The sequence below is a fragment of the Glycine soja genome, chromosome 18 (genome assembly GCF_004193775.1).
Source record: "Glycine soja cultivar W05 chromosome 18, ASM419377v2, whole genome shotgun sequence".
Lineage (NCBI taxonomy): Eukaryota > Viridiplantae > Streptophyta > Magnoliopsida > Fabales > Fabaceae > Glycine > Glycine soja.
In genome coordinates this window covers 2,050,610-2,192,064 of record NC_041019.1, presented here as the reverse complement: position 1 = coordinate 2,192,064, position 141,455 = coordinate 2,050,610, and the positions used below count along the sequence as shown (strand labels likewise).

Sequence of the window (141,455 nt, the reverse complement as noted above, 5' to 3'; positions counted from 1 at the left end):
TGCGCTCCTTCACTCTTCCATTAATGCCCTTTCGCTTTCTCTCTCTCTTCACTGCTTTTTATTTACTCACATATTCACACTTTAGCGCCTTTATTTAACTTCTTCTCTTCTCTTCCCTGTTACAGCAATGGCTTCTTTGCCAGCTTTGCCAACACTCCTCCTCTCGTTCGCCGCCATCTTCTTCACCGTCCTCCTCCTCCTCCTCCTCTTCCTCCGCCGCCGGCAGCTCCGCCTCCCGCCGGGGAGCTACGGCTTGCCGTTGATCGGCGAGACGCTGCAACTGATATCGGCGTACAAGAGCGACAATCCGGAGCCGTTCATCGACGAGCGCGTGGAGCGGTACGGGTCGATCTTCACGACGCACGTGTTCGGAGAGGCGACGGTGTTCTCGGCGGATCCGGAGGTGAACCGGTTCATTCTGCAGAACGAAGGGAAGCTGTTGGATTGCAGCTACCCCGGTTCGATATCGAACCTGCTGGGAAAACACTCTCTTCTGTTGATGAAAGGTGGTCTCCACAAGAGAATGCACTCTCTGACGATGAGCTTGGCCAATTCCTCCATCATCAAGGATCATCTTCTTCACCACATCGACCGCCTCGTCTGCCTCAACTTGGACGCCTGGTCCAACCGCGTCTTTCTTATGGACCAGGCAAAAAAGGTTCGAATAAACTTCCACAAGTAAAGAAGAATAAATATTTCAAGTGTTATCAATTATGGTAAACTACTTATATTTTTGTTGGTTGATTCTTACCTATAAAAATAGGTAAACTTTTAAATTTAATACCACAGATAAATGTGAGTGATGTGATCATAATTAACAGTCTCAGACATTTAAAAAACGACCAAAATTATCCAGGCTTACCATTTTTTAAAAACCTTGACTTTACAGTAAAAATTACAGTCGTGTGAAATTTTAATTCTGATTAGAGTAAGTGTTAAGAGTGTTTTAACTTTCCCAAACTATCATCATCGAGCAATACCATGTTACATGTATGAGTTACTGAGTCAACTCAGTGCTGGATCGGTCGAGTCATGCTAGTTCACTCACCATCATCATATCATATGGGGGTTGTGAGTGAGAGAGAAGTGATGGACCAGTACCGGCTTTCTGCACTTCAATTTTATTATCTGGATCTAGTTTTGTTTGTTTACTTGTTTAGTTGAAAGCTAGTTAGCAACTTTTGTGTGTCTAACCAGCACTGGAAAGTTTTAAAGCTTTCTCTCTCTCTCTCTGTCCCTGTTTGAGTGTATTTTTGTTATATTTTATTCAATCAATTGGTTGATTGGAGAAAGTTGTTAATTAATTTAAGTAATATGGGTGTTATAGCATGTGATTGCGATGTACGTGATGGAAATGGGGATGGTGACTCAGATTCCATGGTTCGGTACAATGTGTCCAATTTCCTTGCACATGAGCCTTTACATCACGTTAACTTAAATGAAAAGGTTTTTGGGCTGCAAGGGATAATAATCACACTCTGCATATAAAACATTTGGTCATCATCATGTAGGGTGAGCATGCACATCAGCACATGTATGAATATATTTGCATATATGATATAATATAAGTCATGTGGAAAGAGAGATTGCTTTTCTATTAATTCCTTTTCAACAACTCGTGTTTTTTTTCTTTTTATTCCCCAAATTGCTAAAAACGTTTTTGTAATGATGATGAAGATGATTATGGATAATTGTTTTTGACAAAACAACTTTTGCTTGTTTTGGGTTACTTGCAGATAACATTTGAGCTAACGGTGAAGCAGTTGATGAGCTTTGACCCAGATGAATGGACTGAGAATCTAAGAAAAGAGTATGTTCTTGTGATTGAAGGATTCTTCACTCTCCCTTTTCCTCTCTTCTCCACCACATACCGCAGAGCCATCAAGGTGCATGTACCTAAATTTCCCTCTCCTTTTTATTATTATGGGCTAATATTCTTTTTCCTCATTTATTTCTAATACTAATTATATTAACTAATATGTGATAGCATAACATATAATTAGTGAATATATTAAAAGAATTTAATTTAGTTGGTTGAACATAATATATATATGAATATTATACTCCTCTTGGTATTGTCTTTGATTTCTACATATAAAATATATAATAGTGGATACGAATTGACTTAATTTGCAGGCAAGAACAAAGGTGGCAGAGGCACTAACGTTGGTAGTAAGGCAGAGGAGAAAAGAGTATGATGAAGACAAAGAGAAAAAGAATGACATGCTTGGGGCACTGTTGGCCTCCGGCGACCACTTTTCCGACGAGGAAATAGTGGATTTTTTGTTGGCTTTGCTCGTCGCCGGTTATGAGACCACCTCTACCATAATGACTCTTGCGATCAAGTTCCTCACTGAGACTCCCCTGGCCTTGGCACAGCTCAAGGTACCTAATAAGCCTAAGCTAGCACTAGACCTTATTTATTTATTTATGGTCTAATTACTTATTCGTATAATTTTTATATTGATCTCTTCTAGTTTTTATAACTAATAAGTGAATTTTTTAATTTCTGAAATATATAATTTAATTTTCAAGATGTCTTATCATTAAACTTTTTTAATTTATAAAATTAAAAAAATTAATTTGGGAATTAAATTGTAAATGTCTGAGACTAAAAATTCCACTTAATAAACTTTAAAGACTAAAAAATATACGGATATAAAAAAGAATAAGTTTAAAAATTAAATCAACAATTAAGGGTTTGTTTATTTATCTGATCATGAGAATATTCGTTTACTATCTTTATGTATGTGACTTATTAAAGTTTGTTTACGTAGATCTCGATTCACAAAATTAGTGGCCTACCTCACAAAAACCTATCTAGCACTACACCGTGCATCTTATTTACTTTTCTTAATTTCTAAGAATATTTTGTCTTTATTATTATAATTGTGAAATTTGGAAGAAATGATTTAATTGGGGCTTACTGGACCGTATTTTGATGTGGCTGCAAGGAACCCATCATGCACCCTGTCTATGTCCATGACCACCACCACTCCGGCCACCGTGTGGTGTGCTTCCTTTGAAACCTCATTTTCGTTATCTGATCCTCTCTACTCACTGTCTCCACCCCAACGGGGATTGACTTTTCATTATAAAATTATAAATTAAAACTACTATTTCAAAACATATAAAAAAATTTTGAAAAGTTTTTTTTAATTAAAAATATAAAATTTTATCATGATTTTTAACAGAAAATTTTTTATTTATTATGACTGTTGACTTTATTTAGGACAATCATTAAGGTAACCAAATTTTGTTAAGTTGTTTATGAAAAATTGGTTAACTCTAATAGTCTAAATTTGGAAAAAGTATGACTATGAAGTATTAATGCGGTATTCCTTTTCTTGTTTTCCCTGGGACACAGTCACACAGGAAAGTATTTGATGTCTGGTTTGTTGTTTTGTGCACGTTGAATACTGTTCAATTCAAATCTTGTAGTTAAAGCCTGTCTCTAAAGGATGAGTTTGACTGTGTGAAAGAGAAAAAAAATAAAGAAAAATATTTAAATTAAAATAGAAAAGAAAAGACGTGAAGCTCACTATTTCATGAATAATTCTTTCACCAATCAACTATTCTTGCCCACCGGCCGTGTCCAAGTTTTTTTTGTCATTTTATGACACCATGGATATCACACAATACTTGACATGCCAACAAAATCCCATCGCAAGTGCTTTCAAATAAATGAAAGACTTTGATTAGTTTTATTAGAAAAATAAAGTTTTAGTAGTAACATTATTTCTACAGCCAGGATTGCATTTAACAGAGAAAAAAAAATGATGGTGTGAAAACGTAGTAGAAAAGAAGACAAGGAAAAAGTCATAGGAGACATGGGTGGAACCAAGAGGTAAAATTATTACATTCAAAGCTCACGTTTGGTATTGGTCTTTTGACCTGATCGTCCGTATGTGGTGTTGAAAGACGACAAGACCCTTGCCACCGTGCGTCTGCTCTGCATCTGCATCATCTGCACTCTGCAGAAAGTACTTTTTGTGTTGTGCAGAAATTGTTTTGCCGCGGAGTTATCTCCATGCATGGGAAGTCGTGTGGCTTTGATTTCAATGACTGTTTATGATCACACTATCGTAATTAAGTAAAACGTGACCATGTCATACTAGCCTCAACCCCCACGTGCTAGCAGTATTAGTAGCATGCCCGGTGAGAATAATTTTGAATCCTTCTGCTATTTGTAATAAAAAAATGTAGCTTGAATCTGGTATCAGCATGTTTAATTAGGAGAAATTATTTCATAGTATCGGTCCACCATGTGTTCATGATCTCGACCTATCTTTAAGTGACATATAACCAAGATTTTTAACTTACAAGAAAGAGTTAAGAACACTCAATTATGGCATGGAGATTGGTTGTGAACATAATAGTTCAGTTTGTCATTGGATGTTAGTAAATAAGACTATTTAGTGTCAATGGCACTCATGATCAAACTGGAGTATTATTTGAGACTTTGATTGTGTTATTTGGCAGGAAGAGCATGACCAAATCAGAGCAAGAAGTGACCCAGGGACACCACTGGAATGGACCGATTACAAGTCAATGGCGTTTACTCAATGTGTAAGTAATCACATGTAACTCAATCCTCAATGTTTAGTTAAAATAACAGTAAGGATATAAAGTAACAATTACTATTAATTTGTCGGTGTTTGTTACTTTGTAATCTTATCCTTTACTTGTTTTTTAATCATTTGTGCAATACAGGTTGTGAATGAGACCTTGAGAGTGGCAAACATAATTGGTGGGATTTTTAGGAGAGCAAGGACAGACATTGACATAAAAGGTAACCACCAAAAAAGTTGTAAAATATAGTTAGACAATGCACATTTCAATTTCAACAAAGTATGAATGCTTCACTTCACTTGTAATAGGTTACACTATTCCTAAGGGATGGAAAGTCTTTGCATCATTTCGTGCTGTACATCTGAATCCTGAACATTACAAAGATGCCCGGTCCTTCAATCCCTGGAGATGGCAGGTACTTCAATTCAGTCTTTATTACTAATCTAAGTTCAGTCACACATTAATTTTTATTCTTCAATTACTTACTTGTGGTCAAAATTGATCAGAGTAACTCATCAGAAGCAACAAACCCTGGTAATGTTTATACACCATTTGGAGGAGGGCCACGGTTGTGCCCTGGCTATAAGCTAGCCAGAGTTGTACTTTCCGTCTTCCTTCACCGCATTGTTACCCGCTTCAGGTACAAACATTTTGTACAGTTATGCATGTTAAGGTGCATGTGTTAGTGTTTAATCTGTCACTGGCGTTGTGCTTTCAATTCATGGCAGTTGGGTTCCTGCTGAGGAAGATAAGTTGGTGTTTTTCCCAACTACTAGGACGCAGAAGAGGTATCCAATTATTGTGCAGCGTAGAGACTAGAGAGGAGTGCAGACCATGTATAGCAATATGAAAATTAAGAGCCCAACAGATAGAGAAGGGCCAAAAGGAAGATGAGTGTAGATCAGTTTAATAAGTTAATGTTCATCATATGTAAATAAATGATAAAATTCATATCTCCCAGTTCATATATCAATCATCAATTGCCTCTGCAATGCTCAACAGCCAGAAAAGTTGGCAATAATTTTAACACTGAAGGCATCCAATTATAAGTTACTTGTTGGATAAAATAAAGACACAGATCATTCGATTCAACTTGGTTTAGTTATAACCTGAATTGGTTTTTGGACACCGAAGGCATCGAATTTAAAAAATGTGAAGACCACTCATCCAATGCGTGGAAGAGAACTAGAAAAACATGAAAACACATTCTATAAAGATTACGAATACCTTTCATTTTTTCAATTTCTTTCACGTACAATAATAAAACATCATTATAAGAGCCTTCTCGTACTATACCCTATAAAAAAGCCTTCTTGTGTATAGCACAAAACAAATAATTGAAAAACAAATTTCGTCGATTGGCCTGCTTTGAATTATGTATTGCAACGCAATGGAATGGTATTGGACCTGCACGTCTTTGAAGACCAAGCGAATATAAGCAGCAAGCACGATGTTTCCAATTATGTGTTCCTTTAGGAATCAAAACAAAGCAAAACAATTGAAATTGAACAAACGTTGTGTATTTTTTTTATCATTATTATAAACTTATAAATTAACCTACAATTCCCTCTATATTTTATAAAAATAAATCACTTTAATCCATGACTAAATCCAAATAATAAACCCTAAATGCTATCTATTGTAGTTTTAATTGCCAGTGCGTTTTACTCTTCACGTGAGTTTAATTCATCTTATTTCGAAGAAATATTTTTTAAACTGAAACGACTTTTTTATATTAAAAAAACATTATTATCTTAATTTTCATACATGCTATTAGTTGATGCGTGCTTGGATCAAATTTTGGAACATAATTCTACACTCTTTTCACGTCTAACCAGTAAAATAGGTGGAAAATTATTCCAGCTGCTTCTCATTGTACGTGGTTAATCACGTCTTACTATTTCCCAAACACAGTAGAAAGTTTCAGTTAGAACAGACAGATCAATCAGCAGTTACAGCTAAAGATAATGGTTTTGATAAGCAATACGATAACTCTTACTTTGATTGTGCAAGATATTTAAAGTTTTCTTTTCTCATTTTTTCACACTCTTAAGTTGAAAGAGATTGTTCACCTCGGTATGTTATGGACCCGTTTGCAGCTCATACACTAAACTTATCAAGTACATGGTTTCGGGCAATTGTAGCTTCCGACAAGGCAATTGAAAACCCTATCTCTGGTGCATGTTCCATTCTAAACAGAATGAAAATACCAAGGTTTATTCTTTCTTAGCATTTCTTCTCTGAAACTGACATATATGAAAAGGGAGTTAGGAGGTATTAGTGTACAACTAAGTTTGCAACCTTCTTCCTGTTGACCTTTACAGGAAATTTTTTATAATGTAAATATGTTAACTGTACTCCCGACTTCTTTGTATGAAATTCCCTAATTTTGGCGAGACAATTGAAGTGACTAAACTAGTGGGAGTGCAAAAAGTAGGATCATAGTTCAAACCACACCAGTCCTGCTACAGAAATAAAATATAGCATAGGATGCTTTTAGAGAATAGGCAGGCTTGATTCTCTGCTGCTTCTTTCTTTGTTTCTCAATGTAGACTCCACAAGTTTAACTTTCTTTGAATTTTCAGTATTTACAAGTGAAAGTTTTTCAAGCGATGATTTGAGCATGGACATCTGATCATCTCCTGCACAACTTTTCTTCCCTGGTGTTTTCTGTTGTTGGTGATTAGCTTTTGAAGCTTGCAAGTGCCTTCTCAGCCTTGCACTTAGCGCATCAACAGAAGAATGCAAAGCATCCAACTCAACTTCCTTAAAATGGTCTGGAAAAAAAGGTGTGATTAAGTGCTTTTGAAAGAAATTCTCAGTAGATAGAAATGGCAATAGATGAAGCAGAATGGGGAATGGTGTATCAGGTACAGGAAAAGAGAGAGCTAGAGACTGAACATAACTAGATTCAGGTAGAGATCATGTGAAAAGCATACTATTATTGCAAACCATTAAAGTCTTGTTTATATATAAACTTCTCCATAAGCACTTGCAAGAGAAGAAAATAAGAAAGTAAAATGAATTGAGCTTCTCTTATAAGCTAAAATCAACCTGTGCAGTTGACTTACATAACTCTCATCTAACTTTCTCAGAAACTAAGGTACATAAGTTGATTTTAAATTATGGGAAGAACTCAATTCATTTGATCTTCTTATTTTCTTCTATATGCGTTTATGGAGAAGTTTATCCAATTAGGGCCTAAATGTGAAACTTTGAGAAAAAAAGGTACTCAAAATTTCATTAAAAAGCAAAAGTACGGGATCGAACATCCATTACCAAGCTCAGATTTAAACTGCCGCTCTGCTCTGGACAGTGGTTTTTTGTGAGCATAAGGTAAGTTCCTTAAATGTTGCAAGCGCTCTTCCAAAGAATTGAGTTTGAATTGCACGATCTATCCTTTTCGGTAATATAGCCTCTTGCTCCTCAATTTTCAAAAGTTTCTTTTGTGCATCACCTAATCGAGAATGTTGGTCATTAATGATTTTCTTCAACTGAGGTGCGTGATGCTTGAGCTCCAGGTACACCTATTATGACAGAAAATGTAATGGAAGAGAGCCAACAGTTATTATCAAAAAGCATAGCTGTATTCAAATTATTTGTATAATCCCTTTAGAGTACATGCCACATAGAATATAGAACTAATGAATTAAATTATAATGAACTACCTCAATTCACGTAATAATATACAATTTCTAACATATTCTACCGAGATCTTCCTGTGCAAATAAATTGTATAAGTGATCATCAATAAACTTTTTACCTTCATTTGAAAGAATTTATAGTCAATTATTTAAACAATTAAGCTACAATCAGCCTTCTGTAGAAATATTAATAACTCTTGGCCTAAGATTATTACTTCGGTTTAGGTCAAAACTTGTTAGAGAATACAATTGAAAGAGAAAATAACAGGTAGCAAATATGATAAATATACAAGGTCAGAATAAGGACTCAAAGATCAACCAACAATAAAAGGCTGTGACATTATGATAGTCCTACCTTATGTGCATACTCCACATAGGTTTCATGAAACAGCTTGAAATACTGATGCAATGTTGATCGACCTTCAATTGAATCAGCTGCAACAGATTGTAAACTTGGAGAGGCCTGAGGAACAAGTACCTCCCTGGTCCCTCTAAGTAGTTCCTTGCTAATTATTGTTGGCATATCTCTCTCTTTTGGTTCCCCCTCTGATGAAATGGTTTTCTTCTCCATATCAATGCTTACTGGAAGCAAGAGGTTCCAGCTTTTCATCTCAAGCACAACACACTCTAGAGAAAGAGTAATAGCTACAATCCATGAATATCCAAATGAATCTGATAATGACACAAAGCCACAAAGTGACAGTTCTGAGGTGAATCCACTCTGGCAAGTATTTAGAACAGGGTGCACAGATGGTGTTTTCATTGTATCATCCTTGCCATTTGTCTGACTTGTAAATGGAAGAAAATGTAAAACTATTGAGTCAATCCTTCCGTCATGAAGGGAATATATTCTTTCTGGCATAAGTGTATCAATGAACAATGAAATAATATAACCACTTTCTGCTCTTTGTGGCAGAGCCAAATCAACAATAGCCAGTCTCAGCAAAGGGGGTGAATTACCCAACCAGGCATTATGATCAAGCTTCCACAAACTGCTGCTGGCAATTGACTCACAAATCATAGCAAGGCCAAGAATTTGGTCATGGGAATCAACACGAAGACGAGGTGGACTACCAACACTCCAGACAGGTTGGATCTCATCGGCTAGAGCATCAATCTGTAATTTCCCCCCACTCCAGGCAGTCACCAAAATAGAGTCTTTGCTGACTAAATTGTAGAGAAAACTAACTGCACGACCTTCACATTCTGCACTACGACCAACTGAATCTTCATTCCCACCCTGACCTACTCTTCGCAGAGGTCCCTAGAAAATAAAAAACATAAAGTAGAGTCATAATATGCAACACTGCAACTGATGGAACAATCTGTTAAAGACACTTTTCCATCTATTGATAATACAGCTGACAAAAGTCCAGTTTAAAATATATGTATACCTGCAAGACAAGAGGTGCATCAAATAAAGCATAAGCATGAGCTTTAGCAAAGACAGGCCGTCTCCTTCAGTTTCTTGGTTCTGTAACTCGGGAAAAGCTGCTTCTAACCAGGAGATGGCCAACTTTGAATTACTTGCCGCAACAGAGTTGATTGATATTATTCCAAATGTGTGAGCATCATTGAATATTTCTACCAAAGACTCACATTTGAAGAGACTGTGGATAAGCAGAGAAAACAGTCACGAATTTAGAAATATCTATGAGTAGGATACAAACACTTTAAAGAAAATAACTGCATCTGGCATGAAACCAACGATCATTACAAATGGCCAAGACATCAATGTAGTAAAGAAATCTTCATCAAATATAATTGAGGACATATTGGTGATATTTCAGCAGTAAAGGGAGACAAAAAAATGAGAGCATTAAAATACCCTCCAAATGGAACAACTGGGCAAAGTACATAGAAAGCCCCATAAACAAAATAAAAACCTGTTGAATAGCACAATAAATAAAATGTTTAAAACTAATAAGTAATGTCAGTAGAGATTGAAAAATGGACAAATAAGAATATCCAAAAACAGTTAAACAAAAAAAACAGCAAAACTTACACTGAACAGGTCCCATAAGTGGTCTCCCCCAAAAGAAAAATCAACTGGACACAATGATGAGGCATTTCTAGATCTACCAGGCTCAACAGGCTGTAAATAATATTCTTGCTCAGGTTGCAAAGGATCCACGGCAAAGTTGAAAAGTCTACAAAGATGAGTTTGCAATTAGAGGGCAACATGACAACATAACTCACAGTTAAAATGTTAAATAATGTCTTATCCAACCAAGAAAGAACAGATATTAGACAAAATAAAACAAAAGGCAAATGTATGAAATGGTGAGGTCCAAACAACTATTATATGGTTACAGAACATTTTATGCATGTGAAAATAGTTCAATCAAAATCCAAGAAAATGAAATAAAAAAAAAATGTTATTATAAAATTTAACTATTATATATAAGGATAAAAAAAATAGCAGTCAAACATAAAAACTAATGGTTGGATGGAATTTTCATTTTCTTCATGGAGATAAATAAAGGGAGCACATATTCGGCTATTAGCTAGGCTTGTTATCCACTCACAGTAATGTAGATAACATTAAAAAGACTTCAAATAATAGGGTAGGCAATTTGCTATGAAAATTTTGTCACCTATTACAATATTAAACTGATATTTACTCCCTTGTAAAAGTGTAATCTCTCAAGTTTTAAATTTCAGCATTGCTTCTGAAGCCATTCCAGCAAGAATATCTTTCCAGTCTAGCATAAACCAAGATGGCCCAATGAACAACCATCATTCACACCATAGCCACCATACTAGACAATATCCAGCACCAATATATACATAAATTAAAAAAAATTATAAAAAAAAAAAGCTTACCGGAAAACGGAGTCAGAAGAAAGGATTCCCAAATGAGTATCACTGTAAGGGTGCCATAATGCTTGTAGCACACGAATATCATTGCCACCGGTGGAATACATCTGAGAACCAACAGTAATAGTCCTACAACAAGATATAAAAAAAAAGGGGGTTAAAAAAAACTCTATGATGGTAAAGCTCATAACTCCAGCAATCAAAATAATTACACTAATTATAATTTATAGTATTGAAATGTATAGTGTATGTATACACCAAATTGACACTCTTCATTTCTCTCTCTCTTCTTCTCTTGAAGTATCTAGCAGCACATAGGTGTCCGTAACCATCTCCAGCTTCCTATGCAATGCACCTCGAAATTAAACTAGAAGATCCGATAAAGATAACTTGAACACTATTTATTTTAAATTTTTAATAAACAAATAATAAATATTGAAGAAATGGTTAAGGTGAAGTAGTAGCAGAGAAGAAGCACATTAGCGAGTTCCACTTGGAATTGTACCTGCAAATCAAGTTCACGTCCTTCTTAGAGGTGCGTCCGTAGAGGTACATAACAGAGAGTGTCTCGGAACCGAAAAGGAGTATCGCTGTTCTGTTCCTGTTGATTGAGATTTTGCGGACATCGAAATCAAGCACCGCGTCCGCTTGCAACACCTGTTTCAAATTCACCGCCAATTAAATTTGGATTCCATTTCCACCAAAACCTAAAAGCAGAGAGAGAGAGAGAGAAGGACCTTAGAGGGAGAAGCGGCGAGGACGGAAGAGGGATCGGGGTCGCCGAGACGGAGAGAGAGGCGGTGGAGGCAGCGGTTGTTTGAGTCCCATAAGTAGAGGCGCGAGGCTCCGTCCCAGGCAAGGAGGTTCCGGGAATCGGCGGCGGTGGTGGCACCGCCGTGAGCGGTGAAGAGAGGGTGTTTGGGAAGTGGGACCCACTGGAGTTCTTCTTTGGGAGTTTGGGAGCGGCTTGGGCTCGGCTCCAACGTGATTCTCATCGTTTGTGTGATTCTTTCTTGAATGTTGTTAAGTGCACCCAGCATTCTTTAAAAATGGTAAAATTGTCTTTGTTATTTTCTTTCCTTACGGATCACATTGATATTGATCCGTAAGTTAATTTTTAAGACTTACGGATCAAGTTGATCTGTAAAAGATTTACGGATCAAGTTGATCCGTAAGTCTTAAAAATTAACTTACAGATCAACTTGATCCGTAAGGGGTATTTTTGTCTTTTTGTGGTTAGTGCTAGGTGCAACAGCAATAATGCTGGGTGCACCTAGCAGCACTCTTCTTTCTTCCAAAGAACAGCCCAGCTCCTTTAGCAGTTCAAACCCCTCTTTGTGGATTTTGGATTGGACGGGCCCAAAGAACAGCCCAGCTCCTTTTGCAGGTTGCTATTGTACTCTTATAAAGCCTAATTTCATTGATCTAGAAGATTGTACTCATATTTTTTTTTCATTCCTGGGGGTATAAATTTGACAATAAATAAGTTTATAGGCTTGATTCTTTGTGTAAATTTACATACTTGATATTTAAATAGATAAACAAATATGTTATAAAAATTAATATAATAATAGTACTAGAAAAAAATATTATCAGTATTTATTTAAATAGATTGTCGTATTAGATTTTAAAATGTATTGACATAGTTTATTTCTTTAAAAAAATGTTAGCCTAGACTTCATGTAGACTATAAGGATTTCTTAAAAATAAATATTGACATATTTATTTATGAAGTCTGGTGTTTTAATCTATCTCGTCCCAAATATTTTTTTTTTTGGGGTACAAGGGGGAAAACCGAAAACATAAAGAACTAAGAACGCAAAAAATGGACGCCATTGGCGTTAGCCAACAACAAGGGCAAAAAATCAAGAGGGGGAGAAGCCCAAGAAGCCCAATCAGAGTCATGTTCAGTTCCCAGTTTGGCTAAAGAAATCGACAGAAAAATTGTCTTCTCTAAGAGTGTGTGATTTATGATGGGCACTAGTCCCATTGAAGAAGATCTTGAATAGCTCGAATGAGTCCCTGAAAGCTTGAAGTGCTTAATTACACTGATTCTTAACCAGGGCAATAGCATAAGAAGACTCGTATGCAATTATTTTATAATAGAAGTTTATGTTAAAATTTAATATGCTGTGATTCTACCTAAAGATATTCTAATCTCTGAAACATGTAATTTTGAGTTCAATTTTAAAATTATGTACATGGAAATAAAATATTAGAGAATTATAATTTTAAGGTATGACAATATTCCTCTCACTTATCTAATATAATATTATTAATCAAATATTATTAACATTCCCTCTTTTGTATTAGTATACACGAAAAGTATTCCAATGTGGGAAAGAGAATCTTTGATAGGAATTTGATTCCTCTTTTTTTAAAACAACAATGCTGTAAAGTTTAAGCTGAGAGATATAATTAAAACTCAAGGCATACATTTATTAAAAATTAAATATTTACTAGGTGAGCTGAAAAGCCAATTTGATATTCCCTTAAAAATTAGAAGGGGGGTCATATAGCTTTTTATATAAAGTTACTTATGACTTTTCTTTTGTATAAAAAAAACTGTTAGAACATTTACCATAAATTTTTAAGATGACACCAAAGAGTAAAATTGGTACCCCTTCAAATTAGAGATAAATAAAAGAGGAATACATTAATATTAACTTATTCACCGAAGCTTGTTCTCTAAACTTCTTTATCATTTGTTTAATGATGTATTGAACTGGTCCTACTATTAAAAACTAAACACATGCAGAATTGTTGAAGTTGTCAAATTTATTCATGGGTGTCAAGTAAAATGTGTCCCCGATCCCATGAATCTAGGGCTACCCGTAATATTGGGGTTGTCTTTAAATCAAATCCTCCATACACTAGTCAACCAATTTGACGTCCAAGTCTAGCCTTAACACAAGCAACTTAGCCCCAAAGCCTGACTAGACCAATGAATAATAGTGGGCAAAGATTTGTAACAATGGGGCATCATGATGAGGTCGAAACAATTATTAGTTTTGACGAGAGAAGGCTAAATTATGGAGAAAATTAATTTAGTCTTTTTATCTTCATAATAATGTGCGAAGGAAAAAAAATGTTCTCTCTTAATTTACATATATAAGATTTTTCTTAAAAGAAAAGTTGTATATATTAACTTAGCTGGAGCAAAGATAGTTAATCTTTTTTGCGAGCTAGGGCTAAGCCAAATACAAAGATAAAAAGTAATTTTCCAAGATTAATACTATATTCAACTTAATCAATAGCTGAAAATTAGAATGATTAATACTTTTATATATAATGTAAAACTAAAAGTAGAAAAAAAAGAGAATAATTCACTATAATCATCGACCAAGTTAAGCTCGACAACGTTTGTTGGATGCAAATTCATCAATAATTAACTTCATCATATTAAAAAATTATTAATGTCATTCACAATGTAAACAAATTTGTGATTTGTTTTTTATCTAATTCGGTTGGTTGAATAAATATGATATTGATTTCGATTCCATTGAATAAAAAAATTATGATTTATTTTATTTCTTAACAAGATGAAATACAAGAAAAATAGTGAGAAGTTGAAAATTAAAGAATAATAAAAGTTCGGACTTTAAGGACTAAGGAGTTATTATGACCTATGAGTAAAAGTAATGTTCTATTTTAAAAAATAAAATAAAATTGGAGAATCTGTAAAAATTTATGTATTTTTTTTATGGCCAAGCCACCCTGCATGGTAAAAATAGACATTTTGTATTTTTGTATTAAAATAAAAACTATATTTTTTTGTTAAGCCTTTAATATTTATTTTACGACCATCATATATATGATTATTATTTGAACTACCCATGTTTTTTTCTCTATTTATTTTAAAATGTGGTATGCGTGCAGGAAAACGTCAATTTTTTTTTTTAAAAATCCAGATATCCCTTGATTGCTAAAAGCCTAAAACACCAAGTTAGTGCAACAATAATTAATCAACTTTACATCTTAATAAGAATCCGGTACTACATATAACAAACCATTCATTTTTATATATACAAGAAGATATACACGAAACAATTGCAAAGGGAAAACAAGAATAACAAAACAAATTAAAATAGTTATACATAAATCGCCAAAGATGGAAGCACTATTGTACATATATTAATCACTATTAATTATACCTAAACACCATTCAACAACTTTATGTATCCTGGTAGCGGTAGAGTGTAAACTTCTATGACAGTATCCGAGGTTAGAAAATTAGGCGTCAAAGGTTACTGGCATCCTTTGGATAAACCTGAAATAAGAGAAAAAAGAGTAGCAATTAGGTTTTGGTTACACAAATCACTATTTAATTTTACAACAACAAAAAAGATAGTTAGTCTTTCGTCATGAAAAGATAATTACCGTAGCATCCTTTGACGCACGCAAGAACATAATATGATGAATAGCAGAAGCTGTTTGTGTTAGTTGAAAATCATATATACGTATAGTTGATATTGATATATCCTTTAATCTTGTAGAGGCACATGTGAGTTCATTTGATTCTTTCTTCTTGAGGAATCTTCGGATACCTGGGATACCCATTTTTGCAAGCTGAAATCTGCGAATACATCAAAAGTAGAACATGGTTAATGTTTTGATCACTTTTTATCTGTTTGTTCAGATAAACATATGTAAATATCAAAATATGGTACTACTATTATGGTGTGTGAAGCACGTGGGAATAACTTGTTCATTTCGTATGACTAGGTGAGAGAAACCCATCAATAACTGTTCCTGTTAGTGGGCAATACCTTCAACTTGCAAGGTGCCTATTGGGATGGCATCATGGCAATGTTGAAGGCCGTGATCTTAGGCTACAAAATTAGTACTATTTTAAATCAAAAAAAAAAATTGATAGAATTTTAAATCAAAATAAGTTAACGTATCTCTGCATACCCCACATGATCAAATACATACCTAGATATTTGTAAATTATATATTATTGACTTTATTCATCAATTAAGGTCGGCTATTTCCCATTTTATCTTATAAAGATTCTTTAGACACAAGGAAGAACGAGATTTCAAAAAAGGATTTATACGTGAGACCAAGTCTTATTTGGATTAAAAATAAGAAATATAAAAGGTTTTTATAACTACTATAAATTGAAGATTTGATGAGAAGTCCAACATCCCCATATGACCGCATTCCCTGCCCAATTTCCAACCAGCACAATTTGGCTGTTTTGAAAAGTCAACAAACTATGTTGCCAAAGCTGAAAAAATAAATAAAATGCAAGGACCAATTTGAATTTTGCCTTCAAGAGGAATTGTCACCAAACAATTGACCTTCCAGAGAGGCAGGGAAAATCAACCCTCCCATATATAAACCCAATAAATAAGGCCACGAACGAAGTTTCCTTGATCATCAACAACGGTACTTAGGTGAGGCCTCACTACCTCACAAAAATTCCCATTTCTTCCCTCCGTGTCCACCCCCCGTTACCAAAACATTAAAGTGGAAACTAGTTTAACTTCATTTTTCACTTAAAAGATAATACTAATTTCAACCCACTACTTACTAGACTCGAAATGTGTTTTTTTAAGGAAGGTATTTAATGTTTTTAATTTGACATTAAACTAATCATTTCGCATCAGATTAATCTATTTTGAGATATAATAATACTTCAAATTATGATTTTATATTCAAATCGAAAATCAAATCTCAAACCTATTAGACTTGAAATTTGAATATACAATATCAATTTTAGATTCTAACTTTGTTAGTCATTATACAGTTAAAAAAATATTAATTTTTAAAATTAAGCTATTTTTTTTTTGCAAATTAATATTGTTCCACTTACACACGCAATTATTTTAATTTTAAAATTTAATTTGGCTTTGGTGGGAAGAAACCAAGTGGAGTGTATGAGGGGGAGACACTTACAGCTTCAATGTCAATTTTGTAGACCAAAAGCTTTCTTCTTTCCCTGCAACTTGTTCTGTAGGCCACCACAACATGTCCCACGGCCAACGCACAAGAGCACACGAACAGAGCTATTTCGGTGGCACGAACATACCCACTTCGATCAATACCCGAAACACTGAAGATGTAAACGGCTTTGAACGACACAAACATCAGAGACAAAACAGAGCACATGGTCGTGATCCCCAAATAAGGTCCACGGGAAAGCCTTGGTCCATCACACAAACTATAAACACCTACACAAAAAAAAAAAAAAAGTTTACAACCCATTAAACAACCTTCAAAAGGGTCCTCGAAAATCACTACAAAATCACACCTTGTCGTTGTGTGTGCAAGCACTAACTACTAGAAAAAGAATGAATTAGTGACCAAATTTGGTGACGGAAAATTGATTTCCTTCACTAACTCTAGAATCACTAAATTTTAATGACAACTTATTCAAAAAATTACATGTTCCGCTAGTAATTTCAATTTACTAGTGCAAATAAGAGTATATGTACTTACAGAAGATGATGAAGGATCGTATTATTGACACAAGGGGAATATCAATGAGAGAGTATCTAAAATCGTAGTTGTGGAAATGGGAAGCGAGAGTTTCCAAGGAGAAAGAAGAAGGAGATAGCGTGGAGAGCAAAGCAGAAGGAACAAGTGCATCGGCAATAACAAGGAGAACCGGGGCTGAGAAAAGAAGAAGCGATATAACCATAGTGATCAAGAAGAACAGAGTCTTCAAGCCCCTCAATATTCTTTTGGACTTCTCTTCTTTTGAGGAAAAACCCATGTTGGAATGATCCTATATATTTGGTGATTCCAAATAGCTAATCCTGGATCAGCTTATAATATGAGGGTTTGTTACAAAAGAAAGAACTATATATGTGTTGTGTTGTTGTGTGTTGTGGTCACAAGGGGAACGAGGGAGAAGGTTTAATTAAGAGGGTGAAGAATTAGAGAGAATAAGGGGACGGAGCAAGGAAGGTGCAGACCAAGGTGCAGCAATTTTGACGGGACTTGTCCACTCTTTGAGTGATGACAAATGCTTGGGACTTTACAAACAGACCCCCTTATGGGTCATGTATTATAGAGGAGTTCCCAACACAACACTTGATGCTTTTTTTCTCTCTCTAAGCCAACGGCAATACCTAAAAGCTTAAACCACAATTAACTATATTTATGCTTCCATATTATTATATTTGGTGAGGGCCATTTCCTGTGTAGCAACTACCAGATTCAGTTCTAGATCTTTGACACGTGTCCCCTTTGTTGTTCTTACTTCTTAATGATCCTTGATGAGTTGGTGTACCACGTCATTTCATATGTAATATTTTTGTGATAGGATGAATTTTTATCAGTTGAGTTTTTTGAAAGAAGATTTTTGCCTTATTGCCATATTAAAAATTCACATTAAGGGCTTCCCTAGATGAGAGATAGTATAAAATATAAAAGGGAAAATATAAACCCTCCATTCCATTATAGAGTGGATTTGAATGGTAAGAAAAGAGAAATAAGATTAGTAATAAGAAAAAAAGTTACCATGATAAGTAATCTTATAAGAAAGGAAAGAAAATAAACTACAAATGAGATAGAATTGATAGAGAAAAAGTGAATATATAAATATTATTAGTCATAATAAAATTTAAAATGTGACATGAAAATACAAATCAGATATATATAAAAAATCTCAAACATATTTAAACTTAAATATAATCATGTGTGGTAAGCGTTTTTATGTAGTAAACAACATGATCTTTTACCATTTCATTTCAAGATGAGAAGACATCACTTTTGTTTTTCATTTGGGGGTCAGAGAGTATGTTATGTGATTACAATTATATATTTCTGCTAATCAAGCGGGTACGGTGGAGGATTGTTAGCATGTGATCACATGATGTATTTTGTGTTTTCGAGTCATACAGTTTATTTTAAAAAACATGTATACAATGAATTTTGTCTTGTTCTGTAGAAGACGAGCATACAAAGTAGAAACTAAACTATTACTAACTGTAAGACGATGGATAATGATGTGATAGTATATTATTTGTGGTTCATGCAGCCTAATTGAATTCACCTACCATCATTCCCATCTAGCAATCACTCAATCAATTTAGCATGTATTCTCGTCCTTTTTGGTTGGCATGGTATTCTCTTACCCAACACACTTTTTATATTTTTTGTTTTTGTTACAGTTATAAACTATGATTTGCAACAGACGAACAGAATACCATGAGTAATAATATATATATATATATATATATATGGAATTTATTAATGTATATCTATATCTATCTACTTATTTTTTATTACAAAAATCATTTTAATAAAGTATAATTCTGATTTTTTATATACATATAAAGTATAATTTATTAAAAAGTATTACTTCTAAAAATAAGTGAACAGTTGTACACAAGCAAATATCATATACGACACTCACTTTTTATATTAATAATTGTTAGTATATATTATGGTTTATTGTAATTTAAAAATATATTAATTTAACTTTTTCATAGACATTAAATTAATCGCATTCTAATATATTTTAATATAAAAAGGCTTCTTAGTAATATTTTTCCTTTGTTAACTCAATATAATTAATTATTAATTAAAGTTTTACTATTAGTTTTAAAAGATATCTTGTTCATAAATTAAACCCACTGTTTGGTTGTAATGAAGGAAAGAGGTGGAATAGAAGTGAATAAGAGAGAGAAGCGAAAAATAGGTTAAAAATAAAAGTGATTTGGTTGAAGAGAAGTAAAAATATTTGAATTAAAAAAAATTTAGTAGGTAAGAAAAAATAATAAAAATACTATTTATCCTTTAGTATTAACATTTATTTATTTATTTTCTACCGAGATACAAAAATTTTAGATGCAAATTAGACAACTTGAAGATGGAAGAAATCATGCAAATATCGAAAGTAGTATTTAAAGACACATATACAATGTATTGAATAGAATTATTATATTCGATAAAGTTGTTTCATACATCACAATTATTTATTTAAAGAATATTTTTTATATTATATATTTATTTTAGTTATTTTGTAACATATGTCTTGCGAGTTTTTATATCAGAATAATTTAGTATTATTTTTCAACTAGTTATCTAATCAAATGAATTTTTTAGTTTTCTTAATTATTTTATTTGATACTTGAATTTATTTAATCATATTAAGTAAAATGAGATGTTTACAAATTATTATTAAAATTATAGTAGTGTTAATAATTTTACTATTTTTCCTGTTTTTAAAAATTAAAAACTGAAAATTATACTTTAATTTTAATTTATATTTTTTTAAAAAAATCTTAAATATTTTTTAAATTATAATTTACACATTGTTTTATAAATTTACAAACATGTGTGATGCATAAATTAAAATACTTGTTATTACAACTATGAAAAAGTATATTTTAACGCTATATCATTGTTTTCTTAATTAATTATCAACCCTCTTTTAAAAACTGAGAAAAATTATGGATTAAAAAAATGTATAATTATTCTTTAAAAATATGTGTTTCTTAAAGCTTTGAATGCATAAAAGAACAAGAGCCATATATTTTCTGTGACTCCTGGACCAAATGAAAAGAGTTAGGTTTGGAAGAGTTAAAGGATGTTCAATCATTAATCATAGACCCTTAACACATAATTTGAATTTGTCGTGGAGCCAGTTACCATTAATTTTAATTATGCTTAACATAAAAAGGAATAAAATTTTGAATAATCTGTTAAAAAAAACTTTTGAATAGTTTATATTGACAATTGTAACCAAAAAAATATGTTGACAATCAATTCTATTTCTTAGTAGGTTTTGTAGACGACTACGACAACAAATAATAATAATAATAATAATAATAATAATAATAATAATAATAATAATAATAATAATAGTAGTAGTAATAAAAGTATATTTTATTAATTAAATATTTATAATTACCTGAAGAAGTATAATATTAATTTTTAATTATAATAAATTGAATTTTAATTTTCATTTAGTATTTTTCCTTATAGTTTTAAGATTAATGATTTAAGGGTACTATTATATAACCAGCCTTCCTTGGTTTAAGCAATGAATAATATTAGTTCTCAGGATTTTGAGTTTGAGTTTAATAAATAAATAAAATATTTTATGTTAATTGATTAAAAGTTACTTTAGATATAACTTCTAAGGTAATTATTGTGAATTGATGCTTTAAAACTGAATAATAAACCAAAAGTGTACACTATTTGTGTATTTAAATAGATTCACTCAAATTAAATTATTTGGGATTGAATGTGATTTTTATACTGGGATGATCTTAAAAGAAAATAAATAAAAAAACACCTATTGTTTGTGAAAGCTTGAGAGTATTCCTTAGTTAAATCCTAGATATGTTTTAATATATGATTTTTGTAAGGAAATGGAAGAATTTTTTTATATATATATATAAAAAGCGTATAGATATCAAATCAAATGTACAAGTATAATGAACAACTTAAAGTACTACTATTATGAAAAAAATGAGATATGATAATTATTCATAGCTAAAAGAATGCATGTTGTGTTTCTCATTGCTACAAAAAGAGTCAAAATAAGTCAGAATAATTTATCAATTAAATTGGTCAGACTGCAACCCGTTATGTCAGACCAAAATCCGGACACAAACTCTTTACAAATGTTGAAAACTTATTTATACATATGTTATTATTTAAAAAAGATACAAAAAATAGGTGCATGTAAAAATGTTAATATTCTTAAAATCGAAACTCTAGTTGAACTAGTAATACAATGACCACAAAAATCGTATCTCATTGGACCAAGTTAGTTTTGAAGATTATGGTTTTTATTCACACGTAACGGCAGTTTATAATTGTTATTGTTTTAAATAATAAAAAAAGTATACTTTAACACACAAAAATATACTATATATATTGTTAGAAAAGAGACCATTTGAAATCGCCACTATCATAATTTTATGTTTTTAAATTTTAGACCTGATTTGAAGAAAGGGATTATTCTTAAACACTCTAAAATTTTATCTCACAACCTTAATTTCTCCATCATCAATTTTGTTTGCATTTGATTGAAATTTTAAAAATCAGAAAGAACCAATTGAACATTTAAAAAAAATAAAACGACCAAATTAATAACTAAACCTTATTTATAACATGTAAAATTTAAAATTAAAGATGAAACCAAATCAAATATGTCATGATATTTAAATTCAACAATAAACAATATATATTTCGGCAATAAAAATTAAAAATTAAATAAGTATAATTAATCTATAAGACAAATACCACGAATACAATTATGACTCACTTTCGAATTTTTTAGAAATTTATTGAAAAAGATAAAATTTTGTAAAACATATTCTTTGTCTAATTATGAAAATACAAAAAAAAAAATGTTGACATGTTAAAGGTATATACTTCATCTCCAGATAAGACACATGTAAAGCATTTTTGGCTTGGAATTGATAAACAGTCCTGTGAACAGTTATACGTCAAATTAAGTGAAAAAATAGATTAAAAAAGATTAGTGCCTTAGTTTTGTATTTTATAGAGTTAAGAATAATTTTTTTCTTTAACAGGATAATTTTTCGATTAAGAACAAAAATTAATCATTCAAAATATTGAAATATATTATTAAATGACAAACATTTTTTAATAGATTTGTTTTTGACATGCAACATGTAATTGAGTCCATATCCATATCCTAAAGGGAAAAAACATATATTCATTGTATTTGAGAAGAAAAATAATAGTTTCTAAGTATTCAACTTGGCTTTTTAATGTAATATTAATTTTTTTACTTATATTTTTAATAAATATCATTTTAACGTTTGAGTTCAATATTAATATTATTTTTTATGTCTATTTTCTTTATATTTAATTATAAGATTATTTTAATTGATTTACGTTTCTTAAAAAAATAATTAATTAATTTAATCATATTAAATATGTTAATTATTTTACTATCATTTTAAAATTATTCATTTTAATCTCTTTATGAATTTAGTTGTTTTCCATTAATGCTCAGAGGAAAAAATAATTAAGTAATAATATGTAAAAAAAATAATTAATATATTTAAAAATTATAAAAGATTATAAAAATGAATATACAAATTTCTAAAAATAATATTATAATTAAAAATAAAAGAAATATCTAATAACGAAATTTATAAAATTATTATTCTCTTATTTATTTTTTCTGTATACTTTAAAAAAAGAAAAAGTAGAATGAATCCATAACTGATGATTGAGTCGAGGAAGCAGAGTAAATTAATGTAGTCTGGTAACTGTAGTGTTGATAGCAGTCAAGTGAAGCGCGCCAAATAGAAAATATAGCCATAGCCGACTCTAGCCGTCACACCAAGACAATTAAATTATGCCACGGATGCTGTGTATGCTTAATGCTTCTAGATAGATAGAGTAAACTATTTTTAATCAAAAACTCCAGATTAATTTAGTACGATAATCCGAAGGAAAATCTCTTGATTTGAACTCTAATTAATAAAGTCTTATTTTACAAAAACAATATTTATTTTTTAAATACTAGAATTGAATCCGATTTGTTTACTTTTAATATAAATATGACTTTTCTAAATGTTAGCCATAGTTTGAAAATTTATTTAAAGTTTTTTTTTTTTAGGGGATTTCAAAATATACTCTTTAGTAAATTTATTAATCTGGCGATTCTGGCCAAATTAATTTACTCATAAATAGGTGTGGACTTAAGTTAACGTGGGCCGTGAAACTTAATCCATTAAATAGAAGTAGTTTTTATTCTCTTTGATTGTAAATTTTTTAGAAAAAAAATATTTTTATATTATTATATTTAAATAACTTCAAATTGTTTTTTCAAAATAAAAATTATTGTGTAAATAATATTAGTTTTCTATGATTTACTGTCAATATCATCTCTTACTAATTTCATTTTTGTTGTTTTGACATAGATATTCAACTATAAGGTTGCTTTTAATATTGTTTGACTTTCACTCAAAGTTAGAAAATTTACATCAGTTTAAATCCAAATTGACGACAACATATTAATAGTGATAACGTCAAAAGTAAGAATTTCTAGAACGAGTACGTATTGGACGCAAAAGTTTTTCAATATGAAAAACTGAAAGGTCTAAATTCGTGTTGAAAGTTTTGAATAACCGTGATCTCAAGCGTAAGCGTTGTCTTTGAAATCCAATATGTGTAGCTTTCTACTATTTAGAATTTTCTTAAAGAGATTTTTCTTATTTTTAAAGACGTTGTAAATACATCATATTTAAGTACTTCTTTTAATAATGTGACAACTCATTTGAAAAAAAATTATTATCCTTGAAAGATTGATGGGAAAGATCAAACAAAAGGATGAAACACCTTTTTAGCTAGCACAAACCTAACTTCTTTTCGTATAAAAAAGTTTAATAAAGCTACTCAATCCACCGTTGACCAAAGAGATTGCTCCTCATCTAATCCTTATCCAAAGTCTATGTGTTACCAACTTACTTTGGTGTTTCCTCCTTTCTTACAACTTCCATGACGAAACGCACATAATATATTGTGAATCCTTTACTAACTTTAATTTGCTGACAAGGGTTTAGAGTAGATTTTTGAGAACTTCTCATCTGTCTTACAGGGTAATCTTTAGGGGGAAAAACACAAAACACAAAACGCAAAACTTTAGATAAAAAGAAAAAAGGAAACGATGACGTTTGTTATGGCAATGGGGATGAGATTGAATTGAAACATTAGGATAAAATGCAATCCCTCATTGTCTGTATGGAGGCCTTCTTTATTGCATATTTGCATTCCATGAAAAATCCCTTTCGGAAAGTGATCAGAAAGAGACGTTTTCTTTAGTGTATAAGAACTATAGGAAGGATAAAATGATTCGTAAAAAAAGGATAAAATTCATCAATCCCTTAAAAATGTCAGAAGATAAATATTTTTTTTTTGTATTATTTATTTATTTTATTTTATTTTATTTTATGTAAAAATACTCAATTATGTATATTTTATTAGTGAAATTTACATAAACGAAAAGTGTTTAAAATATATTTTTAAAAATATTCCTAGTGTCTGAACTGAACATTAATGAAGTGCAATAGTTTAAGTGATCCATGTTAGGCAATAATATTGGATTAATTTTTTCTTAAAGAAAATTGATGAAACAATTTAGAATTTAAAATTTCCAAAAATTTATTGGTGTGTGTGTGACCAATTTGATTTTTTTTTAAAATGTTGAAGAACTATTTTTCAAAATACTGAAAAAAAATCTGATAGGCATAAATTTGTGTTTAAATAGATCAGTATTTTGATTAGTTGTAATCTGCTTACTTGGTTAAACGAATGGTCTGGGAGCCTAAATCCATATAGTTAGTCCTATTTAAAATTATATTGACTCAATTAAAATTTAGATCTTTTAATTATTTAATTGCTTTGATATAAGTAACGTTTAAATTAAACTTAGACTAAAAATTTTAAAAAGGACAAAATGAGAAGTTTTTTTTTTCAAATAAATAAATTAGATTTAAGTCTCCATTTTTTTATAAAAAAAAGTTAAGTTCATTTAAGAAATACCTAATCTGACTTAATCATTTAAGGTAAAGTTTAATTTAGTGTGATTTCACACTTAAGGGTGTAGGTGGACCTAGTGACTATGGTGGCAAGATCATATTATTATCACTGTTACGCTCACGACGTAACATATGAAGAACTTGTTTGTATTGAAATCATTAACTTTCTTAATGTAAAAAGAGAAAAAAAATCGCCCTTTCTTTTCCATTTTTCCAAAATCTTATTCAAACATATCCCATAGCTACGTGTTATTCTGGAAAATAACCAGACAATGAGAAAAATCGAGGTTCGAGACAGAGTTAAATACTAAATGTGACATCACCCTCAACAGCATACTATTATATTTTAAGCTATTAATGAATGTTGAAGCATAACGGAAATCTTTCATCGGAGAAAAACATCCGTTAGATTTGAATACAATGGTTAGATAAAAACCAAAAATAATAGTGTTGTCACAAACACAAATGAAAGATCACCAAAAAGACAAAGTATACATCTGCCTCCTGAAAATTGAACCTTGTGTGTGGCCCCCTTCATATCGGATTTGCTAAGGGATAGCATGCACGTATAAGTGTGACTTACACACGCATATGACGCGGAGAAGTTAGGGATCAGAATAATTAGGATGGATATTTTTTCATTAGGATAAAAATAAGCTAGCTTATTTTCAAGAAGGAACGTATAAGATACGACATAAGACTTAGTCATTTCTGCATTTAAGATGAACCATTTGATCAAAAAGTCTGAATAATAAAATATCAAAACTCATTGTGATGGCTTTTACTTGTCTGCTATTTTCAAAAAAATCATCCAATAATTGCAATCGTTTGTGTCATCGTGTGTGTATTAAGTAATATATATTGCAAATTTAATATAAGATTCTGCAATCAAATACGCAATGTTCCACCATCGTTTGATATCTAAAGCCCAAACAGTCGTAGCACTTGCACTTCTGCCAAATGCATGTGATGGTACTGGCTAGTTTTTAATATTTGTTATTACTCATAGACATTTGGCATACATCTTATGATTAATATGAGTAATTTATTAGATATTTATTTTGGGTAAGCGACAAAAATCAATATATATATATGAATTTCTTTATAGCTATTTGCCTATTTCAAATTTAATTAAGAATTTCAGTATAAAAAAATAAAATAAATAAGAATTCATAATGGAATGTTGAATGTGATTCTTAGGTCCTAAACATATAAAAAAATTGCTTTCCTCATTTCATTAAGAAATATGTTTTCTATTTCAGTTCTTAAGGTGCAATTTATATATTTGTTGGACAACTTCACTTATTATTAATTAATTTTAAGTTAAAATTTAATATAGTATCAAAATTTATAGTCTATCTTACTTATTATATATTCTAATAGATTCGCCTATATCGACGGCATCTATGAAAGGGATGCTTCCCACAAATTCAGGTGTATAAATAGGTACCTTAATTGGTATGAAATCTCATTCTCATTCACTCTTCTATCTCAAATACTAACTTAAGCCTCAAAGTACTTGCAAGTGCTTCATCGTTGGACCTCAAGACTTGACCCATCTCCGTCATGGAACCGAGTCTTCGGCACTTCCACCAAATATTATGTATTTGTTAAAAAAATTGAAAGGGAAAAACATGGGACGAGTAATGATGCTTTTATTTTGAACTTTCAAATTTGAATCCTTTATGATACAACTCACTTATAATTACCAGTGCAAACTAATTATTCGTTTTAACTAGTATGATATGTTGTTTTTTTTTGTAGTAATAAGTAGAAAACAAGTTTTACATTAGCCAGTTAAAATAAGTTACAATATTTATATAAAAAAAACTAATGAATTCCTAATATACGAGTGAATATTATTGTAATGCTTGTAAAAAAACATGATATATCTAGTACATTTTTCAAAGAAAATGCAAAAATTTGGGTGAATTTTTACAGCATTAGTGAAAAAAACATATCCCTTTAAAAATATATATCTAACACGTAAAATCATTGAAAAATAAATTATAAATTCAAATATAAGAACCTATCTAACAAGTAAGAATTGTTTACTTGTTAGATAATTCCAAGCCTCAAACAATAATTTTTATTTATTTTCAAAATTTTCATAAAACTTTTTCTGTCTTTTGTTTATACAACACTTATTGTATGTATTTTTTCCTTTTTATTTAAATTAAGATAAACGGTTAGAAGTATAAGATTGGTGATAAAAAAAAAAAAAGTATGAAACTCACATCATACCCACACTAAAAAGGTATTTTTTCCCTCCCCTCCCTACCGAACGGAGGGTTGTATGAGTAACATGGTTGGTCATCTTGCAAGGCATGAATCATGGTATGGACCAAGCTAACTTGCTGGTCACGTCATCTAAAAGAAATAAGAGTCGGCCACACATCACTCAACAAAGCAAAACAAGCCCACCACATTCTAGGAACAACATGCATGGCAACGAATTTCAAACCTACAAATTGCTTTTCACATTAGTTCCAGTACCTTCCTCAATTATTCCTTAAGATGATGAACAATTCGCATATGTTATCTGTCTAATATCCTCCTAGTAGAGCTTTCAAAGAACATTCCCGAGTCCAACACAAACCCTAGCTAGTATTACACACCAAAAAAGCACAAAGTCTCTAGAAATAGATGCCAAAATAAGAAACTCATATGAACACACAAACTAGAGAATTTCAGTAAATAAATAGTATTTGGCAAACCAAGAACAATTAGAGTAATAGAGATTACCAGTAGCTTCCAAAGGTTAAATAATAGTATATATCATGTACAGTTTTTTATTTCCAATTTTCCACCTTCTCTGTCAAATGCCAATCGTACTGATTAAAAAAATGCCAATCGATACATATTTAGTTATTTTTGGTCTCGAGGCTAAATAATAAATAGCATGGTACTTCCTTCAAAAGGTTAAATAATAAATAGCATGTACATATTGAGTTATTTTTGGTCTTGAGGCTCAGAACTCGGAAGCTAGGCTTAAGAAACTAGTTTAAGCACATGCTTAAAAAAATATTTCTCAAAAAGTAATTAATTTTTTTTCAATTTTCTTATAAAAATGAAAAAAAATATTTTTGTTCTAAATTATGACAAAAGAAAACGTATTAAGCCAAATATTTATTAGTTGTGAATTCAAGCCTTGTGAGTATTATAACTTTTTGTTATTTAAACTTAAAAAAAAAACTCTTATTTATATCGAGGAATTTAATTAAAATAATGAAAATGAAATAAGATAACTTCATAACTTAATAATACATATTATCGTAGTGTTAATAATTATTTTCGTTATCGATAATTCATTTTTCTTCCAAAGTAAACTCCCACACTATGGAATTAAGTCTATTGTTTATTAAATATTCTAATACTCAATGAAAAACAATATTTGCAGTTTGCACGTAACTTAAAGCACAGTAAATAGTACAGGAAAACTTGAGTGGATCCAATATGCAACCATTAAAATAGATGTAGTGAATTGTGATGTATGCGTGGCTATTCCCTGGTTTCTCTTTCTTGGGCCTGGAAAGGTATAGCTTACAACCTCGTTCCAAGCTGACATCTCCGCATAGAAAATTGCTTTATGCACCTATTTTTTGCTTGGTGCGCTCCGAAACTTTTTAATATTCCCCTCTTACCCTTTTTCCTTCACCCCTCGCGCACTCTCTTCTCCTCTCCATCTTCTTCTTCTTCACCTCATTGCACCTTCTTGCCACAGTCACTAATTCCTTCTCTCGTGCATTTACATCGTCGCCACAACCTTCTTTACCTCCAGATTCGAGATTCAGAATTATGGTTTCATTATTTAGATTGAATAATCTAAAAAATACATTCGTATTTTGGATTATAAATGTACTCTGGATTAAATATTTTGGATTAATACAAGATATGTTGTGCCTTATACTTATGATGATAGATTTTAGAGGAAGTTTGTATTGAGGCAATTTAGTAGAATAACATTTTTGTAATAGTGACATTATGTTCATCTTTGGATATATATATATATATATATATATATTTATATTTTTTTCAAATCAACCCCACACAAAGTGACACAACTTGCAAATTGCTAGGTTCGAAATATTAAAGCCACATTCTCAAAACAAGTTTAACCAAAACCAAAACAATTTTTTTTAGGTTGAAGACGGGTTAGGATGAATTGAACTAGGTTGATACATTTTGTCATTTTCAATTAGATTACGTTATTTTTAATTATTATTACATTTTAGTTTATTTATGTTTTTTCATTCTTTCCATGTTTTATTTATTAAGTCTAGTTTTTTTTACATAAATAAGATATTATTTTTCTATATTTATAATAAATTTAAATTTAATGCATTATGACAAATTAATATACACAAAAGTAATGTACCTTAATTCGATTTTTTTTCATAATTTTAAAAGTTTCATTTATTTAATTACATTTATATAATATGATAAAATATTTATTATTACTATTATTATTATTACTAAATAATATTTTTGTTTATATTTTTAATAATTTATTTAGATTTGAAAGTATAAAATAAATATAATAGGGGTGAACCAGAGAACACAATATATCTCTATTTGAAATATTAAGATTAATTTCTCAAAATACTAAAATTTCATTTAAAACTTACTTTTTTCGACAAATATTCTTTTATACATACGAATTTAGGAAATGAAAAAATATTACTAATATTTTTATAGCTTTATTGAAACTGAATATACCAATTCGTATTATTAGGTGTATTTCCTATGCCTTGATTCTTGTTATACTCACCAAAAAAAATTCTTATACCTTTCTACTTTAGGGATGACATGTGAATAATCTAATACGTGCAACACCAACACCAATCACATGGCTTGGTTATGGCGCGCAGGTGCCAAGCTATCTCTTGTGGCCTCCGCCGTGGGCGGTGGCGCCACGGCGGCGCTTATTGCCACCTCCGACGACCCCGAAATGGCGCTCAAGCTTTTCGCCACCGTCCCCCATCGCCTCTTCCGTGGCGCCGCCACCGCCGCCAACATTGCTTTCGGTACTGTCGATCTAACTCAACTTCCCTTGTTCTCCAAGTATATGTGAATGTTCAATCTTCCTTTTATTTCCTCTTTCCTTCTCAATTCTCTATTCTATTTATCGCCTCATGGAAACGATTACTATTGAAGCGTGATTAGTGGTTAAGATAATTGAACTTTTTTGAAAATTGATGTGGAATGTATATACTTTAGGTAAAAATGTTTCAATAGTTAAATTTATGTATGATTCTTTTCTGAATTATTGAGTATGATTGAGTAAACCACCGATTTAGTTTTAGTTTGTGAAAGTGTACACTGTACGGTGCTGTCACATACTACCTATGAAACTTCTAAATAAGTTCTTCGAAGTAAAATCCGTCAATCACATGAGTCCAAAATGAAAAAAAAAAAAATGTTTGATTTAAGTTATAGTACTGACATATGTTTAAGAACCAAAATGACAGTAAGTGGTTAAATTTAGGATTTAGATGAAACAATTGGAACTTTTAGAACTTATTTAGTATTTCCTTAGTTTCAGCAACTAATGTGACAAGGTGATATACTTTCAGGGACCAAAATGGTTGTGTACTGAATCATGATTTGTGTGTAGGCTAGCAAACATATTGTTAACTGTTTAATTATGTGACTTGGATCAGTAGAGCTGATTCTGATTATGTGTTGTTGGTAGATTATGAATATTCACTGCGGGGATTCCCGGAAGGGAGTAGTGAGAGGGAGAGAATCAAGCATGAAGTTCACCTTCGGTCTGCTCAAAAACTTCAAGACCTATGTTTCAAGAATGGAGGGGTTTATATAAAGCTTGGGCAACATCTTGGGCAGTTGGTATACTTTGATTTCCACTCCTATTGTTTTGAAGGGAAAATTGATATGAGGAACACTGACTTCTTTAGTTGCTGTTGTCCATCTGTTGCATGATAGGCAATGCTGAGTTGTTAGTTTATTTATTTATTTACAGGAATATTTGGTTCCTGAGGAATATGTTCAGACAATGAGGGAGTCTATGCTAAATAGATGTCCAGTTTCTTCGTATGAGCAAGTATGCAATGTATTCAAGAAAGAGCTTGGAGACACCCCAGATAAAGTATCTACTATTTGTTTAGTTCCTTATTGACAAAGACATTGCTTCTGTGTAATTAGTTTTGTTTGTCATGGTTATGGTTATGGTTATTGTTATCGTGGTGAATGATTTTTTCCTTCTAACGTGTAGATATTTTCCGAGTTCGATCCAGTCCCTATAGCAAGTGCTTCCCTGGCTCAAGTTCATGTAGCTCGCACGCATGACGGCCAAAAAGTTGCCGTGAAGGTTCTTGTTGTTGCTAATTTTTTGTTATATATTTGTTAAGAGCATTTTGGATAAGTTTTCTTCTATATTATTATTAATCCTTTATGATTAATATTTCTTGTTAATTTACATGTTATCTGTCAATGTTCAGGTTCAGCATACTCACATGACTGATACTGCAGCTGCCGATCATGCCACTGTGGAATTGGTTGTGAACACATTGCATAGATTTTTTCCTAGTTTTGATTATAGGTATTGCTTTGATGTTTTTGGCAGTTAGGATTTACCTGCATCATGATTGTGGGAAATTTAGAAGCCATCTGATGGATGTGTGTGCATTTAACTATTGAAAAAGCTGCATGGTCTAAATTGTCTCTATAGCAAGAGTTTTTTAATCTTCTGTTTCCACAGGTTGTTTTGTACTGATAGTTTATCAATATTCTGTTAACCTCTGTCTGCAGGTGGTTGATTGATGAGATTAGTGAAAGTTTGCCCAAGGCAAGTTGCTATTTAACTTTGAAGCAATATCTATGCCTAAAAGTATATCCATGCTTATTAGGTGGATTTTGCTTAGTGGACCAGCTTAGCTTTCAAAATTGACTTAGTGTATTATGATTTTGTACTCCTTAAAACTTCGGAATGAAGCTGGTGTATAGTTAAAATCTTTTGACCAAAATTTGATTGGAACCTTAAATACATGTTAAATTCAGTTATATTGTGACCATATAAATAAACTAAGTCGTCTTTTTCCTTTTAACTAGACAATCTGTTGATTGCTTAACCCAGAAATCATTGTGGTCTAAGAAAACCTAAGTTAGGAAAAGTATAGGTTTTTATGCTTACCTCCCCCTCCCCAGGAAAAAAATTCATGTAGCGTAAAAGATTACTTCTTTAGTTGGATCAGGAAATCTTGCTTAAAATATGGTGGATTCAAGTGATAATCCTCCAGTATGTTTCATACCTAATATAAATTCACTTTTTTGTTATAGTCAGGTTTTCATGTCATGATGGTAGTTTATCTTCAGTTTCTGTTAGTTTCCATGGACTTTTATATTGCCTTTTGAGGCTGGAGGCAGGGATTGAATATTTGAATTGGATTCACTTGGTTCCATTATACACTGCATTAAAACCTTGACCTCTTTTTCTGTAAATGCTATATAAAGTTTTACCTAGTTATCTTGTTAACCTTATTATTTTATAATCATTCATGACATGTACAATTTTGACTTGCATAATTTTTTTTATTTTTTTTTTCAAAAAAACATCTATAACCACACCTTAATTGATATGGTTGCGAGCTATGGTTTGCTAGCATGACTAATATCTGTTTACTCAACAAATTTGCTTGATATATGTTGGATTTTGGAATTTTATGTTTCTCAGTCATCATTCTTGGATTCTGTTTTATTTTCTCCTTCCATGTTTTCCTTGTTTGCTACGTGATTTATGATTTTGTTTTTTTGATAGTTAATATTATGCCTGCAGGAATTAGATTTTTTAACTGAGGCAAAGAACAGTGAGAGGTGTGTGGAGAACTTCCACAAGTTGTCTCCTCATATTGCGAATTATGTATATGCACCAAACGTATATTGGAATTTGAGTACCTCAAAGCTTCTGACAATGGAATTCATGGATGGTGCTTATGTAAATGATGTAAAGACCATTCGGAAACTTGGGATCAACCTGCATGAACTTTCAACATTGGTAAGTTATGTTTACAGGCTTTATTATAGACACTTGTACAATGGTCACCAATAGGTGTTGATAGTGTGTTTTTTTTTTTTATAACATTATTATATGCCTCATGATGGGCGAGCCCTGGTGCAGCGGTAAAGTTGTTCCTTGGTGACTTGTTGGTCATGGGTTCGAATCCGGAAACAGCCTCTTTGCATATGCAAGGGTAAGGCTGCGTACAACGTCCCTCCCCCATACCTTCGCATAGCGAAGAGCCTCTGGGCAATGGGGTACGAAGTTTTTATTATATGCCTCATGATATCTTTGACAAGATAACATACGTCAATGAAGTTAAGCAAGTTAATGATGACCATTTTGATTCCCTCATGCTATTAGTACCATATATGGTTTATCAACAAAATAAAGGGAGGCATGTACCATAAACTCATAAACCTCCTGCCCACAGAACGGTCAGATCTCTGTGTGGGTTTATACTGTATAGTAGACAGCCTTTCCTTGCATTTTCAAGAGGCTGATTCCACAACTCAAACCTGTGACTTCATGGTCACATGGTGATAACTTTTAAGTGTTACACATAGGCTGTCTTTCATTTATGGAGTAATTTAGTAAAATGTATAAACATTTTGCAGGTTAGTCAAACTTTTGCTGAAATGATGTTCAAGCATGGGTTTGTACACTGTGATCCACATGCTGCTAACTTATTGGTTCGCCCATTGCCTTCCAGCAAAGCTAGCATTTGGGGTAAGGATTCCTTCCCTTGCCAAACTTGAACTATTTCTATCACTTATTATTGTCCTGAAATAGATTTTGTTTTGTGTCTTTTTATATCATTTAGACTATTGGTTTGCTAATTTAGCTACTTCAAGAAATAAAAAATAGTCTATAAATTTCTCCCCTTAAGTATGATGGTCTCTCCCTTAACTAATCGGATATTAATGGCAAAACCTTGAACCAACTATATTTGGCTTTTCCAGAAGAATCTTTTAAGCACTAATTAAATAAGGGATGGTGATCTCAAATCCAGTTTTCTAGAATTATGGTGGCAGTTCCATTGATTTGATTTGAGGGGTTAATTTTATTTTGTTTTTAATTTCCTAGGAAAAACAAATAGCTATGGTTGGCATTAACAAATGCCATGTTAGGAATCATCTGAAGACTAATAAACTGTTGAAACATGAGTGGAGTATGCATTGTCAGTAAAATGTGTAGGTGTGTAGCAATGTCAGCTCTGATGCATTAAAATGGGGGAGCTTGATTAGGAGTGCAAGAAATGGAACTCATCAACCTGCATCTATAGTTCTCCACTGGTATTCCAGGAAACATTTAGGAAGATAAAGTAAATGCAGAAGGATGAATGCTATCCCTTGCTGTTTAGATTAAAATTGACAGTAGAGATGCATGTGTACATGTATGACATTATGAATTTGAAAGTGATATTATACTGCAAAATGGTTATTTATTTTAATTTTTCATTTCTATCAAAAGATCTTGTTTTTCTATTGTTTGTTGACACTTAACAAAAATATTTAAGGATCATAATAAATATTTCTGATTTCAAAATTAATAAAAATGCAATTTCAATCTGCAAATACCCTAATGTTTTTCATGCTTTCCATTATCAACCATCCAAATGCAGATACCTACTCTCTCCTTAAATATCTATGTTCTTGTTCCATTAAAAAATTTGGTTTGTTTGCTCACCTCTAGTTCCAGCTTCTTGTTGGTTTTTTACAATAACTGCATTGTTGGTATTGTGTGATTATCAGTTTTTTATTTTTTAATTTGCATACTTATTTTTTTCTCATGTATAGGCAGGAGAAAACCACAGTTGATCCTTTTAGACCACGGACTCTATAAAGAGCTTGACTTCCAAACAAGAACTAATTATGCTTCACTATGGAAGGCATTGGTATTTGCTGATGCTAATGCAATCAAGGAATACAGTACAAAGTTGGGAGCTGGGGAGGATTTATATGCACTTTTTGCTGGAGTTCTGACGATGAGGCCATGGAATAGAGTTGTTGATCCATCTATGGATCATTTAGTAATACAGGGAAATGAGAGTGATCGATTAGAACTGCAGGTAAGATATAGTTTAAGGGAAAATTTTCCCCAAGATTTTGTATGAGTCCCAGGTTCATGTTATTTTGGATTGTATGCTTTCACTTCTCTGTCCTAATAACATTGCGAGTAATACTCATGTTCATGATGCTTTTCTTACCCAAGTATGTACAATTCTTAATTTTTCTCGTCTATCCTGACTCCTGGGATCTGCAGTTTAACCACCTGTTTTATGGAATTGTTCAATTACAACATAGTTCACTTTTTACTAAATATTAAAATGAAAGTCTACTTGTTTTACCGAGATATATAGATGTTTTGCATGGTTGAATTTTCTTAATTTGTGTGCCCTTGAAGGAAAAGAAGTTCTAAAATGACTATGCTAATTGTTTTGCAGATGTATGCTTCTCAGTATTTCCATCAAATCTCGGAGCTTCTAAGGAGATTACCACGAGTGATTCTTCTAATGCTGAAGACAAATGACTGTTTACGAGCAGTCAATAATTCTCTGGTACATACCATTCTATGTTTTCCATTTACTACATTGCACACCACGTGATTGATTGATTGATTGATTAATACTCGTCAAACAAATGTAGCTTGTGTCCAGTTGTAAAATATAGCCAGTCCAGCACATTTAAGTAAATATAGCACTTGAGAGTTGAGTGTCCTTGTTGCTTTGTCTGTTTATAATGATAGATTTCCTTTTGTTTTTGGATGTCATGATCAGTTGCAGGGATCATCTTTGGAGACATTTTTTGTAATTGGAAAGGTTTCTTCGGAGGCTGTCATTGAGGCAAAGATGTTGCAAAGCAAATCACTTTTAACTTGGCTAAACATTAAATTGGATAAGATTTTGCTGGAAGTACGACTTTGGGGAATGCAGGTGGCCTTGTGGCTTTTACAACTAAGAAAATCTTTGTCTTGGTATAACCAAGCATTATAGAAGAATTAATCTGCCTCATTATTTGCTACATTTTATTCTTTTGGGAAATAAGCTCATATTCTTTGTCTCCGTGGTCAGAAACTCCTTCCCAATATGTGTGGCTTTTGTTTGAGCACGGATTGACGAATTGATTTTTAGTATGTTTGATTCTCTGTTTGGAATCTCAAAATCATGTTTGAACAAATGGTATAAGAAACACTCTTTTGCTCAAATCATGATTTCTAGACTTTCCAAACAGAAACAAAACATGCACTTTATAGGTTAAACGGTGAAAGGAAAGTAGCAAGTCATGCCTTTATGTCAGCCTGTACGCTTTACAGTTACAGTATTCATGTATTTGGTGACGCGGAATGTTGTTGTAAACCCCCATTAATTTAGGGGAAAAGTGCACTGAGAAATATATAGACTACTTTTGACACCAATTTCAATGGTTGCAAGTGTAACTTCTTTGATGATTCACTGATTCGGGTCCCTTAAAATGGTGATTTTAAATGCTTTCGTTCCTTGTATAATGTGCATTTAAGTGCTGATATTCAGTTACCTGGGATGAGGATACTCCTATGAAAGATATTCAGCTCTCTGTATTTTAAGTTAACTATAATTAATTGTTTTACAGGGCAGAAAATACCATTTCAATGTTAATAATATATAAAATACAGTACTATTGACTAATTCAAACTACTGAGGGTTTTTATTACACCCTAAATATAGAGGGTTAAACTTCTTTCTATTGACAATTAATAGAGGTTTTTTCCCCCTAAAACTAATAAAAAAAATAACCGTTGTCTTGCATAGGCTGTCAATTTTATTTTTTTTTGGTGAACATAGGCTGCCAATTTGACAAACAGTTAACCATACAAAAAATCACTAGAATAATTGTAAGGCATTTTTAGCAATATTATTTGGAAATGTGAAAGCAACATTGTTTTAAAAAGAAAATAAATAGTTTTTTTACATAAAAAACAAAAGAAACTATTTTTTTTATTAAGGTTATACGTGATCTAGTTAAAACACATCCTCAAACTTGTCTTTAAATACACAATCAATTTTTTAATGTTACATATTAACTACGGAAACTACACAAAAGGTGGTGGTGCAAATTTATAACATTGTGCACTATACTGAATGTTTTGGCACGAGCTTTCTCATTTCTTACGGGAATAAATGAAAATCATGATATTTTTAAATGATACCTTAAGAAACATTATATCTATCTATCTATCTATATATATATATATATATATATATATATATATATATATTCTCATGGTATCTTACCCATTGTATGGTGAAAGAGTACAGTCGAGCACTCAAGCAACACTCCGCTTTAGAATTTTTCTCTCTTCATATTGTATAAATTGTTACGAGTATGAATAACACTAATTTTTTATTGTTAGCGTCATTCTTTCGTTAAAAAAGAAAATAGAAAAAGTTGACATGCACAAATGAATGCACATGTTGAAATTTCATTCTATTTTCCTTCTCCAACAATCCACCTAATTTTTCACCTACTCAATCAAACAATTCCCAGCCTCATCAGTGGCAAAAATTACAAACCACTTTCACTCTTCTTCGGCCTAAGCCATACCCAATTAAGTGCACATTATTCCAATAAATAACCATCACTGATGATTCTATTCTATCTTGACAGCAAGTGCCCCAGAATCATCATTATCATCATCTGCAGGCATTACTTCCCTAGGTTGCTGCTGTGTGGCAGCATTACTGTTATCAAACACCACTCCCCCATACCCATATTTCTGTCCAACAAGCACTGAAGAGCTTGAACCAAAATTATTTGATGCCACCATGTCCCCTATAACACCAAGTTCAGGGCAATGAGCCCATTGTATCAACTCTGACAAGATCAAAGAGTTCCTAGTTCCTACCTGTTCCTTGTCCTAGAATCTACAAATCATATCCAATTTCGTCCATCTCTTTAAGCACTTGAGGAATATCATCACGACAACGAACTTCTTTCTCTGAATACTTTATAGAGTCCTCATTGCTCACTGCCTTGAGCCTAAAGGCACTCACATACTCTTCATCCAATTTCTTTTGCTTCTCACTGTCTTAGCACCACGGATAATAGTCCACGAGACTCGACATGGGACAGAACATCAACTTCTGCAGCCTCACCATACATAAGGATCCTCATCACTGATAGTTGCACCCCTTGATGCTTTGACATCCTCCACGCAACCGCCAAGGCTTCGCGGTCATCAGGGCCACCGATGAAAAGCACGAGCACACGCAGGTTCACCTTGAACAATGACCCTAGTCCACGGTCGACAATGATTCCAACAGAACATGGTGCATCCCTCATCAAGCTTGCTTGCTTCTCCTGCGACACGTTGTATATGTCCTCGTGAATGTTTGAGTAAGTTGACGCAGCAGCAAAAGTCTCCACACTAGTGTTCTCATTTGCACCTGTGTATGTTTGGAAAATGTTGGTGATGCTCTCCAAGTCTTCTTGTGCTTTGGTGAGGGCTTGTGCACCACCACTTCGCTGTTGGTTGAAAAGGGAAGTGGTGTTTCCACTTAGTTCAACAAGCTGAAGTGCAAACACGCGCAGAGGGGAGAGTTTTGTAGTGTGGCATGCATCGAGGATGTTGATCATTCCTGTGGCTTGCCGAGGGTTGTGGACACAAGCTAGTATTCTCAGCTCTATTTCGGCCTTCAAATTCTGTATGGTCTTCAGTTTGCTTTGTTTGTATAACTTTCTTAGCTTGTATATGGCATTGATGATTAGAGGCACCGTCATGGTCATCATAACAACAGCTACGGTCAAAATTGAGAAGGACTCCACACTCAAAATCTGAGAGCAAAACAAAAACAATATAAATATAGCTATTTATTGAGTATAATTAAGTATCATTTTGAGCAAGTTGTATATATTGATTAATGAGTGCTATTGTTTATTATTTTTAATGCACATTCAGCTACATCAGCATTGGTTTTCAATATTCATTATGCTTATTCTATGTCCCTTCAGCATTTGACTTCAAATGACATGAAAACAAACAACTTATTATATAATGAAGGTGCCAAAACTCTATTATAGTCAACAAAACCTGCTTGTCCCAGGCATTGTTGAGCATTAATATTGGTAAGATGCCCTTGGTGTTCATAAGCAGTCCAATAGAGACACCATCAAGAACAGACATGCCATAAAACTGACTCGCTATAACAGTGCTTAAAATCTTTGGGATGAATGAGAGGAGCAAAACTAAAAGCACCAGGCCCAAACCTTGAGTGTTTACAACATATACTATTCTGAATCTTATTCCAATGCTACCTAAGAACAATGGAGCCAGCCAAAATCCTCTGACTTCTCTATGAGCATCTGAGTAAATTTACCACGAGGTATCATCATTCCATACACCAGAGCCCCAACCACAGGGTGTGTCCCCTAGGAGATCAGTAACAAGTGCAGAAGTATAAGCCCCCATGATCACAAAAAACAAACCGTAATTGTCCCACTCATTTTTATGGGGTTTTGCTAACTATCATCTGCACCAAACAAGGGCGTACAACAATGAAGCAGAAAAGCACAAAAGCTAAGGTGCTCAGCACAGAGTAGATGATGCTTCCACCGTTAATGGCAAATGGAACCAACAATGCAAACATGACCCAATTATAGAAGTCACTGATCATGGCTGTTGCTAAGGCCACTTTGCCAAGTCCTGGGTAGAGGAGCTTGAGATCAGCAAGGATGTGACTAACCATAGGAAAACCTGTGACACTTTAAGTTAAGGTCCAAAACATATAAGCATTAGTTGTGTTAAAATTTGCCCAATACTCACCAGGTTCCTTGTACATATTCATAGCCACAGCATATATGGATGGAAGAAGGGTGTTCAAAAACAGTAAAAGGATCTATTTTGTATTTAAATTATATTATAAACAAATGACATATTAAAAAATGTATCTGAGCTCTTGAAATATAAAAATACTTCAATAGCGAAAGACTCTACGTGTATCCACGCTGCTGAGATCCACATCCATTCGTTAACAACTTTGACAAGTGAAAAAAAATAATCGAGTAATATTGGAATACTTTCCATGTGCACTCTATTTATAGCACGTTAAGGATATCAATTTTCTGATCAAATCAAAATCATTATTGATAGTATCTTTTTTTTAAGCTATGTTATTTCTTGATCAAGTCAAACTTGCATCTAGCCGTCTTTTCAACCCAAGTTTCAAATACAAAATCATAGATGTCTTCCTCTCTTCTTTCACTAAATCTTTCATATTATTTATATTTTCGGTGCTAACAAAAATATAATAATATTTCACATTTCTGAAATCAATTAATCATATTAAATTCTCTAATTTAATTAATCATCGAGGATGCGATAATTTGACAAATACAGTGGAAAAAATTTATAGTTTAATTTCTAAACTTTTTAATTTAAAATTTTAAAATCATGCTAATTATTAATTTTAAAATTTTAGGAACTTAAACTTTAATTTTGTCTCAATTAATCCCTAAACTTTTTTTCTTTTACAAAAAGACACCATAAACTTTAATTTTGTTTCAATCAATCCTTGTACATAGATACCTAATTTCAATTTCATCTCAATTAATTTTTAAAATGTTTCATAAATATATATTATATTAAATTGGAGTTAAATTACTAACAAAAAAATGTCAATTGTTTATTAATTTTTATAAATCACTTTTTCAAATATTAAAACATAATAAAATTTAGAATTTAAAAATCAAATAAAAGATTTTTTGATTAATTTTATTATTTTCCCTTATATATATATATATACATATCTTCTAAATTTATATTCTTTATTATATTTTAAATATGGAAAAATGAGTTGTAACAAAAAAGATGAATGATTAACATTTCAGATATATAAATTAAAAAGATTATTAGTAAAAATATAAATTTTAAAGATCAGTTGACATGTAAATAAAGTTAAAGGTGTCTATTTAAAAAAAATAACTTTTAAATATTAAGCATAATAAATCTAAATTTTATGGTGTCTATTTGAAAAATAAATAAAATTTAAGGATTTAATGTTATTTTTCCTTACTTTTAAAGTAATTATTACAAAAATCCTCAAATTTATTATACATTACAATTTATAATTAAGAGTATTCACTTAATTTCATACAAACAACTCTAACGGAAATAAATCCACTAAAATTGACATAGCTGTGAAGGATTTGAATAATTTGCACAAGGTCTTAGTTTTATTGGGTTTGAAAAATCCTGTGACCTCGCATTTTTTTAAAAAAAAAAATCATTTAGTTATATCTTTTTAAGTGAAACATATACTGAGTTGTCAATTTTATATATATATATATATATATATATATATATATATATATATATATATATATATATATATATAATAGAGAGCTTAAAAATTAAGAATTAAATTATACTTTTTTTTATAAGAGTAGCGCTATTTCGTAAGAAAGAAGTGTGGTGCGAATTTGCATGAACCCATATGTATTTATCTTATTGGTTATCTGTGAATTAAAAACAATTTGGCAGAAATCACGGTTAAAAAATATTGTTAATAATTTGACGGAAATCACGGTTAAAGCTTTGTGCAGTCGTTCGTGTCATGTATTACATAACAATAAGCAATTTCCTTTTTATAATTTGATTTTAATTTCAGGATCTATTATTTTTAATCTTGACTCGAGAATTATTGTTATTTATTTGTTCTTAGTTTCTCATATTATGTAAGTATTCTCACAACTCACAAGAGTCACTCCCTTTTACATTGGGAGCATATGTAATGAAATAGTTTTTTTTTTTTTTATGTGAGAGTAATAAATACACATTAAATCATACTTTTGGATGATTAATATTAAAATACTCTAAGTCATATGAGTTTTTTTAAAAAAAAAATCACTTGATTTTTTAACTTATCATGTAACATTAAATTTTGACAACTCATGTATATAGTTTATATGATCTAGATTTACTTCTTTCACTTTTATATAAATATGATCCTCTTATTAGTTGAATATGCTCTGTGTGAATAAAATTAGCAAAAACTAAAATTCAATCAAAATGATTTTTTCTCATCCAAGTTGGGTTGAGTTAGAAGAATATTCGTTTATTCAAATTTAATTATCATGCTTATTATTGATTAACAAGAAAACTTTTGGATATAGTATGAAAAACACTAAGTGCTTGATTGGATTTTCGGTGCAAACCAAGGTTTGGGCTAACCTTCATATTTTAGAAGTATTCAGACCCTTTTTTTTTTTTTTTTGCAAAATGGAGTTTGTAAACCATTATATTTATTTATAAATTCGTGCATAGCATTTTGAACTGACATCCAAATATACCTTAAGTGTATCATAGGAATGCAAACCCACATTACTATTGTAGTGCCACTCTTACTTTTGAAAAAAAGGTACTAAGTGCTAATAACATATTTTTTAAAACAACTTTTTCTAACACACGTTTTAGGATTAGTTAAAATTTATTAAAAATCGTAAAGCGAGTCCAACTTCTCATTTAATAATTTTCTATCGTAATTTTTTATTTTTAAAATAATACTAATAATAAAATATATATTAAAAAGTATATTATAAAATATGTTGATAGCATTTTTTTAGAAAAATATTTTTTTCTCCGTTTCTTTCACAAATAAGCTAGCTTTTGAGAAAATAAATTAAACTCTCAGTGTGTATCATTTTTATTTTATAATTTATTTAAAAAAAACTTGATAACGAAAGAAATGAAGGGAAAATGAAATTGAGAATATCATTTTAAGCATATGCTTTTAATATTATTTTATTGCTTAGTTTTTGCCTATAAAAGGCTTCAGATGTATTGTGTTCGCAATTCAATTCTTAGAATCAATTTAGTGCAAAACCATTACTTTTCTAGTTTTTCTTCAGCTGTGTGTGAGTGTGGTTTTATTTTTATGTCTCCTTGATATGAATAACTACTTTAAAAATTATATTTGCGATAGTTTTTTATTGGTTGAGAAAACAATTTTTTTATATTAACAATGATGAAAATTAAATTTAAATATTTGTTATCTTATTAGACAATAAAAAAATCTTAGTTATGTTTTTTAAAATAATTATTATGCAATTCAATAATCTTATTATATGTAAATTTATTATTAATGATATAGTATACAAATATTTATATTTAAAATAATTTATAATTTATTTAGGGCATTTATTAAAAGACCTTATTCGCTAGTTTTTCTTTGTTACCCTTCACAGTTCAACCGAGACTAGTGTCTTGGAAAGGGCAAGAGTAAGTACCATATACATTAATTTGCATTTAGAGTAACTCACCTTATAGTAGGTGTATGATATGATTAATTTATAAAGAGTTTAATTTTACATACATTTAGTATAAACATTTTATACTATTAATAATTAAAAATAATCTTTCATGGTATGAATGGATGATTTTTTATTAGTTGAGAAAGTAAAAGTAAAATTATTGACAATGATAAAAATTAAATTTAAATTTTTCATCCTGTTTACAAATTAATAGTACTTTTTTTTGTAAGAATTAAAATAATACTTTAGATATGACTTTTAAATTAGATGATGGTGTAAAAAAAATTTATATTTATTAATTAATTTAAATTTATTTCTAGTTTATTTAGGGTACTTATTAACCTTTTCCGCTCACTTTCCTTGTGACGGCCCTTGACAATTCAATTGCAACCACCTGTCTTCGAACAAGTAATTGAGTAGTACATTTAGATTTAGAGTGGCTCCCATTGTGGTTGGTGTATGATGTGATCAATTTACCAAGGATTTAATTTTCTACACTGATTATTTCAACAATGGATTACTGTAACTAGACTCAGTTTATTATTTAAGTTTGCTAAAAATAATTTTAAAATAATTAATCTCATTTGAATGCAATAAAAAAAGTTAACTTTTATATTAGAAAAATATTTAAAAGAGAAAAAACATGTTAAAAAAATATGTTACAAATTTTCATATATATGAAAATAACTTATTTTTTAGAAGATTTTTTTATAGTAAATTTCAGCTGATGTCTCAAACCTTTAGCAGCTTTTTTATTTATAAAAATAACTAAAATGAAAGAATTATTTTTACAAATATACTCTCAATATAAAGTTTTTATAATTTTTTTTATCAAAGATATCCTTCAACTAGTAATTAGAGACTAATTTCTTACAAAAATAGAGATCACTAATCTCGCTATCTATCAATTGTGTATTTGTTTTAGATTTTGCTAGTTTGTTGATAAAGATTTTTTATAATAACCATTAATTAGAATTTATATTTTTATGAATTTTAAAGTATTTATTACAAGAATAGTTAATCTTAACCTACATAATACGATAATGGTTTAAATATATTTTTAGTTTATGTAAATCATTATTTTTTATTTCTGTAAGTTTATTTAAATTTTAGTATATGCAAGTTTGTATTTTTTTAGTATTGGTCCCTATAAGATATTTTACTTATTTTTAATTTGTGTAAATTTATATATTTTTTTAATTTTAATTCTTACAATAATATACTATAAGTGTAAACTAATAAAAAATATAAATAAAAAAATTGAAATCTTATAGGAATTAAATTAAAAAAAAACACAAACTTATATAAGCTAAAAATAAAAAAAAATATCAGAATCAAAAATTGAAAAAAAAAATACAGACTTATAACAACTGAAATTAAAAAGTGAACTTAACATGAATAAAAATAAACTTTAACAAAAAAAACATATTTAAGTCATTTATAAGTAATAACAGTATAAGTTTTTTTACATGATTTACATTATAATTAAATTCATTTATAAAACCGTACCCGAAGAATTCCATGAATGCATGCATTAACGTGACCTGTCATTTAATGCTCTGCTCATGTACTGTTGAATCCACATAAATTTGTAGTGCCTTTAAAGTGGTAGCTAGCGTTGGAATTCTGGAACTTATTTTTCCTAATAAGAAACAGCACAGAAGATGAAGATGATTGCAAATGTAAGAAGAAGAAAAAGAAGATGATTGCAGATATCAATTCCATAAACTATTAAAATGTTGTCCAACATTGTGATAAAATTAAGTGTCGATCCTTTTTTTTGTTATTGAAAAAAAAGGAGGTAATAGTTACTTAGTTAGAACTTAGAATATAAATCACTTTAGATAAATTTTTCATCATGTACTCATAAATGAACAATTTCATTCATCAATAAACACTTAAATGCTCAATAGAAATGTTAATTCTGGATTATGAAACAATACCAAGTATTCACCAAAAAAAAAAAAAACACCAAGGTGTGGATTTTTGAATCTTCTTAATACCATTTTTTTGGACAACTTTTCTTAAGAAACCGTCAAACGTCTAAAAACTAGTTAAATAGTTGTAACTGAATGGTATTGCCTCATGCATGTATAATATTTCATCTGCAAGTAAAAAAGTTGTTTTTTTATACTAATCTAACTAATTTTATCTTATTTAATATTATTATTTATAAAATATTTTTTATTTAATTTTAATTTTATTTTTATTCATAGTAAGTTTTAATAAAATATATTTTAAAAATAATCTTATTTTTTGTTTGAGATTAAAAAAAATTAAATGATATTAATTAATTTTTATAATTTATGTGAAATTAATTATTTTTATTTATATATAAGTCCAAAGTAAATATTACATTTGTTCCTTGTTACACGACATAGTTGATTGATTTATGTTTATTAACAAAGTTAGTTAATTTAATCATTAACATTAAATTTATCTATAATTATGATAATTTTATAAATTTATCATTAATTTTATTAGAACTTACTCATCTCCTCCGATCTTCATGGAAGAGAAAAAAGAAAGACAATTTTAGTAAAAAAATAATTAATGTATAAGAAAATGAAATAATATTTAACAATAAAGAATAAAAATATTATTAACTATATCTTATAAATAGAGACCAGGGGAATAGTTTTCTAGGCCAGTTTAGTTGTCTTAATATGTCATAATTAACATCATACTTAGTAATATTGAAAATAACTATTTTTATCACTTTTTATAGTCAATGTCCAGATTGATCCTGTTACTATGCATGTCTTTCTTGGAGTCTCATTATGTCACTGGCATTGGTGTTCTACCATTTTATTTTTTAAAAGAAGAAGTGGTGAATTAGAATTGTAAGTTATAAACATGATAAGCTGGTGAGAGACACCACTCCGAAATCTTAAATGCCCCGAGGTTTGTTTGTTGAAGTCCCCGCCAAAACCAGTTGTGGCAATACGAAAGGTAATTATGGTAGTCATAAAGGATAACCTACTCCCATCCCCTCCAAGTCTCTTTTATAGTACTCTTCATTAATTCATTTCCAACTGATCCATTCATTCAATGGTTATAAAATAAGGTGGTTGATTAACTCCCTTTAATTTTACTAGTATTTTTTTATATGAAAAGGATAATCAGTATCCTAAGAGTATTAATTAAGAATTTATTTATATTAAAAGATAAAAAAATTGTGTTATTTATAATTTTTTTATTTATACAATAAATATTTTTTAATGCCTCAACTAAACACTGGTTCACAAACATCCTTCTTATATCTAATCATAATACGTAGGGTGAGAAAGTTTTTTTTACTTTATTTTATACCTTTGTGTTTCTAATATCCACTACTTCTGCTTTTGTGCCTTATTGCACAATGTTAGACCTTGTGAAGCTTTTGTGCCTTATAAAATAAAACTCCTCTCTTTTTTATATTTATTTCTCTCTCTTTTTATGTTTTGTTTTCCTTATTTTTTTATGACATTTGAGCAATTTAAAAAAAATTGCAAGAAAATAATTTTATGATTTTATTTAAATTTTAAGCTGAGATGTAGATTCATTATAGTTTAAAAAATGAAAAATGTTGACCTCATTCTTTTTGACACTCTATATGATTCACGATTAAAAGTAATTTAAATTATATTAATGAGAATACAAATAAGAAATAGTAACTTATAAGTTAAAAGTTAACTTCTAAAATAAATTAGAAGCTATTAAATAAACTCATATCAAATAAATTTGTTTTCATCAAATTAATTTATAAGTTAGTCAGACAAATATTTGAAATAATATATACATTTTAATACTATGTGATTAAATCTTATACTAATTAAAGAAGTATAAAATTAAAAATAATATATATTTGACATTAATTAATATTGATGCAAATATGATATATTATGGTATTAGGAAAAATATTAATTAAAGGAGTATTGACTAGGGGTTTGTTTGATAAAAAATACTTGAAAAACTAGTTAAAGGTCAAAAAAACTGGCTGAAAGTTGTTAGCTAGCTTAAACTTTAAAAAGTTATCTATTAAGGTAGCTAATAAGCATAAATTGATAAAAATAAATATATTTATATCATATTTTATACGAAATTTAATTTAATTTTACAAATAAAAATATTTGTGGAAAATTATCATTTCAAGTTTTTAAATTAATTTTGAACTTTTATAATTTTTTAGTTTCAATTGTTATGTGTTTTATATCGTTTATTATATTGTTAATCTTATATTATTTATACAAAATATTCTCTGTCAAGTTTAAAATATAAAAAAATTCATTTCAAATTATATGAGAGCGCTTTTAAAAATCATACGAGAACACTTTTTTTGTTTTGCATTTTAATAAAAACCTTTAATTCCCTCTTTACTTTCTTAACCATTACCTTTAGGATACTACTAGTTAACATTTGTCATAAAAAATAAATCATACTTTATGTTATAAGAATAAAAAGTAATTTTAATAAAAATTTAAAGAATAAAAAGATAATAAAAAAAGTTAGAGGTTATAAAACTAAAACTCTACTAAAAGCAGCATCTAAAAAATATTACAAGTTACATCGAGTTTCATTGGTCTGATTCAAATTTCATTTATGCTTAATTGATTTGTACCTATAAAAAATCATTCTTGGAGTCACAAAATTTGAGTTGCTTAAACAAACAATTGCTTAATTGATTTGTACCTATAAAAAATCATTCTGTGAGTCACAAAATTTGAGTTGCTTAGAGAAACATGGGTGCTTAATTGATTTGTACCTATAAAAAAATCATTATTTGATCACAAAATTTAAGGTAGCTCAAGTTTTTCTTTTTTACTATGTTACTCAAATTAAACACTCACTCTAACAATAACTTTAATATTGAGTTATTTTTTTATTAAATTTTTAAATCTTTTCTGGCATTGTAAGACGTACAAATTTAAGATAATTAACTCATATAAACTACTTTTCAAGAAAGAGAAATGACTATAAGCATATGTGATTTTTATTTTACTTTTATTATCTTAAATATTTTTTTGGTCTCTTCAAATTTGAGATTTATCCCTTTTAATCCTCCCAAATAAAAATTATTTTTTTGGTTTTTCTAATTCGTGAAATGTTTTTTTTCTTCTGGTTATTGATAGTTTGAATATATAATTTGTGACAATTTTTTTAGCGTAAAAGATATTGAAAAAAATTTCGTGAATTAAAAGATTAAAAGAATAAAAACTTTAATTTAAATGATTAAAAATAACAAATTTCAAATTCAAAGAAACTAAAAACATATTTATTTATTTCCTTTTTTGGGAGAAGGATGGCGGGGAGAGTGGCTGGAAGGTGAGGTTATAAACCAAACATTTTGCGATGCTTTAAGGCGTCAAAACCAAACCAACGAAACACTTTGTTTTTAGTATGCCACCAATACATACGTAGGCTTCGTTGACTCCCTCTTCCTATTTATATTGGTAAATGATAGCGAGTGTATTGATTAAGAAATTTAAATGGAAAAAATATTTATTAAGATACTAAAATTGTATGCTTGATAAACTTTTTTATATTCTTTTATGACATTTACAATAAAAATAAATAATTTTTCTTTTAAATTTCTTAAATTATTCTAAGAGCACTTTTTTTATATATATATACTTCCCTTCTTCTCTCTCATACTCATTCTTAACCTCAACAACTCACTCAACCAACGTGACAGAGAAATGGTTGCACCTGCGAGGCCACAGTTCGTTCTCTTCGGATCCTCCATCGTTCAGCTTAGTTTCAGCCATGGCGGTTGGGGTTCCCATCTTTCTGACATCTACTCTCGTAAGGTACTACTCATTAACTCATCACTCTCTCATTCTGTTATTGCTTTCAACACAAAAATTGTCTTTTCTCCTATTACCCTGATGAGTGATTTCTACCATTGTTGTTGGTGGTGGTGACCAAAACAATTACAATATCATATCATATGATATCATGCATCCTCCCATGTCATGTCATGTGATGCGATTTCCTCAACGCCACTCTTCTCTTTCTTTCACTTTTCCCATGGAGGGTTTCATTCATTGGCTCATCTATAGGGATGCTTACCAATTCTTCAATTTTAAAAGCTAGTTTGGTTCTTTGTTCTAATTCCCATCTCACATACGTTATTTGAGCTCTCAAAAACTACTCATTGCTGATTCTAACCTGGGACTGAGAGGCAATGTTTTAAAAAAACGTTATGTGGCTGCAGTTTTGGTCTCAAAGTCAGGATTTTTTTAGTGTCTGCAATTGCAATAGTGGTCACATTTGTTCACAATTTCCCATAATATCAAGGAACGCAACAAAATTGCCACTGCAACCCAGAATTTAAAACCTTGCTGAGAGACATCTCGGGGCTGGTGAAAAAAGATCCTTGTACGTAGCTTGACTTTTTCCTGGCTTGTTCAGAAAAGTCCCAATGTTGGGGGCTGGAATCTTAAAGTCACCATTCTGGATCACCCGATTGAAGGGTAGTCTCAGTACTATGTTTGTGGGGATACCCAGTCATAGACAAGAAATAAAATAACAAAATCCTCGTTTTGGTCCTTGACAGTTTGGGCTCTTTGATCCTTGAAAATCTGCGATGTTGATTTAATCCCTCAATAATAAAAAAGAAACATCAAAATCACTCTTTACGTACAAACTATGATGAGATTGAGGGATTAAATTTGTGTTGTTTTTCTAATTTTCAGGAACTTAATTGATGTCAATTTCTTCAAAGGATTACAGTGTTGTTGCTTATCTTTTAGGGACCAACTTGATGTCAACCCATTTTTTCAGGGATCAAAATGGTAGTTTACTCTAAAAAAATTGTGGCAATACAATTATTGCTCAAATCTTATCTTTGACTTGTGTTGCATCTCATTAGTTGTGTATGATTTTCAAAACAAAGAAATGAATTTGAATAAATTTACTTCAGTGCATGAATGTTGACGATGCTAAGCTTCAAGTGCATCATCATGGTTGACTTCTCCAGAAGTATTACCATTATTGCATTTGACTAAGTATTCCCTCATTTAAGGCAATTTAGACAAAGTTGTTCTTTACAAGAACTTGTAGGGGAAGAAAATAAGATTAAGTAAGAAGATAAATTAAATCAAACTTCTCTTATCAGTTAAAATAAACTTTTGCACATTAACTTATGAAAAAAGTTAAACGAGGTAGCTTCTAAAAATGTTGAGGTACATAAGTTGATTTTAACTTATGAGAGATGTTTGATTCATACCTTTTTTATTTTTTATTTTATTTTCTTCTCCTTTAAGTTCTTATTGAAAAGTTTATCCAAATTGAACCTTAATGAGTTTAATAATGGAAATTTGAAGAAGAAAATCATAAAGTTAGTCAATTATTTTAATTTGTAAATTCTTTTTGGTTGACTTTCTTTTCGGTTACTGTTATGTCTTTGTCCTGGTCATGCCTTCAAATTTTATATTTTACCCTTCCTAATGATCTCCTAAAAGATGCTCTGAATGCTTAGAAAGTAGGAAGCCTGTCCAAAGGAAACCTAAGTACTAAGTAACCATGCACTCTCCTCTGTGCTTATCATGAACATTTTTTATTTTTGTTTCTCTTTGGCTAATGTAATATTAAGGAGAATAGTCATCTTTTATGCAATGACGGTGCAAAATTTCTTGTTGTAGGCAGACATATTGTTGCGAGGATACTATGGATGGAACTCACGACGTGCCCTCCAAATCCTTTATCAAGTTTTTCCAAAGGTATTGTACCTCTAAAGCAACCATTCACATGGCAGAACTCAAAACCAAAATGATGCCTTTGGTGCAGCTATTCTTCACTTCAGCTGATGCTTGATTGATGTAACCTGTAATTTGAAATGATTTATGGGTTAAAGCACAAAGTTTCTTGAAATGATATATTTTTTCCACAGTTCTTTATGCATTTTGACATCCTAGTGGGATATCTTGCTAATTTTATACCCTTTCAATTCTTTCTTAAATACTTTGATAGTTTGATGTAGCTTATTATCCTGCCTACATTATATAATTTTCTGTATCCCACTTCCCAGGATGCTGCAACACAGCCTTCTCTTGTGATTGTTTATTTTGGAGGTAATGATTCCATGGGTCCTCATTTTTCTGGCCTAGGCCCTCATGTGCCTCTTCATGAATATATTGAAAACATGAGAAAGATTCTGATTCATATTCAGGTACTTCTGCTCTGTTAATCACCAGGATCTTTTTCTGTAGAGACACATATCTTCACTTTCAGACACAGAACACTAGACACTTCATTTTCGTTAATATGAAAGCTAAACTATTTCTTTAAAACATCAAGTTTGAGGAAATACACTTGACTTGAAGGCTTAAAGCAGCCATCACATTGATGTATATCTTACCTATCTTGGGTTCTACAAAGTTGTTTCTCACATATTTCTCACTGGCATAGATTAACACAAATCAATAGCATATTCAATTATGAAATGTAGTTTGCCTGAGATCATTATATTCATGTATAATTTTATATGACAAAACATATTTAAAATAGTTTGGTTGCAGAATTAAGATGTGGAGGTGTCAAGAAAATAGTCTGTGAATAATAGTGGACACCGCTTGAAATGGGCAAAGTGAATATTGTTCTATTTCATTTAGTGTCTTTTTCCAGATATTACCGTGCCAAACAAATCAGGGAAATATGAAAAGAGAAAACAGCAAAAAGAAAAGGGATATCTAAGAAAAAATAGTGAAAAATGATTTGCAGTTATGCAGGAATGGCAGCAGATTTTAACTTCTATATTGAAGAAAAATAAATCTTAAATATGATGATCTTTTGCCTACTATGATGATCATAAATGCATTTTTAAAAGGGAAACTATTATTTGTAATTTAATATGAGGATATTAATTGTCAGGGTCTCTCTGAAAAGACACGTATCATTGTTCTCAGTTGTCCTCCAGTCAATGAGGAAAAAGTGCGTGCAAACACTAGGTAGCCTGATGATATTATTTTCTCTCTCAAATTTTCATCTCCGTACGTGTGTTCAGATAACACCTTAAGTTCTAACCTTATGATTTTTAATCCCTTTTCTTAATCAGTGGAATTTTTAGTGAGCTGGTAAGAACAAATGAATTGTGCCAAAGCTACTCAGAAGCTTGTATTAAGCTATGCAAGGAACTGGATGTCAAAGTTGTTGATCTTTTTAATGCACTACAGAAGAGGGATGACTGGATGAATGTTTGTTTCACGTAAGCTTCTTTACCTTCTGCCTTTATCATTCTTTTTTTTTCTTCCAAATACCACAAAATTTCAGAACGTTGTCATATTGCAATCTAATTGTTTAATACCCAAATCCTTCTTCCCTAGCTCTTTGCCAGTATGCTGTGCTTGTTTCTTTGCAAGATGGTATAGGCCTGCAATCTTCCATCTTAAAAGCATACTGACTGATGCAATCTTCTGGTTAATTTAGACCTGCATCAGTCACTTGCTTGTAAGTTGTAACATCTCTTATTTTCCTCTTCACCTCACTGGTTAGTGGTTTGCATGTCCATAAAATTAAACTATTTTGATCTTTGAAAGTTTGGTATGACATTAAATTGGTTTTTGATACTAATAGATAAGTGATATCAATTTAGTTCTTGAAAGTTGGAGATTTTGTATCCTCTAAATAAATTGACATCAATCTAGATCTTCAATAATAGAAAAATAATATCAATTTAGTCTCTAAATCCTGCAATTTGTGCATAGAACGATGGTTTTTATATTATGCTCCACAGTTGAGGTACTAAATTGATGCACATATCTCTTAGGGGGAGTTAGGGGCCAAAGTGATGTCAACCCAACTATCCATGGATCAAAATGAATTTTTACTCTAAAATTTATGTGCACTCCTGACTGCTTTTACATTTAGTGTCTTCATTTCATTGGGTTTCATCTATTAGAATTCAGTGTTAAGAAACAGTGCTTCAACAATTGGTTGTGAAACATGTTTTTGTGAGAGTTAAGCTAATCACAATGAAAAAAGGACAGACTTAGATTAGTGAAGTAAAATTTTGCTAATCAAACTTGGAGTTTGTTGCTGTTTTTTATTAAGAATTGGAGTTTCATCTTGAAAACCTATGTTGCCCTTTATGAAAGCTTTCATTGCATAGATTGGCATAATAAAACTTCAATTCTGATTAGAGACACTAACCTATGAAAACTGCATCTGAGTTTTGTTCTAATAAAAATGTGAAATAGGATAGAGAAAGAAGTCATGCTGGATGCTGAAACCAAAGTTTAATAGATATATTTTATTTCATCTCCTTACAAATTACAATAGAAACAGTTGCTTTTTTTTTTTTTCTGAGTTCTTGTGAAATATATTAAAGAATGGCCCTTTTTACCATAAAGTCAGTCGTAACATGTAAATGAGAATGGTGTCAATTAATATGTTTATTTAAACAATATGTTTAATTTGTTGTCATCTTCAATGCGTTTTGCAGTGATGGTATCCATTTGGCAGCCGAGGGAAGCAAAATTGTGGTGAAGGAGATACTGAGAGTGCTTAAGGAGGCTGACTGGGAGCCATGCCTCCATTGGAAATCCTTGCCCACTGAATTTGCAGAAGACTCACCATATGATCTTGTTGCTGCTGATGGGAAAACTACACTGAATCCTTCCGAGTGGACTTTTTACAGAGAGATTCAGTGGGATTAGGTTGTTAGGTTATCAACTTTAATCATAATCATTTGCTTTGGCCTCCATTCAGGAGCCAACCTGTCTGCCAGATCCCACAGGATTTAGCAGTTTCGTATATTATTTACGTTTTTTCTTAGACATGATGATTGGTTATTTGGTGATAGCATTGCCCTATATTTTAGATAGTCTGTCACTCATCAAGTTGGTTATTTTATGATTCAACTGAAAATTAGCTGAATATAATAGATCCATTCTTCCAAAAGCTATCTGCAAGTTTCATTGGTTTGGTAGAATGGTATCCAACTCCTAAGTCCTAAGATGATTTGTTTGGGTTTCAAACTAGGGAATTTTTCATCATTATGGAATGTATAATGAATATTGAGACATACTTCCTTATTTCAAAACTTAACCTTAATGATAAAGATGAGATTCAAACTCAAATCCTTGTACTTGGCGCCGAAGATTACTATCAACGTTGTTAATCACCGAGTAATGACATTTGAACAAATTATAAGTGTTGAGAAGAAAAAGGAAAATAACCATTGCACAAGAGAGCTTAACATAAAATCTTTCGTAAAAGAAATATTGACAATATGCAACCAATATTGTTCATAAGAATCATAACACTTTCCAGTTGAAATAATGTACCCTGATTTTTATCAACACACAGATGACCAGCACCGACAGATTATTATATATACTTCATTTATACTCCATCGGACTTATTGAGCATAAAAAAAGATTTTTTCCCCCAATACTTTAGTCTTTTATTTATTGGTATCTCACCTGAATACTTAAATAAATTTGCAATTACATTTTAACTCTCTTAATGAGGATATCTTTGTAAAATTGGCCTACCTTATACGAACTTCTAATTCAATGATTAAGTTGGTTTATTTGGTAGTTTACAAAAAGTTATCAAATAAATAAGTATAATAGGTATACATTGTTAGTGTAAAACTTTTATACTATTAACTAACCAAAAATTACTTATTAATATAACTTTTAAGATAATTATTATAATAATTAACATATTTATTATGCACTTAGTGATTGAATACCAGTATAAATTATTTCACATTGGTACAATTTTTTTCCTGAATAGTTTAAGTGCATAAAGTTTGACAATCAATTGATCATTCTCCATGTATATATTTCAAACTTCATTGCAGCAATGCGTAATTAAATTAATGAAGTGCTTAGTTTCCTGCTCATTCCACTAACGTGCAAGCCATTAAACAAGCTTTTTGTTTTGTTAAACCTTATTTAAGTTGTGGGGGTAGCAGGCAAAGAATGCACATGCCAGATGCCACCAAATAGACGCAGGCAGCATCATTTAGAATTTGTGATGGCTATTACCCGCATGCAGGGGCCGCAATCGCATGCTGACTTTGTGCTATAAATTGCCTAGACTTTTTCATCAATAACATACACAAACACAAACTCAATCCAATCATGGCTAAGTACCTTGGTGTCTTCGGCATCTCCTTTATTCTGCTTTGTCTCCTTGTTCTTATTAATGGTAACATCCATATCTATTCACCTACTCCAATGTGACATGCCCGTTGCCCCCCTCTCCTTCCTACCAGATATATATATGCTCACACAAATCCAACAAGATGAATTTTCTTTTTTTTTTCAAATATTCTCTACAAAAGACAATTTTGTTCGAACAAGAATTCTCCTAGTTAAGCTGAAACAATCCTGTATCGATTGATCCACACTCGAAATTTAATATATTACATGCATTTTAATAATTTACTCCTTTCTCCAAGAAATGTACATGATGTTAGCTAGTAATAGGCCAGTTAATTAAACTCAAATATTTCAATGCTTTGATTCGTATATGTTAACTAATTAACAGGAACTTGACAATGTCTATCTTTTTTTTTTGTTCCTAATCTATTATGCAGAGGCACAAGTTGTGGAGGCAAAGACATGCCAGAACATGGGGAGGGTGGTGTGACAACTCTAACCACTGTGACAACCAATGCAAGAACATGGGACTCACGCGGAAGGGCTTGTTTCTGCTACTTCAGTTGTCCAGGCTTATGTGCTAAGCGCAGCAAGACATGGTCTGGTTGGTGTGGCAGCTCCAACAACTGTGACAAGCAATGCAGGACTAAGGAAGGTGCAACTCATGGAGCCTGTCACGGTAACATTTTGAAACGGGCTTGTGACTGTTACTTCAAATGTTAATTAAATGGTTGTTCACAAAATGGAAATTCAGAATGTTTCTAATGAAGTTAGAACTGGCAATGAGTGTTTGTTGTATTTCAGTTATAAACATCAGTGTGTAGACGGGTGGTCAATTAATTGGATTATGCTATCATCAGTGTGTGAAAGGCCCATTTAGTGAGATGAACAAAAGTGTGCTTATGTAACTATTTGTGAGATAGTTAATATTAATACTATATGATACGGCTAAAATAAAGGTTCAAGTGGAATCTTTTATTATTTTACTGCTTTAGTTTGTTGAATGATATATTGTGGCTTGAACGATTTTGATAACCAAATGTGCTGTACTGCATCATCAGTCATCTCAATGCATGGTATTCTTGACAACATCAGAAAAATTATTTATCAAAAGTTTATATTCTCGTAAGTTTAACATTTCATAGATAAAATAAATAATATATCAATTTATCTAATGCATTTTAGTACTAGTTGACGTCAAATGAGATTTAAGTAATTTTAATAATAAATTTATAAGTTCAAGATGGCAATTTTTTTTAATAAAAAGTGAATTTAATAATGTTTATTATTTAAATTATTAATAAGCAAAAAATTATAGCCTTAAACGATATAGACATTATGTAATTGCCTGAGTTTCCTAAAGACTCACATGGCCAAGAACCATTATAATATTTAATTATATAAAAAAACAATTATTCTGTGAAATGTAAAAACTAAACTACTAGTTATGAAAATCTACACATTGGGCAATATTCAATTTTTTTATGATTTTCAACAATATAGTTATAATGAATAAATATTTGTATAATAAAATATATACTATATAAATTATATTTTATATTTATAATGAAAAATTTAATTATAATATAAGTTTGTTTTTAATTTTTTATAATTTTTAAATTTTAATTTATTAATAGAGATAAAAGACTGTAGATTGAAAAAAATAAGTGATTAAAAGTATAAAATATATAAATAAATACGAAATAAGAATAGTTGGAGATAGTTAAAATTTTATTACTAAATAATAATGTGAAATGTATGTAGCTTAAAAAAACAAGATAGAAAACATTAAAAAGGTGTGATTGAAAAAACGATGAAAAACGTGTTTATTTAGTTCTGAACCGAGCCTGGTTAATCCGTTTATGGAAATTTGAAAACGCGCCATCACTAAAACGGAAAATTTCGAAACGCGCCAAGTTTCAAAATCACGAAGAATAAACCCTAGTTTCCTTCCCCAAACAAACAAATGCATGAGTCTGTCCTCGGATAACAAATTCTTCAATTTCTCTTCCTCAATTTTTCATTTGTAGACAAACCCCATTTCTTAAAGTTTCAATTTCGTCATTCATTCAGTGCTCTCGCTCTCCAGCATTCGCACCGAGAGCTCCGTGCCAGGCTCCAGCTCTGAATTGGCATCACAAGGTAAAAGCTCAGTTCTTTCTATGCGCCTCAGCTTTGGAATCTATCTTTCACTTTTTGGGCTTCGATCTGTTACTCTTTAATGTGTTTATCTGTTTTTAGTTTGAATTTGTCATTGCGCTCTACATTCCGAGAATGAATTTTTTCGTGTATGGTTATGTGAAACATGGTAGTCAAAATTGCGAGTTGAATGCGTTTCTATCTCAGGTCTTGGATTGTTTTGTAATTACAATTTGAAGTGATTGGTTTTCTTATATTTTTGAATTTAAGATCAATTAAGTATTTGGAGTGTGAAAGAAGGTAAAAGGATGAAAGGAGAAATTTCTCTCAATAGTTAGCAAAAGTTCTGGTTAAAGCGGTGGCTCAAGCAATCCTTGCTTTTATCATGGGATACTTTAAGCTTCCATCCCTTGTGTGATTAGATTGAAAAAATGATCAACAACTTTTGGTGGTGGTGTAGTAGCAAAAAGGAGAGGAAGATTCGCTGGCTTAACTGGGAGAAAATGTTCAAGCTAAAATCTGTAGGAGGTATACGATTTGGAACATGATCCTCTACAGTTGTGATGTAACTTTAGGGTCATGCAGTTCCATCTTTAATCGTTTAAAATGTACAAACTTGCATTTAAGTTTTATAATTTAATGTATAAAAATTATTCTAGTTAAAGATTTGTGCTGTTAAATTTCAACTGCTGAAAATCAAGTTTTATTGGATTTAGAAGCTTCCAAGACTTCAACCTGGCTCTCCTAGCTAAATAGGGAAGGGAAATTTTTTCTACCCCTGATTCCCAAATTGCAAAATGTTAGGAAGTTAGGTATTTTTCCCATAATACTTTCTTGATGTCTAATGTGGGTATAATAATTCCAAATTATACCTGGAGGAATGTTCATTCAGCAAGTTAGGTTTTGGATAAAGGTGGTTTTTGGAGGGTCTGAAATGGGAATGATATACAAATATGGTCAGATGGTTGGCTAGCCTATCAGAATCATCACCATGTTCGGAGCCCACCCTTGCTGCTACCCTCTAAATTCTAATGATACCATTTCATCTTCAACTAATCTATATTCCAATACATGGTACTCAGAATTAGTCCAACTGATTTTCCATATATACCATTTGAAGCAAACCAAATATTTCAAATTCAACTGCCCAACTTTAAGTAATATAACTCAATTAATTAGCAACGATGCTGTTATCTTATGGTCATTATTCCATGACATTGTGGTTTCCTTTCTTTCTTTGTTTCCTTTTCAAATTGAAACTTAAATTCCACCTGCAAACTATTAAAACCTATTCCTACAGACATAATTCCAGTTGGAAGATCTTGTATTATGATCTACAGTACAAATCTTTTGTTATTAGTTTCAAGCAGTTAGATTGACCTGTATATTGTTTTAGATTTACCAAAATACATGTGCCCAAAATCCATATGCCCAATGTTAACTCATGGTGTGCCTAATCTATAGGGCGAGCTAAGGCACTAATATGTTTAAGATGTGGCCTAATTTTATTTGTTTAAATCTAGTGCCTGACCCTAAGCAACAAATTTCCACTTTCAACTAGGAGTTAGGGTTTTGCTTTGCTTGATTCACCTCTCCCTACTTCCTCTACTATTGACTCATTTTTCATTATTTTTTGAAAGTTGTTTTTTTCCTTCCTTTTTATGTGATGTATATTTTCTGTGGTTTTGTATTTCTTTTTAATGGAACTGCAACAACAGATGCAGGTTCTGAGCTTCATATTGATAATTTTTTTATTCTGCCATTTGTAGAACAGATGCAGGTTGTCTTTGCTAATTGATTTTTGTTGTCTTTATTATTAGTTCAAGAACAGTTTGCTTTTGTAATAAAAAGTTATAAGTGTACGTCATGTTTCAAACAAAGTTTTATAATTTGCAGTTCACTCTTTCAATGAGTTAAAAGAAAGTGTAGAAGCAGCAAGCTGGAGGATAGGATGGCTAAGTACTATGATATTGATGATATTATCGTCGAGGAAGAGGTAGGCATCAGACTCTTCATTTTTCTTAATTTTTTTTTTGCTTCCAATTGATATATAAGGGAATGATAGTTTTGAAATATGTTTTCTTTTTTTGTAATTAAGGGAAATTGTTTTGCTACAGTATCCTTAAGATGCTGCGGCCAGTGATGTTTTATGTGGTTGCCAATTTTAACAGCATCAATTCATTATATCTACAAATACAGAATGCAACTGAAATTCTTACCCTAGTACTACGGTTTGTTATGTTCTTGTCACAGACTGTGTCAGTTATATTTCAGAAGGCTGCATCTGGAGTGGGAATAGATCCCAGTTCTTCAATTTTTGTAAGAGCCATTTACACTCTTTTGTATATTTCCTATGGAAAGAATTGTTAGCAATGGCACCAGATACTTGCTCTGAAACTTAATCATTTGACCTGACATTACATTGTTTGATTTTCAGATTGAAACAGGTTCCAAAGTTGAACTGCCTTTTTGGCTTGCTCATGAGTTACAGTTGAGACAAGCAGTATCAGTCAATGTTCCTCCTTGTTTCAATCAAAAGTAGTGATTTTTATGTCTTTTTGCAATTTATAAGTACATTCTATCATATAATGGACCATGTCATGACATTAACGAGTTAGGAAGCACTTTTAAGCGTAATTCTATTTCTGTTGCACCTGAAATGTTTTGGCAGACCTTTCCTGTTAACCCTTGTTTCATGGGCTTTAAATAGATTTTGAAGCCAATTCTTAACCTTAATTTTCATGTACATTTCATCATTAAGTGCATGGTGTCACATGGAACTATGGGTACCAACAAATTCAATAATCAGCATACATGGCTTTCATAGAAATTGTTAAAAACTAATATTGGCATATGGATGCTAAGCTGCATTAACATTCATATCAAAATTGTTAAAAACTAATAATGGCATATGTTGATGGCTTAAAAGTGTCTAATTTTTATCTTATAGTTGATGATTCTTAATTTCAGGACAAGGCAGGAACTCCATGCTGATTCTGCAGGTGTGGATCTGAGGTCCAGATGTCCATTTTTCTATGAATTTGGTTGCAAGATAGCACCCATGTAAGTCTTGCTTATGTCTATATTTTCTTGCTTGCATTATCTGAAATAGCCTTTTATCTCTCTTTGGTTTTAGTTTTACTCTCTCACTTATTTTAATGTTTTCTTATATTTTGTTGATTAATTTTATGACCATGTCTTGGAAGATAGTATATGGCCATGTGTCATGTCATCATCCATATCTAGAATGGACCTAGGATTTTCAATTACATGCTTCATGCAGCATCTCATTCAAATCTTTATTACCACAAATTCCATTGAGTTCAGACAACCTAATAAAAATGTAAGATAACAAAATGTCCTAAAATTTCATCAACCGGCTTTACCACAAATGCCATGAGTCTTTTTTCAAAAACTTTGGCAACTTGTTCTCTCGTACATTTTGATTTATTTTTCATTTATGGCAGAGTTGGCGACCGAACCATTGGGTTTCTGTTGTTGTCTGCATTTAAGAGTAGGTACAAGGAAATTCTCACCAAGGCACATTCTGTAGCATTTGCAGCTGGTTCCAAATTTTGGACTATACTGACAAAAGAAGAGATATACTGTGAGACGTTATCCTTGCTAAATAAATGAAACGTGCCTTTAATCTTCATTTTTGTGGTCACATCTTTTTCCCTCATGAGTTATTCAATTTAAATTATTTGTTCTAATGCTTTATGTAGTGTATGAGACAGCTCAATCCGCAATGGCATCCTTCAAGAAGTGGCGAATGGGGGGGCCCAGATTTCAGATAGCTTCTGTACTGGGAAGAAAGAGAAAATCTAAGGAATAGTTGCTTTAACTTTATTAGACATCTGTTTTTGTCAATGTTTTGGACCTGCTAATTACAAGATGTTTTGAATAATGGATAAACAATGCTAAATTTATGGTAAACATACAATACAATGTCCGGTAATTTTCAATTATTGTTAGAAATAGAAGAAAACTGGACACTGAAAATAAACATACAAGAAGTGAATTTATTGACCATCTTGTTGGCTATGTTGTGTGCCACGAAAGCCGGAGACTTGAGCAAGTTCTGGTGGTTGAATTTTCTGTACCACTGATCATGTGTTGTTTGTGCCTACTGCACTAAGGGTCACCTAAACAGGGTATTACAGGTTGAATTGGTAACAGGGTATTTACAATCAACTCCATTAATTTAATTTCATTCCCTTTCCTGTGCCCTTATAATTATCTCGACTTGTTTATCATGATTTCTTCCCGTTTATTTTGGTACACAAATAGGTTCTTACATTCATAAATCAAAACAATTTAGTCCTACATGAATATAATTCTATTGAATTTGTTTAGAGACGCAAATTAGGGTCTTTTTACTGATTTCATTGTGTTTACTTTTTAATTACAAAATTACTATGTTTTCGTTGAGTTTTGTTTTTAAATATTTTGTACACAAAACACTGAAAATATTTTTATTTTATTTTTATACAAATTTTTAAACAGACAAAAATATAGTAGTTTTGTATTTAAAAAAGTGAACACATGAAATGAAAATACGGGTAAGTGAAAACAGTAGAATATTCTGTTAATTTCTTTTTACTAGATTCTAAGAAAATTAAACCACATCATCTAATTGAAATTTAAAAGTAAATGCAAGCGATATCTGAAGTTAAATATTCAAAATGAAAAAAAAAAAGAGATATAACATTAAAATAAGGAAGGAATAAGTTGAATTCATGTTCGTAAATCTCCTACAAATAAATTAAAAGTTCTAATAAGATTAAAAAAAAAGTACTGAAAAGTGAAAAGTAATTACCAAGCTATTTTTACTGCAATATATTTTTTGTTGAAACTGAATCTAGTTAATGAAGTTAGCCATACCTGAGTGAATCAACAGTCGTATTCGGCATTGATAACATAACTAGTAAGGTTTTCTTCTGTGTTGGGACCAAATATGTTTCCCTTTTTGCCTTTATTTGTTTGAAGGGCATATATTCGTCTTTGATCCTGCTTCCCCCTTTTTTTAAAGGCCTAAACTGTTGTAGATATTTTGGTTTAGCTCAGTTGTGTGCCTCGTGACATATGAAATGAGATATTAATATAAGATAAGATATTTTTTCGACGGCGCATACACTTTTTACAATCCACGGAGGCAGAACCACGGTTCTTTTATATCTTCGTGGCAATGCACTTTTCACTTTTTGCATCCAACCCCACTCGCACCTTGCCGCGTGCAACTTCCTCAACCTTTGTTGACTCTCGTTCTTTTCGTTTTTTTAATGGACGGCTAGATTCATTTCCAAAATTTTAAAGAGGATTCACTGAATGAATGATATATTTGTAATTATAAATTACTAATAAATAAAGAAAACTAATCGAACACAAATACTACCAAAAATTATTTCAATTGATAAGAAATTAACTCATTAAAAAAATATAAATTTTATTTTTATTTTTGATATGAAAATCTTATTTATAAATACTTTTATCTTTGAGCGTTATTTAAATCTGTCCAGTCAATAATGAATTCTGAATCTTAATATCTAATTCATCTAAACTTTTGAAAAAGAAAACACTAATTTTTAAATTGTTGTAACCCCCCAAATATCAATTAAATTAGAAAACACTCACCTTTTTCCTATTCAAATCCTAATATCACATATTACACAATTTTCAAATTTTATTAAATTTATACTAAATTTTTAAATTATAAACTTTTAAAATCATTTTATATTCTAAATTAATTATGAGCCTTTAGATATCTGGATTAAAAAAAGGTAAATTTGAGAATCTTAGATAAAAATTTAATTGACTATGAAAATGAAATATTAAAATCTTACGTAATTCAATTAAGAGATTTTAAACTGTAATTAAACATTTTCTAGTTCAAACGGGGGTTCACACGAATAAAATTCGTGCATATTAATGAGCTACTATATGTTTGTATTAGTTTTTTTAGGTCATCTAAATTTATACTTTCTTATTTTTTTTTTTTGAAGTGAGGCGGCATCTAATCTAATCTAAATCTATACATTTGATTGTGTGCTTTATTTTTTTGACGGAACATTTGATTGTGTGCTAAGTACAACCAATGGCAGAAAATTAATAGAACTTAGTCAAAACAATAAAAAATGATGAAACTTAAAATGCTAATAAATTTTAACCAAATTAAGTAGTACTTGTTTGATTAAAACCTTATAAACAGTAAAACATTTATTAATTTAAAGTGGGCCTCAAGTGGTATTGTTTCGAACTTCTGACTTTTTCTTCTAAGATCTTATCTTCCTTTTCCTTACTTTTCTGCCACCTGTAAAGTTATGCTGTGGTGGGCATTGCACGCGCCCATGGCTAGTCGCGTAAGCTTATCTTATCGAACAGTATCACACGTTAACGTTCGAATGTGTGATTCTCTCATTAGATCCAATTGCTAAAGGGGGCTCATAGTTTTTTATATCCCAATTCGGCAAATACTACGTATTTAAATTTATAATATTATTAATATTCTAAAATAAAATAAATCCAAAAGCGTATAAATGACCGTTTAATTTATTAAGAGTTAAATTTATTAAAAACATTTCAAAGATTTTTTTGTTTTTGTTTTTGAAAATTTTCTTTCATTTAAATGAGAAACTAAGCTTTTTAATTATAAATTTTTAGTGAAATTTTTTGTCCACCTAAATTTCATAATAAAACCCAAAATTACTTGAATAATTTGTTGTATGTTCTTTTATTGGGGGCGAACCCAAGCCGTTATGGATTAATTATTAATTATAAGACAATTATTATATGAACAGGGGATGTTGATAAATTACTTGAATGATAATATCAAATATTAGTTAGAAAAACATTTTAAAAAAACATATTTGAAGAATTATGATCTTTTTGGCTTCCACCAACATATGTTGATAATCAACTATACTCCCACTTTAAAAAAAAATAGTACGGTGCCAATTAGTAAGAGGCAAAAGTTACCTCCCTAATATATGATTATTTTAATTTTATATTTTGAGTGTATATTTATGTTAAATATTAAAAAAAATTCATAATAATTTTATTCAACTCAAATAAATAATTTATCTGTGGCGATAAAAAAAAATACATCGTTCTAACAAAAGAAGAAGAAAACAAGTTACCTTAGAATACATGCCCATGGATAAAAAAAACACCATTGTTGATGTGAATATCTTGAATAATAACATGATTGCCCCTGCAATGTTGCGTATATATAGCATTGCCCCAGCAAGGGTCTGAACTCACACAACTTGCAATGTGTGACCCAACAAAACTTGGTTGAGTCTTCCTTTGTGTTTCATGCACAGCATATGAACTCATCCTCCTCCGCCGCAGAGTCCACCATGGAAGACCCCTCCAACCACCGCCGCTCCAAGAAGCACCAGCGCCGCCACCGCCACCACCCCGCCACGACGACAACAACGGTGAGCACGACGACCGGGGAGTCGGACGGCGAGGAGGCGGAGGACGTCGGGGATCCCGAGGCGTGGGCCACCCTTAACAAGGGGTTCCGGCAGGTGCAGTCGGTGCTGGATCGGAACCGGCTACTGATTCAGCAGGTGAACGAGAACCAGCAGTCTCGGATGCACGACAACATGGTAAAAAACGTGTCCCTCATTCAGGAACTCAACGGCAACATCTCCAAGGTTGTCTCTCTCTACTCTGATCTCAACACCAATTTCACCAACGTTTGCCAACAACGCTCCAAAAACTCCTCCAAATAATTAATGTTTCGTGTCTGTGTCTATTGTCGAAGTTGAAGAATTTGTGATGGTAATTTTGGGCTTTGTTTTGTCATCAATTGTCGATAAGGACGGTGAAAAGGCGAAGCATTGTATCGTCCTCTTTACTTCTTTCTCTGCAGATACTATTGAAATATTGAATAATAAATAACTCCACTCTTTCTGTACTTCTAAATCAATAAATTAACTTGTCATTGGTCCTCTCTCAGTTGCATTCTTTTTTATTTTGTGATACAAAGGACCAGTTTGGTTAAATTGTTAATGTTTGGGGTATCTTAACCATCTAGTTATTTGCTGTTCTCTAAACAATCATCAACATGAGAGGTTACATAACATTTCTAAAAGATCTGATATTCAGAGTGCCTAAAAGGAGTATATAACACTTTTGGAGTGAAATATCATTTGTGTAAAATCTGGATAATGATGGCAACTGCCTTTTTCACAGGAGAAAGAAAAAGAACGTTTTGTTTATATTATTTTGGTCCATTTGTATTTCGGATTTAAATTGCAGTGGTGGAAGTGGAAAATGTGGCAAAGGACATGGTATATGATGCACTTGAATAAATAATTTATCCTCGTACCTATTACATAAAAACGCACTTCAGCCTGATGTATATTGTTAATGAGAATCCACTCTGGCAATCCCTAATAAATTTTCTTCCTTTGGAGCAAGACTAGTGTAGACAAGCAAAATAGGAACAATATAGCCTTAAATTACACCAACATTTGCAAACTTATTCATTTACTAAATGATGAAGTATGCACACTGAATTTGTGAATCATGCTGTAGAATCCATCTCAACTTGCGTAAATCATGTCATGAAGTTAATTCTCCGCTGTCTAATATGACAACCTTGTTTTTTGGCGAGCCATTTTCACTTCCTTCTGCTTCAATCTTGTACAAAACGTCCATACCGGAAAGTACCTTGCCGAATACGACATGGTGTCCATCCAGCCTTCCAAGAAACAAACGGAGGCATGTGAGACTGTGAGCTTGTGAGAAGGCCACAACAGTAGTAATAAAAACTTGAAAAGTTAACTTTTGTTGTTAGGCTCTTTTTCATAGACAAAGTTTTTGAAAACGTTTATATTCTATATTAGGAAGTTCAATCATGAATGTCCAGAGTTCAGCCTTCTCACATTTATGTTTAAAATAAAATCCATTCTTAATAACTGAAAGGAAAATTCTGATGTGCACAAAATGGAATAAACTTTTCCTTTCAAACTTTCCTTTTCCACCGAAATTAGAATCACATTTTATTCCAAGAACATAAAGCCATTAAGAAAAATTAATATTTATAGCTGTCACTGAAAGGTTTTCATGAGAAGTTAATACCAAGAGTCAAGACTCAAGACTGTTCAACTTTCAAGAGCATGCACAACAGAGTAAGTAACTCAAGTAATTGAAAATTACCAGCTGGTTTTAACTGTTGTTATGAAGAACTGGGAGCCGTTGGTGTCTTCCCCAGAATTTGCCATGGATAAGTATCCTGAAAGGTGGCAATCATGCAGGAAAGTTGAACAGGTGAAATAATATAAAATATATTAATATTGTCACATTTATGGATATAATGGAATATCGGTAACAAAAGCACATAACCTCACCTGGCCCAGTATGCTTCAGCTTAAAGTTTTCATCGGCAAACTTATCACCATAGATTGATTCTCCACCTCTTCCATCACCACGGGTGAAATCACCCCCCTGGACCATAAAGCTCGGCATAATCCTATGGAATGTGCTCCCTTTATAATGAAGAGACTTCCCACTTCTTCCCACTCCTTTCTCTCCTGAAATGTGATGCTGTTCAAATTTGTAGTTTTTACTACCAAGAGAATTATACATATCAAGATTGATCCCAACTGATAACTATAGATTAAGAAAGGGAGAAAACTATCATCAACATATGTAGTGGCTCCACTTTAACTTCAAATAAGGAAAGTAACAATAGTTGCAGAGCTACCTGTACAAAGCGCCCGAAAGTTTTCTGCACAAAAAGGATGCTAAGATTAGTAATCAAATCCTTCACATGAATGATGAAACCAATATCTGTCTAAATATACATTTCTAGCATATAATTCATTATGCTATAGCATAACATACCTGCAGTTTTTGGTACTGTGTTCCCAAAAAGGCCCATGACTATGCGACCTGAAGCAAGAAACAACATTTTAAGTGTTTTGAGTGATCTACTAGGGATCATTGCATAATGATGTAATAATATTCAGTATTAACTCATTATGAACCAAGAACATGACAACTAAGGCAGAAAAAATCGGGATTAAAATTCTACGCTGCCTTCTTCACCAATAGTTGATATGATGCAATAAGACACATGCAATCAAGAAGGAAGTAAAAATAACTATTTCCATAAGTTAATTCCCTTTAACAGAATCTTGAAGGAAAACATGTTATGACCAAGTGTCACTAAATCATTCAGATGGTAACTGGGTCAGACAGACTGATATAGAGCAACTCTAATGGGTCGCAAAAGTTTGCATTTTAGACTGCCATGAAATAGAACTACCCAGGCATCCTTTACTTTCCACTTTCCAATTCCATGATATATATGTTGAGAAATGCTATCTAGTATAAACACACAAGTTGCAATATGCGTTCACTCACTCTCAAAATGACACAAATCCAACCCAATCATCCATCACAATATGCAAGATGGTGCCATCATGTGCAATTCCATTTCAGAATCAAATAACCCTTATTTTCCTCGCACCATACTTGAGAATATCATGGCACCTCTTCTGATGCACAATACAATTTGTTACGTGTAATTCTCAAAGGAAACCAGTGACTGATGTGTCGATTTAACGCATCTAAAAATCCCTGCTTTAACTTAATTTGTTATCACATTCCAAATCATTGTCTATAAATAATTGCCACGATCCAACAACAGATGCAAAAAACTGACACACGAAATATGAAATTCTCTGGATGGAACCAAAATTAAAAAAATAAATAAAAAATTGAACTTTATAAGGAATGAAACATACCTACTACTTTGCCATGGATCTGAATATCAAAATACACCTTGTGAGTGACACCCTCCAAATCCTGTTCCAAAGGGGTATCCTACGAACATGGAAAAGGGGTTAATATGCATAAATTTGTGATTGAACCACCAAAGTCCAAACCCAAAAAAGGGGAATGAAGAAAGAGAGTGGCAGAAAGATGAATCCTTACTGAGCGATCATGTTGAGTTGCAATGAAGTTACTGCGAGAGGAAGGGTTGCTGGTTCGGTTGTCTACCAAGTGGAGCTGAAAGAAAGCAATGGTGGCGCAGAGGAAGAAAAGCCATAAGAGACTCACCAAAATCAGCGTTCCAGTTCCTCTGAAGGCCATTTTTACAGGCAGATGCAAAACACCAATCTACTGCTAAACATCGTTTGTTGCGTACAAATTATAACTATTAAGTTTTTGGATATTTTCGTTTTGTTCTTAATTTTTTTAGTTATTATTATTTTAACCATGAAATTATTACAAAATAATACTATCTACTAGTTTTGTGGACTAATCTCTTATGAGAAACCCAATCATCATCTTTAAGTAGATTTTCTACTTTTAGTAATGTTTTTCTTTTCTCATCCGACTTGAACAAATGTTTTATTTCGAAGTCTTGATGTCATTTCGTGAAAATAAAACAAAAAAATATCATATCGAATGCCACTTTCAAAAAATAAGTTGTTCTTAACAAGTTAATAAAATTAATCCAAAACATGAAAATACTTTTGGATGAATTGAGTGTTCTAATATTATTAAATTTTTTTGTTATCTGAATGTTGTTTGCGCTAAAATAATTAGCCGTAAACAATACTATACTAAATTAGATACATATTTTTAAAAATAAAAACACAATTTTTTTTATCATATTATTGATATAAAATATTTTTTATTTTGTTGATAATTAATTTTTGTAAAAAAAATTTGAGTGACTATATTTATTTGGTTTTTTCCTTTAAAATTTCAACCACAAAAAGACATATATAATTGTTTTTAAAACAATTTATTATAAGTAAATTAGTTTCCTTGATCAGGTTAATTTGTAATCAATTTTCAGATAAAAAAATTCATCAAGAGGAAGACATGATTCATAAAAAAATATGAAAAAAAGAACTTTGGTTTAATTGTATTTAAAATTCACTTTCAAGAGAAAAATTAATCCCTTAAGGTACATTTAAATGCAAAACTTCTCTAAAATATAATATATTTTTAGATATGATTTAAATATATGTTTTAATTTTATGTAAATATATTTAAATTTACTTTTAGTTTTCTAAATATACGTTGTGTTTGTAATAAATGTTAATATGAACTATTATTAAAAAAATAAATTTATGGAGACTTAATTAACATAAAAAGAAGATTGGAAGCCAAAATTAAATTTGATCAAATTTAAAAGGATTAAAAGTTTTTTTTTTCATGAATTTGACTCTTTTGAAGCCAGAAAAATATAAATAAAGCATTTTAATATTTGTTGTTGATGACAAACTTAACAATTGAGACTGCAATGTTATCGCTGATTGCTTTGCTAAGTAGGTAAAATATGCAATAGAAAATTTTTCAAAGTTTGAGCGTATAAAAAAAAGTTTACAGTAAATTTTTATAATAATAGTATAAAATGCCTATTTATAGAACTTGGAATTGTCTTTTTTATTTACTAGTAGACTCGTGCAATGCACGAAATATAAGTATTTTATTTTAATTTTAAAATATTTAATTTTATATTATTCATGATAAATACAGAATATCATTTATTAATAGATAAATTTATTAATTATTTGTTTTAAATTTTAATATAAAAAACGACTATAAGTTTTAGTAATATTAATGAAATCAAGTATAATGTTGTTTATTTTCGTGTTAATATTTTAGTGATATTTATATTTTAGTATACATGTATATTTAAATCAATTGCTCAAACAATAATTTTTAAATATAAATGTTGTATAAAAATAATAATGATTTTTATAAATATGATTTAATATTGTGTAAATTAAATGATTAGTAAGAATTACAGTTATGTGAAGTGATTCGAGACAGTAGTCTTTCATCGTCATCATCACATTAGATAAAAATGCATCTTGTGTCAATCTCATACTTATATTAATATTTTCTTCAATGAGTATCAATACATGTATTTTATAAATATTTTCAAGTATATGAATGATATTTGTGAATATTTCTTATGATAAAATTTTCAAACAAAAATAAAAATCAATAAATTAAAAATTATCATGTGTAATATCATGGTGATATTAAAAAAAATATTCACTTGAATAATGAAGTAAGCAGTGACCATATAAAAATATTTTTTAAGGAAAAATTATTGCTAACAACTACTTGAATTAATTAATAAACATTTTTAATACCATATTAAATAATTCTAATTATTGAAAAATAGACTTGTTTTTAAATATAACAAATATTTCTATTTAGCTTTTTTATTTTTATTTTTATATAAACAACAACAATAATGATTTTGATCATATGTGTTATAAAGTTAATAATTAAAAATTATATTAAATGTTTTTAATCATTTCTTTCATCTCAATTAATTATCATTTCAATGACATTTAGCAAAATAGTTGTTATTCGTACAAATAAAAATTTTCATGTTTAAAAGTAATTTTATAATAATAATAATAATAATAATATATAAATAATTTAATGAAAATCTTATGAAAATATGAAGACAAAATTATAATGATATTTTATGTGGTTTGCTTTAATTACACATGCATTCCCTTTTTTTCCAACCTACAAAAAAATCCTCTAACCTCTTTGTTTTTGTTATAGTGATATTCCCTTCTCGAAACAATGTTAACTATTTTTTAATATTTGGTTCATTATAAGCAAAAAAAATTATGAGAAGAAAAAAATTATATTAGATCAAATGAAATTAATTATTTTTCATAATAAACAACAACAGGTACATCTCGATAAAGAGATATTACATAACATCTTATTACATATAATTTGCATAACTTGAAGAGGTTTAAGTAAATCCATACAATTATCCACCACCACCACATATAGACTTCTCTCAAAAGAGACAAAAATCAAGACCAAGAAACTCTTAAATAAATGTAAATCTATTTCCTGATTTCATATGACTATTTGATGCAAGGTAATATTGTGTAAGTGAAAATGTCATTATATATTAATAATTAGGATAATAATTTAATTGAAATAATTAATACATTTTACGAAAATGAATATTCAAAATGAAAACAATATACTTACATAAAATCTTCAATTGATTTGAATATTTATAATTGTTTGGGATTACTATTTGTTTAAATTAATAAATTTTCATAATAATAAACACATTCATAATAATACATTTATATATTTGAAATATATTAAAATTTTCTTATTTTAAATTTAATATATAACAAGATTAATATCTAAAAAGTATACTAAAAACAATTTATTTTTTATTGTTTAGAAGGAATTAATTTTATAAGCAAATTTTTAAATACAGTTTAAATTATAAAAAAATTATATCTTAAACGTGTGATTTGAATATTCACACGATTATCTTAAACAAAATTAAAATTGATTCAGAATAATTAAAATTGAATACTCATTAGTAGGATTACATATGATTGACCTATAACAGAATGCAAATATTATTCAACTACTCATGTTTGCATTAATTAATTACAGTACACTTTTCAAATTCATGAATTTTTAATTTTACTGGAATATAACAAAACTGCATATTATAACAAAATCTTTTTACAGTTTAACTATTCAATTTTTCATTTATTTATAGTATTTTTAAAATTGCATTAATTATCAGAATATTGTGCTTAATTTAAAATTTCAACATTATTTTTCAAATTAACAGAACACAAATATTTTTATTAGAAAAATAATTATTTTTAATTTTTACATGAAAAATCTACTAAAAATTTTCTTTTTGTAAATTTAATTAGAACAAAACTAATTTCTAAAATATACTATTTTTTATTTATAAGCATATTTTAAATGACCAATGTTTTATAAAAAAACAAAATTAATTGATAAAAATATTTTTAAGTACAGTTTCAATTATAAAAAATGGCTTAATAAAATAAATTTTTGGATGACCAACAAATATTTTAATCTTTGAAATTAATTTATATTATTTATGAAACAATTATATCATTAATTTATCCCATTTATATTAATGATTCATTAAGTACTAATTTAAATTTTATTTATAACTGAATCAATGTACTCTGAAGAATCAAATGATGACATGCCACATTCAAAACTTTAAGAAATTACTTGTGTTTGTTATGTGTCATCTTTTTTAATTCTTAAACTTTCATATATATATATATATATATAGATAGATAGATATAAATGACCAATAAATATTTTAATCTTAAAATCAATTTATGTTATTTATAAATCAATAATATAATTAATTTGTCTCATTTATATTAATAATTCATTAGGTATCAATTTAAATTAAAATTATGTCCGTAACCGAACTAATATACTCCGAAACATCAAATAATCACACATGACATTCAACTCTTGAGAAACTATCTTTTTTTATCATGTGTCGTTCAAACTTTTTTTTTCTTTTTTGAGAATTTAAGATCCAAATGATCATATATGTGTTTAATTTTTATCATAATCTCAATTGATAATTTTTAATTAATAGTCATAAATGTAACATAAATTTTAATACTTAAATAATTAATTATATAACTAGTATTTTAGTATGTGCATTGCATGCAATAAATGTTTATTTTATATTACTAAACCCATAATTTATAACAAAAAATATTTATAATTATATAAATTATATTATAATTAAAATCTATCATAAATAAACCTTTATAAAATATAGTTTATATTTATAATAAACAATTTATACCGTGATATTGTTATTTTTAATTATTGATTTTTTAAAAAAATCAAATTTGAGTTAGAACTAAAGTTGTTAAAAATGATGATTGAATTGAAAGAGATGAAAATTTAAAACCATTAAGTATAAGAGTTATTAATTTGGTCACCTAATTATTTTAAAAAAATTAATTTGATCCCAAGTTTTAGAAAGATTTAATTTAGTTCTGATATTTTTTTTAATACATTAATTTGTTCATTTCTATCCAATCAAGTTGATGGTGTTAGGATTGCGAATTCCAGCTATTTTTGTTTAAGATATATTTATTATTAGTTTTTTAAAAAATAAAATGATTTTCATTTCTTCTTCTTGACTTTCGATTCTGCACTCATCTTCGTCCCCAAGATGGGTTTGCAGAGGGCAACAGTGTGGCCCCACGATGGTGCAATGGTGGCACAAAGTTCTATTTGGGTGGATTAAGGTGGTGGTGTGACAATGCCATGGTGGCCCAAGTTGCTATTTTGGTGTGTTAAGGCCGTGGTGAAGAAGAAGAAATGGAAATCGTTTTTTTTTTGAAATAATAATAAATATCATAAACAAAAAAAATATTGGAATTTATTATTACGACATTAATTTAATTGGACACAAGATCAAATTAAATCTTTTAAAAATTTAAGAATCAAAATTAAATTTTTAAAAATAATTTTAGGATTAAATTGATAATTAAACCTACATCATATTATATATGCTGCTAAAAATATATTTGAATTTTTTAAGAAAATAGAAGAGCATTCAAATTTGAATGTGAGAAAACAAATTTCTTTTCATTCTGTAGATTATTTGAGAGGAAGAATATTTAAAAGTTGAAATTGGTAGCTTATCCAACCTCATGTGTATTTAACTTATGATCTCATAAACCCAACTTGATAATTACTTCATAAACTGGACTTTAAAGCAGTAAACTAAACTAGGTCGGCTGGGCTCATGAGGGAACATGCATTTATGCCAGCCTTTATTGGCCACAACAAATTCCAGTTTTTGTCATCTTGCAATTTTCAAAGCTAAAAATATTCAAATCAAATTATCCAGAGCCATACATACATTTTTGCAGAGGGACTTCTGAAGGTGCCTTTCATTTTCCCTTAAAACAACTAAATAGAAATTTATTATATTTCTTGGTTTTTACAAAATATCCTTAAAAGACAAGTAAAAAAGAATCAAGGTAGTATAATTTTAACATAGATCTTATTAATCAATACTCTTAGAACATTAGTTAAGAAATTAAAAAAAATCATAAATAATATAATTTTACTTATCTCTATATTAATATTGATTTCTATAACTTCTTAGTCAATGACTAATTATCATTTGACTTTTAATATCAATGAACAATACATTAACCGAGAGAATCTGAAAACACTAACAACCTTTGCCGTTTTCCCACTATCAGACCATATTTTCATTTTTCTATTAATTTTCCCCTATGATCCCTCCTGCCCTACCGAAGCGCATGGATTAATTTGTTCTAGATTATTTCAGTTGAATCAAATAAATAATCTCGAATTCTAGCCCTGCTTATATAATTATATTAAATATTTGATTCTTTTTACTACTCATAATAATTTCATTGGACTCATGTAGAATTATCTTCCGTGAAAATATCAATATTTTGTACCATAAAAATACACCATGTGAACATACAGCATACTTGTCCTTAACCTTATCAGAAGTTACTAGTGGTACTGTCTCACTTTTATTCAGAAAGTTAGTACATCAAACATTTTAATAAATACACCATGTGAACATACAGCATACTAGTCCTTAACCTTATCAGAAGTTACTAGTGGTACTGTCTCACTTTTATTCAGAAAGTTAGTACATCACACATTTTTTGACTGGCCGGACAATAATACACTGTGTCAACTTGAATCAAAATAACCTTCCAAACTTTCATTAACTACATTTTATATTGAGGTCTCCATGACTTAAATTTACTTAATTGGCTAACCCTCATGGAATAAAATAGAGAAATAATTTTCGTGTGTGAACATTAAATTTACCTTGTTTTCTTCGACTTGGATCGGATGCATAAATATACAGTTATGCAACCGCAGATCCGACACACACACACCAACACTTCCATAGTAAGGAGTGGGCAGCAAAGGTTTTTAGCCAATGAAAACAGAGAAAAATAGTGGCTCTGCTTCCAAGGTTGTCTCACTTGTCTTAAACTGAGTTTTTTTTTTGTTCAATAACAATGCATCTATTTGTTTTCTCTCCCCAATTCCATTGATCAATTATTTTGTTGGCAGGGCAAGGTAAGAAAGAAAATGGAAACATGCATAATCAAGGTGTTAAATTTCTCCACCAAAAAAGGTGATGTCTACAAGGCAGAACCACCCCTGGACCTTAAGGAAGCCTTTTCCAAGTTTGCCAGAGGAGAGAATCAAATGAAGAAGGATCAGCTACTTCGGTTCATGGTGGAACACCAGGGAGAAAATATCAGTACCATAGAGGATTTGGATAAAATTGTTGAAAAGTTTTTGCAACTGGGAAGTTCTTGTTCTAGCACCAAAACTAGCTCCACAAGAATTGTGGATGTTTATAGGAAACAAGGATTAAGCCTCAATGACTTCATCGATTTTCTGCTTCTTGGTGATTTCAATGGTCCCTTGAAAGACGAGGTTTGCACTTTCTCTGACTGACTACAGACAAATTGAGGCAGAAAAATTCTTCGAACATGCTACTGTTGTGTGCATTATAAATTCTGTCTACTTCTAGTTTATGAACCATTTGCACAATGCCAAAATATACCTTGTCTAATGTCTTGTCTTACACTGTTTGTTTTCTGGTTTCTATATATATAATGTGCTAACAATGTCATCCCATCATAGATTAACAAATAGGGTAAGATTGTTGTCTTCTGTATTGATATTTGATAACAGTGTATGGAAATTAAACTCAGGTGATCTCAAATGCTAGACAAGCCTAGATTGATATCTGGACAAATTGTTGTTGTATGTAACTTGCAAACTGATTTTGTCTGGTCATGAGATAAGCAACAAGTGTTTGAAGCACAGAAATCTTGCTCCACACAGAAACAAGCACTACAAGTTCAACATTCATTGGCTGTCAAAAACATTCTTAAATAGGAAAAAGTTAATAATACATGTCCTTTGTTTCGTATGATCTTTCTTTTAATGTCAATGTCTCTCGTTTGCTTTGGACCTTTATGAATAAATTAATTATAAATTTTCACTTTTGCTTACTATATAAATCACATATCTTTCTAGGTACATCATGATATGGATGCTCCCTTGTCACATTATTTCATGTATACGGGACACAATTCCTATCTGACTGGGAATCAACTCACCAGTGAGAGCAGTGACGAGCCAATTATTGAGGCTTTGAAACAAGGTGTACGAGTAATTGAACTAGATTTATGGCCATCCAAATCTTCAAATAATGATGGAATTAAAGTGGTTCACGGAAGGTACTAGCTGGTTATTATAATCATATCTTAAGAAGAGAGTTGTTAGCGAAGGAAAAAAAGGAAAAGAATAAAAAAATAGTTCATCTTAGAGAGTTGGATGATTGCTTTCTTAAATCTTCTGATCTTCCGACTTTTTTTTAATCAATGCAGGACTTTTACCACTTCAGTCCCGGTATCCAAATGTCTACAATCCATAAAGGATTATGCATTTCATAAATCTGATTATCCAGTAATTCTAACTTTGGAAGACCACCTAACACCAAAACATCATGATAAATTTGCAAAAGTAAGCTCTCATTGTCAATCACCCCCTCTAAATAAGAAAAGAAAAAGAAGGGTTCAAGTTAAATTGACATGCATGCCTTTTTTTTTTAATTGCCTTTTCACCATAGTTTTCTTTTTTCTCTATTCATGCAGATGGCAACTGAAATATTTGGAGAAACGCTTTACTTTCCTGAGACAGATCATTTGACAGAATTCCCCTCACCAGAATCATTGAAAAAACGGATAATTATATCAACCAAACCACCAAAGGAATGTCGACAATCTGCTATTATCAGTAAACCTGTGCCAAATGGAAGAGAACCATCTGAAGAAGAATCACGAGGTCTTGAATTGCCAAGTTCTGTGGCTAAACTGAAAACTGAGGACAGGGTGAGTGAAACATATATTCATCATTTCATTAAGGAGGGGAAAAAGATTATATATGCCAAAACAAAAAAGAGCTTTGATTATTTGAATTGTTAGTCCTGTGCAATTACGTTTTCTCTTTTAATGGATAGCAGAATTCTAGTGATGAAGATCAGGAAGATGTAAATACAAGTGATAACAAACCAAACCAACAAGATGCGCGTCAATACAAACACTTGATTGCAATCCATGGTGGGAAATCAAAAGGTTCTATGAAGAATCGGCTGAAAGATGATATTAAAGTTAGACGTCTAAGTTTGAGTGAGAAGAAACTGAAAAGTGCTTCCGAGTCTCATGGAGCCGACCTTATTAGGTACCTATCAAACTCATTTGAACATTACTAGTTTGAGCTGAAGATACGGTCAGCATTTCTATTGCTAACACCCATGACACACATTGTTATGCTTTCCAGGTTCACACAGAGAAATATCCTCAGAGTTTTTCCTAAAGGAGAACGTGTCCAATCCTCAAATTTCAGGCCATATTTAGGGTGGTTGTATGGAGTTCAGATGGTTGCATTCAATATGCAGGTTGGAAAGTTAAGACAAATCCATAAAGCAAAGTGTTTTAGATAAAATGGTGTTTTGGTATATTTTGGCTTTCATGTTGTGGTGAAAGTGCAATCTAACATGCATGTTGAAATATTATTGAGCAAACTTAAGTGTAAGTTAAATTTAAGTTAGCAAACTGAATATGCAAAAACAACTCAAGTCTAGTTTCTACAAAACCAAGTTTCTTGGTAAAATTTTAATGTGCAAAGGTACTTTTTGAGGGTAACCAAACATATCATGAAACTGAGTTTACTCCCAAAAATATGTTCAGCAATCAAAAGTACTTTTCGAATGGTTAACCAAACATGCCCTGAGTCGCATGATTCTAAAATGCGTCTAGGAGTGTTTTTACCTATAGGCTTAAGCTCTTGGGTTAAAAGTAGAGTATTCGCTCTCACAAAATGTTGTTATCCAAATCTCAAATGTTTTATATTAGAGAGATTGAGAATATAAACCTTTCAGGTATTAACATTTGTTTTCTTATGTCAGGGGCATGGCAAATCACTCCGGTTGATGCGGGGTATGTTCAAAGCAAATGGAGGGTGTGGTTACGTTAAGAAGCCTGAATTTCTGATCCGAACACTTCCACATGAAGAGGTGTTTGATCCAAAAAAACCACCTTCAGTGAAGCAGATATTAAAAGTAAGCTTAGCTTTACTCACTTTGCTAAAAGGAAATTGGTTTGTTTCATAACATTTGAATATTTTCATGTTCAAAAATAGGTAAAAGTATACAAAGGAGATGGCTGGAGTTTAGATTTCAGTCCAACAGATTTTGATCGATTCTCTCCACCCGACTTTTACACAGAGGTCAGTTTCATAATTCTCCATACATTTATTTGATAGATTTGGAGCAATATAATGTAAACTCAGGTGGACCTAGTCCCCATACCATGAGTGATGTTTAACTATCAAATTTAATGCTAGTTTTTCATTATTCAATATTGATCTTGAATATTGTTAGCTACACCAAAATCCTTTGATCTTTCTTGTCTTTTGATTTTGCAAATTCATTTGGCTGATCTCTTGCTCCATTATCACTATTAAATTGCAACCCACTATTTTTAAGCTGAGCCATTTTATGCTTAGAGATTGTTTAGTGTTTACATACATTACATCTGTTTGGTCACGTCTAAGAGTGTTAAAAGAGACTAATTAGTACAGGAAAAAATAGGAGAAAATATAGAAAGATAGGAGAAGTATTAACTGTTGTACATTTATCTTACAGTTTGATCAAATTGTTGGACAGGTCAGTATTGTTGGAGTGCCAGCTGATTGTGACAAGAACAAAACAAGAGTAAAGACGGATACATGGTATCCTGTTTGGGATGAAGAATTTGAATTCAAATTGAGGGTTCCAGAGCTTGCTTTGCTTCGGATAGAAGTAAAGGACAAAGATAAGGGAAAAAAGGATGACTTTGCCGGACAAACTTGTTTGCCAATATCAGAGCTAAGAAATGGATTTCGGTCAGTCCCTCTCTATGACAGAAAGGGAAAGAAATATAAATCTGTGACGCTTCTAATGCGGTTTAAGCTTGAAACTTTAAATAAATTGTAGATACCATTTAGTTATTGTATTGTAAAATACAATCCATGGAAAGAACCTTCTTTAGCCAGCTAGAAACAGTAACAGAATTTTAAGGCAATCTTTCAATCTTCAACATCACATGGTTCAGTAAAACGTGATTGCTTTTTTGTAATTGGCAATTTGGCATAGTCAATGGATAACTGCGTGTTGCTAACTTATTTTTAAGCTGTTTTTCAAACACTTCATTTCACAAAAATAAATCAGCTATTCTACCTTTGTGAACAGTACACTCTAATGGTTGTTGACAATTAGTGGTTTTATCTGTTGAAGTTCATAGAAGCTGATTCTCATTGTTACAAAAAACTAGGAATCATTGGTAACTGGTATGACTCTGCATTTTCTATTGGCAAACATTTTTTTTACAGGAAGAGTGAAATATATCCATCTTTTTTTTTTTTGGTATAGAGCATGAGCCAGGTAGGACAACAATCTGCCCCAGTTGATTCAGACGCTATAAGAACAAAAACACATACATTTAAATTATAATTGAATTTCCATTAAAGAAGCATTGAAGCTTAAGCTGACCCAATAATTGAAATTGATTGCCATCAGGAAACAAACCTCATACCATATAAATCCAATTTGATATTCTAGCTGTCCATAGACCAGAAGTTGTAATGCTTTTCCTTGGGACCGTGCTTCCTAGTTTCTATCTAGGACCTCATTGAAAGCTATTTTGTAACTGAAAAGAACCAAATGCAATGCTACTGAAAAGCACTTCAAATCAACCTTCATAAAAATTTCTGACCAAGACTTGGCTGGTAAGAAATAAGGCATTATGCATGGCATATTTTCAACCTAAAATGTCAAAAGTTTGCGCAGACACGCCTTTAAGTGAACAAATTTAACATATATGTGAATTAGTTATTGAATAAGTAAAAACTCTTTACATTATTAGTTCATAAATTATTTTCTCGTATAATTTATATTTTATAGATTGACTCATCTTTGGTTGTTAGGTTTCAAGTCAAACTCATAATTTCTCTAATTAAATTAGTTACTAATATATTTAATAAAATTTTCATTTTTTCAAATATTTAAAATTTAATTAATAGTGATATTTAAAAAATTATAAAACAAAGTAGAAATTTCCTTTCATGTTTTTTTTGGTACATTTTTTTTGTACTTTTGCTTTTAAAATTTTAAACATTTTATTATTTGAATAATGTGTGATTGTTATTTTTTTTGTTGAAAAACAAGGTATCCCATAATGGAAAGTAATAAGACTACTGCGAGAGATATAAAGATCAACCTTATTTATTTTATTAAAATTATATTAAAAGATAAATATTTTTCCATAAATGGAACTGTCCTTGGTTCATGGCCTCATGTATGTAGCATTCATAGTCACAACACGTATACTACAATTGCATAGTGCTGCGATCGCCGTTTCTTCTCTGAAACAAACACACCGACACCAATCACTCTCTTTGATCCATTCCGTTTAGACGATTAGCTTTTACGATGGCCAGCCATAACTACAAAGTCTTCAGCTGCTTCAACAGGAAGTTCACCGTCACCGAGCCGGGCCCACCGCCGGACGTCCAAAAAGCGTTTTCTGAATTTGCCGACGGAGCCTCCTCCCTGTCCGGCGATCAGCTCCTCCGATTTCTGGCGAAGCACCAGGGCGAAGTGGACTGCACCGCAGTGGATTCGGAGCGGATCCTCCAGCAATCGCGGAAAGAGGATCGGGAAAGTGGACTGGATCTCCACGACTTCTTCCGTTTCCTGCTACATGACGATTTCAATAGCCCCATCAAATCTCAGGTCATTTCTCTATACTCCTCTTTCTTTCCCCATAAATAAAAAACAATCAAGCTTTTAAATCCTTTTCTTCAGGATCTCATACAATTTGCACTATGATTTGTTTGGATTAATAGCGGGAATAGAAAAAAGAAACAAGTTATAAACAAAAACAAATTATTGATATACCAAAAATACATTCGATAGTATTTTTACATGATTTTGGATCCAAACACACTAAATTGATGCATCTAAAAGGGTGAAACTTGGAATTACACGTTTGTGAATTTCATCATAATTTATTAATAGTATAAATTTTTTAACATTATTATTAAATTATAGATAAATTGTCATATTTTAGATTTTTTTATTTATGTAATAATTATTTTAAAATAATGTTTAAATTGATTTTTGATTAGTTAATAGTGTTAAAATCTTTGTATTGATAACTATAAAATTATTTTTTATATTTATTATAAAGCGTTTACTTTACATACTTAAAGTAAAGATATCTATCTGAAATTTGTCTGATTACTATATTGTATTAGTAAATATAATAAATGGTAAATAAATAATTTTTATTAAACATTTGTGTAAAATATTTTAGGCTCTTGGCTTTTGAGGATTATAATTCAAACTTGATGTTAGAAGAATTAAATTCTTTATGTAGTTGACTGGTTGTAATAAAAAAGAAAAAAAAATCTTTATGGATAATAAAACAGTTTGGAAAAGCATGTTAATATTATTTTATTTTTCTGACAGGTGGGCGAAGCCAGTTTATCTTGCTTGAGTTGTTTTGAGTCCTAGTTAATTTTTATTACGTAATAATAGAAGTAACTTTAAATATTTTTTCACAATTGGGGCATCCTTAACAGCTAAAAATATTTTTTTTAGGAAATTTATCAAATATAATTAAAACGAGTATTTAAATTAAGCTTAGTCAAATAAACACTTAACCGCCTATAATGCGTTATTCTAATTTTTATTCATTGCCTCACTGTTTTTAAGATAAGAAACTGAGCATAGCAAAGCTTATGGGAATTTTTCGAATTTTCACTAGAAAGTTAAATGTCTTAATGATGATTTTAAAAAAAATTGAGACTCATCTTAACAAAATAATTATGAGCGTGTTTGGGAAAAGTTGAATATAATCTAACGGCTGTTAACTTCAATCCAACACTTTTTTTTCCCCTTCCCTTTACGGACATTCTCGGGCTTTGAAATGGTAACCTAAATGTAGCACACTCTATTTTCATTTATTTACTTATTTTATTTCTTTATTTTTTTATCGATCTTATTTCTTATCTATTTCTTTTCTTCTTAACAAACACATCCTAAGAGAGAGATTTTTTTTCCACATGCTGAGGGAATAGTGTGTAAAATGTGCCTTCCAAAGAGAAAAGAAAGAGAATGTTATGTTTATTTGAGACTTGAGAGTGTGGAGAATTGTGTTCTAAATTTTAATATATATTTCAGGAGTATAATTAATTTTGACGTGAGATCCATAATTTTTTTATAAATTATATGTGTATATATACTTTAAAATATTGCTTTCAAATTCTCTTAATATTAATTTTTAGAATTAATTCTTACAAAATTTTAGGGAATGAAATTTTGAAATTGACTTTATCTTTTCAGTCTTTACTTTAGGGACAGTTTCTTTATTACTTGACTCCATCATAAGTGGCAAAATTGACATTGCAAGTATTTAGAAATAGAAATATCTTACAAAAATTGAATATAGGGCCCAGGCATTCATTGCAATTGTCAGATAATAAATTCAGATATATTAATTTGTATAGAAGTACTCCAATATTTGACATGTATACTATAGGTATAACTCGCGTATATATATCTCAGCAAAAAAAAAAAATCACAGCAAAAAAAGAACTCGCGTATATATATTTTTTCAATAGTGAAATTTCACAGCACGAGGTCATACTGAATCATAGGGTTTTGTTTTGTCTTTTGTGTATATCGTGTAGGGGGCAATTTTATTATATGTATCATGAATCTGATGCCATAATAAATCCTAACTAAAAAGCAGTACGGGAATTTGAATAAGGTATAGATGGAGAAATCAATAGAAAGCAGAAGAGATGATGATTTCATTTACGAAAATAAGTATGCACACGTTGAGTTTACTTGTACATACTATGCACTATCCCAATCAACATTATATAGTCATCCACTGCAAGAATCTCTCTTCAATTGGATCATACATGAACAATCATAAGCTATACACTTGCACTCGTGTTTAAAATTAAATCTTCAATATCTTTATCTTTGTTAAAACCCATTTGCAGCTTTAGAAAGCCAACAGGAACAGAAAAATATATAAGAAAGGAATTCATTCAATAAAATCAAGTTCAAGATTAGTTTTGTATTATGTATTTATTTATTTTGGTGAATTTAGTAGTCTTATTCTTTTGCATATAGTATGTAGATGTTGTCTTACCCATTTTAATGCATATTCAAATGACTGCGTGTACAAACGAACAATGATTCGGATCTCTTGACAATACGAATGATATCTTATTTCAGGTACATCATGATATGACTGCTCCATTGTCACATTATTTCATTTATACTGGGCACAATTCCTATCTTACCGGGAATCAACTGAGCAGTGACTGCAGTGATGTGCCAATCATAAAGGCTTTGCAACGAGGTGTGAGAGTAATTGAACTAGATTTATGGCCAAATTCAGACGAAGATGATATCGAAGTAGTTCATGGAAGGTGCTAGCTGATCCTCAGTTCAATCTCGTAAAATTAGATGATTTTTCCTTCCCAAATCTTTTGATCTTGCAGTTTTATGAGATATTTATGGTGCAACTTTATAAACTACTTACGGACATTTTTCTGAATTCTTGCAGGACTCTTACCACTCCTGTCTCACTCATCCAATGTTTGAAGTCCATAAAAGAGTATGCTTTTGTTAAATCTCATTACCCACTCATTATAACTTTAGAAGATCACCTTACTCCAGATCTTCAAGCTAAAGCTGCAGAGGTAGATCTCTTCCCCCCCCCCCTCAAGCATCTACTTCAAATCCCTATTTTATTAGTTGTTGAATGTGAATTTCCATCTTATATGTAGATGGCAACTCAAGTATTTGGAGAATTGCTTTATTATCCTCAGACAGATTCTCTGATGGAATTCCCCTCACCGGAATCATTGAAAGGCCGAATTCTTATATCAACCAAACCACCAAAAGAATTTCTTGAATCCAAAGAATATGATGACAAGGACAATGAAAAGGAATCAGCTGACGAGCTTTCATCATTGCCAGATCAAACTAGTGAACAGGAAACTGATGATAAGGTGAGTATATTGAGAAAATTTATTTACATTTTTCCCCTCAAATCCGTAGAATTGTGACTTGAACATATGACCTTCTACCAAAATCTGTAGTTCCTAACTGTTTGAGCTATGTTATGTGCAAGTGGCATTTGATTTATATAATTTTATATGCTCTGCATGTTTATGTCATCATTTCCCTCCTAACTGAGGAAGATTTGAATGCATATAATATGATGAAAAATAACTAGCAGAGTGCACCTGAGTACAAACACTTGATTACAATCCATGCTGGGAAACCAAAGGGTGATATACAGGATGAATTAAAAGCTGCTGGAGCAGTTAGGCGCTTAAGCTTAAGTGAACAAGCACTTGAAAAGGCTTCTGAATCTTATGGAGCTGATATTGTTAGGTAGTTTCTAACAATGGAACTTGGTAATGGAAAAGCAAAGATTTATACACTTTGGTAGTTTAAAACTTCCCAACTATAAGATGTACTTTTATGCCCCTTTTCAGGTTTACACAGAACAATATTCTCAGAGTATATCCAAAGGGAACACGTCTCAATTCCTCAAATTACAAGCCACACATAGGGTGGACGTATGGAGCTCAGATGGTTGCGTTTAACATGCAGGTTTGAGACTAGTGAACCGATTTTAGATCTTTGGACCATCGTTTATTGTGAAGCAAACTTTCATGCCTATTGAAATAAAGTTGTGTGTGTCCATCTACATTATTTCTATGCCTAATCTTCATTGTGCTGTTTCCTTTATTAGGGGTATGGCAAATCACTTTGGTACATGCAAGGAATGTTTAGAGCAAATGGACGGTGCGGTTATGTGAAAAAACCTGAATTTCTTATTGAGAAAGGTCCACATAATGAGGTTTTTGATCCTAGAAGAACATTGCCTGTGAAGAAAACATTAAAGGTGATAGATATTTTACTGGAAAAGGAAATCAGTTAGTTTGTGACATCTTTCTGAACGTCTCCCTCTGCCTGTATAGGTAAAAGTCTATATGGGGACTGGTTGGAGCTTAGATTTCAGCCAAACAGACTTTGATACTTACTCGCCACCAGATTTTTATGTTAAGGTGAGTTGGGTAATTAATAATTATGCTAATATTGCACATTAGGAAGCACCAATATCCCAATGGACATAATTGAACATTTGTTGGTGTAAGGAGACAATTAGATTTGAAGATAGGCTTAGTTTATATGCTTCAATATTGGTTAAAAATCCTTTAACTGTCTACATTGGAAAAATATTTGGTTGGTCATGGCTAGAATTCTGATAAAAGAGAGACACATTATACTTATCCTGAGCAATTGATCAATTCATGTATAACAGGTTTGTATTGTTGGAGTTCCTGCTGATATGGCCAAGAAGAAAACAAGTGTAATTTCAAATAACTGGTTTCCTGTTTGGGATGAAGAGTTTGATTTCCCTTTGACTGTTCCAGAACTGGCTTTGCTCCGCATAGAAGTTCGAGAGAATGATAAGAGTCAGAAGGATGACTTTGGTGGACAGACATGTTTGCCTGTCTCAGAGCTAAAATCTGGATTCCGATCAGTCCCTCTCCATGATGAAAAGGGTGACAAATTAAAATCTGTGAAGCTTTTGATGTGGTTTCAGTTTAGATGAATTATAGGATCAGCCATATAATAATCTTAGATAATGGATATGAGGTCATTGTAATGATAATTATATTTATCTTTAGCTGCTTGCAATGGTATTTCTGGCTTTACTATGTTATATTTTCTGCACCATCAACATCAATATAAACAGTATTAAGAACTTCCAATATTGTCACATGGCCTTTTAGATTACACTGATAGCAAGCAAGTTTTAAGGTATATAAAGATGTAAGACCTGAGATTGTGTTAAATTGTGGTCCACAACCACGATTGCACCGCAATTGTGATCACATTTATCCATGATTCTCTATAATACCAAGGATCACTATGAAACTACAATCACAATTTAAAAACATTGTCTGAATCCTAAAGTCATAATATAGGTCAGAATGTAATGCCATTCACTCTAAATGAAAAAACTGATGAATCTAGGATGAAAGGGGTCTTTCATCCTAATTAGCGACACAAGATGGAGCATTCCACCTTTGCTTGGAAAATTTGTTTTCCTTGAGAGTGACACTCTTCATGGTACAATTAAATCATTTGAGTGTCATTCTTTTACGATTCACTACTGATTTGCTCTCTTCTACCTTTACTGTGAATAAAGCATGTTTATGTTTGATGTGGGTTGAATGTCATGGAACAAATGATGGAGATGAAGAAGGGGAAGACGTGGGGTTAATGGTAGGGGATGCAGGGATGAAAGGTGATTCATCAAGGTAAATCTGAGGTGATTAAGAGGTTGAAGTGGTAGAAGATTTACGAAAAGGAAATTCTAGATCATAAAAAACATCTCAAGAGACAACAATTTCTCCAGAGAATACATCCACCATCATGTAACCTTTGGTCCTGCCTTAAACCCTAGGAAAGCACATTTCCTAGACCAAGCACCTAATTTTCTTCTATGAGCATGTGTGGAGAAAGGGCTATCAGCGTGAACAAGATCAAAAGGAGCTTTAGCTATACTATTTTTGCAGGAAAACATAATCTTCTCTGTCTAGCATAATGGCAGATATCACAGCAACTAAATTTGGTCTAGGTATGTAACTATATTGTTTATGTAAACACAACATTCTATTATGGGATAAAATGTCCTAATCGAAGATGTGATAATGTGGACTGAGGTAACTTGTCTGTTATCAAATTATGTGTTGAATGTTTGTGAAACACAGAAACTGATTGTGTTGAGGCCCAATCAACATCCAAGTGATACAAACCGTCCAATTGCTTAGCTAAACCAATCGTCTTCAAGATCCTTAATTCATGTATAAGACATGATTCAGTCCCAAAAACCAGATTGCAATTGAGTTGACTAGTCAATTTTGAAAAGAAAAGTAGATTAAAACTGAATTGGGGGAGGAGTAATACATTAAATATAACCATGGATTGTGATAACTGAACTGAGCCAGCAAAATGTGCCATCACAACATTCCCATTTGGAGGTTTGACTTGCAATGGATCTATCTTCTGAGAAGTTGAAAACAATGCCAAAGAAGAACAAATATGATCCGTAGCACCTGTGTCTAGAGAGTAGAGCCCATGCAAATTGTCTATTCATTATAGTTTCCTACAAATTTTGCAGCAATTTGTTAGTGAACGCATGTTTTGCTATCCAAAGAAATTCCCTTGTAGCATAGTAATGTCACTCATAATTTTTACACATCAGTTTTCGATATAATTTGACATTTTTTTAATGACCGGTATGAAATATTCCTTAACTTTATCCATCACTCATTTGGTACTATTATTTAATTAATTCAGTCTAAATAAATTATTTTCATTTTTTAAAAAGAAATAAAAGTTTTAAAATATTTTTATCGTATTTTGAAATTAATATTCAAATTTCTTCAGTTAATATTATATACAATAAACTATATATATTCACAAATCAGTATTAAAATAGTTTTTCAAAGCAAACGATAGCTCTCCCATTCCTCCACCAAAACACATACTCCTACTTTCTTTCAGTCACAGTTGATGCATGTAACAAGTTTTGCGACAAAAGGTGAGACTGATCAGTCAAATTGGGAAACTCCTCGTATCCATAGTTTTGGTTCGGTTGTGGACAGTGCAATAAGGAGTAGGACACCCCGTGTCCGTGGTTATGCTTTGGCACTGGACAGTACCTTAAGGATTATCCCATTACATTTGGTGGAGTTTGCAATGAAGCATGCATGGGCAGCGGAAACATCTGTGAAAGATAGACCAACCATGGATGACACATCATGTTTTTATAATATTTTTTTTTACTATTTAGGGTATTATTTAAAGTGTTTTAAAAATTAAAAATAAAAAAATAATTTTGTAAGCATGAAAAACAAAATAATACTAAATTGCAAGAATTCAAAAGATATTTAAACTTTAATTCTTCCGCTTGTTTTTCATAAAAAAAAAGTCCATAGATCCCCCTGAGTTTTATTTTATATATCAATAAATATATAAATAACAGAAACATGTACTAAAAAACTTAAATTTACAACAAGTATGTGTTATTTCTCATAAAGAAAAATATTAATAACAAAATAAATCTTTAAGGGATTAATTCACTAACCAAAATTTAAAAAATACTAATTTAATGATTATGTATATAGTTAAATTTAAAAAAACTAAATTGAATACTTTTCTTTTATTTATTAATAATACTCCAAAGTCTATAGCTACGCATGCATGCAGGTACTAATACATGAATGGTATTTTGGTATTCCTTTCAAAAGTTTTGGGTGATGTTATCTGCCGACACGATTGATTTTAGTAACATGTTTTTTATTTTTATTTTTCATTTTTTTATTACGAATTTCAAACTGAATCTATCAATATAAATTTGATTCATTTAATGAAATTAATATAAAAATATAAAAGTATATTAAGGTCATTCTCTGTATGATAACGTGGCTCACACGTGCCCTGCTTTCATTCGTTTTATCGATTGGTGTCACCAATCTAATTAATTAACAGCTCTTTTAATAAAGTACGGCCATTCTTTGGCGGACCACGTTGCTACCGTATTTATCCACTTTCATATTCATATAAATTAAATATCGAGTAAAATGTATTTATAGTTTTCATAAATACAATCAAAGTTCATTTCATTCCTTAAAAAATTATTGATTTTAATTTTTATAAATTTGAAAAAACGTAATCGCCTTAAAGTAGTTGCTAACATGATACTGCATCTAGATGTATAGTATGTATAGTATGTTATTACTAAATAATAATAATAATAGCAATGATTTTTAAAAAAAGAAATTAGCAATCATGATTCATGAGGATTAAATTCAACAATTTATTGAAAGATTAAAACTAAAATTATTTTTTTACTGGAAAACTAAAATTAGTTATGTAAAGATTAAAAGCGTATGTAAAATATAAACCTAGAATATTGAATATTAATTCTTTTTTAAGTTCTTATTTCACATGTCTTGAAATTAAAATGAACTTTAAATTTAATAATTATATTAATATTTTTTTAAAAATAAAATTTATTAAAAGTATTTATTTTTATGTAAATCTTGATAGGAGTCTTGCATTCAAATCTAGATCCCTCTAGTTAATCCTATCCATGAGATCAAAGAAGTTAGGGATACGGGCAAATATATCCCATTACCTAAGTTGGTAAGGGAAATACAACTTGCAAATGTAAGATAAAGAGAAAGGAGAGCATATGTTAATCCGATATTAGAGTTATTCCCTTTATATATAACATTAGAAAATTAGATAATACATGTGTATAATCGTTAAAAAAACAAGAAAATTAGAATCTTTTCTATAATTAAGAAAACTATTATTTAAGTAAGATAGTAAAGATAATACGTGATCTTGTCTTTTAATATAAGTAATTTTTTGTGGTTAAAACATTTAAATATCTTTTTGAATTTAAGTCTGGAATAGAACTATTTTATAAATAAATTTTACACCTAAAGTTAATTGATACAACTTAATATCTCCATGTCATAAGGTCTACATCAATTTGTTGAACACAAAAATAAAATATCAAAACAGATGATATCTCCAATGTAATATTTGCCTTAAATGAAGTGCCTAGGCCATTCTTATATTCCTAAGCCTCAATTTGTTTTAGTATTCCTCAACCCTTGGTCTTGACTTTTTGGCATACAGAACAAGCTCACCTCCCATAAATATCCTTCTTTATTAATTTAACCAGATGTTTTTTAAGAACAAGATTGTGATCCATCATTTAACGGTAAAGTGGATAAATTGCATAATTTTATTGTATGAATATAATACTTGAACATTGTTTGTGTTTAATTCTTTTTTCAATCTATGTATCCTGGTGTTTTCCTTGGAGAAATCTAAAAGATGAGAACAAATTATTCCCCGAAGCCTACTTTGGGCGATCTGATGAACAATTCAAAGAGAGTGATAAAGTTGGAACAAACACCCAAAGGAGTGCCAAGTGCCTAACATCTAATCCATTGGAGGGTTACAAGTGGGCCCCCCCATGCATTCTGAGTCTGGAAACACCCAAACGTATCTTCACGACAAGACAACATCTTCATTGCCAACGAACACAAGAAACGTATCCATTCTCCGACCAAAAGTTTTATCCTATATTATATCCGTATCTACTCTTTACACGCCCCGTTAGTTTTCTTCTTCTTCAAGGTGTTGGGAGACATGTCTAGCAAACAGACTTATAGCTTTTGCTTCTGCTTCCGCCGGCGTTTCAGGCTCCCCGTGTCGGAGGCCCCGCCGGAGATAAGGACCCTTTTCGACCGTTACTCCGATCAGAATGGCGTCATGACAGCCACTCACCTCCGAAGTTTCCTGGCTGAGGTGCAGAGGGAAGACAATGCCACTGAGGAGGAAGCACAAACCATCATCGATGGCCACAAGCATCTCAGTATCTTTCACCGAAGAGGTCTCAATCTCGAGAGTTTCTTCAACTATCTTTTTAGTCACCATAATAACCCACCTCTCTCGCCCTCTATTGGGGTAAGTATCGGGTAACCCTTTTTAGTTTTATACACATATACTTTCTTTTCCATTTCTGAATGAATGCTTTTCTTTTTTTGTCTTTTATGTTCTAAGTTTTTATAGTTTTGTTTTGTATGTTGGTATGTAAACACACTGCTGTTTGTCACATTACACTGCTGTTGGAAATACCACCTAAATTGTGTTCACCCATAGATAGAGGGATGTGTTGAAAGTTCCATGTGGCGGGTATAAGTGGAGAGCAATCATCACCTTAAAAACTTGTTTTGTAGAGTTGAATTAGGCCTAAACTTACTTTCCTACAGGACTTCTTGGTGATTATAGTTCTCAATCTCAACAATTACTAATGTCGAGTTCAATCAACGTGGTGTGGTATAGTTAACAGATAGTCATGTCCTTTAATGTAGTCAGGGGTTCGATCTTTCTGTATTTGTATATATAATAACACATTAGGAGAGGTTAGTTGTGAGTCCCCTGGGGATACCCGACATTTTGCAAAAAAAATAAGATTGATTTCAGCTGAATTTTTAGTGATTCTAGTGCTTCATTTTAGTGATAGGCCTATATCTTACATCTAAGTCTCCTACAAGTTCATTAGCTTCAAATACGTATTGAATTCTTGATGTTATACTGTTGTGTATGAGATTATTTTTTATGAGTATGCTGCGTATGAGATTATGTATACTCTGTTGTTCTGGTTATAATTAATATTATTTCTACTATTCCATTTGCAGGTGCACCAAGATATGTCTTCACCATTGTCTCATTACTTCATTTATACTGGTCATAATTCCTATCTAACTGGGAACCAGCTTAGCAGTGACTGCAGTGACATCCCCATCATCAATGCACTGCAGAAGGGCGTAAGGGTGATTGAGTTAGATATATGGCCTAATGAATCAAAGGATAATGTGGATGTTCTTCATGGAAGGTAATTTTAGTAGTTTTCTGGTTCAATGTTGCTGACTTTTAAACACGAATTTGAGTCATCTCCCTTGTTTCCCTCTTTTCTTTTCCCCATAAAAACCAGTTCATCTGTTTCGCAAGTTATTATTCATTTATCTGTTTCTACTCTGATACGATCTAGTGATTATAAACATTCACTGCCCAAAGAAGGAAAATGTGCAATTTAAATAATATCTCCAACAATGTGATGAAGACTAATTCATCCATTTACTACTTGCAAACAAAAATGATTCAATCTGGCATAGCAGGAAAATGATGTTCTAATGTAATGGCAATTTGAATTTACATTTATTTTTCCTAAATATTTTTAAATGTAGTTCTTTACATATCTCTGTTTTTGTAATGTAGGACTTTGACATCTCCTGTGGCACTCATCAAATGTTTGAGGTCTATTAAGCAGCATGCCTTTGTTGCCTCAGAATATCCAGTTGTAATAACCTTAGAAGACCATCTAACTCCCGACCTTCAGGCCAAAGTGGCTGAGGTTTGTTAGTTGAAGTTCTCTAGGAATTCAAAAACCAAAATGTTTATTTTCTTATGGTTGAAACTTGACAGTCCTGTTCAAATTTCTAGATGATTACTCGAACATTTGGAGACACACTATTTGCTCCTACCTCAAAAAGCTTGAAGGAATTTCCTTCTCCTGAATCACTTAAAAGGAGGGTTATTATATCAACCAAACCACCTAAGGAGTACCTTGAGGCAAAAGAAGTACAGGAAACAGAGGAGGAACCACAACAGGAAAAGCCTGCAGATGATGAAGAAGCATGGGGGAAGGAAGTCCCTAGTTTGAGAGGTGGAACTATCTCTGATTACAAGGTCTGAGACTAAGTCAATGTTGTACACTAATTGTCACTACATTTAATTTTGTAAGGGAGGGATTGGTTGATTTTTTTCTGGCTTACCATCTTTTGCAGAACATTGAGGATGATGATGTTCTTGATGATGAGGAAGATATTGATGAAGCAGAGAAGTCACGTCAAGATGCAGCAGATGAATACAGACGTTTAATTGCCATTCATGCTGGGAAGCCTAAAGGTGGATTAACGGAATGTCTCAAAGTGGATCCTGATAAAGTGAGACGTCTAAGTTTAAGTGAGCTACAGCTTGAAAAGGCTGCTGAAACTCATGGAAAAGAAATTGTCAGGTATTGTGTCAAATGTTGCTTACATAAGCTAAGTTTTAACATTTCTTAAGAATTGTGAAACAATTGTATAATTCATTTTAAGTTTTTAAGAATTATACTATTGGAGAGAAAACTTGTTGATGTTCTTCAATCCCATGTGCCATTTAGGGTCTACCAAAAGTGAGTTAAACAATTCTAACATGATTGTACCATTGGAGATGCTCTTTGTGGTCATATTAGACACTTCAGAGTATTGTGGTTAGGCAGCAAGCACAAATGGTTTCTCATTATTTGTAAATTGAAACCAATCCAAAACCCCTGTATTTAGCTTTGAAGCAAACCCAAACAAGATGTTTTGTTTATTTGCAAATGAAAAGAGAAATATTTATTTCTTGATTGTTGGCAGATTTACTCAACGGAATATACTGAGAGTGTATCCAAAAGGTACTCGCATTACTTCGACAAATTATAACCCATTGATTGGGTGGATGCATGGAGCTCAGATGGTTGCATTTAACATGCAGGTTTATACTTCTTCCTCCCCTCTTGTTCTATTTCATTTTTGTATTTGATTTCTTGAGGTGTGAGAGAAACTTGCCGTACTCAAAATTTTAAGGATGAATTGTTATTGTCAATGACTTTAGCTATACGCACATGCAACATAATTCAGTCTATTATTGACTAATGATATTGAGATAATGAAAGATGTCCCACTAATCAGTTTCCATGGTTCCATTCCATGACAGGGGTATGGTAGATCTCTTTGGTTGATGCAGGGAATGTTCAAAGCCAATGGCGGATGCGGTTATGTTAAAAAACCAGATTTTCTATTAAAGGTTGGTCAAAATAATGAGGTCTTTGATCCTAAAGCTCATTTGCCTGTGAAGACAACCTTGAAGGTAAAAACTTTACTGCATGGAGATTTGAATTATGTTCCTTTCCAAGTGTCTGTAGTCTAGAATCTAGGTCCTAACAAAGCTCATAGTTTTCTTACTCTTATTTAGGTGACTATATATATGGGGGAAGGATGGTTTCATGATTTCAAGCATACACACTTTGATAAATTCTCACCCCCGGACTTCTATGCAAGAGTATGTTAAGATAATCTACTAGATGATTATGTTCTGTTGACATTTATCATTTTTATTTTCTCTTTATATTTACTTCCCTGCAGTTTATTTATTGCATATGGTACTTTCCATGTAGTTATTATATGAACACTCTTACATATGCAGGTGGGGATTGCTGGAGTCCCTAATGATACTGTTATGAAAAAAACTGAGAAAGTAGAGGATAATTGGTCACCTTCGTGGAATCAAGTATTTGAGTTCCCACTTGCTGTTCCAGAACTGGCTCTGCTTCGCGTAGAAGTTCATGAGTATGACATGTCTGAGAAGGATGACTTTGGTGGCCAAACGTGCTTACCTGTGTGGGAACTAAGAAGTGGAATTCGAGCAGTTCCACTGTATTCCCGCAATGGAGATAAGTATGCCAATGTGAAGCTTCTCATGCGCTTTGAATTCATTTGATTTTGTGTGTCCTTCTGCTCCATGTTTTGTACAGTCATTACAATATGTTATAGCAAGCAAGAGTGTGTATGTATGTAGCTGTGTAATATTGTAAATGTTGTTTATTTAGAGTGATGTTTTTTATTTATTCTGTCTTTTACTGAAAATATAAGGGTGTGAGTGAGAGTGAGACTAATGCATCAGGGGGATATCGGTGATGTTTGTAACAAGGAGTGAGTTTCCACGGATTTTGAATAATGCTGTGAAGAAGAAATAAGATGTGTATACTATATACAATTTGTTTTGTTGAGGAGACGTGAAGGAGCTGTCATTTGTGTTGTAACTTGTAAGGATTGTCCATGTTCATTTTATGTAACATAAACCAGAGTGATGTGATTTGAAAGGCTGGCTAGTACTTCAGTTCATTACTGTTTCATACTTCGCATTTTTTTTCCTGTTTTCATGCAGCTTGATGCTTTTCATTTTATTCCAGAGCCGATGTCTTTCCTACTTGGATTTTATTATCTATTCGGATATCACATGACAAACACAAACTAGGATTATACAAATGTCACCAATTTTTGAGAAAAGAAAAAGAAGATAACACTAAGATTTTGTGGAAACTTTGTAAGTGATTTATACATGTTAGTGTTTGTGAGGATTTTTTAAAAATGAATATCTGTCTTGCTCTTAATTCATTGATAACGATTACGATAAGGATGTATGAATACCTTTTAATTACAAATATTTTATCAACACAAGTCATTTTTTTTATTTCTCTTTTTATTATATCATATAAATTTAAGATGTCCAATAATTTTTTTAAGACAAAGTTGATCATTGATCATGGGTAGTAAAAAACCTACACTTTTACTATGTGTGTGAAAGTTGATGGGACAAATAAAAGAGTTTTTTAAGTGAAAATAAAAATATAAAAAGAAATTTCATGTAAACTAATCAGTCTTAAAATTTTAAAAAAGAAGCTAATAACTTATAAGCTAAAACCAAATTAAAATAGCTTCTAAAAATAAGATCAAAACTACTGGAACAAGTAAATTTAAAGAACTTATAAATCAGTAAAACTAACTTCTAAGCTTTTATAATAACATGTTAAATACACTCTTAAGTCATATTAATAGAGTAAAAACACATTTTTAAAGTTATCAAATTTATAAAATAAGATACAGAAAAATACTATAAAAGTAATAAATAGATATTTCGTAATACCATTACCTAAAAATACATTATTAAAGATTTTTATCATACATTATTAAATATAATTATACAATTTTATTAGATAATAAATAAACTTTATTACACTAGGAATAATTAAAACTCATTATTTAATTCGTTAAAAATGCAGTAACAAAACATGATGAAAACACAAAAACAGAGACAACAACAGCATCAACAGAGTCACATCACACTCTACACAGGTGGGTGGATCGCAGCATTGCCAGCAACATGACATCACCATGGAATAAGATTCACATTCACCACTCTCATCCTTCCCCGCCACCGCCACCGCTACTCTCCGACTCCGACTCCGACGGCGGCGATTCCTCTTCCTCCGCCCCCCTCCGCCACTCGGACCTCTCCGACTCCATCTTTAAGCCCTACCTCGAACTCTCCGGCCACTCCGGCACCGACCTCTCGAAGATCCAATCCTTCCTAACCTCTTCCTCCGCCGGCGCCCTCTCGTGCCTGATCTGCCTCGAACGCATCAAACCCTCGGACCCCACCTGGTCCTGCTCCTCCCTCTGCTTCGCCGTCTTCCACCTCTTCTGCATCCAGAGCTGGGCCCGGCAGGCCTCCGACCTCGCCGCCGCACGCGCCGTCACACGCCTTTCCATCTCCTCCGCCAGCGCCTCCGACACCGCCCTCTGGAACTGCCCCAAATGCAGATCGGAATACAACAAATCACACATTCCCAAAACCTACTTTTGCTTCTGCGGCAAAATAGAGAACCCTCCCAATGATCCATGGATTTTACCTCACTCTTGCGGCGAGGTTTGTGGAAGACCGCTGAAGCACAATTGCGGCCACCATTGTTTGCTTCTCTGCCACCCCGGGCCGTGCCCCTCTTGTCCCAAACTGGTTAAAGTTCGATGCTTTTGCGGGTGCCTTGAAGATGTTCGACGATGTGGCTTCAAGGAGTTTTCATGTAATAAACCCTGTTCCAAGTTTTTGGATTGTGGGGTTCACCGTTGCATTGAGCTTTGCCACCCTGGCGCTTGCCCTCCTTGCCGGACACGTGGCGTGTACACGTGCCGGTGTGGGAAGGTCAAGGAGGAGAGGGAGTGCTTTGATCGTGGTTTTCAGTGTGAGAATCCGTGTGAGAAGAGGCTTGGCTGTGGGAAGCATGTTTGTGAGAGAGGGTGCCATTCTGGTGAGTGTGGTGAGTGTCCCCTTAAGGGGAAGAGAACGTGCCCTTGTGGGAAAAGGGTTTATGAAGGAATGCCTTGTGATGCTCCTCTGCAGCTTTGTGGGGCTACCTGTGATAAGATGTTGCCCTGCGGCTACCACAGGTGCCCTGAGCGGTGCCACCGTGGGCAGTGCGTTGAGACTTGCAGGGTTGTTGTGAAGAAGTCTTGTCGATGCGGGAGCCTCAAGAAAGATGTAAGTGCTTACTGCTTTTTTGAATTTGGATGTGTATCGGTTTATGGTAGTGAAATGGTTGTGGTAGGCATAGTTGATTGAACTTAGAGTAGGTTCCTTGCTATCAAGATTTGGCGTGCGAAAGGAAGTGTCAGAGGATGCGTGACTGCGGTCGACATGCTTGTAAGCGCCGCTGCTGTGATGGGGATTGCCCTCCTTGCTCTGAGGTATGTGTCTGTTTTGTAGCTGTTATCTTGTTTTGGCAGAAGATTCGTGAGTTGTGATGGACTGCGTTGGTTGATTTTCTTTTGTTTCTGAAAATTATTAGATATGCGGCAGGAAGCTTCGATGTAAGAACCATAAATGTCCTTCTCCATGCCATAGGTATGTCCTCTGCCTATATTCCCTAGGGCTTTGTCTGTACTCCTTTAGACAACAAGGTGAATAGCCGAAATACTTCTTTGTTTAATGTTTAAAGTTTACACTTAAAAGATTAGTTTCATGAAACATGATCCCCTGAACTGAAACTTTTTATGATCCTAGATCTGAGCTGAAATCAGGTCAGCCTGTTCATTTTTTAGGCTGAAAACCGCACTGGTCAGATTGCTTTTAGGCTGAGATCAGGCCGTCCCAACTGCCGTATGGCTAATGCAGATATCTGGCTGCCCCAATTATTATCTCTTCTATGTTCTTATTCAAATGCTACTACCAAGGTCTTTTTGGTACATGAATGCTAATTATTATCAATGTGTCATCATCATCTACTAACAATGTGATCACAAGGGACTAGATAGAGAAGAAACATATTATTATTTAAATAAGTCAAATTAGTCATTGATCAGTTTATTTAAGAATATGGGCAAACAAAAAAAAAGAAAAGGATAAAGGGACCTAATTGATCTCTTATGCATATTATATGTACAAAACCATATTTTAATCTCTAACTAGTGAAGGATGAAGTATAGGACATAGGCAGAACACATCACGATGATACTTAGCTTTGTTCTTGTTCTTGCAGAGGTCCTTGTGCTCCTTGCCCAATAATGGTGACAATTTCATGTGCATGTGGAGAGACACGTTTTGAGGTATGAATGTGAACACCAGGATTTTATCCAAGAGAGTAGATCTAAATAGTTGCTGGATCTTATCCTGTTACATGAAATATAAGTCTTCGAATGTACATGTTTGTTATTATTGTGAAGCCCATTTTATAATTGTATTCCCAAAACTTGAGATTCTTGAACGTAAATTATTAGTAAATTGTAATCACCTCTGTAAATATAAGACTATTAACTATTAAGTATAAACTGATTAATTCATGGAAGTTGATGGCCAGATGATGTTTGGCTCATTATCTGTTAGTAAGTTTGATAACTTTCGGCAGGCACATTTGTCGAAGAAGACTTTGCTTTTACATGTGCCACTCATTTTCAAGCACCAAAAGTGAAAACCTGAGTTGATTGTGGGGAGGGCTCTTTGGTGCTGAACAGTTGATCAACAAAATATCATCTTTGTTTGTGTAATATAATCACGTTTACATCGTGATAATTTAAATGAAGGCAAAGTCATTTGAGTATATTCTGTGGAACAACATAGGTAAATGCATAATATCAAATCAAGGAGGTTTCTTAGTGTTAATTTATGTACTATATATTTGTACATTAAATAAACTGGAAGTTCCGGGATCTTATAAACAAGGGATTACTTATTGCTGTTACCTTTGGGCTTCTGTATTTTAATTTTAATAAATTGATAATTTTACTTAATCTTGCTGATTGTTTGTGTCAGTAAACACACAAACACACTGGTATTCTTTGTTATGTCTTCCTTTGTGTGTGTTTACGGAGGTCTATTTTCTCTTCTCTGTTATGGCACTGTTATCTTATATTAATATTCTGGATCTTGATGCTATGTACTTGGATTTCTTCAAATTTTGCTAGCACTTGCCTCAGTTGCCTGAATTATCTGTGCTGAGTTGTGGATTTTGTACCAGGTTCCATGTGGTACTGAAATGGACCAAAAGCCACCTAGATGTCCTAAGCCATGTCCTATCACTCCTTTATGCCGGCATGCATCAAATATCAAGGTATCATTTGATACTGACTTGTTTGGACGCAGGCATTTATTTATTTAAATTTTCTAGCAGATATTCTGGATTTGTTGTAAGCTGAAGCTGTGGTAGAGGAAAATAATTTAGAAAAAAATGATTTATGACTTTCTTTTTTCTACAAATGGTAATATCGTGTCTTTAATAGAGTATCATTTTACTTTATGGTTATTTTCTACCAAGCCATGTTTCTTGTATTGTAGAAAATTTAGAATGAGTTTGGAGAAGGTTTGGGTCATACAGTCCTTTCATTTGGTTTGGCTACAACCATTTATATGATGTGCTAGCTGTTGCTATCCCTATTTAATCACTGCTATTTTCTCTTGTTATAAGTTATGACTTTAAGAAATTTATTAATTTGTAGCTTTAGGTCTTTCAGATTTTTTTTCAACCTAGATATCAGTTGTAGCTTCAAGTATTTTTTTTTCTTGTTTTTAAATAAAATTTTACAGGTTTATTTATTGTAAAACTTGGCTGTGTATTACTAAAATTAAAATTTTAATTTTGTGACATTGCACTAGTAAGTCTATACTATAAGATATCCATAGATATCATTATTATACAATTTATACTTATATATATTCATTAATTTGGAGAAAAAAAACATATGCTTGATTGTTGATGGTGCATCTTTTTTCTTTTTTGTGTTATTAACAAAATGTTATTTTTGTCTAGCCACATAAATGCCATTATGGAGCCTGTCATCCTTGTCGCCTACCTTGTGCCGAAGAGTACCAATGTGGTCATACATGCAAATTAAGGTTTGATAAAATTTCTCTTTTTGTACAATAAAATTAATGCTTGCATGTTAGGATTTTGGATTTTTTTTAGCATTTAGCGTAAATGGAAAGTCCAAAAACACAGATCCATTTGTCTCTACTCATGTCTTGAGTCTTGACTAAGTAATGCATGAGTTTCATCAGAATCTAGTATCACATGACCAAATTACCAGTCCGTACATTTAACTTTTAGTTATTTGCTTTCCTCGATTCTTTTGTCTTTGTGAAGGTGTCATGGTGCTAGGCCTCCTCCTAATCCAGAGTTTTCTCTTAAACCAAAGAAAAAGAAGGTTATACAACAAAGTGAAGGTGTTCCTGGCACTCCATGCCCTCCTTGCCCAGAACTTGTGTGGAGATCATGTGCTGGGCAACACATTGGAGCTGAGAGAATGGTTTGTTTTGCTTATCTTCAAAGCTCTATATGAACTTTGATATGCAAGATTCTTTTTGATGATTTTCCCAAAAGCAATTTGCATTAACTACTTTTATGCTGCTAATGTAGTTACTGTTTCTTTTCCACCCTCCTATCAGATGGTCTGCTCTGATAAATCACAGTTCTCCTGTGAAAATTTATGTGGTAATCCTCTACCATGTGCTAATCATTATTGTACAAAAACCTGCCATGCCTTGGAGAACCAGTTACAAGGGAGCGAACCTTGTGAAGACTGTTATCTTCCTTGCCAAAAGGTGTTAAATCTTCTTTAATTCCATTAATCCATATTTTATTCTTTATTTTGAACTGGTGTCTTTGTCATTCACGGTCTTTGATGTATTCTTTATGTTTTACGCTGGATTTAAGCTGAGTTGTTGAAGTTTCTCATTTGTCTTCCTGTGTAAAGTTGAAAGAAACTCCTGTATTCTTTTTAAAATCAAAGCTGATAATTTGTTTCTTGATGTGTAAACTGCATTGATCAGGAAAGAGAGCCAGCATGTCCACATCACTGCCCTAGGCGATGCCATCCTGAAGACTGTCCTCCATGCAAGGTGCTCATTAAACGGTCATGTCACTGTGGTGCGATGGTCCATGTGTTTGAGTGCCTATATTACAACAGCTTGTCTGCAAAGGGTCAAGAGACTGTCCGTTCATGTGGTGGGCCATGTCACAGGTAATTTAGGAAGTAGCAAATTTAACTTTATATTTTTTTAAAGATCTAGTTTAGCATTTGAAACTAACTTTAAGTTAAAAATCTCTGTTAGGCTTTCTTTCCTCCTTGTTTCTTGTTCTATTAATTGATTATTAAAGTTAGATGACGACTCTATTCGTCACATTGCTTTGCAGAAAGTTGCCAAATTGTACACATCTATGCCCAGAGACATGTCATCCTGGTCAATGCCCAAATGCTGAGAAATGCTGTAAAAAGGTACCACACAATTCAATAGCTATAACTTCATGCCTTGAATTTGAATATAACACAATTAGCATAAACGGTGTTTTTGTATTACTGTTCTAGCTACTGCATTCTAAGAAAATGACTACACTTATTTTGTTTTTTTTATCCAATTTGACTTTTAAAATATGAAATCATTCTTCCCAGGTCACTGTTCGATGCAAATGCAAAACATTGAAAAAGGAGTGGGTTTGTCAAGATGTTCAAGCAGCATATCATCTTGCTGGTTGCCATCCAATGGATATTCCAAAAATTCAATTTGGAGTTGGACTCATTCCTTGCAATTCTGATTGTCAGAGTAAAGTGCAGGTTGTTGAGTCAGAACTACAGTTACGTAAAACTAGAGTTACAGAGGTAATCATGTTTCCGTCAGAAGTTTCCACATTTGCTCCAAACCATCTTTTTGCTGCTTTCTTTATTTTCATCAATGCTATAAAGTTGGATTGTACTTGTGGAAATTTAGCTCTTGTAAAGGCATCTTTGTGTTTGCATTGCCATTTAAGGTAATGGTGTAAATTTCAGAACCTAGTTAGAGTTGTATACCAAATCACAAATACATATAGATATTGATGCTTGGCAAAATGTAGAGTTTGTATTTTACTATTTTAGGATACCCTGTTGTTTCATAACTCGAATTACAAATATAATAGCAACTACTTACTCCTTAAAGAGTGGGAAAAAGGATAGTGAAAGAGTGAAATTCTTTGGGTTTTTCTACCATATTTACATTTATTCTGTTGATACAAATTTGCAACACCTATAAATATTATGCATTGTGAGAATGTTAGACCCATTTTATACTTGGGCAATACCCCTACATATGCACATATATGCATACATAAATCTAAGGTTCTAAAATTAAATTTTCATCCAATACGATACCTTGAATTTCCCATGAATCTTTAGACCTACGTAAAAAGACTGAAGAGGTGGAAATAGTGGGTATTAGGAATATTATTCAAAGGCTAGGTCAAGTGAATGAGTGAGGGCGTGAGGCTTGAAAACCCTAATTGACATTGTCCATGACCATTTTAGATTGATTTGAACTAACAGTATCAGTGAATTCTACCACTAGGATAAATCTTTAAATGTGCTATCCATTCTGCTGAAAGAAGTTCCTTTATCTGGGCATGCTCCACGCAGCACTTCAAACTCCAGATAGCCACAATAACTTGGCATAATGAGGACATGGGGATCATTGGTTAAAAATTGAGTGAATGCATATGTTACCAATTGAGAAAAAAAAAGCATTTTTATTTACTCCATTTATTTTAAATAAGACCAAGGTGATCCCGTGTCTAATGCTTTGGTTCCATTCCCCTTGAACCTAAATTGTATCTAAACTCATGAAACAACTAAATTGTTTCATAGTGTGCCCAAAATTGTTGGACTACATGATAAGTTCTCTCTCTGTTTCTGTAATTCTACTTAGTTTTTATTAATTACCTTATTCCCAATATGGAATGTCTTTAACTTCTTTAATTTAATTTTATGCATTGTCTGTGAATTTTTTTACACAGTCAGCCAATAAGAAATAAGAAATCATGGTAATTATGATTTTTAAAATAGCTGTTCAAAAAATCAACAAACTTATCCTACATATTCAATTGTGATGGGACGACGCTTTATGCTGACATCAGTGCATAAACTATTTACTCCTAAATTATATTGTTTTCCAATGTTTTCATTAAATTGGGGAGGCACGCTTTTAGTCAGATCTGTAGTGGTAGTGGCTAATACTCTGTAAGTATTGAAGGTGCAAGAGCCAGATGCAGAAAAATCAGTTCGGAAGCGGCGAAAAAGGCGGGAACAGGTTCTAGAATCCAAGGAAGCATCAAAACTACAGGTAATGTTAGTTTTCTTAATAAAAGAGCTATCTCTAAGTTCCAATTGCCTTTTCCTTCGCTGACCACTTATGAATGTAATTATTGAACAGAAAATTATTTCCAGAATGAAGCGGTTTCTTCTATTTGTCTTTATTTTGGTCATACTTCTTGCTGCTACATATTATGGGTACAAGGGACTTTTATGGCTCAATGATTGGATGAATGAAGTGGACGAACGAAGACAAATATATTCTCGAATCAAATGATTATTTATCAGTTTGATTGCCCCCTTTATACACCATTTTTTTTTATCAGTCTGATTACATTATATTTCTTCCCTGTCAATGAGGATATATAGTGCATTTAATTCAATATGGTTTGATGCTTTCGTTATTTTTTCGAAGACTAGGAAATCACTGCATCATTTAATAGATATTCAGTCACGTCGAGAGTTTCCCAAAGTTTCAAAATGGGAAGCCAAGGTTAAATAAAATTTTGGCTGAATATTACGATTGTTTTTGTCTAAATAAATCGGCTTTTAAATTGCACAAAATTGTTAATAACTTTGTAGTTTGTGGCTCCTGTGATTTTGGATCTAATTAAAAAGCATTATTTGGTTGGGCCTTTTGATCCTTATTGTAACTATAAAAAAACAATTGAGATCTACATAGGAATAATAATTGAGGAATAGAGATGTTTCAAGTTATAAATCATAATTCTAATTTAATTAATTAATAAATATTTTACACTAATGTTATAGTGATAAATAAATAATTTTTTTTGAAAAAAAAAGTAGAGGAGATTGAGCATTATGGTATGCCTCAACTTGAAAGGAAAAAGTAAGGAAATTTATGGATAATTTGGGGATAACGTGCTTGAAGAAAAGCTGTTGGAAAAAAAAATCATATATCTTTATGGCGTATATGCATTAAAAAACTTTTTTTTCCTTAAAAAAAATATAGCTAATGTCACAAACATAGTGATTATTTTCCAAAGTTTTTATTTTAAGAAATGACAAAGTTAATCTGTCCCAAATATCTCTTAATAGTCCCTGACTATGGTTCAAGACAACCTAGCTCTTGACACTAAATTGTTGAACGTAAAATAAGGTGCAAATGTATTTTACCCTCTATCACACACTCAAACAATAAAGAGATGTATAGAATTGAGTTCAATTCAATTAACACTCAAAAAAATTACATACAACATATGCTTTCTTCTAAGTCAAGTATTACATAAATACAGAAAATCCATCCAAGTGAACTTGGGTGACAACGGCTGGAAACAGTGGAACAATCACGGCTATGTAGAGTTGCTGAACAACTTTTGTTAATACAAGAGATTCTTATTATTGATTTTCTTAATAGTCTGAAATATCCCAGTCCGACATAGTACCGCAGGAAAAGTTATCATATGAGTCCGTATCCTCTTGGTAGATTGGAATATCCAAGTCCGACATAGTACCGCAGGAAAAGTTATCAGAGTCCGTATCCTCTTGGTAGATTGGAATATCACATGAATCCGTATAAATATCCCAATAGGAGAGAGGAATACTCTCAGGTCTTGTGAAAAATTCCTCTAAATGAAGAGGATACGGACTCATGTGATTGGACTCATGTGATGGTAATGCATTGGAATAGGAAAAGTTCTCACCATATAGGCTACTACCACAAATAGCAAAAGCCCGATCCAAATTGACCACAATGTCATTCATGGTTGGTCTATGCCTCCTTTTCCGTTTCACACAACATATAGCAGTATAGGCCAGGATCTTCAGTGCCTCTGCTTCTTTCAAATCGGGTGGTCCAACCCTTGAATCCAACATTTCGACCAAATCTCCAGCCAAAATACGAGGCACTGCAAAGTGCACCAAAGAAAATGAGGGTTCTACATCTTTCTCATTATTGCGTATAGCGCTCTTACCCGTTAAAAGTTCAAGCAATACAACTCCAAGCCCGTACACATCACACTTTGCTGTCAACACACCTCCATTCCTGTACTCAGGGCACATGTATGCGTAGGTTCCCACTATTCTCTCATCATCGTATTCATCGTCAGGTTCTGGACATATGAACGACAATCCAAAATCAAATACTCTAGCCGTCCAACTGGCATCAAGAAGAATATTGGAAGACTTGATATCTCTGTGAATAATAGATGGATTTGCATAATTATGCAGATATTGTATTCCCAAGGAAGCATCGCAAGCAATCTTGATCCTCATTTTCCACGAATTCAACACACTGCTATCCTTGTCCACATTGTTCTTATCTTGCAAGCAATCATGCAACGACCCATTCTTCATATACTCATACACTGACAGCCTTTCATCTCTGTTTTCACAGTACCCAACAAGCCCAACCAAGTTCCTATGGTCTAAACGGGAAAAGATGGCAAATTCAGACTTACCAAACTGGGTTCCCTTAACGATTGCGACCTCACGACCATCAACGAGTTTGCCTCTGTACCCAACGCCAAAGGTTCCAAAATCACGAATCAGGTTGTGAGGTGAAAAATTGTTGGTGGCTGCTTTAAGCTCAGCCCAGGTGAATAATCGTGCAGGAACATGTCTAGTGGCGTTCGGCACCACTTCCAGTTGTGAAAATGGTGCAGCTTTACTCCTGCTCATTGCACTGGGCACTGCCGAAGCAAGACTATGGACAGGAGAAGGAGACGTTTCCAGTTGTGAAAATGGTGCAGCACTACTGCTGCTCATTGCATTGGCCACTGCGGAAGCAAGACTATGGACAGGGGAAGGAGATGTTCCCAAATCTGATGCAGTCCTACTCCTTATGGCATTGTTCACTACGGAAGAATAACTACGGATTGGGGATTCTCCCGAAATTGACGCAGTCTCACTCTTTATCGCACTGTCAACTGTCCAACTAAAACTCCTTGCATCAGCAGTGATATCGGCCATGTCAGTGCTCTCAACGATTTCAGAATCCATTTGATTTGATTGGTTAAGTGAAAGTATGTATGTGCTTTGTGGCCATATATAAAGAGAGACCATATTAGTAGTTGAGAAGGTGAGAGGCAAGGGAAGAGAAGTTTCACCTTACCAATTGGGTCCACATGTGCGCGTGTATTAGTTGAAAAGAGAAGCTACCACCCAAGACAAAACTCTTACAGGAAACTAGCGAGAACCAGCATTGGGTTGCTTGCTTCTATGAAGCTTCCAAGTGTTTCACATGTCATGAAAAAACTATTCAAAATAACCTTTTTTTATTATTTTTATTAGCGTCGTATTCAGTATCCTTATTTCTTAAAGTTTTTTCTTTGAGAAGTTATTAGCCATTGACAGTCAATTTTTGAAGTCTAAAGGGTTGTTAACTAGCCGAAAAACCATATATGTATAATCTTTTGTGTTTGTTCACATTATCATAAGTGGACAAGATGGCTATATTTGTTCTTGTTTTAAGATAATGATTTTTCTAATATAGCGGACCCAACTTGGTTCAATAAGTAAAATGACCCAAGGAAGTGAAGTTCTTGCTAAAGTAATAAACAATGCTCCAACACTTGGCAAATATCTTATTCACCATTGGACATTTAAGCTTTTGTCTCATGTACTCGAATCTATCTTATGATTTTGAAATCTTTCACATTCCAAACTTTTCAAAATTTAGACGAGTTCAAATCTCATAACTCTACCATATTCGATTCTTAATTAGCATGGTCGAACAATGATCGATTTCAACTCTTTGAAAAAATTTCTAAGTGACACCAATGATCAATAGTTATATCCCCTTAGCTTGGTTTATATGGAATTGAGATATGAATGGAAATTATAAGAGTTTTTAGAGTATGAAGTGAGTGAATTGCAGTAGTTTTCCTAGTTTCTAGTCCCCCGTTATTATAATTGAATTTTGAACCTTCTCATATAAATTAATAGGAATGTGCTTTATACATTATTTAGTTTCTAGTCCCCCAATTTTTCGTTGCTTTCCATCGAACAATGTTCCCAACGTCAACGTGAAAGTCAGCACCCACTTTTCAAAGAGACAAAAGTAGACAAATAGTCAGCAACGACCTATCAAACATGGTTAGAATGATTATCGTTAGTGTACCTGCAGGCTCAAGTTCTCAAATGAGACCGCAACTGCACAGTGTTTTCATCCTCTAAAGGGTTGCTGGGCCTGAGGCATATACCATATAGAAAGTACTGGACGAGAATGACAGTAAATATCATTCAATGAAAAATATTTGATGAACACTCATTAACCTATTCAACACAAAAAAAGAGATAAAAATTAAAAAAAATATAAATATGATAAGATTTATGATGTGATAAGACAGAAGATGAAAATAAATAAAAAATATTGATGTGATGTTTAAAATAAAATGATGTTTATGTATCATAATGCCCTCTAGTTAATTATATCAATACCACTTTCCTCATCTTTAAAGAGCCATTCTTTTCTCAGGGCTACGATGGTCACTACCACAAGTGGCCAAAGCCCTCTCCAAATTGAGCACAATGTGAGCCATGGTTGGTCTATCTTTCCCTTCCCTTTTCACACAATGGATAGCTGTATGGGCCACTAACTCCAGTGCCTCAGCTTCATTCACACCGGGTGGTCCAACCCTTGGGTCCTTAATTTTCACCAGTTCTCCAGCCACAATAGCAGGCTCTGCAAAGTCTTTCACATGTAATCGGGTGCTTCCATCTTCCTCATTCTTGAGTATAGGTTTCTTTCCCGTTAAAAGCTCTAGCAGTACAACTCCAAACCCATACACATCACTCTCTTCTGTCCATACATGTCGAGTTCCTGCTGATACCTTCCCAAAATCAGATACTTTTGCCGTCCAAGTGGCATCAAGAAGAATGTTGGAGGACTTGATGTTTCCGTGAATAGAATATAAATGATTATGTATATATTCTATTTCCAAACTTCTCCACAACAACTTCTCATCATCGAATTGTCCACTGCAGAAGTAAAAGCTGCAGGTGCAGGGACATCTCTATTGGATGTTCCCGAATTTCTCTCTCAAGACGTTTTTTTCACCTCACCAAAGTAAACCATGGACACTTGCATCAACTGTTTAAGTATGTTCCTTGGTGGAGACGTGGTCATCTACTGCTTCCTTACGACACTTGCATATGTGTTTACTGTTTACTGTTTACTGACCAATTGCTGCACCAATTCCAGGGAACTAGCTAGAACCAGCATTGGTGCATTTTTATCAAAGAATTCAGAATATTAGCAACGGGTTGAAAGAAGAAGTGATTAACATTTGACAGCATGTTTTTTCCTGTTTGGGAAATGATATTTAGTACGAGTGCTGCCGTACAAATTTGTACCCCATAGAATCCAGATTATTTGCATCAATATTTTTTATGTTTAAAATTATAACTTAATTATAATTAAAAGTTAAATTGTATCCATCAATTATTAAAAATTTTAATTAGATGTTCGGATTATCTAAAAACACTATAATCATATCATTTTTGTTAACTATGTTAGTTTGAATGGCAAAAATTAATAATTTAAATCAGTTGTATTGAAAATGATGTAAATTTACATCAACTATAACTCTTAACAAGAAGGTTGGGTTTACATTATTTGAATTGACAAATCGATATTAAGTTATCTTTTTATATCGGATTATATTGGTAACTAGTATGAAAATATCTAATTACATCAATCACAAATCTCAACGAGGACATTATTTTTATATTGATTTCTTAGATAACTAATGTAAAAATATCTTGCATTACATTTGATATTTCAAAAATTCAATTTGGAGTTGGACTCATTCCTTGCAATTCTGATTGTCAGAGTAAAGTGCAGGTTGTTGAGTCAGAACTACAGTTACGTAAAACTAGAGTTACAGAGGTAATCATGTTTCCGTCAGAAGTTTCCACATACACTCCAAACCATCTTTTTGCTGCTTTCTTTATTTTCATCAAAGCTATAAAGTTGGATTGTACTTGTGGAAATTTAGCTCTTGTAAAGGCATCTTTGTGTTTGCATTGCCATTTAAGGTAATGGTGTAAATTTCAGAACCAAGTTAGAGTTGTATACCAAATCACAAATACATATAGATATTGATGCTTGGCAAAATGTAGAGTTTGTATTTCACTATTTTAGGACACCCTGTTGTTTCATAACTCGAATTACAAATATAATAGCAACTACTTCTTAAAGAGTGGGAAAAAGGATAGTGAAAGAGTGAAATTCTCTGGGTTTTTCTACAATATTTATATTTATTCTGTTGATACAAATTTGCAACACCTATAAATATTATGCATTGTGAGAATGTTAGACCCATTTTATACTTGGGCAATACCCCTACATATGCACATATATGCATACATTTTAAGGTTCTAAAATTAAATTTTCATCCAATACGATACCTTGAATTTCCCATGAATCTTTAGACCTACATATAAAGACTGAAGAGGTGGAAATAGTGGGTATTAGGAATATTATTCAAAGGCTAGGTCAAGTGAATGAGTGAGGGCGTGAGGCTTGAAAACCTTAATTGACATTGTCCATGACCATTCTAGATTGATTTGAACTAACAGTATCAGTGAATTCTACCACTAGGATAAATCTTTAAATGTGCTATCCATTCTGCTGAAAGAAGTTCCTTTATCTGGGCATGCTCCACGCAGCACTTCAAACTCCAGATAGCCACAATAACTTGGCATAATGAGGACGTGGGGATCATTGGTTAAAAATTGAGTGAATGCATATGTTACCAATTAAGGAAAAAAAACCATTTTTATTTACTCCATTTATTTTAAATAAGACCAAGGTGATCCCGTGTCTAATGCTTTGGTTCCATTCCCCTTGAACCTAAATTGTATCTAAACTCATGAAGCAACTAAATGGTTTCATAGTGTGCCCAAAATTGTTGGACTACATGATAAGTTCTCTCTCTGTTTCTGTAATTCTACTTAGTTTTTATTAATTACCTTGTTCCCAATATGGAATGGCTTTAACTTCTTCCGTTTAATTTTATGCATTGTCTGTGAATTTTTTTATACTGTCAGCCAATAAGAAATCATGGTAAGTATGATTTTTAAAATAGGTGTTCTAAAAGTCAACAAACTTATCTTACATATTCAATTGTGATTGGACAACGTTTTATGCTGATGTGTGCATAAACTATTTACTCCTAAATTATATTGTTTTTCAATGTTTTCATTAAATTGGGGAGGCACGCTTTTAGTCAGATCTGCAGTGGTAGTGGCTAATACTCTGTAAGTATTGAAGGTGCAAGAGCCAGATGCAGAAAAATCAGTTCGGAAGCGGCGAAAAAGGCGGGAACAGGTTCTAGAATCCAAGGAAGCATCAAAACTACAGGTAATGTTAGTTTTCTTAATAAAAGAGCTATCTCTAAGTTCCAGTTGCCTTTTCCTTCGCTGACCACTTATGAATGTAATTATTGAACAGAAAATTATTTCCAGAATGAAGTGGCTTCTTCTATTTGTCTTTATTTTGGTCATACTTCTTGCTGCTACATATTATGGGTACAAGGGACTTTTATGGCTCAGTGATTGGATGAATGAAGTGGACGAACGAAGACAAATATATTCTCGAATCAAATGATTATTTATCAGTTTGATTGCCCCCTTTATACACCATTTTTTTTATCAGTCTGATTACATTATATTTCTTCCCTGTCAATGAGGATATATAGTGCATTTAATTCAATATGGTTTGATGGTTTCGTTATCTTTTCGAAGACTAGGAAATCACTGCATCATTTAATAGATATTCAGTCACGCCGAGAGTTTCCCAAAGTTTCAAAATGGGAAGCCAAGGTTAAATAAAATTTTGGCTGAATATTACGATTGTTTTTGTCTGAATAAATCGGCTTTTAAATTGCACAAAATTGTTAAGAACTTTGCAGTTTGTGGCTCGTGTGTGATTTTGGATCTACTTAAAAAGCATTATTGGGTTGGGCCTTTTGACCCTTATTGTAACTATAAAAAAACATTTGAGATTTACGTACGAATAATAATTGAGGGCTAGAGATGTTTCAAGATATAAATCATAATTTTAATTTAATTAATTAATAAATATTTTACACTAATGTTATAGTGATAAATAAATAATTTTTTTTTTTTGAAAAAAAAAGTAGAGGAGATTGAGCATTATGGTATGCCTCAACTTCAAAGGAAAAAGTTAGGAAATTTATGGATAATTTGGGGATAACGAGTTTGAAGAAAAGCTGTTGGAAAAAAAATCATATATCTTTATGGCATATATGCATTAAAAAACTTTTTTTTTCTTCAAAAAAAAGATATAGCTAATGTCAAACATAATGATTATTTTCCAAAGAAATTATTTTAAGAAATGACAAAGTTAATCTGTCCCAAATATCTCTTAATAGTCCCTGACTATGGTTCAAGACAACCTAGCTCTTGACACTAAATTGTTGAAAGTGAAATAAGGTACAAATGTATTTTACCCTCCATCACACACTCATACAACAAACAAGAAAGAGATGTATAGAATTGAGTTGAATTCAATTAACACTCAAAAAAATCACATACAACATATGCTTTCTTACAAGTCAAGCATTACATAAAAATAGAAAATCCATCCAAGTGAACTTTGGGTGACAACGGCTGGAAACAGTGGAACAATCACGGTCATGTAGTGTTGCTGAACAACTTCTGTTAATATGAGATGTGGTAACGTTTCCCACGGTACTATCTCGGACTTGGATGTTTCAGACTATTAAGAAAATCAATAATAAGAATCTCTTCGTCGATTGGAATATCACATGAGTCCGTATCAAGAGGATCCGGAGTCATATGATTGGACTCATGTGATGGTAATGCATTGGAATAGGAAAAGTTCTCATCATATAGGCTACTACCACAAATAGCAAAAGCCCGATCCAAATCGACCACAATGTCATTCATGGTTGGTCTATGCCTCGGTTCCACTTCCACACAACGTATAGCTGTATGGGCCAGGATCTTCAGTGCCTCTGCTTCTTTCACATCGGGTGGTCCAACCCTTGAATCCAAAATTTCGACCAAATCTCCAGCCAAAATAGGAGGCACTGCAAAGTCCAGCAAACGTGGTTCTTCACCGTCCTCAGAGGGCAATATAACTCTCTTACCCGTTAAAAGTTCAAGCAATACAACTCCAAGCGCGTACACATCACACTTTGCTGTCAACACACCCCACATGGCGTACTCAGGGGAAATGTATCCGTAGGTTCCCACTATTCTCTCTTCGTATTCACCGTCAGGTTCTGGACATATGAACGACCATCCAAAACCAAATACTCTAGCCGTCCAAGTGGCATCAAGAAGAATATTAGAAGACTTGATACCTCTGTGAATAATAGATGGATTTGCATAATTATGCAGATATTGTATTCCCAAGGAAGCATCCAAAGCAATCTTGATCCTCATTTTCCACGAATTCAACACACTGCAATCCTTGTCCACATTGTTCTTATCTTGCAAGCAATCATGCAATGACCCATTCTTCATATACTCATACACTGACAGCCTTTCATCTCTGTTTTCACAGTGCCCAACAAGCCCAACCAAGTTCCTATGGTCTAAACGGGAAAAGATGGCAAATTCAGACTTACCAAACGGGGTTTCCTTAACGATTGCGACCTCACGACCATCAACGAGTTTGCCTCTGTACACAAAGAAAAAGCTTCCAAAATGACGAATCCGGTTGTGAGGTGAGAAATTGTAGGTGGCTTCTTTAAGCTCAGACCAGGTGAATAATCGTGCAGGAACAAGTCCAGTGGCGTTGGGCACCACTTCCAGTTGTGAAAATGGTGCAGCACTACTGCTGCTCATTGCATTGGCCACTGCCGAAGCAAGACTATGGACAGGAGAAGGAGATGTTCCCAAATCTGATGCAGTCCTACTCCTTATGGCATTGTCCACTACGGAACAAAAACTATGGATTCGGGATTCTCCCGAAATTGACGCAGTCTCACTCTTTATCGCACTGTCCACTGCCCAACTAAAACTCTTTGCATCAACAGTGATATCGGCCATGTCAGTGCTCTCAACGATTTCAGAATCCATTTGATTTGATTGGTTAAGTGAAACTATGTATGTGCTTTGTGGCCATATATAAACGGAGACCATATTAGTAGTTGAGAAGGTACGAGGCAAGGGAAGAGAAGTTTCACCTTACCAATTAGGTCCACATGTGCGCGTGTATTACTTGAAAAGAGAAGCTACCACGAAAGATAAAACTCTTACAGGAAACTAGCGAGAACCAGCATTGGGTTGCTTGCTTCTATGAAGCTTCCAAGTGTTTCACATGTCATGAAAAAACTATTCAAAATAACCTTTTTTATTATTTTTATTAGCGTCGTATTCAGTATCCTTATTTCTTAAAGTTTTTTCTTTGAGAAGTTATTAGCCATTCACAGTCAATTTTTGAAGTCTAAAGGGTTGCTAACTAGCCGAAAAACCATATATGTATATTCTTTTTTGTTTGTTCACATTATCATAAGTGGACAAGATGGCTATTTTGTTCTTGTTTTAAGATAATATTTTTCTAATATAGCGGACCCAACTTGGTTCAATAAGTAAAATGACCCAAGGAAGTGAAGTTCTTGCTAAAGTAATAAACAGTGCTCCAACACTTGGCAAATATCTTATTCACCATTGGATATTTAAGCTTTTGTCTCATGTACTCGAATCTATCTTATGATTTTGAAATCTTTCACATTCCAAACTTTTCAAAATTTAGACGAGTTCAAATCTCATAACTCTACCATATTCGATTCTTAATTAGCATGGTCGAACAATGATCGATTTCAACTCTTCGAAAAAATTTCTAAGTGACACCAACGATCAATAGTTATATCCCCTTAGCTTGGTTTATATGGAATTGATAGAAATGAATGGAAATTATAAGAGTTTTTAGAGTATGAAGTGAGTGAATTGCAGTAGTTTTCCTAGTTTCTAGTCCCCCGTTATTATAATTGAATTTTGAACCTTCTCATATAAATTAATAGGAATGTGCTTTATACATTATTTAGTTTCTAGTCCCCCAATTTTTCGTTGCTTTCCATCGAACAATGTTCCCAACGTCAACGTGAAAGTCAGCACCCACTTTTCAAAGAGACAAAAGTAGACAAATAGTCAGCAACGACCTATCAAACATGGTTAGAATGATTATCGTTAGTGTACCTGCAGGCTCAAGTTCTCAAATGAGACCGCAACTGCATAGTGTTTTCATCCTCTAAAGGGTTGCTAGGCTTGAGGCATATACCATATAGAAAGTACTGGACGAGAATGACAGTAAATATCAGTCAATGAAAAATATTTGATGAACACTCATTAACCTATTCAACACCAAAAAAAAAAAAAGAAATAAAAATTAAAGAAAAATATAAATATGATAAGATAGAGATGAAAATAAATAAAAAAATATTGATGAGATGTTTAAAATAAAATGATGTTTATGTATCATAACAACCTTTAGTTAATTATATCAATACCACTTTCCTCATCTTTTAAGAGGAATAAATAATTGATAGCAACAACAACCTACCACAACATACACCACAAACCATAGTATACACCAGACCAACCCACACCCATACCAAACCAACGCACCTGAATGATTACGTGTGAAGGGACCCAGCAGTAGTGCCTAATTTCGTTAACATTGTTGCTTATTAGGGGATAGCTCCAAATCACAATCCAATTTTGTTACAACAGAATTGATATCATTATCAATATTAGACATTGTAAATACTATAAAAAGAAATGCAATGAATGAAATAAACAGAGAAGAATTATGAAGGTAACCATTATTGTAGTTTAGCATAGTTAGTTTAGTCTTCTGTTCGTAACAATTGGTTCGACCTGTCATCCATGACTGTCTCTACCTGTCGGAACCCCTACCTTCAACCATACCCACTCACTACAGTCACCAGGCCACCCTAGACTGACTTGAAGAGGTTGTATACCACCTCACCCTGAACCTATCCTCCATGATCACCCAAACATTGGAGATAACCACCAAGACTCTGGAGATGACCGCCAAGCTTGACGTCATCCTTGATCGGCTATCCGCTTTCATGCCCACTTCCTTTCCTCCCAACTCATCCCTAACAGATGCACCACCACCTGTGGAGACCTTAACAGCACCCACTCCATCTCCATCTCCTCCCAAACCACCACCAACACCATGTCAGCTCCGTCTCCCTTGGTTGTTTCCCACCATCCCGAACTCAAAGCAGTCGCACTCCTGGCTTCAGTGACGCTTCTTCGCTTTCATTCGACCAATCGCCACATCTAGCTCAATCATCCGTTGCCTTTATCACTCTGCATTGTCCACCGTCATTACCGCCATGGCCATTGTCACGAAATACCTTACGGCAATGACACCATCCTGCTCGGCAATGCTGTTGTCAAGCATCAAATTCATCCGCACTCGGTTTGGATTCTTTTCACCGACAAGACTTGACTTTGCACTGTCTGTCATCAATGACGACATCCACCACTACACCCGCCATCACATCCCCCCCACCACCTCCACCACCACTATGGCTAGCACAGGCTAAGCTTCGTCGACATGAGTGTTACGACCATCAACATTGAGCTTCATCAACTTGACCCAAACAAGCCCACAAACAAAGCAACTTGTCCTCTGGTCCAGCAGGTCGGACCAGTTGATACGCTGCTAAGTAAGGGTAGCTAGAAACAAAGAAAATTGCATAATTAAGATAAGCTTCTCATGCCCTTTATTTCTTATTTCAACTATATTTATAGAGTAACAAAGCTTTGCCTTATTCTAAATCTGTTATAACAGAATTGCAATTTGGAATTAACAAACTAAACACGTGTAGTGGAATTGCGATAACGAAATCAGGGCAGAGTAATGGAACTTGCTGGATATGCCTTCCTTACAAGTAGTCTTTCAGATAATTGGGCTTCTTCACGTCTCTCTTTGGTCTGTGACTGATATTGCTGGCTTTGGTCAATGAGTCTGTTATCTGGTTATTGCTATCAATAATCCCATTATTTTCTCAGGGCTACGATGGCCATTACCACAAGTAGCCAAAGCCCTCTCCAAATTGAACACAATGTCAGCCATGGTTGGTCTATCTTTCCCTTCCCTTTTCACACAATGGATAGCTGTATCGGCCACTAACTCCAGTGCCTCAACTTCATTCACACCGGGTGGTCCAACCCTTGGGTCCAAAATTTTCACCAGTTCTCCAGCCAAAATAGCAGGCTCTGCAAAGTCTATCACATGTAATCGGGTGCTTCCATCTTCCTCATTCTTGAGTATAGGTTTCTTTCCCGTTAAAAGCTCTAGCAGTACAACTCCAAACCCATACACATCACTCTTTTCTGTCAATACATGTCTAGTTCCTGCTGATACCTTCCCAAAATCAGATACTTTTGCCGTCCAAGTGGCATCAAGAAGAATGTTGGAGGACTTGATATTTCCGTGAATAGAATATAAATGATTATGTATATATTCTATTCCACGGGAAGCGTCCAAAGAAATTTTGATCCTCATTTTCCACGAATTCAACATAGTGCTACCCTTCTCCACATTGTTCTTGTCATGCAAATGATCATACAACGCTCTATTCTTCATGTACTGATACACCAAGAGCCTTTCACTTTTCTCTTCACACAACCCTAGAAGCCGAACCAAGTGCTTGTGGTGTAGACAATTGGTCAAGAATAAAGGCCCAAGTGTAATGCTTTGAAACTCCTTAATGTTTGAAGTACTGGTTCCAACCCTCTTGATAGCCACCTCACGACCATCAAAGAGTTTGCCTTTGTACACAAAGCCAATCCTGCCATGGCTAATCATGTTGTCACGCGAGAAATTGTTGGTTGCTGCTACAAGCTCTGCCAGTCTGAATGAACCACAAACATCTTCCATAGCAAAACCATGCACGGGGGAACTGGATCTTCCCAAATCTGCTCTACTTCTACTTCTTATAGCATTGTCCACAGCCGAAGAAAAACCATGCACAGGTAATGCTCCCAAACTTCCACTAGTACTACTCATGGCATTGTTCACTGCCGAAGCAAAACCATGCTCGGGTAATGCTCCCAAACTTCCACTGGTACTAATCATTGCATTGTTCACTGCCGAAGCAAAACCATACACAGGCAATGCTCCCAAACTTCCACTAGTACTACTCATGGCATTGTTCACTGCTGAAGCAAAATCATACACAGGCAATGCTCCCAAACTTCCACTAGTACTAATCATGGCATTGTTCACTGCCGAAGCAAAACCATGCACGTGAAATGCTCCCAAATCTCCACCAATACTACCCATCGCATTGTCCACTGCTGAAGCAAAACTATGGACAGGGGAAGCTCCCGAATTCACCATATATGCTTGAAATTTCACTCTCAATATGTCTTTCTTTTTCCACTGTCGACGCTTATTGCATCAACAGTAAAAGTATGGATGGATGGATTTTTATATGTGCTTTGGTGACCTAATGCTCGATTATGTCACATATATAGAGAGAGGCTGATGCAGGGCGAATCTTCCAAGAAGGTGTGAGGCAAGACAAGGTTGATGTTAGGGCAGCTTCCACGTTCATTGACGTTGGGGCAATTGCCTCCACCGCCTTTTTAGCCTTTTTTTTTTTAACCCACCAATCTAGTTTTTTTTAATGAGTTTCTATCGTGTCTATGTTAAGTTGGGTATTAATGCTGTGATATTATTATTTCAAATTTAATGATAATTTTTTTGTATATTACAATTTAGTCATGTATAATCAAAATATTTTTAAAAAAGAAATTAAACTTTTTAATTTCACAAATTACTTGGCCAGGTTTCCATCTTTTTCTGTTATGTTTGTTTTCTGAGAAAATTTGGGACGACCCATTGTGTTGTAGTGCTCCAAAGTTCATTTTTTTTTCTTCCTTTTTGAAGTATTTTTTCTGAAAATTGTGAGGGGTGCTTCGTTGGGGGTATTTCATCGAACAGAGATGGTGGGTGGGTTCATGGGGTGCTTGGTTTGACCTGAGTTTTGTGCTGCAGCACTTCAAAATCCAATTTTCTCCTTTTTGATTTGTTGCTTGGAATGGTTTTTGAGAAAACTTTTGAGTACTTCATTTGGGTCTGTTATTCAACAGACGGTATGTCTGTGTGTGAAGAGAGTGAATTTTGTGAAATTAAAAAGTTTAATTTCTTTTTTAAAATATTTTGATTGTAGAGGACTAAACTGTAATATAAAAAAATTATCATTAAATTTCAAAATAATATAATTTAATTCCTATTGATCGAAAAATCAACCCTATCAACACCCTTAAAATTAATAGGAGCATAATAGAAACTCTCTTTTCTAATATTTCCAAACTTGTCATTCCATAGTCATCTTTTCTTATCGCACTGACCACCGCCCAACTAAAACTTGTTGCATTAACTATGAAATCGCTCATGTCAATGCTCCCAACCAATTCACTATCCATTTTATGAATTTGTACGCGCTTTGGCGGAGGACCTGTGGAGATCCACTGCTTGCTTTCAACACATTATATTTAGAGATACAATTGATTTGATGATAAAAGGTAATAGAAGAAATTAAATAAATAAGTCACAAATTCGAATGCTTCAAGTAAATAAAAAAAAACTGATAAACTAACTACTAATATTTATGAATAAAAAAAAAATTCAAAGATCCAATCCAACGTTGAGAAGAGAAGATAGCAGGCAAGATAAAACGATTCAAGGAAACTAGCGAGAACCTGCATTGGTTTGGTGCATTGAAACTAGCGAATAATGTGACCCACCATCATTGGTGCATGTCTCAGGTGAATTAAGGTTACAAGTCTTTCACCAGAATGGTTCTTATAAGATGTGTCCCAAATTCCAAATATAAAATAAATTTTACCATAATTGCGTAAATTTTACTTTGAAAGAATATTTTTTATGATAAAAATAATATAAGGTTATACTATATTTTTTACAAATATTATTCAATAAAAAAATAAGATTATAAACTTTTCTTTTGAAAAAATAAATTGTTTCTAAATAATTCAAACCTTAACAAGGACATCATTTTTACATTGGTTTCATAAACACCTTATACAAAAATATCTTGCTTTACATCGTTTATATTAAAAATTTGTATTAAAATTGATATTTTTGTCATGAAATTATCGGAAGTTATATAATTATAATATTTTTAATAATTATAGGACCTAATTGATTATAATAATCGAGGAATTTAGTTCAACTTTTTAATTTTAATTAAGTAACAGTTGTATAATTAAGCCATTTTTTAATATTATTTATTTCCTAGATGTCATCCTTAGTCAATAAAAAGTAAAACCAGTAGTGTTGGTAGCATATAGCAATACTGATATCTTTATTTTTTGAATTAATATATTTACTTAAAAAATATCTAATTAACCGTTTGTATGTTTGGTGCATGCTTTCTTTCGCACCAAATAACACCACTGAAATAATTTTTATACTTTTTAAAAATGTCTCTTTAAATATTTGAAACAGTTATCTCAAGATAGGTAACTTGAATCACAATAACTTATAACTCATTAGCTCATGGAACTTAACTTGAGCATATGTTGATTTGTCAGTAGTTATGGAAGAGACAAAATTATATATAGTGGAATTATTTGTTTGATAAACAAGAACAAATTCTAAGACCGGGTCTTCTAGATATAGATTAGAAAAACAGAGACTGGGCAATTCAAAGCTCGTGGGTGAGTCATTACACAATCCCTGCCGTGTAATCAAGAAGCAATTAATATGCATTTATCAATCCGCTGTTTAATTTGGTGTTTCGTTGCCTTCCTTCAAACATGTGCCCAACGTCAACGCGGAAGTCAGCATCGACCTTTCAAAGAGAGACAAAAATAGAGTCTATTTGTGACCGCAACTTCTGTGTTTTTCATGCTCTAAAAGACAAACTTCTTATTCACTTTCTTCAGCAAAGTTCCCCACATGGGTTCACATTTTAAACTCTTAGTAGCTTCCTACTCAGTTCCTAGTCTGAATGGGATTAAATAACTGCATGTTTGTCAAAGTACCTTCTGGCCACTATGTATAAACATAAATATTTTTACATAATAACAATCGTTAATTTCTCTAATAATAGTTAATTACTTCATTCCTTCCTAATTGAATCCTAAGGTGCACTAATTAAAAGTACAAAAAATGATAAGACGAATACCCCAAATTTAGACAGACAAAATGAAAATTTGAAAGAAAAAAAAACGAGCATGATCTTACACGCATAAACATGAATCAGGCATTAATAATACTCTAATATGTCATGTCGTGCAAATACGTTGTCTAAAATTGAATTGCCAAAATATTATGTAAGTGTTAGATGATTTACATATAGTCGTAAATGGATCATATTTCGCAAAATTCTACAATCTGAAATACTGCTGCGTAATGTTAAGATGATTTCCCTAATCTTTACGGGCAGAGTATACCCATATAATATACCAGAAAAAATCAATGAAGTTATGAAATTGAGAAAGAATCAATAAGAATTCACAAAATTTTCAATATTTTGTCCCCTTTGCTGGGGTTGGACAATATCATTCTGAAACAACAGAGATAGTACCGCTGGAAATGCTGTCATGGCTACTCTCACAAATAGCCAAAGCCCTCTCCAAATTGGACACAATGTCAGCCATGGTTGGTCTATCTTTCCCTTCCAAATTCACACAATGAATGGCTGTGTAGGCGACTAATTCCACTGCCTCGGACTCAGTCACGTTGGGTGGTTCAACCCTTGGATCCAAAAGTTTCACTAATTCTCCGGCCAAAATAGAAGGCACTGCAAAGTCCACCACACTCAATGGGGTGCCTCCATCTTCTCCATACTTGAATATAGCTCTCTTTCCTGTTAAAAGTTCAAGCAATACAACTCCAAGACCATACACATCACTCTTTGCCGTCAACACATTTAGACCATAGTACTCGGGATCAATGTATCCAACGGTTCCCGCTGCCTTCATTGGTCGGTGATCACGGTCAGGTTCTGGACTCATCAAAGACAATCCAAAATCAGATACTCTTGCCGTCCAAGTAGCATCGAGAAGAATGTTGGAAGACTTGATATCTCTGTGAATAATAGACGGAACTGCATAATTGTGAAGATATTCTATTCCCCGGGAAGCATCCAAAGCAATTTTGATCCTCATTTTCCAATTATTCAACACACTGCTTTCCTTCTCCACATTGTTCTTGTCATGCAAATGATCATACAAAGCCCCATTCTTCATGTACTCATACACCAAGAGCCTCTCATCTTTCTCTTCACAGAACCCAACCAGCCCAACCAAGTGCTTATGGTGCAGACGCGACAAGAAGGCCAATTCAGACTCAAATGCACTCTCTTTCTCTTGAAACTTCTTCATCTTGGACCCGGTTTCACCCCTCTTGATTGCCACCTCGCGACCATCCGTGAGTTTTCCTTTGTACACAACACCAAAGCTTCCAGCACCAATCTTGTTTTCATGTGAGAAATTGTCGGTGGCTGCCGCAAGCTCAGCTAGAGTGAACTCCTCAGCCCTGTCTGGATGCTTCGTTGATGAGGTTCCACTCCTCTGCCGCCTCATTATTATTGAAGTCTGACGCATAATCATAGATGATATCGAAGAATTGCTATTATTGGAAGCACCCCCACCATTTGAACCACTGCTACCTCTTGTGATTGTAGGCTGCACAGAATTGTGGACTTTCTTCTTCCCAAAACAAACTCCACTCCACAGGCAATAAACTATTGTGCATATTCCAGCAAAAGCTCCCACTGAACCAATAATAGCAAAAGCCAATAACCCCCTTGTCAAGGTCTTCGATCGAGATGGAGATGGCGATGGCGAGGTTAGTGACGGTGGTGGCGGTGGAGACGGAGACGGTGGTGGCGGTGATGGCAGTAGGGGCGGTGGAACCGTTGTTTGAGGCCTACATGTCATTGGCTTACAAATGTTACCAGAGCCAGAGCATAGAAATTCAGAATTAAGATACGAACCACACTCTCCACAAGAAGATTGAACACAAGGCCCTGGAAGAACACGAGGCAAAGGAAGCTCAAACCTTGAACCATTAGACCAACCAGGACCCCAACACACCACTGTCAAATTGTTTGTTGTCAATCCACAAACAAAGTTAGAACCAGAAACAATTACCTCAAAGGAAACTCCTTCTGTAACATTACTCACCGAGAATTGCCCATTTCCACCCCAACACACAACCGAACCATTCGACTCTCTAATCGCACAACCATGCTCAGCACCAAGTGCCAACCCAGAATACTCAAAAGCCCCACCTTGAGGAATATCAAATTGTCCAGAACCGTTACTTCCTCTGCACACCAAAAACCCAGTTAAGTTCAACCCACAAACATGCGAACCACCTGCGACAAGACTCAACATGGAAATGTTCCGAAACGAATTCTCAATCTGTTCCGAAACATTAGTGTCTCCCCAGCACCGAACCCGAGAACCATTCTTCAAAATTCCGCAAGAGAAGCCAGACCCAGATGAAATTGAAGCGAATTGATCAGACCCAGATACAATTTGAAACGTGTTACCGGTTCTCCAGCACCGCACCGTGCCATCACCCACCGCGGTGGCGCAAACGTGGGTGTCCCCGACGGCGAGATTCTCCAATGGAACAGAACTGTCGTTGTAAAGCCTTCTCCTCTCGAAGGAAGAGCTTGTGTTCCAGCAAAGCAGATTCGAGTTGCTGGACCTTATGCCGCAGAAGTAGTTCCTCCCACCGGAAATTGACGAAAAACTAACGTTGGGAGCGATGGGAACTACCTGCCCCTGACGGTAACACTCAATGCGGCGCGTGGACTCGGATGCTACGACGGCGCACACGGTGGAAGAGGAGTCGGAGAGGGCCAGGGTGGCGCCGGAGCCAAAACCATGGGATGAGGGTACCAGAGAGAGTATGAGTACTGCGGCGACGGCGACGGCGAGACAGAGGTTGACGGAGGAGGAAGGTGGTGTTTTCATTTAATTAAAAGAATGGAAAATGTTGCGGTGCTTTTTTTTGCTTCATTGGCAGAGTTGGTTTACGTGGAGAAGAGTGAAGAAGAAGAAGAAGAAGGTATAATATGGTGGCAACTTTTAGGGAGTAGTTGTGGACTCTTGAAACTGCATTGCAAAGACATTTCTTTCTTTCTGTGTTCAACCTCTGAAATCTTTTTTGGTTTTGGTCTCTGTTTGGTTCTCCTTTATAAATTAATTAAGGCTTTATTATTTTTCTAATCTTTATATCTACATTAAAAACTCTACGTTTTAGTTGTTGTTAAGCAACTATTTCATGTTTTAATTCCTGTTGTTAATTTTTATTTCTGTAAAACTTCCCCAAAAAAACATAGAAACTAGAATGTGAAATGTTTAAGTAAAGATTAAAACAAAAAAGTTTGTGCTGATAGAGATAAAACAATATTAATATGCCATCGTTATTTTTGTGTGATGTCTACAAGTTGTTTATTCATCAGATAAACTTTTATTTCTGATTTTAATTTTTAAAATATAAATTCATTGTAAATTTGGTTTTATCTTTTTAAGATTAAACAATAGAAATATTGGAGTGTAAAGGTTATTATATGATCATACAATTATAAATCCCTATATATTGTAAATTTATTTGTTTTTATAATAATTATCTTAGAATTTAGATAAAAAAACTGATTGGTTAAAAAAATTACAAGGACAATATAGTTTATTAAACTCTGTTTTTTAATTAGTTTTAGCTATTTAGAGATCATTATTGCACATGCAAAATTACACTGGAACCTTGTTTAAGAAGCTTGTCCATTGCAACAACGTTATCTTACATTAAGTTGCGGTGTTAGAAACTAACACCCGCTTGTGTAGGCAAATAGAGTGAATAATTTGCATGAAAAAGGAAAAACAAATTGAGCTGTTAAAAACATGTAGTAGTTCGTTTATTGATAACTCATAAATTAGTTTTGAATACTCTTAATTTTCTTAATTAAAAACAAATTGTTTCACTTGTAAACATTTTATTTACATCAAAAAATAAAAATGTAGGCGGATGAATTGATGTTTCCTTAAATTTCAAAAAGACAAAAAAAAAATGACATGTTATTGGTTAACTACGTACTAATGTTTTACTAATAATTAAGAATCATGTCGAAAACAAATTTTTTCTTTAATTACCTGTGAATGGAATTGAATTTTGGGAGATATAAAATTGATTGGATAATTTAAAAAAATGGATTCGATTTGTCTACTGACAAAAAATTTCAAGCTAACAATTAATATTTATCAATTTTAAAAAAATGAAACTGAATTTTGTTTGTTGGATAATGGTTGAACCAAACAGGGCCTTCTGCACAAACAATGAATAGACCAAAAGGACTTTCGGGGAAAGGAATCGCAATGTGATAAGTTCAGTAACAAACTAGAAAAGTTTTCTATTAGCCACCGCCACATCCACGTGTACCTCATCGGTAGAAGCAGCGTAACCATACGTACGTAAGAAATGGGTTTAATTATCATAGTTTGACCGTAATCACAAAACGTAAAAAGGCTGCGAATGTTCTTTCTTTTATTTAAATTTTAAATTTTTGGTGTAATTTGGATCACAAAAGGCCAAACCAGGTTCTACCATATAAATTTTCAAATTTGGTACCTGAACTAAATTATTTAATGAATTTCCTGTTTTAAGCTAGTAATATTTTACTATTGTTTACCAGATCCAAGTAGCTAATAAATCTTCTAAACCGATGGCAATGATTTTGTTATCTTTGAAAATCAAATGTGAGACCCTGACCCAGAATGAGATATGGTCAAACTAAACGACTAATATTTTCGGGTGTTTGGTTTTTAAGAAGAAAAAAAACTAAAAAAGCGAGAGAGAGAGACAGAAAATGAGAGGTGGTTAGTCTCTCAGTTGGCCACTTGAAACATTCAGTTGAAGACCAGATCTTGATGAGGATGAGTCAAATAAGTACAATTAAGGGCTCAAAATTAAGTGCTAAATCTGATTATAGTGAAAACAGAGAACATTCGTGACGCTTATCCTACCCATTTTCATTTTTTTTAAAGAAAAAGGATGCATAAAATAATTTTTTGCGTTGCATGTGTTTCAATACGTGCCTCTTAGAATAATTCTTGTGAGTATACTATATTCAACGGGATTCGTCTGTTCCTCTTTAAATTAAAGGTAATTTGGGTTTATATTATGCATGCTCCATGTGGATGAATTTTTCAACGTAGACGAATAATTTCAATAAGCACGTTCGAACTTGGAAATAATATACAGTAATTTTTCCAATAACGCGCGCTTTGGTAGAATATGTAAATATATATGGTATTCGAGTTATAAACAACAAAAGATGTAGACAGTCGATAGATCTGTTGCAAATTTAAATATATACTTTGTATGCAATTAATGATAGTAGGTGTTTCTAACTATTTCGATCCGTTAGTTATAGGTTTGCATAGATAAGTTACTTATTTTTAACTTCCGTAATTGTTCTGACTTAAATAATAGTATAGTATAACTTTTTCACTAAAAAAGCAGAGATTTTATTAATGAAACAAAATGTAGGTATAGCCAGGTAATAGGAGACACTTAATTAGAAAAGCCATATGCCCATATGCAATTATGCATATTCATTATCATTATTTAACAAAATGAATTTCTTACACAAAACTTATATGGTCTGAAATATGAACAATAAAATTGCCCATATGGATTTTGGGCACACGCATTTTGGGAAATCTGAAACAAGGAAAATTTTTAAACTGTTGGAAACTCGATCGTGCGGAAGATTTGTACAGTAGAAGTTTAGATCATGATACAAACTCTTACCACTGGAATTATGTCTGTAGGAATAGGTTTATATAGTTTGCAAGTAAAAAAGGGAAAGAAAAAAAAAAGGAAGAAATAAAACCACAATGGCGTGGGATAATGCCTGTAAGATAGCAGCATCATCGGGTGAAATTAAGAATGCTAAAATAGTTAAATTTATTTTGGCCAGGTTTATTTTAAGTTTTTAACATATTTCATTCAGCTTTAGATCAAGATTAGTATATATCCATGGATACATTGATTTTGGGTGAAAGTAAGTTCAAGTTTGTCCGGGTTAATCAGACCAGAAACCTTCTGATAAGCCTTTTTTTTTGTTGCACAAAAAATCATATAAATTTGATGTAGAAAAATATAATTTTTCTTTAATTATTTTAAGTGTGTGCAATAATATATGTGAAGCTCCAAGACAAAAAGCTTTCCTTTTCATCTAATTCTCGGCATAAACATGCCTGGCTAATATTTTCTAGAGAAAATATTCTACCAGCTAAAGCATGTACGAACTAAATGCTAGAGCCTTTTTTTCAAACTTGGACATACAAAATGCAGAAACAGACACCTATATATATGTAGGTTACTTTTTGACTAATTTCTTCTTAACAATAAAGAAGAGAAACGGACTCATGAGGATATGTGGACTGGACAATTAATAGCATAAGTAGTTAGACTGTATTTGACATTATCAGTTCATTTTTAATTTTTTTACTAATTAAAAAATTTATTTTACTATTTGATAAACAATTTTTTTTTAATAATTTTTAGTATTTTTAAGACTTACAATAACATTTTAAGTTTCTAACTTTTTATATTTTTTTTGTCTTTAACATTTATTATATTTGATTTTTAATTTTTTTTATTTAAGGTAAAATTTTATTATTTTTATGATTTATATAATTTTACATTTTTTAATTATTTTAATAGATAATTTTAAGTAAACACTTATTATTCACTAGTTAACTTTTAAGTTATTAATTAGTTTTAATTTTCAGCTAATTTTTCAATTAGTTCATCAAATATAATATAACGTGTGGGGAAAAAAAACTTTTAATACAAGTTTTTCATGGGATGAAATAAACTCAAAACATTAAAACAGCATGCATTATAAAATTTTGTAGAATCTTATTTAAAGTCTTTGCCTTTATCTTTACAAACCCATGAAGTCGATCATTCTCAATTTATAACTTCAAATTGTTTTTTTTTTTTTTTACGAAAAGGGGAATAGAAAATTTTCAATGAGAAAGAAAGGGGTAAGAAAACAGCAAGCAGAAAGCTACATGACAATCTGTTGTGAGTATAATCATAGCTGCTGCCAAAGTGTAGTGCAATGGCAATAAAAATGAAATATATATAAAACATATGTTCTTGACAAATGAGATGCTGCTAAATAAATTACTAAATACTACTGAATGACCAACATCTTTGACATACTTTACAATCAAAACTTCCCTGTAATCAATATATATATATATATATATATATATATATATATATATATATATATATATATATATATGTCATAATTATTATGTAAATGTGCAATTGATTTGTTTAATCTTGTGGGCACATCATGTCTGCAATCGATGCACAAACCACGCGGGCTCGATGATTTTCTTAGTATGACTTATGTTCCTGTCATTTTAGTGGGTACTATAGGGTTTGGATCTGAAGTACTACATTTCAATAATTATAACCTATAAAGCAAAAATTAAATCAATGAATATGATATTTATATATGAAATATGATAATTAACATCTGAAAGCAGAATTCAAAGTCAAAAAGAGACGTTCTGACAACGCAAAATGAATCATGGTACAAGAACTAGAGCAAGCTAGCCAACCTGACAAAACAAAGGGATTCTTGTAATCCTAACACCTTTCTGTTAGAGAAGTAAGGGATTTTGGATAGAGCTACATAGACAAGCGAAGCTGGAAATCGTAGCTTCCTTTTGAAAAGAAAAAACGCCATAAACACCTAACATGATGTTAGGTTAGTAACCGATCATTAATTAAATGGTTGATTCTTTAACAGCTTGAGCCATATCATATATGGCCGTACAGCTTAATTTGCCTTACCAGCAGCCACCGATCAAATCGTTAGAGGCATTATGACAAACAAATACTACCAATAAATGATTAGAATTTAGGCCCAAATCTAAATCGTTAAAGTATGTTGACTATATAAGTTAAAAGTTAGGCATCCCAAATTAATTCTCGGATTAATAAAATCTATTTTTATTGCATCTTTTTATGTTTCTTAATAAATAAATAAAAACAAAAAAAAAACATTCTTGCACACCCATAACATTTATTTGACGCTACAAAAAGAAGAGAAAAATATAAATACAATATAATGTGATAAAAAAAAATATGAGTATTATACTAGATGTATAAAAGTGTGGAAGCTATCCGAATGGGGTCACTTCATGGTAGCAAGAACAACTTGGACGAATTGCTATCCGCAAAAGCGGTAGCAGAGAGCTTATTGCATGCTCTTACGTGGATAAAGAATCAAAATTTTCAGAATATTGATATCGAGATGAACGCTAAAGTTATAGAAGACAGATTATACAATAATTTCACTGGTAGCTCTTATTTACAAGTTTTAATCAATTAGTTTCTCTAACTCACTGGTGAGTTATGTACAGCAGCAAACTAATCATGTTGCCCACAACTTATTTAGGTTTTTAATCAAATTTCCTCATACCTTAATTGTCTTCTTAAAAAAAATGTGAAATGTTCAAATGTCACTATCCCTGTTGTAAACGCATGCACGTTCCTTGATCTTGTTTATCTGAGTGACTAAAGATGAAGTTATCAAATCACATTTCACAAGAGAACTCGAGCCATGTTCGGAAAGAGGGAAGCTGTTTAGTTACATGTTCATGCCAGAAAAAAACAATAAAATGGCGACTTCCTAGACTTCTTCCCGTTGTTCCGTTCCCACCACCTTCTTTCATATTTTTTGTTTTTAAAAAAAATGGGATTGCAATGATGAACTTGAGACTTATATACTCATCCTATAAAAAATGTGAGGTATTATATACAATCTTTCTTGGATCCTCATTCTTGATAATTTTATTAATTATTTTCCTAGACTACTTGAAAAAGAAACAAGAAAATAGTTGGTAGCATATTCTTTTCAATATATTCTAGTTAAAATTTATTAAATATCACATTTTTTAATGAATTTCATTTTTTTATTTAATGAATCTTGCGTGATTTTATAGTATATTTTTAATAAATTTTAATCAATATTACAAAGAATATATTTAAAAGTAAGTCAATATTTAAAAAAATTATTAAAAACTTAAAATAAAAATATTTTTATTGAAAAACAAAAAAAATTATTATTTATGATTTTTTTAGTATTTTCCTATAATTTTAACACTAAATAAATTTTCTTTTATTTTTTAACTAATATCTTTAGAATACTAGTTAATAAGACTCTAAAAATATGTTACTGTTTACGCTGAAATGTGGTAAACAATCGCTAGTCTAATCGAGTTGCTTGCGAGATCGACTAGTGAATCTCAGGAGCATGTCAATTGTGTGTTCACTTTAGATGTAAAAGCTTTGAATGTTCATCATTGCAACGAGTTCATCGAAAGAATCGAAATGCTGGAAGTAAACTGACAAGGGAAAGGTAAATTGCAGAATTTAAAGGATCAACGAGTTCATTCGATCGAATGAACCATTTAAAAGACAGGAATTTTAAAGTGAAATGAAACATGCATTGCATTCGAAATGTAAAGTTTACAGAAACTTAAAATGGTTCACAAACATACATTCTCCTTGCGTACTCGTTTCTCTCTGCGCTGGGTACTTTGAGTATATAAGGATTTGTATAAATGATTTGCGACCTCGAAATCTGACTAACAACTGCTATATATAGACATTTAAAAATAAACTGCCCTAACGGTCGAACATTATCCTAACGCCAAGTGTCCTGCTACGTACACCTTGCATGCACATAACTGCTCCTTAGAACGGTTATCCACATTGCTCGAAGTCGAACTGATTTTGTGAAGTTTTGTCAAAAATTACGCTAAGTCCAGAAATCTTGCTGCATTGCCTTCGACTCGACCATACGCCCGCTCGACTCGCCCAATGGTTCGAAGCCCTCCTTCTTGTCTTTTCGATTCGAACAGTATCTAACAAAATTCGTATTTAGAGCATATTTTTAGCTCATCAAAAATATGGGCTAACAAATTGCCCCCAAAAAATGTCTGCTTCGATTCGAGATTGAAGGAAGATGAGAAGTTGACATTTTTTCTCTTCTTCTAACAGTTTTCCTGAAACGGCGACATGATGGCACGTTTGCTGGTAACCGTTGCCTCGATCTCCCACTACCCATCATTAATTCCACCTTTCTAGGCAGAGTGGGACACGTGTAACGCTGGGGATTCGGAAGGGAAACCTGATTTGATTGATTTTTGACCCTTGATTATTATTATATTGTTTTTCCCTTTTAAAAGTGAAACTCCATAAATAGCGCCAGAAACTCCAGAAAACCCCTTCAGCTTCTCTGCTTCCAAAACCTTTCTTCTTCTTTGCTTCCGAAACCTTTTCTTCTTCTTTGCTTCCATTATTTCCGGCGAAACCTTCTTACTCTCAGATACTTGTTATTTCTTTCATCATCAACCTCACCGTGTCTCTGAACTTTGCCACTGTTCTTCGTGAATCCAAGCTCCTACTCACTGATTCCACCAGCTACCAAACCCTTCACGAGAAAATCATCCCTTTTCAGATTTCTTACAATGTCGCAAGGACAAGCAGTTCCGTTTGCTGGGAAATGGCACCATTTTACAGTCAGGACTGATGGAGAAAAGGTGGTTCCAGAACCACATGGTGACGCCGAACACACAGAAACCTGGGAATCGGAGGTGATGATCCCTTTCGCAGTGGAAAGAACAGTTTACGCTTTCGGTGGACCCCTGCCAGACCAAGCATCACTTTCGAGTAAAATGAACAAGGTATTTCCCTGCTACCCAACTTGCGAACCTAGGATTTTTGATAGTGAGCCCTACAACTTTAATTGTTTAAGCAAACCCAACAAACTCTTTCGATCCGCCCCGTCAATAGCCCATAGGGATTACCTACCTTGGCTTGATCGAGTCGAACAAGCATATGAGGATTTCTGGAAGACATATGACATCTTTGATTTGATACAATTCTCTCGATCTGGTCCTGAATATCGACCAGAAATGCTGATAGCAGCTATGCACTTTTTCGAGTCTTCTACCAACACCTTTCAATTCAAATGCGGTATGATGACCCCCACTCTCTTAGATGTAGCCGCCCTCACAGGCCTTAGGCCTAGCGGAGAAACTTATGACCCCACTAATTCTAGTGACAATATCAAGCTAGTATATAAGGAGAATACCTTTTCCAAATATATAGCTGAACACCAAGGACCGGTCGAAGAGGAGGTCTCTGATGAAGAGCACGTAGCCTTCTTAACTCTGTGGCTATCTCACTATGTCTTCTGCACAAAATCCTTGCAAGTAGCCAAAAGATTTATTCCAATGGCATTACAAATTCATGAAGGTCGGAACTTTGGGTTTGGACGCCTCTTGTTAGCAGTGCTATACGAATCACTTGGTGAGGCATGCGATGATCTGAAGAAATCGAAGGATGGGTCTTCCTTCTTAGTGTCCGGGCCTATGTGGCTTCTCCAATTGTGGCTTAATGCCACTTTCGAACAAGAAATGGGATTAATAATCCCACAAGATTATGCTGAAGAAGTTGCAAATCGCTCGATCGAAGGCCAGAGAGCACTTCGATTAACACCCAAGACCTTAGATCAAAACTCACAAAAGTTGTTCCTAAAGTACATGAGGATTTTTCTGAGCTTTGACAAGTTTCTTCCCCAACATGCTCCATTCATTAGTCGAGAGGTTGGTCCGGCCTGGTTCACTGACTATTTTCCTGCTGTCGATCCGGACAATGAAGAAGAAGTGAACGAAATATGGTCATTTTACTTGAATCCTCAAATCCTGTCTTGTCGTACAGGTGTTCAATCGAATTATTTAGGCCTGGTTGGATACCAGCCTAATTTGGTTTCAAGACAATTTGGCCTCTCGCAAATCCGTCCTAAAAGCTTGTTCGAAGATCCTCGAGACGTCATAAGAGGGGCCAATCTTTCGGAAAAGACTTTCAAGAAGTTTTTGAAGATTTCTCTTGATGAAAACTATAACCTGCATCCTTTTGAGTTCAACCATTCCCACTTCTGCACCATGGGGTTTGTTACCTGGTGGGAGAAATATTATTCGACCCGTTCAGTTGGAGACACTACTATCATGATCTCCAGACTTGAGAGTGGTTTTACACAACCAACGGTCGAGAATATCCGCTCAAACCTTCAAGCTCGAGGTATTAAATTACTTTTGTCTTTCTAAATTGATATGTATTTTTGCCTTTTCTAATATTCTTACTTTCAGGCAAAACAATCATGACGAAGAAAAGTGCTGAAACGTCTCGAGCTGATGTGAGACCCAAGAAACCCATTGGGGTGAAGATCCAAGAAGGGAAACAAGAAGAAAAGGTAACTCTTCTGAACTTATCTTTTACTCTTAACGTCTTGCCTCATATTTCTTTATTTTTCAGAGTCAAAAGAAAGATGATAGCATTGATACTACCACGACTTCGAAACGCTCGAAGCATGCGATCGTCGAATTAGACGAAGAGAAAGATGCAAGTTTTATTTCTAATGTCAATATTATAGCTTTCTTTCGAGTTTATATTCTGACAATTCTTTACCCTCGAAATGCAGGAAGAAGAGGAAAGACCTCTTATAAGAAAAAGAAAGTTACCTGCGACTTCAACCAAGTCTGCTGAACAAACAGAGGCAGGCAATTCCCAGGCTCAAATGCCTAAAAAGAAAAAGAAAGTAAAGCAGGTCGAGCCTGAACCTTCTGTGGCTGTTGAGGGTAGTGAACCAATCAAGAAGAAAAAGAAAAAGACCAAGCCTTCAAAAGAACAAGGTGACAATCAACCTGTTGACGTCCAACCACCTTCGACCGATATTGACGGCACTGAAGTAGAGGCTACTCCTTCTATTGCTAAGATGGGCAACCCTGTCGATCAACCGGACTCACCACAAGAACAACCTGCCGTCGAGGTATCATCCTCTTAATGTATTTTAAATCATAGCTTATACGAAACTATTTATTAACCTTTTTCCATGATAATTCGAATTAGGTACAACAAAATGTTTCTGTAGAAGAAATACCCTCACATGCTCGAACATCTCCCGCTCCTGAGACGGATGCAGTGAATGTTGAGGAACAGGGTGAAGGTCAAGGCATTGGACCCAGCAGTCCTCATGGATCGAGTCAGAAAAGTTCATCCGAAGAAAACTTTTTCGATGAAGAGGCCATAAAAGAGGCTGAAGCTGGAGGTTCGGACATTTACCCAGCGTCTTCAACATCTAAGCTTTCCGCTAGCATAGGGATCGCAGAAGATACATTCATCCAAATGCAAGACGAAGACCCTGCTGCAGCCCTTCGACTCCTGCTGAACACAAGTCAAGCCAACACCTCAAGCGAAAAGATTCCTGGTGCTTCGTCCTCATCTGATGCCGAAATAAATTCTTCAGTACGCCAAGATTCTCTGCTCTTGAAGTTATCCCTGGAATACGCACGGGAAGATGTGCTTAAATCCATTGAAGAGAACCCCTCTGCTGCCTTTGGGCACCTGAATTTTTTGAAGAAATTGCACAACCCCCTTACCTCTGATGAGATTCTAGGCAAGGTTATCCAAATCGAGGCCATCATTGACCAATTTGCAAGTACTGTGCAGAAAAAACGCGAAAATAGCGCCAGACTGGATGCCCAAAAACAGGCACATATCCTTCTGCTCGAGAAAGCCCGAGCTGCTCAACATGAGGTCGAACGTCTCACCAAAGAGGCGAAAGAAGGATCTTCTGAGATCAAAGCCTGTGATGATAACATCTCCTCCTGGGAAGCAACTATTACGAATTTGCTGTCTCAGGTCGATGATCTAAGGCAGAAAATTGTAACAGAGCAGGCCAAACGCAAAGAACTCCAGGAGAAGGCCGCTAACTCGATTCAGAAACTGATTGCTGAAAAAGGGAGGGAAGGCCTGAAGGCCTTTAGCGCATCTCAAGCTGTAGCAGATGAGGCAAGGGTTATGGAGAGTGCTGACCAGGTCTTAACTAAAGAGATGACCACCTTGAAAAAGCTGTATGAGGATTTGGTCATGACTTAGTAGAACTTATGATTTCTTTATTTCGAATTCTGTATTTCGATTCTACTTTTCGATGTAATATTGACACATGCCCTTTCGTGGCAATTTACTGTTATCGCCATTTTTATGTTTCCATTATTTCTTCCTATTCTATGCTTATTTTAACTTCGAGCAGTGTTGGTTTATATTTTTTCAAATACTTACCATTTATGCTCAAAGTACGTTTCTGAGGGGTTAATTCCTCTAATTCATAAGCACCATTCGAATAGATCTGAATTATTTTAAACGGTCCTTCCCAATTTGGGGACCATTTGCCAAAGGCTCGATCCTTACTATCCATGGGCAGAATAACCTTCCAAACTAAATCTCCAACATTAAAAGTTTTTGACTTCACTTTCTTATTATAAGCTTTAGCAACTCTTTCTTTTTGTTTAGTCAAAACTTCTAATGCTCTTAATCTCTCCTCATCTAAATCAACCAACTCATCTGACATCATTTTCCAATAATGGTCGATTGGAATGTCCATTTGTTTTTGTACCCTAGCTGATTGCAAATGTATTTCGACCGGAAGTACAGCATCATGCCCATAAGTCAGTCGAAATGGGGTAGTATTAGTTGATTCCTTAGGAGAATTTCTACATGCCCATAGAACTTGATCTAACGTTTTATTCCAATTTCTTGGCTTTTGGGCAATGTGTTTTTTAATCAAGTTAATTACAATTTTATTGGCTGCTTCGACCTGACCATTTGCTTGCGCGTAATATGGTGTTGAGGTTAATAATCGAAAGCCAGTTTCTTTGGCAAATTCTTGCATTTTTCGTCCAGTAAAAACTGAACCTTGATCAGTGGTAATTGTTTCAGGAATACCATACCTATAAATAATATGATTTTGAATGAAACTAATTACTGCTTTCTGATCAACATTTGGCAAAGGGACTGCTTCGATCCATTTTGTAAAGTAATCGATACCAACTATAATATAACGCTGGTTCTTAGAAGAAGCAGGTTTGATTTCACCAATTAGGTCCAAAGCCCATCCTCTGAAAGGCCAAGGTTTGATTATGGAGTGTAACTCACTAGCAGGTACATGCTGTATTCCTGCATGCTTTTGGCATTCCTGACAGCCTTTAGCAAATTCTATGCAGTCTTTTAACATCGAAGGCCAATACAAACCTTGTCGAAATAAAAGCCATTTCATTTTATGACCTGCTTGATGTGATCCACAAGCCCCACTGTGAACATGGGAAACTGCCAAGTATGCTTCTGATTCACTTAGACATTTCAACAACACTCATTCTGCAGTCTTTTTAAACAAATCATTTCCCATAATCACGTAATTTAAAGCCCTATATTTGATCTTTCGAGCCACATTACCTATTGGATTTTCCAAATATTCAACAATGGACTTTCTCCAATCATTATCCAACATATTGTCAATGGCCAAAATTTGAATTTTTCCCTGGAGATCATCCATGCTTTCATCTTCATTATTTTGTGGTGTACTTGCCCCCACAAGTTTTGGCATTGGCAATTTAGTGCTTAATGGCTCTGGTAATCCCAGTTTATCTTTTATTTCGATCAACTGAGTTAACTTTTCCTTCGACATTTTGTACCCTGAAGCTATTTGGGCTAAATCATTTGCTTCTTGGTTTTCTTGTCGAGGTATATGCTCAATGTTAATATAATCGAAATGATTCAGAAGAGAACTTGCCATAACAAAATATTTTGCTAAGTGTTCATTAACACATTTGTATTCTTGTGTTAATTGTCTCAACACTAGTTCTGAATCACCCCTTATGTTAACATTTCTTGCCCCCAAGCTAATTAAAATTTCAAGGCCTGCAATTAGAGCCTCATACTCAGCCTCATTATTAGAACAAAGCCCTTTGATTCTATATTTAAATTCAGTTGGAACTTTATTGGGGGATATTATTAAAATTCCAATTCCAGTTCCATGTTTGTGTTTCGAACCATCGAAATATAAAATCCAAGGCTCTGTATCGACATAGTCTTGCGGCATTTCGATCACTGAGTGATCTACAATAAAATCTGCCACAATTTGACCCTTAACAGATTTCAAAGGCTTATACGTTAAAGAATATTCTGTTAATGCCAAAGCCCATTTTCCAATTCTACTGTGTAAAATAGGTTTTGACAACATGTGCTTAATAATATCATAATGAGAATACACATAAACATCAACAGGCTTTATATATTGCTTAAGTTTTGCACAAGAAAAATACAAACAAAGACAAAGTTTTTCTATGGCAGTATATCTAGTTTCTGCATCATTTAGTACACGACTAAGATAATAAATTGCATGTTCTATGCCATCATCATCTTCCTGAGCCAACATGCTACCAATGGTCTTGTCAGACGCAGCAATATACAACTTCATAGTCTTGTTTCGACTAGGAGGCATTAACACAGGAGGCTTGATCAGATATTCTTTAATTTCATCGAAAGCCTTTTGATGCACTTCATCCCATCTGAATGGTTCATCTTTCTTGATTCGAAGTAATGGCGAAAAAATTTGAGCTTTGCCACTTAGATTCGAAATGAATCGCCTCAAGAAGTTGATTTTTCCTAGCAAAGACTGAAGCTGTTTTTTGGTCGAAGGAGGCTTCGTCTCAAGAATAGCCTTTGTCTTGTTTTGATTTATCTCAATGCCTTTTTTATGCACCACAAAACCAAGGAAGTCTCCTGCACGCACACAAAAAGCACATTTTAATGGATTCATTTTTAATCCATGTTTCCTCATTCGTTCGAAAGATTGCCTAAGGTAGTCCAAATGGCTATCTTCTGAAGAGGATTTGATGATTATATCATCAATATAAACTTGCATAAATGTGTCAATAAAATCATGAAACATGAAATTCATGGCCCTTTGATAAGTGGCCCCAGCATTTTTCAACCCAAAGGGCATAACCACCCATTCATAAGTGCCTAAAGCACCTGGGCATCGAAACGCTGTTTTTGACACATCACTTTCAGCAATAAAAATTTGGTTATAACCAGAATAACCATCTAACATGCTTAAAAATTCGAAGCCAGCTGCCGAATCTACCAACATTTCCGCTACTGGCATAGCATATTCATCTTTAGGTGTAGCATTATTTAAATCCCTAAAATCTATGCATACTCTAAGAGTTCCATTCTTTTTAATGACAGGGACTATATTTGCTAACCATTCGACATACCTGGCAGATCTGATGAATTTACACCTCAGCAGTCTTTCGATCTCTTCCTTAATTTTGGACATGATTTCTGGTGCGAATCTTCTTGGTAGTTGTTTTACTGGTCTTTTTCCCTCCTTAATCGGTAATTTCATTTCGACCATTTCTCTGCTTAACCCAGGCATTTCGTGGTAATCCCAAGCAAAACAGTCTTTAAATTCTCTGAGAAGAGGCACCAGCTTTTCTTTTAAACTTGAGGTGATATTGGCACTGATATAGGTTGGCCTTTTTATCGAGCCATCTCCAATGTCGACCTCTTCCAAAGGATCTTGAGCCTGCATCTTTGGCGCCTCACTTATGGGATTTTTCTCAAAACCCAGCGGCTCATCGTCATAAATGCAATCCAGTCTTCGATCCTTTGTTTCTTTGTTTTCATGATCTTCGATCTTGGCTTCAACTGCCATATTTTGTTGAGATTCAGCCTCAAAGGCCGTATTTAGTCTATTTTCGGCCATATAAGCCGTAATTCTGGCCCATGCAGCGGCCTCAGTCATATTAATCTTCATATATATTCCACCCAGTTGGTGGAATAACTCCATCTTCAGAGGGAACAGCATCAATTTCCTCCCTCTCCCATATAAACCCATAGGTAGGATGGAGTTTGACAGAGTGGATAACATTATCACTTGATTCGAAAATAGCCTCCTTGTCACCACAAGGTGCTATGTTAGCCAACTTTTTGTCAAAGGTTTGTGCAGTAACATTATCAACCTCTGACTTATAGAAGCTTTGATCTGCCTCTATATTTTCAACAATCCCATCTTCCCTCCAGATAATGAGTTTCTGGTGGAGGGTAGATGGCACAGCCCCAACTCCATGAATCCATTCCCTTCCTAATAGCAAGTTAAAATTAGCCTTAGACTGTATCACCAGGAATAGAGTTGGTCGAACTATACTGCCTACAGCAACATCTACTTGAATGGCTCCCAAAGAATAGCCAGTTTTACCCTCATAATTCGAAAGCACAATGTTATGAGCAGATAGATCAGTGTCATGTTTCCCGATCTTGTGAAGCATAGATCGAGGCATTAAGTTAACAGCCGCTCCTCCATCTATGAGCACTTTGTTGATGCCAATATTTTCAACTTTTGCTCTGATGAAAAGAGGTTTGAGATGACTTTTCATCTGAAAATCTGGCTTTTCGAAATAAGCTAATTGTTCTTCCACACAGCCATTGTTCATAACATAGTAACATACTGGCTTTGGGTCAGCCATATCAAAATGATCGAACTCACTTTCGATCTCAGTAACTTCAGACTGGACATCATATTCAGATGGCAAGATAGATACCACACAAATGACATCAAAGTCTGGTTCAGAATCCAGTAGATCCTCATCCTCCATCTTATCTTCATCCACTGGAGACAGGAGTCTCTCTTTTACTGGCCTCCTAGACACTTCTTTATACTGGCCCGTTTGCAGATTCTGTTGGGCCAATTTCTTCTGACGCTGGAACCTGCGCCATTGGGTCCTCGTCATAGGATTATTTCCTTTGTAATTGTTCCTATAAGAGTACCTATTAGCCTCCTGTGGGCCAATTTGCTTCGTTCCACTCGAACCACCTACTTCCATGGCCCCTTTGTTAAACCTTATGAGTCCCTGGTGCATCCATTTTTCGACCGGAACTGAACCAGGAGGAGCGAAAGTATTCCTTCGACCAGACTTCTGATTAGTGTTCGACTGCACCATAACCCTTTTGCCTTTATCGAAACGTTGGTTCTGCTTTGCCCCCTTGTTAACAACTTGGTATTTTTTGAGGCCCTCAGTAGCCTCCCTATCACATACTGCACTGCAGCGAGGGCAGAGCATCACAATCTTGTTTTCGAGTTTGCATCTGTTCAAGAAATCAATTAAATCCTCCTCAGCCTGAGGATATACAACCTTCATTTGCTCGTTGTAATCCTCTTCAGATATGCCCTGAACTTGCACCTGAGACAACTCCATTGCTTCGACCATCATTATTTCCTGGGGCTCCGCATAGAGAGTTTCAGCAACCTTGGATGTTTCAGCATTTGCCTGGGCAACCTTTGGTTTTTCACCAAATTTGAGCCTCCCTTCGTTAAGAGCCTTTTGAACCAAATCCCTGAAAAGAACACAACGTGAGGTTTTATGGCCAAGGAAATTATGAAATTTACAATAACCCCTTTTCCTCTGTTGTTCGATTGGGGGTACTTTCAAACCCTTAGGAACAACAATTTGGCCATCTGTGACTAATAAATCAAATATTTCATCACATTTAGTTATATCAAATGTATAAGTTTTAGACACAAACTTATCATTTTTAGATTCAACAGGGTTTTTTCCATTGGAAGGTTTAAGGAATTTACAAACATAAGGAGGTCCAGGTTTTAATTCGGCTACATCAACCTCATTGTCTTCGATATCTTCATAAATAATATCGAACTCCTGGTCACTGTCATTGGTTTCGATATATGCAACCTTTTCCCTCTTATGGAATTTAGAATTTCTAGCCTTTTCAGCCTTCAATCGTTCGAGTTGTCGAACTCTATCAGCCAATTGAGCCATATCCCTTAAATACTGGGTATCTAATTTCTTTCTAATCGAATAGTCTAGGCCACCAGCAGCCATTTCGACTAATTCATGTTCGGGGACTTGGGTGAAACACCTTGCCTTTAAGAGTCTGAATCTGTTCAAATAATCATCAATTGATTCAGGTGCCTTACGTCGAACGCTGGCTAACTCTTTAAGGCTTATCTTGGACTGTCCCATATAGAATTGTTCATGGAAAATCCTTTCCAATTGGTTCCAATTATGTATGGAATGAGGAGGAAGGGTTGTAAACCATGTAAAAGCATTTTTAGTTAAGGCATTAGGGAAATATTTCATTCTTAAATTTTCATTATTAGCCAAGTCCCCTGCCTCGACCAAATATCTAGCAATGTGTTCGACAGTGGACTCATTCGTCTCTCCTGCAAACTTAGTAAACTTAGGGATTTTCACACCCCTTGGTAACTCTGTTTGTAACACATACTCAGATAATGGAGACACAAAATTGGGCCTGTGTACGCCCAAGTTCAAACCATTCTGTACTAAAATTGTTTCGACCATTTGGGCCAGGTTATTCTGCCTATCGAAACGGTTTTGTTGAATATTCCCTATTACTTCATCAGCATTTTGGTTTCTATTTACCAAAACTATACCAGGGTTTGGTTCGACCTGTTGGGCTGGTGGCTCTATGCGTGCCACTGGTTGTGGTGCTTGAGCCATTTGCATCCCTGGATTGTTAGGCATCTGTATCTCTTGAACAGGCGCCTGTATTTGGATCTGTCGAA

General features: G+C 32.9%; 17 protein-coding genes and 1 pseudogene across 23 annotated transcripts in view; 10 read left to right on the top strand and 8 right to left on the bottom strand.

Annotated features, from left to right (window-relative positions):
* LOC114395558 (cytochrome P450 90A1-like) overlaps positions 1 to 5,564 on the top strand; it is a 5,656-nt gene extending 92 nt beyond the window's left edge. The window contains exons 2-9 of one of the 2 annotated variants that reach the window (XM_028357366.1): positions 126 to 658; positions 1,737 to 1,886; positions 2,137 to 2,385; positions 4,483 to 4,569; positions 4,714 to 4,792; positions 4,881 to 4,987; positions 5,079 to 5,212; positions 5,301 to 5,564. In XM_028357366.1, the coding sequence (XP_028213167.1) occupies positions 128 to 658; positions 1,737 to 1,886; positions 2,137 to 2,385; positions 4,483 to 4,569; positions 4,714 to 4,792; positions 4,881 to 4,987; positions 5,079 to 5,212; positions 5,301 to 5,391 (1,428 nt within the window). In that variant the 5' untranslated portion in view covers positions 126 to 127 and the 3' untranslated portion in view covers positions 5,392 to 5,564. Of the gene's footprint in view, positions 1 to 37; positions 659 to 1,736; positions 1,887 to 2,136; positions 2,386 to 4,482; positions 4,570 to 4,713; positions 4,793 to 4,880; positions 4,988 to 5,078; positions 5,213 to 5,300 lie in introns of those variants that run through there. The other variant, XM_028357367.1, reaches the window with a different exon arrangement.
* Positions 5,565 to 6,586: 1,022 nt separating this feature from the next.
* LOC114395180 lies at positions 6,587 to 12,037 on the bottom strand (annotated as a pseudogene).
* A 2,992-nt stretch (positions 12,038 to 15,029) lies between these two features.
* Positions 15,030 to 18,123, bottom strand: LOC114394716. Its single transcript, XM_028356384.1, has 4 exons — positions 17,484 to 18,123; positions 16,941 to 17,215; positions 15,417 to 15,612; positions 15,030 to 15,306 (listed from the first exon to the last, which is right to left on the bottom strand). Exons 1-3 carry the CDS (start codon positions 17,758 to 17,760, stop codon positions 15,547 to 15,549), a joined length of 618 nt encoding a protein of 205 aa, XP_028212185.1. The 5' UTR covers positions 17,761 to 18,123; the 3' UTR covers positions 15,030 to 15,306; positions 15,417 to 15,546.
* Positions 18,124 to 30,297: 12,174 nt separating this feature from the next.
* On the top strand, positions 30,298 to 36,996 carry LOC114395173 (putative ABC1 protein At2g40090). The gene is made up of 11 exons (XM_028356884.1): positions 30,298 to 30,552; positions 31,221 to 31,375; positions 31,509 to 31,634; positions 31,761 to 31,856; positions 31,987 to 32,087; positions 32,297 to 32,333; positions 33,321 to 33,539; positions 34,160 to 34,271; positions 35,342 to 35,613; positions 35,989 to 36,102; positions 36,322 to 36,996. Exons 1-11 carry the CDS (start codon positions 30,375 to 30,377, stop codon positions 36,535 to 36,537), a joined length of 1,626 nt encoding a protein of 541 aa, XP_028212685.1. The 5' UTR covers positions 30,298 to 30,374; the 3' UTR covers positions 36,538 to 36,996.
* Positions 36,997 to 38,171: 1,175 nt separating this feature from the next.
* On the bottom strand, positions 38,172 to 40,365 carry LOC114396199 (cation/H(+) antiporter 15-like). Its single transcript, XM_028358107.1, has 6 exons — positions 40,344 to 40,365; positions 40,045 to 40,274; positions 39,844 to 39,949; positions 39,612 to 39,766; positions 38,618 to 39,355; positions 38,172 to 38,438 (listed from the first exon to the last, which is right to left on the bottom strand). Exons 1-6 carry the CDS (start codon positions 40,363 to 40,365, stop codon positions 38,172 to 38,174), a joined length of 1,518 nt encoding a protein of 505 aa, XP_028213908.1.
* A 9,105-nt stretch (positions 40,366 to 49,470) lies between these two features.
* On the top strand, positions 49,471 to 54,888 carry LOC114395598 (GDSL esterase/lipase CPRD49-like). Its single transcript, XM_028357424.1, has 6 exons — positions 49,471 to 49,617; positions 51,454 to 51,531; positions 51,840 to 51,980; positions 52,682 to 52,758; positions 52,866 to 53,015; positions 54,252 to 54,888. The coding sequence occupies exons 1-6, from the start codon at positions 49,507 to 49,509 to the stop codon at positions 54,463 to 54,465; spliced, it is 771 nt and encodes a 256-aa protein (XP_028213225.1). The 5' UTR covers positions 49,471 to 49,506; the 3' UTR covers positions 54,466 to 54,888.
* Positions 54,889 to 57,775: 2,887 nt separating this feature from the next.
* LOC114395726 (DNA replication complex GINS protein PSF3-like) lies at positions 57,776 to 62,256 on the top strand. Its single transcript, XM_028357564.1, has 7 exons — positions 57,776 to 58,065; positions 59,959 to 60,058; positions 60,316 to 60,381; positions 60,500 to 60,600; positions 61,033 to 61,125; positions 61,530 to 61,669; positions 61,788 to 62,256. The coding sequence occupies exons 2-7, from the start codon at positions 60,014 to 60,016 to the stop codon at positions 61,895 to 61,897; spliced, it is 555 nt and encodes a 184-aa protein (XP_028213365.1). The 5' UTR covers positions 57,776 to 58,065; positions 59,959 to 60,013; the 3' UTR covers positions 61,898 to 62,256.
* Positions 62,257 to 65,168: 2,912 nt separating this feature from the next.
* LOC114397720 (protein EARLY FLOWERING 4-like) lies at positions 65,169 to 66,027 on the top strand. Its single transcript, XM_028359901.1, has one exon. The coding sequence runs from the start codon at positions 65,388 to 65,390 to the stop codon at positions 65,799 to 65,801; it is 414 nt and encodes a 137-aa protein (XP_028215702.1). The 5' UTR covers positions 65,169 to 65,387; the 3' UTR covers positions 65,802 to 66,027.
* A 319-nt stretch (positions 66,028 to 66,346) lies between these two features.
* LOC114397719 (peptidyl-prolyl cis-trans isomerase CYP19-4-like) lies at positions 66,347 to 69,236 on the bottom strand. Its single transcript, XM_028359900.1, has 7 exons — positions 69,016 to 69,236; positions 68,826 to 68,904; positions 67,921 to 67,968; positions 67,781 to 67,804; positions 67,425 to 67,607; positions 67,234 to 67,309; positions 66,347 to 66,775 (listed from the first exon to the last, which is right to left on the bottom strand). The coding sequence occupies exons 1-7, from the start codon at positions 69,172 to 69,174 to the stop codon at positions 66,637 to 66,639; spliced, it is 708 nt and encodes a 235-aa protein (XP_028215701.1). The 5' UTR covers positions 69,175 to 69,236; the 3' UTR covers positions 66,347 to 66,636.
* A 6,429-nt stretch (positions 69,237 to 75,665) lies between these two features.
* On the top strand, positions 75,666 to 80,202 carry LOC114395685 (phosphoinositide phospholipase C 6-like). Its single transcript, XM_028357515.1, has 10 exons — positions 75,666 to 75,889; positions 75,991 to 76,362; positions 76,972 to 77,174; positions 77,325 to 77,460; positions 77,592 to 77,828; positions 77,960 to 78,177; positions 78,277 to 78,394; positions 78,905 to 79,057; positions 79,138 to 79,224; positions 79,664 to 80,202. Exons 1-10 carry the CDS (start codon positions 75,854 to 75,856, stop codon positions 79,970 to 79,972), a joined length of 1,869 nt encoding a protein of 622 aa, XP_028213316.1. The 5' UTR covers positions 75,666 to 75,853; the 3' UTR covers positions 79,973 to 80,202.
* A 1,119-nt stretch (positions 80,203 to 81,321) lies between these two features.
* On the top strand, positions 81,322 to 86,852 carry LOC114396689 (phosphoinositide phospholipase C 6-like). Of its 2 annotated transcripts, none has more exons than XM_028358789.1 (9): positions 81,322 to 81,769; positions 84,290 to 84,486; positions 84,624 to 84,759; positions 84,847 to 85,071; positions 85,299 to 85,459; positions 85,564 to 85,681; positions 85,824 to 85,976; positions 86,053 to 86,139; positions 86,397 to 86,852. In XM_028358789.1, exons 1-9 carry the CDS (start codon positions 81,467 to 81,469, stop codon positions 86,688 to 86,690), a joined length of 1,674 nt encoding a protein of 557 aa, XP_028214590.1. In that variant the 5' UTR covers positions 81,322 to 81,466; the 3' UTR covers positions 86,691 to 86,852. The 2 variants fall into 2 exon arrangements, with proteins under 2 accessions (XP_028214590.1, XP_028214591.1); XM_028358790.1 differs by having other exon boundaries at positions 81,323 to 81,769; positions 85,302 to 85,459.
* A 4,107-nt stretch (positions 86,853 to 90,959) lies between these two features.
* Positions 90,960 to 95,672, top strand: LOC114394407 (phosphoinositide phospholipase C 2-like). Its single transcript, XM_028355977.1, has 9 exons — positions 90,960 to 91,636; positions 92,371 to 92,567; positions 92,951 to 93,086; positions 93,176 to 93,421; positions 93,520 to 93,749; positions 94,135 to 94,252; positions 94,475 to 94,627; positions 94,733 to 94,819; positions 94,964 to 95,672. Exons 1-9 carry the CDS (start codon positions 91,319 to 91,321, stop codon positions 95,255 to 95,257), a joined length of 1,779 nt encoding a protein of 592 aa, XP_028211778.1. The 5' UTR covers positions 90,960 to 91,318; the 3' UTR covers positions 95,258 to 95,672.
* A 915-nt stretch (positions 95,673 to 96,587) lies between these two features.
* LOC114396533 (NF-X1-type zinc finger protein NFXL2-like) lies at positions 96,588 to 111,622 on the top strand. Of its 3 annotated transcripts, none has more exons than XM_028358555.1 (14): positions 96,588 to 97,855; positions 97,948 to 98,061; positions 98,163 to 98,218; positions 98,853 to 98,919; positions 99,828 to 99,920; positions 100,617 to 100,702; positions 100,950 to 101,112; positions 101,252 to 101,407; positions 101,636 to 101,826; positions 102,000 to 102,081; positions 102,256 to 102,360; positions 109,673 to 109,774; positions 111,161 to 111,250; positions 111,341 to 111,622. In XM_028358555.1, the coding sequence occupies exons 1-14, from the start codon at positions 96,701 to 96,703 to the stop codon at positions 111,494 to 111,496; spliced, it is 2,616 nt and encodes an 871-aa protein (XP_028214356.1). In that variant the 5' UTR covers positions 96,588 to 96,700; the 3' UTR covers positions 111,497 to 111,622. The 3 variants fall into 3 exon arrangements, with proteins under 3 accessions (XP_028214356.1, XP_028214355.1, XP_028214354.1); XM_028358554.1 differs by lacking the exons at positions 109,673 to 109,774; positions 111,161 to 111,250; positions 111,341 to 111,622 and adding exons at positions 103,865 to 103,954; positions 104,045 to 104,211; positions 104,250 to 104,482 and having other exon boundaries at positions 102,256 to 102,462; XM_028358553.1 differs by lacking the exons at positions 109,673 to 109,774; positions 111,161 to 111,250; positions 111,341 to 111,622 and adding exons at positions 103,865 to 103,954; positions 104,045 to 104,422 and having other exon boundaries at positions 102,256 to 102,462.
* LOC114396534 (putative serine/threonine-protein kinase-like protein CCR3) lies at positions 105,091 to 114,002 on the bottom strand. Of its 3 annotated transcripts, none has more exons than XM_028358556.1 (2): positions 113,689 to 114,002; positions 105,091 to 106,611 (listed from the first exon to the last, which is right to left on the bottom strand). In XM_028358556.1, the coding sequence occupies exons 1-2, from the start codon at positions 113,959 to 113,961 to the stop codon at positions 105,295 to 105,297; spliced, it is 1,590 nt and encodes a 529-aa protein (XP_028214357.1). In that variant the 5' UTR covers positions 113,962 to 114,002; the 3' UTR covers positions 105,091 to 105,294. The 3 variants fall into 3 exon arrangements, with proteins under 3 accessions (XP_028214357.1, XP_028214358.1, XP_028214359.1); XM_028358557.1 differs by lacking the exon at positions 113,689 to 114,002 and having other exon boundaries at positions 105,091 to 105,360; positions 105,427 to 106,922; XM_028358558.1 differs by lacking the exon at positions 113,689 to 114,002 and having other exon boundaries at positions 105,091 to 105,382; positions 105,470 to 106,921.
* A 2,888-nt stretch (positions 114,003 to 116,890) lies between these two features.
* LOC114396198 (putative serine/threonine-protein kinase-like protein CCR3) lies at positions 116,891 to 118,264 on the bottom strand. Its single transcript, XM_028358106.1, has one exon. The coding sequence runs from the start codon at positions 118,262 to 118,264 to the stop codon at positions 116,891 to 116,893; it is 1,374 nt and encodes a 457-aa protein (XP_028213907.1).
* A 2,938-nt stretch (positions 118,265 to 121,202) lies between these two features.
* On the bottom strand, positions 121,203 to 124,097 carry LOC114396739 (putative serine/threonine-protein kinase-like protein CCR3). The gene has a single exon (XM_028358881.1). It carries the CDS (start codon positions 123,883 to 123,885, stop codon positions 121,456 to 121,458), a length of 2,430 nt encoding a protein of 809 aa, XP_028214682.1. The 5' UTR covers positions 123,886 to 124,097; the 3' UTR covers positions 121,203 to 121,455.
* A 7,378-nt stretch (positions 124,098 to 131,475) lies between these two features.
* On the top strand, positions 131,476 to 135,053 carry LOC114396197. The gene is made up of 4 exons (XM_028358105.1): positions 131,476 to 133,090; positions 133,159 to 133,262; positions 133,491 to 133,838; positions 133,919 to 135,053. The coding sequence occupies exons 1-4, from the start codon at positions 131,476 to 131,478 to the stop codon at positions 134,945 to 134,947; spliced, it is 3,096 nt and encodes a 1,031-aa protein (XP_028213906.1). The 3' UTR covers positions 134,948 to 135,053.
* Positions 135,054 to 135,071: 18 nt separating this feature from the next.
* On the bottom strand, positions 135,072 to 136,082 carry LOC114396196 (protein NYNRIN-like). Its single transcript, XM_028358104.1, has one exon. It carries the CDS (start codon positions 136,080 to 136,082, stop codon positions 135,072 to 135,074), a length of 1,011 nt encoding a protein of 336 aa, XP_028213905.1.
* Positions 136,083 to 141,455: the final 5,373 nt, after the last annotated feature.

Coding starts and splice junctions, on each gene's coding strand:
- LOC114396196 (XM_028358104.1), bottom strand. CDS start 136,082: ATGTTAAAAGACTGCATAGAATTTGCTAAAGGCTGTCAGGAATGCCAA.
- LOC114394716 (XM_028356384.1), bottom strand. CDS start 17,760: ATGGGTTTTTCCTCAAAAGAAGAGAAGTCCAAAAGAATATTGAGGGGC. Junction 17,216..17,483: donor ACGATCCTTCATCATCTTCT/GTAAGTACATAT, acceptor TTTTTTGTGTAG/GTGTTTATAGTTTGTGTGAT. Junction 15,613..16,940: donor ACAAAATTGACATTGAAGCT/GTAAGTGTCTCC, acceptor ATGTATTCGCAG/ATTTCAGCTTGCAAAAATGG.
- LOC114397720 (XM_028359901.1), top strand. CDS start 65,388: ATGAACTCATCCTCCTCCGCCGCAGAGTCCACCATGGAAGACCCCTCC.
- LOC114396199 (XM_028358107.1), bottom strand. CDS start 40,365: ATGAATATGTACAAGGAACCTG. Junction 39,767..39,843: donor GGATTTTGGCTGGCTCCATT/GTTCTTAGGTAG, acceptor TGGTGCTTTTAG/TTTTGCTCCTCTCATTCATC. Junction 38,439..38,617: donor CTCGTGGACTATTATCCGTG/GTGCTAAGACAG, acceptor TGTAGATTCTAG/GACAAGGAACAGGTAGGAAC.
- LOC114396533 (XM_028358555.1), top strand. CDS start 96,701: ATGACATCACCATGGAATAAGATTCACATTCACCACTCTCATCCTTCC. Junction 101,408..101,635: donor GTTATCTTCCTTGCCAAAAG/GTGTTAAATCTT, acceptor TGCATTGATCAG/GAAAGAGAGCCAGCATGTCC. Junction 102,361..109,672: donor ATCCAATGGATATTCCAAAA/ATTCAATTTGGA, acceptor GATATTTCAAAA/ATTCAATTTGGAGTTGGACT.
- LOC114396198 (XM_028358106.1), bottom strand. CDS start 118,264: ATGGTGAATTCGGGAGCTTCCCCTGTCCATAGTTTTGCTTCAGCAGTG.
- LOC114396197 (XM_028358105.1), top strand. CDS start 131,476: ATGTCGCAAGGACAAGCAGTTCCGTTTGCTGGGAAATGGCACCATTTT. Junction 133,091..133,158: donor CTCAAACCTTCAAGCTCGAG/GTATTAAATTAC, acceptor TCTTACTTTCAG/GCAAAACAATCATGACGAAG. Junction 133,263..133,490: donor AAGGGAAACAAGAAGAAAAG/GTAACTCTTCTG, acceptor CTCGAAATGCAG/GAAGAAGAGGAAAGACCTCT.
- LOC114395685 (XM_028357515.1), top strand. CDS start 75,854: ATGAAAACAGAGAAAAATAGTGGCTCTGCTTCCAAG. Junction 76,363..76,971: donor ATGGTCCCTTGAAAGACGAG/GTTTGCACTTTC, acceptor ATATCTTTCTAG/GTACATCATGATATGGATGC. Junction 78,178..78,276: donor CATGGAGCCGACCTTATTAG/GTACCTATCAAA, acceptor TATGCTTTCCAG/GTTCACACAGAGAAATATCC.
- LOC114395598 (XM_028357424.1), top strand. CDS start 49,507: ATGGTTGCACCTGCGAGGCCACAGTTCGTTCTCTTCGGATCCTCCATC. Junction 49,618..51,453: donor CTGACATCTACTCTCGTAAG/GTACTACTCATT, acceptor TTCTTGTTGTAG/GCAGACATATTGTTGCGAGG. Junction 53,016..54,251: donor TGGATGAATGTTTGTTTCAC/GTAAGCTTCTTT, acceptor TGCGTTTTGCAG/TGATGGTATCCATTTGGCAG.
- LOC114396739 (XM_028358881.1), bottom strand. CDS start 123,885: ATGAAAACACCACCTTCCTCCTCCGTCAACCTCTGTCTCGCCGTCGCC.
- LOC114395173 (XM_028356884.1), top strand. CDS start 30,375: ATGGCTTGGTTATGGCGCGCAGGTGCCAAGCTATCTCTTGTGGCCTCC. Junction 31,376..31,508: donor GGCAACATCTTGGGCAGTTG/GTATACTTTGAT, acceptor ATTTATTTACAG/GAATATTTGGTTCCTGAGGA. Junction 33,540..34,159: donor TGCATGAACTTTCAACATTG/GTAAGTTATGTT, acceptor AACATTTTGCAG/GTTAGTCAAACTTTTGCTGA.
- LOC114394407 (XM_028355977.1), top strand. CDS start 91,319: ATGTCTAGCAAACAGACTTATAGCTTTTGCTTCTGCTTCCGCCGGCGT. Junction 92,568..92,950: donor GTGGATGTTCTTCATGGAAG/GTAATTTTAGTA, acceptor TTTGTAATGTAG/GACTTTGACATCTCCTGTGG. Junction 94,628..94,732: donor CTGTGAAGACAACCTTGAAG/GTAAAAACTTTA, acceptor ACTCTTATTTAG/GTGACTATATATATGGGGGA.
- LOC114395726 (XM_028357564.1), top strand. CDS start 60,014: ATGGCTAAGTACTATGATATTGATGATATTATCGTCGAGGAAGAG. Junction 60,601..61,032: donor CCTCCTTGTTTCAATCAAAA/GTAGTGATTTTT, acceptor TCTTAATTTCAG/GACAAGGCAGGAACTCCATG. Junction 61,670..61,787: donor GACAAAAGAAGAGATATACT/GTGAGACGTTAT, acceptor TGCTTTATGTAG/TGTATGAGACAGCTCAATCC.
- LOC114396689 (XM_028358789.1), top strand. CDS start 81,467: ATGGCCAGCCATAACTACAAAGTCTTCAGCTGCTTCAACAGGAAGTTC. Junction 84,487..84,623: donor ATCGAAGTAGTTCATGGAAG/GTGCTAGCTGAT, acceptor GAATTCTTGCAG/GACTCTTACCACTCCTGTCT. Junction 84,760..84,846: donor TTCAAGCTAAAGCTGCAGAG/GTAGATCTCTTC, acceptor TCTTATATGTAG/ATGGCAACTCAAGTATTTGG.
- LOC114397719 (XM_028359900.1), bottom strand. CDS start 69,174: ATGGCCTTCAGAGGAACTGGAACGCTGATTTTGGTGAGTCTCTTATGG. Junction 67,805..67,920: donor CACAGTACCAAAAACTGCAG/GTATGTTATGCT, acceptor CTTTTTGTGCAG/AAAACTTTCGGGCGCTTTGT. Junction 67,310..67,424: donor GCTGAAGCATACTGGGCCAG/GTGAGGTTATGT, acceptor GCCACCTTTCAG/GATACTTATCCATGGCAAAT.
- LOC114396534 (XM_028358556.1), bottom strand. CDS start 113,961: ATGGATTCTGAAATCGTTGAGAGCACTGACATGGCCGATATCACTGTT. Junction 106,612..113,688: donor CACCATTTTCACAACTGGAA/GTGGTGCCCAAC, acceptor TCACAACTGGAA/ACGTCTCCTTCTCCTGTCCA.